This window comes from Furipterus horrens, unplaced genomic scaffold, assembly GCF_987537825.1.
Source record: "Furipterus horrens unplaced genomic scaffold, mFurHor1.1.pri manual_scaffold_12, whole genome shotgun sequence".
NCBI classification, from domain to species: Eukaryota; Metazoa; Chordata; class Mammalia; order Chiroptera; family Furipteridae; genus Furipterus; species Furipterus horrens.
In genome coordinates, this window is record NW_028327182.1 from 98,982,923 (window position 1) to 99,122,906 (window position 139,984).

Sequence of the window (139,984 nt, forward strand, 5' to 3'; positions counted from 1 at the left end):
TTTTGGTTTTTTTTAAGTTATTGATATTAGATACAGAGAGGAAGGGAGAGAGAGAGAGAAAGAAACATCGCTTTGTCGTTCATTGGTTGCTTCTTGTATGTGCCCTGACTGGAGATCGAACCTACAACCTTGGTGTATCCGGACGACGTTCTAACCAACTGAGCTACCTGGCCAGGGCCTGTATGTGATTTTTTAAAGTGCAATTTAGGTAATTTAGACTTTTCAAGAAAGCTGAACAAATCTGGGATGGGGAGTGACAGGAAATACCCTTCCTTCTGAGGTTTTTTAGAGAAGTGGTTTTTTTCTTCCAAGACGAGGGCTTTACACGCTCTCCCCCTGGTGATGCCAAGAACAGGTGCCCTCCCTCTGGGAGGACTCATCAGAGCTCAGCACTGGCTGCAGGGAAGAAAGTCACCTGCCCGGGGAGCGGGGAGCAGACACGGGGTGGTTTCCTGAGAGACACCAGAGTCCACCGGGTGAGGGGAGGGCCCTGCACCTCATGTCTAACTGGCTCTCTCACTTTATATTTGAGAGCTTACATCTCCAAAGAGAAATATGAGATAAAAGATGGGAAACATTAGAAAGACATCCAAAAACAAATAATTACCTCAAAGTAGAATTGTAGGTGGTGTTTAACGTTTTTGCGTATTGGCTTTAGAAAACTTTTTACAATGAACACACTTTACTTTTGCAATCAAACAGCAGGGTAAGAAGTACAAAAACGCACCATCACCTAACGTTTTCGGTGGAAACTGTCAAACGTACAGAAAAGACAGGTAAGAACGGTTCATTTTTAAATGGTGAGAAAATGAAGAATATATCATGCCACACGAAAAGTACATGCAATTCGTGTGACCAAATAGTCATAATTATGAACATACTTGAGCCAAATATCAGCTGCAGAAATGACGTGAGCACAGAGGAAGCGACGGCAGCTCCACGTCCAGTGCGGGGCTGCGGCCGCCGCCCGACGCCCACGCGCAGGACAGAAGGACTCACAGAAGGACAAAGAGAAGGACGATGAGAACGGGAGGAAGAGGAAGAAACACGTCCGTCCTGAGACTTCAGAGGGTCACTAGCTGAGACGGGACGCAGCTGTCGCGGCCCCCAGGCCCCAGGGGGCCGGGGCTGACCGGTGTCCTTGCGGGCCCTGTAGCCCCCGACCTCGGGCCAGGCGGCGGCGGTGGCACAGAGGGCACCTGCTGGTTGCCGACTCCGTGTCCCCAGCCCTTGCCAATCAGCGAGGCAGACGGCAGCCGAAGCCGCGAGGGGGGGCCGCAGGACGGAACCTGCACTCACGTGTGCGCTCACGGAGCGCCCTTCCCCGGCGAGCGCGGCGTCCGCCCGTCTGCTCCGCGGCTCCGGAGCCTGCACCGCCCACCTGCAGCACCTGCCGCCCGCCTGCGGTGAGGGGCTCCTGCCGCCTCCCGGAGCGGAACTGGCCGACTCTGCCCCTGACGCCACCATCTTGTTCTATAGGGACAAGAACTGTGACTTCATGAGATTAATATCATTTCAAGGAAAAATCAGTATGAGCCCGGGCTGAGTGGCTCAGTTGGTTGGAGTGTCAACCCAATGGGCCAGGGTCTTGAGTTAGGAAACAGACAAGAATCAACCAATGATGATGCATAAGGAAGTGGAGCAACAAGTTGATGTGTCTTTTTCTCTAAAAATCCATGCATGAAAATTAAAAAAAGAAAAATACAAAACCCCTCAAAACCCCAACAGTAAAACAGGCAAGTAGCACAGATGAGGTGATTTAGCAAATAGAGACGTTAAATGTCACAATCCATCCCCCACTTACCCAAGCAGCACCTACAGCAACGGGAATGGTCACGTGGCGCGCTTCATCTTTTGGAAAGATCGTAACGGTTTCTAGTCTCACTAGCAATCTGGAAATGCCCTTAAAAACGGACTCATTCTCTTGTCTCTCCTCCATCACCTCAAGGGGATGAGCAGATGCACAAACGTTTATTACATGATGCTGATCACAGGGTTACTTCGTGACCAGCAAAACTCCGAAACAGCCTGCCCGACGGAAGGACTGTACCGTCTCTGACACTGTGTGGCCAACAGACACGTTTCCACAAATGCTTTTGAAGAAAAGGCTGGTCCTGAAAGGAAGGTGGCATCTCAGATACGGCCGTTCATGAGCGTCCTCAGCCCCGGCACACAAGGAGGCTCTGAGCCCCACCCGCACGCGGGACCAGTGAGAAGCATGTTCTTTGACAGCTGGGCTTGTTCAGCAGAAAATAGAGCACTGAAAATCCAGACTCATTATTTACAAATTTTAATATGCTCAGAAGAAAGAAGGGAAGCAGAAATGACTTTGCGTGGGTCCCCTGAACCTATGACTTCAGTAATGAAGACATGCGGCAATAGTATGGGTGATTTTATGTTATACAGAGTTTCTAAAATGGACATGCATTATTTTAAAAATAGAGCAATCTTTTAAACGTTTCAAAGGTTTAAATAAATGATATCAAAATCACTACCTCTACTTTTTCAGTAAGTTACAAAACTGACAAAGTTAGTGAACATGGTTTATTGTCTATAAAAGCTGTTCCAGTCTGGAAAAGGCCACTGCAGCCACTGCCCAATGCACCAGGCTCAGCAGGCGTCTGTTCCCCTGCAGGGCTGCTGAGGACACCAGGTGGTGGGCTGGTGTCTCTCTGAGGGCACAGCCCCGCCACGACACCTGTGCTGGTCACGGACACTTCGCACAGTTCACAACCCAATCGCTAAACACCAGAGTGGACATACAAGTATCTCCCTAGGTTCATTCTGCATTCAACAAGGAGCCATTTGGATACAACCAATGAGGTTAAAATGCACCTTAAGAAAAATAAATATTCTGCATAATGTACTTACAAGGATCAGTTGTGTCCCCGCCCCCAAAAACTGCAAGATCAGAAGACCATCATGTGACAATTAGGCATATTATTGGCTGTTAGGGTCTGTTCAGCACAGAACAGGGACCTGAAAATCCAGAATCTTTTCTGAACCATATTTATAAATAGGCAAAGTTACACGTTGTCACATACTTAGATGAAAAGTTTTTTAAAGAAGGACATTGAAATGCTTTTGCTTGGGTTCCCTGCCCCCTTTCAGAGACGAAAACACAGAGCGAGGCGTCCCTGCCCGGGAGCAGCTTGTCCCGTCCCGTCTCCGCAGGTGGCACTCAGTCACAGAGAGCACCTCCCGTGGCTCCGCCAGCTCCGAAGGCCACCATGCAGGGCTGAGGAGCCTTTAAAACTTGAAGAGGTCGAGGAAGTGCTGTGGGGACACCGGCGTGAAGCAGCTGTCGGGGTCTGCGGCCGTGCAGGGGTGTCCCGAGTCCTGCGGGCGCAGAGAGAGAGAGTTACACAGGTCAGCCACCAGCCGTTAGCTGGAACGCGCTGGTCAGAGGCGACGGCGATTATGAGCACATGGCGGCACGCAGCTTTCAGTACAGAAGCTTCCTGAGTTCTGCTCGAGTCGGCGCACCGGTGGCCCCGAGCTGGTCCCTGGCCGCTGGCCCTGCTCAGAGGAAGGGGATGCCCAGGGCCCCTGCCACCTTCACCCCGGCATGCTGCCCCCAGACCACTGCCCACACTCCCACAGCAACTGATGGCCCAAGGTCATATTTCCCAAGAAACTAGGTTTTATGTGAAAAGACAGACAGACTTAAGAGAACGAGCTGCCTCTGGCCTGCAGGCCAGCAGGAGTCGGAGGCCACGTCAGCGCATTCCCCAGGAGACCATGGCTGGGATGGGACCACCCAGGTGCTGCGTGGTCCTTCTACCCAAAGGGACGTCCACTGGACATGTCCAGAGCTTCCTCCTCAGGCTGAACCTTCGCTCAAGTGCAGGACTCTGAGGTATTTCATGAAAACCCTTTGGTGGTGACTGAAATAAGCGAGCCCCTCATAGTCTGGCCACGGGCCCCCACCGCGAGCCGTGCACCCGGGCAGCTGCGGCTGCCTTCCAAGTGTGCGGTGTTCTGGGCGAGCCCCGGGGCCGGCGGCTGCAGGGTTGGCCCGAGCAGAGGGCTGGGGCGGGGAAGGACGAGGTACCTGGAGCATCAGTGCAAGGCGGCAGTCCTCGGGGGCGAAGCCGGATCAGAAGGCGCGCAGCAGGGAGGGAAGGGAGAGAGATTAGAAGGCGCCCAGCTGATGCGCATGACACATCAACCGAGACCATCAGGGGACACGGGGTAACGACACTTGCTCTCACAGCACACGAGACCCCAGCAAATGCCCCAAAGACCCACAGTTCGAGGACGGTCTCCAGCCCAGGACACACAGCCACATCCTTCCAAGCATCTCCATGAGGAGCAGTGAGGCTGCGGGGGCTCCTAGCCCTCAGGGGTTCCCCGGAAACAACAAAGCAGAGCTGGTATTTCCACGTGTGGTTTACGTGGAAAACAGCTGTGGCGTGTTGTTGGGAAACTCATTCACAGGCTGTCGCGGTGCCAGCGGCGACCACGAAGCTGGAGCCTAGGCTCACGTGTAAGCCTGCCGGCCGCCTGCAGGACACAGTGAGGACACGGAGGTGAGGCCACAGGCCATGCTTTCCTTCTCTCTCCGCCACTCTCGCTCCTGACAAAACGTCAGCAGCCCCGCCACCGTGTGTTGCGTGCACGGCCGCAGCCGCCTGTTGGCTGCATCTCGGCGCTAGACGAGCCTGCGTGCCGTCTGCACAGGGACGCGCTGCCAGGCTGCTGGCTGTGCCGTCGGGTTCACGTAAATGCCGTTGTGACGGTCACAGCAACTAAGTCACCTAGTGACGGTTCTCTCAAAACGTGTCCTCATTGTTCAGTGACAGGTCACCAGGCAAACAAGCGGGGTGTTTGCAGGCAGAGGCCGTAGCCCGGGGCGGGTGGGCCAGCAGGACACCCGCAGCCCCGCGGCGCCCGGTGCATCACCCAGGACCACAGATGGATGGCATGCCCCGAGGCACAGAGTCCAGTGTCAAGAAAACGGGGCCTCACTGAGGAGGAGGCTCGTGCCAGCTGACTCCTGGGCCAGGGAAACCTGTGTCCATCAGAGTCCAGGCCGTGGGAAGCACAAGAAGAATAAGAAAGTCTCGGGAAGGAGGGTTCCTCACATTCTCTGGGTCGGAAATCGCTGCAGACGAAGCTTCCGAGTTTAGTGTTTCACTGAAGGGTCAGACTTGCAGATGAGCACTGAGTCTGGTTAACTTTGACCAAAAAGAGGAAATGCACGGTCCACTCTAAAGCCCATGACTGGTGTGCGCGGGCACCATCGGGGCGGGCGGCCGATGTCAGGGTGGCCAGGGGCAAAGGGCAAGCTTGGGGACACCAGCAAGCAGAGGTTCCCCCTTGTCCTCGGGGCAGGACTCCTAAGAAGCTGCCCTGATGAGGCCCAAGGGCACCAGCCAGACCTGCCCTGGGGGAGGTGCCCTCGCAAACCACGGCTTGGTTCTGCACTTGTGAGCCCACCCCCCGCCCCGGTGCCTGGTCCCCTCCGTCTCATTTCCTTCCCCATCACACGGAAGTGCCCATCTGTAGCCACTGCACTTAAACACAGACGAAGCATTTTACACTCGACCCTCCCACTGCGAGAGCCCGTCCGGACTTACCTTCCAGAAGAGGATGCCGCAGCGGCGGCAGAAGTGCAGCGTGTCTCCGTACTGCTCTCGGGTCGGGTAGCACTTCTGCAGCGCAAAGTACATCCGCTTCCACTCGACGTGGCCTTTTTCTGAAAGGATCAAGTGTCTGCAAAACTGGACAAACGCAGAGCTGCTCAGCATCGGCACAAGACTTCCACTGCACAGTATTAGGAGCGAAGCTACTTAACAAGGCAGGTCGTGCAGGAAACACGGAATTATTGGAATTAAACTTACATGGATTAAACTGATAAGGGACTAATCAAATAAATAACGTGTCCGTACAATGGGATGCCACTCAGACATTAAACAGATTTAAATATTCAGATCTGGAATGATGTCCATGATATATTATTAAGTTAAAATATACTATTAAGTTAATAATCACAATGCTGCACACCTGAAACTAATATTGTATGTCAATTATAACTGAAAATAAATTTTAAAAAGTTAATTTACATAAATCATATATCTGATGAGGGTCTTGTACTTAGAATTCGCAGAGAACACAGCTCAGAAATGAAAAGAACCTGATTAAAAAGTGGGCAAAGGGAGTGAGAAGACACTTCTGCAAAAAGCACCGACGGCCAAAGATGCTGAGTACCCCTGCCACCAGGGATCTGGAACAAGACTGCACTCATGCCCTTCAGGACGGCGTGACCGTCACCAGACGGTCACACATGACGAGGAGGCAGCCGGCCCTCGCACATGGCTGGTGGGACGGGAGGTGGGATGGCTGCTGCAGACAGCAGTCTGGCAGATCCCCAGAGGTGCGAACACAGTCCCCGTCTGACCCAGAATGTCCACCCGAGCAAGTGTGGTCAGAAAGGACCACGTACTGGCACGGGCCACCGTGTGCCTGGCCCCGAGGATGTCACACAGCGGGAAGGCAGCCCACCACAAGGGACCAGCTGTGGCCTCACAGGCCGGCAGCTGCCCCACACCCCATCCATGGCTCCTTCTCCTGCCGCTCTGCTGCAGGCAGCACCTTTATGCACGGATGTGACCCACAGCTGTGCATTGCCCCTGTGACCCCATCTTTTCAAGGACCCCTCTCCTGTCTAGGCCTCCGAGGGGACGGTGTTCACACACACATGCCGTTCTCCCCCACTTCATGGTGCCTATCAGTAGCTCTACGGGACTGTCTCTGAGGACACGGGCCGTCCGCCTCCCCTCCCTACACAGGGGTCAGAGAGCGCCGTAGACTCTGACCCTGGATGACGCGGAGCAGGGGCTGGTGGCTGCACCAGCACCCGCCTCAGGAACGCTGGGCTGCGGGATGGGAGGGGTAGCACGTGGGGCCGGCAGGTCTCAGAGACCAAGGCTGCACAGTTGAGGAGCCTTCTAGGACATGCCCTGGGGGGGATGTGAGTCACCCTGTTATGGGGGAAAAGAGCAACTCTGCCTGTGGCTCCTGTCCTGCCGACAGAGGGACGAAGCTCGGCCCTGGCCTGTTCTTCAGTTCGGGGTATTTCAGAATTGTGGTTCTTTTCGAGAATGAGCAATAAACCATACAAGCTACTGAAGGGAAACCACAGCGATTAAGATAAGTTCTGATTGTTTCCGATGTTTGGAAGCTGTGCCTGTGGCCCCTGGGCGAGGCCACCACGCTCACCTGCTTCTCGGCAAAGTGGTACTGGCACAGCTTCTTCCACAGCTGCCGGTCCTCGCTGAGCACGGCCAGTGCAGGCGTCACCTGGCCCAGGGTGACGATGTCCCAGCCGTCCGAAAGCCGGTACAGGATGTCGTTCAGCATGTGCAAGGGGAGGTCGCTGAGCGTGAGGCCGTGGTTCACCTGCAAACAGGGAGCAGAACACACGGCTGCCTTCAGTCACTGGACACTGACGCCAGGTCACGTCATCACTGTGAGTGTCTTAGGCCCACAGTCAGGGCGTCACTGCTCCTGTAAACCCCACGGGCCAAGTGTCCAGTGCTCCCAGGTCACCAGAAACAGCAGCTTTCCCGTGGGCCCAGGAGACAGAGGTGACACAAGGGGGACGCTGGCCAGCCAGCAGTGCGGTTTGGAGCCCGTGTACTCCTGACGCATCGAGATGCACGTGCCGGTTGTCACGTCTCTTCCAGAGGACGAGGGCAAACAAAGCACGGCCGGGAGCACTGACTTAGGTGACCATGGTCACGATTGTTCCTGTCGAAACTGGTTAGCTGAATAAACAGCAACATCAGACTGGCCCCATTTGAACCTTTTTCTCATGTTTGCTGCAACCAAGGAGCACACACGACCCACGGCAACGGGGACAGCAGGTGAGGGGACCCTGCAGGTGCCGCCGCGAGGGGCGCAGGGGGCTGTGCAGGGCCATGGGCCTGCATGTGCTGAACGTCACTGGAGCCTAAAATACCTAATTTCCTGTAAAGGTAAATCAGTTACTTCCTCGTCACCCACAGAATTAGCTCTTTCCAGGAACAGTGATAACTCGCTAAAGGGCCTTGGGTCCTAATCCACCTGGAAACATTCCTCAACAGGGGGTAGGCAAGAGGCGCTCACAGGGCTGGGCGGCTGGAGAGGTCATGCCCTTCGCGACGAGCTCCTACCTGAGTCACCTGAAGGTTCTGCAGCTGCTGCTCCCAGGCGAGGATCGTGTCCAGCCGGCAGGCCCAGATGTTGATGTTCCCGACCAACACGGACTTGCCCACGCCCCTGAGCAGGACGCCCAGCGTGGAGCTCAGGTCCCGGAGCAGGTCCTTAATGAGGCGCGGGTTCTGGTGGTCCTCGAGGGCTGGAATGGGCACAGCACAGCGTGTGACACACACACGGAGTCTCACTCAGCCTCAGAAAGGCGGAAAACCCTGCCCTGCCCCGCAGCCTGGAGGAACCCTGGGGCACTGTGCTCTGTGACACCAGCAGACACAGGACAGGCTCCGTGTGGCTTGCTCTGCCAGGCCCCACAGGCTGCAGATCCACAGAGATGGCCACAGGCGGGGGGCCAGGGGTGGAGAAAGGCTGGGTTGAGTGTGTCACGGGGACAGGAAGTCCTGGGGAAGGACAGTGTTCATGGCTGCACAGCAGTGTAATGAGCCTGATGCCACCACACCGTGAGCATACAAACAAGCAAACGTGTTAATTTTATATTTTGTATATTTTGCCACAATAAAAACAATGACCTAAGCTCACTGCAACCCCAGATTGGCATATTTCACGTATCACAAATATAATGAGATTAAAAACTTTCAATTGTTTCCTGATGGTGTATCTTTGGCCAAGTCCACAATTTTTCCCTGAACCCGTCAGTCTATTTTCTTTACTGTAGAGAGAACTGACATTTAAAGCGGCTGTGCATAGTCATAAACTCACATATAAGCATAAACCCATGCCGTGAAACCTTAAGTTCCACTTATTAGGTGCTAATTAATCCATCCAAACTTTAAATTAAGGAGAAAATTGTAGGTGTATCTGATGCCAAAGCAACTGAGCCGCAACTTACTGATCATGGAAACATCCTGTGGCTCCAGGGAACCGACCGGCTACACGGAAAGGTAAAACAGCTTTTCACTGACCTTTCTTGTGGTCACGGCATTATATTTCCTATTATAACATAATATAGTCCTTTGCCTGCAACAGCACTTTAAGGGAGTAAGCAGGAGCCCCCGATCACCGAGGCCTGGGGGGACCATTTGCCCGCCTGGAGGACCTACCACACAGCCCCCTGCGGCGCTGTGATGTGCACACCAGGGGATGGGGGGGCAATAAGAGAAAGCCCCCTCCTCACACCGCATTCAGCGAGACTTAAGATGATTAAAAATATCAGTCATCCTCTTACCCTTTTGAACGATTTTATCCAAAATGTTGAAGTAATTCTTTTGTGCCACACCACTCAAGGAAGTTAACTGGGATTTTGCAATTAGCTGCAGGAGCTTAAAAGAAAGGGAGAAAGCTAAGCATGAACTCAACCACAGGGACCCGCAGCCAGCACAGTGATGGCTGTGGCAGGAGGGTGTGCCTCTCGTTTTCTCCTTCCTGGGAGATTGCCCACCCTTCCCCCTCATGCCTCAGCGATGACAGGCTGAGGGTGTGACCTGTGTGTCCCGGGTCATGTGGCCTGCACATTTTCAATGAAGATCAGGCTGTCTGACCTCAGGAAGGTCTGCCGCACCTGGCCCTTCAACACCTGCTCAGTCCCACTGCTCTGCTTTCTTTCAAGACTCCTTGGTAGGTGTGTCCTTTACCTAACCTGGCGTTTTCTTTCTAATCCTTTAAAACTGCTCCTCTCTTATCCCCTTCTCACTGCCTCAGGCCCATACAGTCTCCAAAGCGCCCGCTGTCCCCGGGTCCCTCCTGCCCCATCACGTCCTCATGGCCTGTTTCCTCTATCTGTCTCGTGCTCACACTGTCTGTCTGCTCCCAGACCCCCAACGGCTGCCTCCCCAGTCATGCAGGCTCCCACTCCGGACGAGTCTGCCCCCCTTGCTGGCACAGGTCCTGGTGTCCCCCCACCCTCGTGTCTCAGGGCCCCATCAGTGCCTCTTTGTCCTCACCTGTTTCTGAGCCCCCAGGAGGCCCTAGAGAGGATGCAGGGAGCTCCCCAGGCTCCTCAGCCCAGGGCTGTCCCCATCCTCTGCTCTGCAGGGAGGGCTGGCTCCCCCAACCCAGCTCCTCCCACTGCGCCCCTCTGCAGCCTGCCGCAGGCTGTGACTTCACCACCCCCGCTGGCCTCTCCCTGGGCCGTGCATGTGGCTGCCGCTGTTGTCTGACCTGCCCTGAGTCTGTGAGCTCCCCCTCACCTGTCTCCCAGCGGTTCCTGCCCCCTCGTGGCCTCACGCGCACGTTAGAATCTGCAGATTCTGCCTCCTCGTCTCTGAAAGCGGGGCCTCCAGCCCCTCCCTCACCTGTCCTGCTGCCCCTGCTGGTTCCCAGAGGAGGAAAGAAAAGGCAAACTCACACCCTCACAGAGCTGCACTGGCTGAAAAAGTCCAAACCAACACTGTAAATAACAGCCTGTGGGAAACTATCTTTCTTTGCCTTCTAACGTGTCTGTAAAGCGTGTCCCACGCCACAGTGAATGCACGCCACAGCACACTGGAGACAGATGAGACTCTTGCCACCCAACACACCAGAACCAAACACACGGCTCAAATGCCACTCCCACCCCTTAGTCCTTCTCATTAGCTTCGTGTTTTTCAATGTCCTCCTTGCCTGACTCTCGTCACAATGCTGAGGAATACCTCATCTCTTCCGCCTGCATCTAGAACCAATGACAGAGAATGAATTCAGTCACCTGGGACCCAGAACCTGCGTTCCTGCTGATGAAGGCTGGACTGAGATGTGACTGAGGTGAGTCTAAGCCATATTGGGCTTCGGAGGCCTGACCCACGAGAGACTCACCGCCCAGCCATTGTTTAATCACCAGAACCTTCCCAAGTCGGCTTCTGGCTCCAACAACACTCAGCCAGGAGGGAAACAGACCCGAAGAAGCAAAGACATTTTATTCTATTCCTCAAAGAAGAGAAAAAGGGAAGTCACAGCCCGATCCTCCTGTCCAAGAGCAGCGAGGGGCAGAGGTCGCAGCATTCTCAGAGTGCACCCGGGAACCCCGAGGGTCCCCCAGGTCAGAGCTGATTCTCCACGGTCACTGAGGCAGCAGAGACACAGGCACAGCCCCCACTCACACCCTAAGTGCGTGGTGACGTGTCCCAGTTGCTATGGAGCGACCTGAGAACTCAGGGGCCTTCTACTGCAGCAAACAGTAAGGAGATTTGCAAAGGTGTAAAACACCACATTTACTTTTAAATAAACAGAAATATTTTAAAGGGGGTTCATTTCTATGTCGTAAATATTTATAGCCAGGATCTCTTTGGGATCCTTGTGATTTCACAGTGAAAAGTCGCCGAGCTCACGGCTGCGAAGGGCGGCTTCCACAACTGGCCCTTCAGGAGAGGGGACAGGCGGCCTTCCGACGACCCCTCCCGTCGTCGACATAAACCAGTTTTCTGACATCATGATGTAAAAAATCCTCCCCAAAGGGACTGGAGTCACTAGCAGAAGGCAGGGCTGGCATCATGGAGTCTTAGCTGGTTCTCCAGGGAACACGGGGCGGTGTACCCCGCCAGAGGCCACACCGAGGCACGTGCAAACCCAGCAAACGAAGGGGCAATGCCGGCCCGGGACGAGGTAAATTTCAGGTTAAAACGGTAATTAAGATGAAGGGCGCCGGCTGAGGACCGGTCTTTTTGCAGGTGGATGAGACACACATTTCTTCTAAAAAGGTGGCAGGAACACAACAGGCTTTTGTGAGCTCTGTTCTGCGCGGATTTCATTTTTCCTACTAGCTCCCCGTTCCCGTGACGCGGGACAGGCAGGCGACCATCGGGGCGCCCCCCAGAGAGACGGCATGCCACGCACGCGTGGGGTGCGGCCGCCCTGCCGGCCCCCGAGCCCGTCCCCGAGGGTCACCGCGCGTCTTCTCCCGGCCCTGCCGCCCCCGCCCCCCCGGGGCCGCGGAGCCCGGTACTCACCCGGACCACGTAGGCGAACCTGCGCACGTCCCGCACGGCGCTGCAGAAGTCCAGGCGCGTGAAGGCCTCCCCCAGCGTGCAGTAGCCGTGCCGCTGGAAGACACGCGCGCCGCCCGTCAGTGCTCGCCACGGCCGCGGGCGGCGGGAGCTGACGGCCGGGCAGGGGGGGTCCGGGCGCCGCGGCTGTCAAGTCTGGCCAAGGACAGTGGTTTGCGCTGTGACTTACTTAGTCCTTATTTAGAGAGCAGCGTGAGGCCGTGTCACCGAGACAGGACGGCTGGCCTTCTCACCCCATTGTGGGCCGAGTGACATATTTATTAAGTATCTCAGTTTCTTTTCTTGGGACACATTTGGCGGGAGGGCAAATTAAGCCTAAAGTCATAACATAACAACTATTCTAGGACACACAACCCTAAACACACAAGTCAGGCCTCCTGCCCAGTGTGATTCCGCGGCAAGAGTCGCGCGTGCGCGCGCGCGTGCCCGCAGGGCCGGGAGCTTGTCGGTCACGTGGGATGTGACTGCGGGCGCTGCGGCCCACCCAGCTGCCCACGCCAGGAAGCGGTAATTAGACCGCATGGGTCCCAGAGTGAAAGAACGAGAACACTGTGCACCGGCTGGTGGCTCCGTGGGTGCAGCGCCATCTCACGCACCAGAAGGTTGTAGGTTCGATCCCCAGTCCGGGTGCGTAGGGGAGGCAACGCCTCTCTCACATCAATGCCCCCCCATCACTCTTTCTCTAACATCAATGAACGTGTCCTCAGGTGATGATTTTAAAAAGAAGAATGAGAACACTGCTCTTCCTTTAGATGTTTTTCTTTAATGATGTCCCCTATATTCTAATTGGTTTGTACAGGTTGGCTTGTACATTAGGTTTCAGGCATCACTTTAACCTTGATCTTCAGTATTTGAAATACAAAAAATATAGAAAAAGATTTCCAATTGAGAGTCATGGGGACAGACAACCTGGGGAATAACCTGGGGAATAATCGCAGAAAGCAGCGGGCGTGGCAGGAGCAGCTTTAGAGGAGACACGCTTGGGGCTCAGATAACAGGCGCATGAGAAGGGCCAATGGGGTGTGCTCCAAGTCCCAAGGCCAGTCCTAATGTGTGCACATGCCAACAACATGCATGTACTTTCCCAGGAGCTGTGGGGGGAGCAAAGGCTGATTAGATAGAATCTGAAATGGATTCCACGTAACATTTCTACTTTGACGTCTCCTTGATGAACAGAATTCCACATTCTGGTGGAGCAGACTGCTTCCCAGGCAGCCTCCCATCTCACAGCAGCCTCTTCCTTTTGGGGGAACTGAATCCGATATAGAGTCAACCACAAATAGCATGTTAGAACGACATGAGGCTTGGAACCACGTAGGTGAGAGCTGAGAGGCTGGGAGGGGCTGAAGCAGGTCATGTGGACAGGCAGCAGAGATACCAGGTCTCCCCAGGGGAGATGACAGCCAGCCTCCTGCTTCAGAGACAGCTGGTGAGAGAAGGACCAGCTCTCAGCTCTGAGTCCCGCTCCCTCCTGGGGCCTGGTCACACCTGTTCCTGGGTCCACCTAAGAACCATAGACTCGCAATGAATTTTGTTGTTGCTGGCGCTGGCCTAAGTTGGATCTCTTTTCTGTAATCAGTGTGGCAACACAGAGCAATTGAAATATGTAATAGTCTTAAATAAGCTCAAACTACATTATGTTATTAAACATTCTCATAAGGGTGCTTTTGACTGTGTGCTAAGGGTTAGAATCATTTCGTAGACACTTAATGTTAACCATCACTGCACAGGTCAAAAAAGTTTTGTCTCAGAATCTAATCCTTAAACTTCCAGGAAGCTGGGCTAGTTTCACCCACTATGAACACTTTTGGGACATTTCACTTATGCTAATGGAACAGATACTCAATAATTACTCCCTAAATCATTTCTCCCAGTTGCTACAAAATAAAGCAAATGCTTTGTTTCTCAGACTGCAAGAGCAAGTAAGCTCCCCAGATACTAAGAAGAGAAAAAGGAAATATATGGAGCTGAAATGAATGGACTGTGTTATGGATCCCAAAGAAGCTTTGCCAAGTTGGCAAAAGAAAGGAGGAGAAAGGCGCTCACAGTTAATGACAAATGTCACATTAGCTACTCGACACGTCCCCACAGGAGGCCTCCGTCATGCCCCTGCTGGCACCGTGGCACTAACAGGTGCAGAGGGCATATCACACTGTTTGGGGCCCACATTTGTGCTGTTGTCCCAGGCTTGTACCAGGACAGTGACCACACCCAGTGCACATGGACACACACTCACACACACACAAGAGTCAGTGGTTGAAAGAGCCTCCTGTCTTCATCTGTTAGAATGTGAACCACAGATGTGATATTGCAGAAGAAGTAATTTATTGAATGTGACATTGCATAGTCCACAGACACAATACAAAATATACACTTACTTATAACAGAATACTTACTTCTCTTGTGCTTTCTTTATGGACATAGATCCATTTTTCACGATAAAAACCTAGAATAAAAATTAACTGTTTTTAAAATCTGGGGAATCAGGTTAAGATTTTTAGGAACTTAAAAGAGCTGCATGTGTTAACAGAAGTATCTGATGTATAGACAGGAGATGCTTTTACTGGGAAATGTGAGCAGAATTGCTTTGTTTCCTAACATCAGTTTAAGAGGCTCTGAAGCATTTCTTCACATGGAAGATGATTTGAGACAGTACCAACTCTTAGTAACCTAGACAAAAATTACTGTTGCTAATGACTGTAGTAATATGAAAACATATATCATTATAAAAATACAATTATGATTATGCAACTAATAAAAAGTTATATTCTTCTGTCATTGCCTTTATATTGTATTCGATTTAAATAAAATTTTTGATGCAATCCAAATCCCACAGCTTCAAGAATCACGATGACTGTTCTCCACAAGACCCCACCTTCTTCACCAGATTGAATACAGGAAAGCAGTTCCCATGACTCAGTGCAGGGCCCCAGTGCAGGGCAGGGTCCCAGTGCAGGGTGAGGCCCCAGTGCAGGGTCAGCCCTTGCCCAGGAGACAGACTGCTTCCAGCCCCGCACTCCCACCCAGGGGCTGACCCACCTCTGACCACAACTGTGTCTTTCTAGAACACCAGCATCTCCTGCACCAGAGGCCAAAGTCGAAACACTTAACCTTTGGCCTCCTTGTGTGGGAGTGAACTGACCATGGCCCCTATTCAGTCATTCAGATGTGTGGGCTCTTCTGTGGGGCTTTTGCTGTCTTTCGTTTTTGCAAATCTTACTAAGAAAATGGTTGAGGTGCATGAAGTGTGATCACTAGGTCTGTGGGCAACACTGGACAAGGACTGTTGTTACATGACTGTGTCATCTTTCCTGAGAACACTGTTCAACCAAGTTAGAAGACCAACATGTTCCAGTAAGTATCATAAAATTATTAATGAAAATGACCTTACACTGAGTATTGCCGTCATTTCTAAAATGGTCCTTTTTCCTTTTTTTGGATGCATATCCATGCTCTTCATTAGAAAATATTTCTTTATCTTCACTATTTAAGATTCTGAAATAAAGATATATTTTACTTAAATATCTTTACAGGGAGAGTTTCATTTGGCTTTTCTTTTTAAAAAATGATAATAGATATTTGGTTTGCAATTTAGGAGACTGAAATAAAAATCATGTTAAAGTCTGAGAGCGAACCGTTAATTTTCAAAGCAACAGATCAGTATGACACTGCACAGCTAATGTCTAAGATAGTCTTTTTGTTTTGAGAAACCTTACCTCAGATTTATCCTGGTTCTTTTGAGAATGTCATACCAGGAAGTGCTGAACATGTTTTAGACTTCAAAATGCTTCATTAAAACAGGAGATTATATTATACTATAAGCACCCTGGAAAAAATTAATGTGACAATACTTGATACTGACTAATGATTCGCCATATCCCTGGTGCGATGCTGTGTAAACAATGGCCTTAAACAACAGAACAGACCAAATGGGCCTAATAGACATACACAGAATTTTCCATCCGAAAGCAAGAGTATACACATTCTTTTCAAGTGCACAGGGAACATTTTCCAGGATAGATCATATGTTAGGCCACAAAACAAGTCTTTAAGAAATTAATATGGAACTCTGGACAGTGTGGCTCGGTTGATTGGGCGTCATTCCACAAACCAAAGGGTTGCAGGTTCAATTCCCAGTCAGGGCACAGGCCTGGATGTGGGTTTGGTCCCCAGTCGGGGTGCATACCAAGGACAACTGATTGTTGTTTCTCTCTCACATTGATGTTTCTCTCCATCTCTTTCTCCCTCCCTTCCCCTCTCTCTAAAACAAACAAACAAAAAGCTTGCCCTGGACCCTGGACCAGGGAGACAAATATGAGCCTCATGACTCCCTGCTGGTGGACTTCACAATAAAAGCCTTTTCTGTTCTCCAAAACTGGTGCCACAGCATTGGCTTCTGGGAGTGCTGGGCAGCGAGACCTTACTCGGTAACAGAAGCAGCATCGGTGGGGAAAGCAGGCCATGCTCCAGGCTCGGACTTCAGCGACACCACGTCTTCCCTCACACCAGCCTGCCTGTGTGTGGGCAGATCTCAGCCACATCACAGTTTACAGAGCTCTTCAGTGACTTGAAAAATGGATGAAACCATAAATGCTGAGCAGCCTCTGCTCAGGTATGACTCACAGGCTGTGGTTACTGTTCCGCTGGTTCTTCTCTCTTTCAAGCTCCTCACTCCAGAAGTCACATCTTTTCCAGCCGTCTTCCGTTTTAATCCAGCTCCATCCAGGAGACCTCCAGTCCTGGCCCAAAAATGGCATCGTTCTCCTATGAAAAAGTTGATTTATGTAAAAAAAAAAGTGTAATTAGTAAGTTTCTTTTCACTTAGAACATTTACTCATTCATTTTTAAAAAGTAAGTTCTTAGTATTGAGAAGTCTGCACAGGCCTTAAATGCTGGTAAACACTGGTGATAAAAGAGTGAAGGTGATACTGTGCCTCAGTAGTACTAAAATGGCAGGTCACGAAGGCTGAGCAGAGGATCAAGCAGTGGGGGGTGGGGGTGGGGAGAAGGGGGAGTGCCATCCCAAACAGAGCCCTCTCTTCCTGTGATCGGAAGCAACTGAAAGGAAGCACATTCCCATCCATCGTTCATCCACCGACCGCACAGTTTGATCTGGTTGACACCTGGAGGGGAGGGGGCGGGGCCGAAGCGAGTGTGGCAGAGACAGGGGACAGTCAAGGCAAATGAGTCGGAGGGCCCAGAAAGGAACTTTCAGGTGAATGACGCATTAGGTCACACCTTAGCTTTACGAAGAAATCAGGGTGACTCTGCGGGGAACAGGCGGGGGGTGCGCCCGGAGGAAGTGGAATGAGGACCGGAGAGGAAGGCGCTGGCCTCGAAAAGGTGGGAGCGGCTGCCGCGGGCACAGTGAGAGGGGACGCGCCGAGGAGGGGCGGCAGTCGGCTGTCACGGGGCTGGCGCCCGGGCGTTCTCGCGTCTCGGGCATCGGCTCCAAGGCCGGCGACAGAGTTCTGAGCTGTCCGGGGAGGAGGGCCAGGAGCAGCGCGCAAAGCAGAAACGGGTGCTGACTTCAGTTCTGCACACGCCTGTCAGGTTTGCTTTGCCGGCGGCCGCAGGCACTGGACTAGCTCCGGGTGTACGAATTAAGACTTAAAAATGACTAAACAGACGCCTGCATAAAGCGGATGAGCTGGCGACAGCAAGACCTTGAATATTAGCTCTTCCACGGCCTGGAGGTGCCTCCTTCTGACCAGTGGTTCTCAGCCTGTGCTGTGCGCTGTCTTGGAAGCCCCACCCCAGACCTGCTACATGTGATGGCCAGGTCTTTTTTTTTTTAAGGTCCTCCAGTGACCGTCCTCCACGGTGGGGCAACGAACGGCCTCAGGTGTTCACATTACTGGTTTGGACTGTTCCGGCCCCAGAAAGGCCCCCTGACCACCCCATTCTGTGTCTCCCCACTATGACACTGTGACGTCACAGCAATAAATGCCGTCGGGAACGACCTGTGTTTACTGTCCGTGTCCCTCCAAGAAAAGCCAATGTCTTGTTCAACTCCATAACCCAGCAACCTTGAGCAACGGCAGGCACACACACCACAGAAGCTCAGTGACACTGAAGGGACGCTTGCACTGCACACCCACGGCCAAGAGGAGAGCGAGGCTGCCCCGGGAATAGTGTCACTGAGAGGAACAACCAGGAGGAAGAGAAAGCCCAGGAAAAAACGACACTTAGTGGACAAGTGGATGAAGACAAGCCAAGAAAGGATCTGCAAAGGGAGAGTCACAGAGGGATGGGGAGTGGGACGTCGAGAAGAATGTTTTAAGAAAGAAACAATGTACAGAGAGGAAAATGTTATAAAGAAGCCAGTATTGTAAGAACTGAAAAGTATGCATTGAATTTAGCTACAAAATAGTAGCTGTTAACTCAACCAAAAATAGTTTCAATAGAGTAATGCTACATTAACTTCACACCCAAAGTAGACTTGGCCTCTTTTACTAGTGGGGGAGGTTTATAGAGGACATGAGAGGTGAAAGTGTTCAAACATCGTCTCCCCACTATGTTTGGTATCACCAACGAAGGTTATTAAATGGGCACTTATAATGGCCTAGAGGAGACAAAAATGTTCAGAAGGAAATGTAACTCTGCAGCAATATTCCTGGGTCAGCTACAAGTGCTCGGTTCCTGAGCCGGTGCATGAAGCGTATGACGAAGAACAAAAGGCGACCATGACGGTAACAGTCAGGCACTTTCAGAGAAAACAGCGGCAAAGGAGTCTTCCCCCTTATTGTTTTGTTTTTCATCATAAATTTTGAGAAAACAGTTTTCATTGTGCCGAGAAAGAATGACTGGTTCTCCATTGGGTCAGCAATTGACCTTTCTTATGGCTTCGTTTTCCTTTCAGGATTCCCCAGTCACTTGGGGTCGCAGGTGACTGTGGGTGATGAGAGCGCATTTGGTCCCGAGAGGACAGCAGGGCCCGGCGAGCGGAGGGCTGAGGGTCCGGGGTGGGCCTCAGGGCCGGGAGACCCGCGCGCTCAGCCCAGGTGTGTCACGGGCACGGGGAGGACTAGGAGAAGGCGGCGCTTTCTGGCTGGGGCGGGATGGAAGGGCCTGGAAAAGAGCGGGCTTCACACGGAGGACATCGAGCTGCACAAGCCCGGGGCGGCCCACGGCGCCGGGGACGCGCCAACCCCGAGCTCACTGTGCGGGACACGCACAACTCGGAAGCGTCAGGTGAGGGGTGACACGGAGAGGACCGAGGGAGACCAGGCGGGAGATGGCACCGAGCGGACCCAGGGACACGGGTCCCCGGAGCGGGCAGGGCCCACCCCATGGGGACCCTCGGCCCCGCGGACGCCGGGCGAAGCAAGGGCGGGTCGCGGGAGGCGGGTCGAGCACGCGCAGGGTCCCCATCGGCGCACCCAGGGTCCTGTCCCCCAAAGAACTGCGCACCTGGGCCGCCACACCCTGTCCCTACCTGCGCGCCAGACGTCCCAGAGCCCCCTGGAGCGCGGACCGCCACGGCGTCCGCACGCGACCCTGGCAGCGCGTCCGGCTTTATTGCCGGAAGTCGTTGCGGGAAGCCCCGCCCCGCCCGCGCTGATTGGCCGGCGCGGCCCACATGACCGCGTCGTGCCCAAGTCCGGAGCCCCGGGGCCGCGCACGCCAGTCACTTTGTCTCCTGGCGTCTCCATTTTCTCGTGTGTAAAACCAGGATCTTGCGTCCATACATTCGCTTTCCTGGAACGGTGCTTGCGCCAGACCGTACGCGCCAAGGAGAGAGAAGGGGGGCGGGGGGTCCCGGAGGCGGCCAGGAGACGCTGCGGAGCTGCTCCGTAGACAGAGGGAGGGGCCCCGAGCTGGGAGTGCCCGCCCCTGAGGCTGGAGAAAAAAGAAGTGGGTTCTTCTCTGGGGGTGCCAGACGCCCCTCCTCTGCTCCTCCAATGCCTTAATTTCAAGACCCTGACTTCCAGAGCTGAGTTCGCGGCCACTTGCCAGAGCAGCCACGAGCCTCACACGGGGCGTGGGGACGGGCGCGTGGCCTCCAGGCAGCGGGGAGGTCCAGTAGGAAGGAGAAGGCTGGTCCCGGGACCCGGCCGGGCTGGGGCAAGGTCTGGGCCCCGCTCGCACCCGGGTTTCTCAGCGCACTGCCCCTCGCGGCTCCAGCCCTCTGCATCGGCAGCAACTGTCACAGCCAGAGCGCATCCCCAGCCCCCGCGCTGGCCAGGCCAGAACAGGGGACAAGCACCCCGTGCATAGGGTGCCTCTGCGTTCATCTTCTTAAGTATTTGTCCTGCCCCTTCCGCGGGGTCCCCTAGGGAAGAAAAACATATCCAATGGGAACCCAGCAAAAGCAGCTGTTTTTAAAAAGAAAAAGGTTCCCCCTAAAGGGCAGCATCAGCGGCTCCTCAGCTGCATCTTCCTCACTCCAGAGGCGACACAGAAAGGCAGACTTCCCTGCTCATCTTCCTGTTAATGTAGAGCAGGAAGAGGGGAAATCAAAGCGAAATGCAATGTGGGTGTTCCACCTTGAAAATAGGCCGATGAATTAAAATCCAGACTTACACAAAACACGGACTTGGGCGTAATCATCCACCTTGTGAAGGATTGTTCATTTTACCTGCACGATGTCTTCTAAACCCATTACTTCCTTCGGAGTCCCGAGCTCATGTACTATTTTCTCTTGAGTTACCACCACATTCTGGATGCCGGTTTATCGGAGCAAAGCAAGACATCAACATGATTGATCCCACCACCAAGAGTTCACCCTAAGTAGTGGGGGGGGGGGGTTATAGCAAACCCGAGGCTTGCTGGAGAGGGGCCTGCTCAGCAGGGGACAACAGGGACATTCAGCAGAACCGTAGCTGCATGAGTGCACTTAGGTCTGCAGGCATCAGAGCAGAATGTTAAGTTGTTAGGGGCGGGGGAGGAGAGGGGGGGAGTTAGTCATCCTGGGCACGAAGTTCAGTATCAAAACGAATAATTGCTGGAGTTGTCTACACAATGCTGTGCCTGCATCCCGGGCTGAATAGTGCACTGAACACTCAACTCCAGCCCTGGCTGGTGTGGCTCAGTGGATTGAACACTGGCCTACAAACAGAAAGGTTGCTGGTTTGATTCCCAGTTAAGGCACAGGCCTGGGTTGCAGACCAGTTCCCCAGCTGGGGGTGCATGAGAGGTGACCGATTGATGTATCTCTCACACATCAAGGTTTCTCTTCCTCTCTTTCTTCCTCACTTCCCCTTTCTCTAAAAAGAAATAAATAAAATCTTTAAAAAAATAAACTCAACTCCAGCATTGACAGTTACTGGTTGAGCCTGGTCTTTCACGTTTGAGACAAACTGCACTCTAGCTGGCAAAGCCGGCTGCTCGGAACATACTAAGTGGCCCAGTGGGTTTCCCTATTAGCTGTAAAAGTCCATTTTTACCTTCGCTGCTCTCATCTGCACAATTCTTCAGGCACGGACCGGCATTCTCCTCCCTACAGTGCGCTGCTCTCCTTTGTTCATAAGCAGCCCTGTCCCTCCTGGGTGCAGCCCTGAGGTGCTATGTCAGCCTGTCCAGCTAACTGGGGTGTCTGGTCCGCTGGGAGAGCTGCTCCCTTTAGGAGGATCATGCAGGTTGAAGTCTCTTGGTATGTTGCTCAAACACGCCTTGTATCCACTCTAAATCCCCCAAGATCCTCCCTGATTTCAAACAGACAGGTGTCAGACACTTTCTGCTCTTAAATACCAGCCTCGCGGAGTCTGTACAAGGTGCTCTCAACCCATGAAGCACAATTCCGAGTGTGCAGAGGTGATGGCCCTCCTCACCACCACTGTGCACCGCCACTTCATGTCCCGCCAATGGCACCCTCCTGCAGTCTGCAGGAACAGACACAGTGAAGTGGAAAACTAATACATGCTTGAAAGAGAAAAAGTTAGCTTGTTTCATGTTTTGTAGAAGAGAAATGCCATGAATGAAAAAATGAAAGCCCAGACTGTCACTGATGGAGATCCTGTAACTCTGGGATGGAGGGTATGCATGTGGCAGCAAGGAAGCACCAGACCTGCTGGGATGCTAGGGTCCAGTTCATACACATGATGCATGCACATGACATGTTACTGTCCTGACGTAATGATCTTGTTCTTAGATATCATATGTAATTTTGTATTAGTAACAGTTCTCATCGGCATCACCAGGCAGAGCTTTCAGACACGCTGATCAAGTGCAGGGGCTGCAGCTGCCCTGAGACTCCAGCCTGATGACGCGCTGAGAAGGTTGAAGCGGGTCAGGTACTTAATGTCCCTAATGATGGAACTTGGTGGCACATTGACAGCGGCATTCTGGAAAGGTTCCTAAAGTTTATCACACAGGCCACGATGTCTGCTGGATGAATTTTACCAGCATAAAAACATAGCTTCATTTATTGGCACAGGTCTAAGTTTAAACATATTAAGTCAGCACCATAATTAGGCCGTATGAAGTCACCACAAAAGCGTTGCTGAATCCAGTGGCAAATGTGACAACAGTCATGGGGGGATATTTAACCTCGTGATGCTCTCAGCAAATCGGCAAGTAAAATGACAGAGAAACTGTCACTAAGGTTGCACTTCAGCAACTGAAACGTTCTATGTCCTTGGCAGAAGGCCCAGGATCTCCTGTGTCCCCTGCCAATGGGGATATGCACTGTCCCCACGGGCTGCAGGCACAGGCTGGCCCCAGAGCCAGCTTCCACATCTAGATGCAGACATCACACACTAAACATGTACTTCCAGCGGCCATACAGGTGGAGAACCTCTAAGTCAGGAAACATCAAGGAACCAAAACTGTGTGCAGATCACGTGATGCTCACAAAGCCTCTGACCATATAACTGCTGACACACCCGGCTGTGCCCATGTGGGCTATGATAGATACAGGAGCATCTCACGCCTCAGACATACATGGTGAAGGAGCCACGCAGATGCTGGCTTCCAAATGGGCTGGCAGGTCCAACATTGCCATGTGGATCTGTATGTGGGTGTTTGCTACAATCGCATCAGCAAAAGATCTCATTAGGAAAGTGCAGATAATTAAACAGGGTCCCCACGAAAAAGCATTAAGGTTTTAATGTGACTCCCTATGGTTGGTTGTGGATACTTATTCCTAGATAGTCATTTTGCTAAAATTCTGATTTAAACATTTTATATATTAAAGAGATGTCATTTTTTATTTAAAATATTTCACTCAATATAACACTAATATTAGATTTAGAACATGGTTATGTATCCTGTATGTTTTAGTTAAAATTTAATATTTTATAACTCACACAAATACATGTTGGAACCAGTGTAAAAAAAATAAAATTTAACCAGCTTGTGTAATTTTATCCATGAAAGATGCTTGCATTTTCTCAGTAATAAGTATCTTAGTTAGACCTTATTAATAATTTGTCCTAGAATTATACACCCAACACTGCCAAGTACTTCAGAATTGTGCATTTTATCCTAAGTTTCCCATAACAACACTTTGGTAAAATTCCGAATGTTTTGCTGAATCATATGCTCAATAGTTCCAGAATTTCCTTCCGATCCACGATTTCTAACACAAAATTCACCTGGAGGTTCATCCACTCTCTCAGTGTGAGGTAAGCAGTGCTGACTGGGTAATGAGAAGTCACAGAAAACATTTCTTCCTTACGACCCCAGTTCAGTACAGAATGAATCCTCACCTGTTTTACAAGTGTTGCTCTATTGATACAAACAACATTTTACCTTTTTCCAAAGAATAACTTTTAGCACAGATTATCTGCTCATCTTCAAGAGGCTTTGCCCCCCGGCAGTGGACTTTTCCCACTGATTTCTGGTTTCAGCAGTTCACTGGCAGTACAGTTTCTAGCGCACACCATGAGTAAGTGCACGATTACAGACCGAGAACGTCTCTCCTGTGCAGCTGACTAATTTGTTCAAAGGATAAGTGATAAACCAAGTTATTTCTACACTGACCGCATACATAGGGTTTCCGTGGCATGTCTTTTCTCCATTTCCGCCTCAATCACTCATCGGTTAGATTAACAACTCGGTCTGTCATCTAGCTGAGAGATCCCAGATTCTGGTTCCTGCTCCGTCACTTCCCAGGGGAGACACAGCAAGGAGCTTGTAAAAACACTTGCCCAGAGACCATCTCCAGCCACCGAGGGTCAACCCATGCCAGCTGCCTTGCCCTTCGCCAGGCTGGCGTCAGCAACGTGCTCTCACCCCATGCACCCTACTGCTGAAGGGTCTTCACTCAGGAGTTTTGATTCAGGTCTCACTGCCGGTTAGAAAAGGGCCCTGGTTCCTGACCGGGATCAGCTCCCCGCTGAGACCTTGCTTGTATGGAACACAGGTCACACGGTGCGGTGGGGGCAGGAGGCAGGAAAACTCATGTTTGGCTCTGGCTCTCAGCTGGAATGCCACCCTCGGACAGGACCCGGGGGTCAGGTCAGCCTGAGGTCAAATAAGGGGCCGTTCTGAGTCTCACCTTGAGGCGCTCAATGGGGTACATCACACAGCAGCCGAGAATCCCTGCCACAGCGGCCACCACCGTGTACATGGTGACAATGGTTACAGCCAGTCCTTAGGGCTGGAGCCCAGATCCTACCACAGCAGGGGCCTGCAGGCCCCCACCAGCCCACTGCCGGCCCTCCCACCCACGCCCCACTGCAGCCACCCATTCAGCAGCACCGACTCCCCAGGGTACTGCCCCAGCCCAGCCGCCCGCACCGCAACCCCTGCCACACAGCCAGCGCCCTGCCCCTCTAACGCCATCCACGCAGCCCAGCCTCCGATCTCTCCATTTTAACAGAACTGTGTATAAAGATTCTCATACATTCTTTGCATTATAGTTTGATATCTACCAGGCCAGTGCATTGCCTAAAGTCTGTCAAGTAGATGCTATACTACAGATTCTCTCCATGTTGAGTTAACTTTGACTGAATGAAGTAAGGATGAATAACAGCTTTTCCTGTTTGCAAACACAGCTTCTTTTCCTTTCTGTGAGTCCTCAGGAGGGTTTAACGTTTGAAACTATGGGTGGTGAGTCTTCCACATTTATGACCCTTATAGTGTGTGTTCTCCCATGTTGTCTGAGATTGAAATATTTACTGAAGGCTTTTCCACACAGATAACATTTGTATGGTTTCTCTCCAGTGTGAATTCTCTTATGCAGTCCAAAGTTACAGCTTCTATTGAAGGCTTTCCCACATACATTGCATTCATAGGGCTTCTCACCAGTGTGAGTCCTCTCATGTCGTTTAAGGACAGAAGAGTGATTGAAGGCTTTACCACATAGGTAACATTCATACGGCTTCTCGCCAGTGTGAGTTCGCTCGTGTCGTTTAAGAACAGAAGAATCAGCAAAGGCTTTCCAACATGAATGACATTCATAGGGTTTCTCTCCAGTATGAGTTCTCTCATGTCGTCTAAGGACAGAAGAATCAGAGAAGGCTTTTCCACACTGATGACATTTGTAGGGTTTCTCTCCGGTGTGAGTTCTCTCATGTTTTCTAAGGTGGGAACAGTGAGTGAAGGCCTTCCCACATGAAGGACATTCATGTGGTTTCTCTCGATTGTGAGTTCTCTCATGTTGTCTAAGGTAAGAAGTTTTACTGAAGGCTTTCCCACACAGATGACACCCATAAGGTTTCTCGCCAAAGTGAGTTCTTTCATGTTTCCTACAGTCAGAATATTGAGTGAAGGCCTTCCCACACAGGTGACATCCATGTGGTTTCTTCCGAGTGTGAATTACTTCATGTCTTCTAAGGTTATAACTTTTATTGAAGGCTTTCCCACACAGATGACACCCATATGGCTTCTCTCCAAAGTGAGTTTTCTCATGTTTTCTAAGGTCAGAACAATGAGTGAAGGCCTTTCCACACAGATGACATCCATGTCGCTTCTCACCAGTGTGAATGATTTCATGTCGTCTACGGTTAGAGCTGTTACTGAAGGCTTTCCCACATATGTGGCATTCACATGTTTTCTCTCCATTGTGAGTATTACTATGTTGTCTAATGACAGAGTGTGAAATCAAAGCACTCCCACGGTGACATTCATACAATTTATTTCTAGTCACAATTTTTTTGTGCTGATTAAAGTAAGTGATGACTTTTCTAAATTCTTGCAGGATATAGGATTTCTTTCCCATGTGAGGTATCATACACTGAGTCAATATCAAGCTTTCTTTAAAATTGTCTCCCAAATTATTAAATTCAAAAGGATCATCTTGAGTGTGAAATCTCTGCCTCTTGAAAGGAAATAAGACAATGTTAAAGGTTTAGCCACATTTAACGACTGCTTCATTAATTTTTCTACATATAAATTGTATAGTAACCATACAGTGGTAGATTCCAGTTGAAATTGTCCCTATTATTTACAGAAACGTGGGGTATCACTCTCCCACATACATAAAAATTTTCTCTTTTCTCACATCCCAACAGCAGACATGTGATTAATTTGTAGACATTATGTTTCAAACATTGAGTACAGAAGCCATTTTATGCAATTGTTGATAAGATCTCAGGTTATAGTTTTGATTTTAAGTAAACTTTCTTTGCTAAAACTGAACTAACCAAAACTTTCTACTGTAAGAGACTTGATCAAAACTCTAAATATTCATATAATTGTGCCAAATTTACAACTTATTCAATTCCAAGACTGTTACATGGGAGAACAGGATCACACACATAAAGCTTACCATGGAACAGATTAGAGATGTGTCCTTGTAGAAATGTTGAGTGGATATTTCTTGTTTTATAAAATGATCTCTCCTTTCTGAAATGACTGGAAAGAAACAGACCTGCATTATTATGGGAATTAAAATGGTGAAGAGACCTAATGCCCATTTGAGTATGTTTCAAAGATTAACATATGAATGGTAAAGAATGTTAAATTAAGGAATACTTTCAGAAAAAATACGTTACACCAGCAGCAATTAACACTTTCTGAACAAGAATATGAGGAAAACATAATGAGGTTAGCCACTTGGTGAGGAAAAGACAGAAAGTCTATACTGAATAGGTACATGAAAAAAGACATTTGGTGAATTATTAAAAAAAAAAAAAAACTTTGTTTTTATGGAAAACCCACGGAGACGATAGACAGTTTCACAAAGAACGAAATAAAGACAGACCCAAACAACAGACTGTAAAACGACAGTAAGGAGGTTATACTCTTCACCACCATCCTCATCATCAGCACCATGTGCTCCAACCTCCTCACAGCCCTTCTGAAAGACAGCCATGTCTGCACAGCTGCAGAAAGCTCTCCTTCCTACACACCCGCTCCCATACGCCCGTGGACAAAGGCTCGCTGGGCAAACAGCAGTCAAACTTGCGTCTGGAAAGCCCAGGCCCCAGCAACAGCAGTGGCATTGCTCCGCAGGCACAGCTCGCTGTGCTTTGGCCACCAGCCCCCACAGTGGGAGGCCGGTCATCATCGCCAACTGTGCGGCCAGTGGGGCCCCAGTCTACAAAGTGGATGTGCACTTGGACTTGACGGTGCCAAGGGCAGCACTGAAGTCTTTGGAAACTACGTCACCAATGGAGAACAGGCGGCAAGCCAGGCATTTAGTGTGGCTCGGCAAGGGACACATTCCACCACCTGGTGGGTGGCTCAAAGCCCACATCGGTGATCTCTGCTACCAAAAGCTGTACATGGTAGGCTTGCTCAGCAGAGAGGACAGGGGAATAGGTGGCCATAGGGAAGAAATTCTGGGATACGGCACCAGAGCGGTCTGGACTTCTGTAAGATCAACATTCAGGGCTCCATCAAACCCGAGGGAAGCAGTGATGAAGGACACAATCTGAATATCATGTTTAAGGTTATTGTTGGCTATCTGCCCAATATCGAGGTTTCTACAACAGATATCACAGATGGCCTTGCTGTCAACCATGAAAGCACAGAGTGCTCCAGGGTGGTGTGGGCGGTGAGGGTGCAGTTACACGGCTCAATGACAACTGTGGAAATCTGGGGGAAGGGCGGTGAGGGTAAACAGAGAACTCCAATGAGTACCTGAATATAACCCTCCCTAAAACCAAGATAACAAGACTCTTGAATAGAAGTGAATACCTGCAAGGTTCAACCAGATCTGAAGAATCTGTCTCCTATAATTTAGAAAACATGAGCAAACTGAAAAATCTTCATGGAATCATTCCTAGAGCCCCCTGCCTCCCTGAGCAGTCCCCTTCCCTTCTCCGCCTGAAGCACAGCTGTGGGCACTCACCTGCACCCTGGCCTTGCAGAGCGCCACTCCCCTCTCCTGAAAGTTGCTCTCCCTCCGTCAGATGGGAAATCACATCCGACTGGTAGAGCCAATTGCCTGTTTGTAGGGAAACGACATGTGGACTTTAGTTGCATGGTAATAAGTCCTTGATCATCAATACTGGGTCAACTGATGAGAAATGGTAAGTTCGCCTTTGAAGGTCAGCCCAGGGAAGACTGTGCTGAAAACAGCATGGACAGCTCTTTCACCAGCAAAATGACGGCTCTTGGACTTGTTCCCAGAAATACTAAGGACCTATCATTGCTGATGCCCATGCCCAAGTTCAGAGAGACTGCAGAGCCATCAATATTTTCATTAAGTGAAGAAGCACAAGTTTTCACACTGTTTTACTACTATAGCCAAAAATATCCCATAAATACAACCCCTACCAGGAAAAAAAAGCTACGTTCTATGTGGAAAACAAAAGTCTTATTATTTTTTTTACTGTGTACTAATCTAGTCACAGTCCCTGCAGCAAAATAATTTTTTTTTAATTATTAAATGTATTTATCCATTCCAAAATAGTGAGTTTCCACGATCGTTTGAGTGTTGGAAATTGAGTAGCGAGGAAGACACAACATGGTTTTGGGACAATTACACTGTAGTGGGATTACAAACTGAATATAACTAAAAAGTATAGGAAATTGCTGTAAGGCATGAAATAATCAGGACAAAGTTTGGAATTAGAAATGGGAATGCCTGCTGCCATACTGGTGACTGAATTAGTGAACAGATCTATCCAACCACACATAGTAAGAGACTCACCAATCGCGACCAGATGACTGATGCTCTCCAGCATCACATCTGTGAACAGTTTTCTCTGGGATGTGTCCAGCAGGGCCCACTCCTCCTGGGTGAAGTCCACGGCTACATCCTCGAAGGACACAGCTTCCTGAAAGAGCGGGGATGTGGCTTCAGAAAGGGCACTGCCTGCCCGCCTCTGGTGAGGACGGCACAGGTAGGGAACAGTCCTGAGGTGGTGGAGCAGGGCACCGAAAGGTCAGAGAGTTCTCGGTGCAGTCACGTCACTCTCATTGCTGACCCGGACACCTGACTTTCAGATGCGCCCACAGAGACAATGCACTAAAGATATAAAACTTCATTATAAAGAAATGTCACAGGAGGTTGGGTGTCATATAACCCGGATCCCATTAAGCTTGTAATTATGAGTCCAGATCAGGATTACAAAATTAGCACCAGATACTTATAATTAAAACACTCTTCTCCACCAATTTTAAGAAAACCTACAAAGTCATCACAAGGAACGCAGTGTCCAGCACCTGCCAGTTTTGAACCACGACTAAGGCTTGATCCGTCTCCTTCGTCAGGCTCGTGTCCTCAACAAAAAACCTGTTTAAGGGCTGTTATGAACTTGTAAAGACCCAGTGAGCACATGTAAAGTGATAACACTCCAGCAAAAAACACTGAATACAATGTAGTCAGAAAGGATGGAACATATTGAAGCAACGTCCGGAATTCTGCAGAACTGAACACAATTCAGAGAGGAGTCGGGACCAGCATGCGAAGCCTGTCACCTCCATACAAGTGAGATGTTCGTTATAAACTATAAACGTAAGTGGTTCCGCAGCACAAGCCAGAGACTGGAGACCGTGTGCTGAAGGACAGCAGTACCCTGACCCTTCCCGTGGTCTGAGCCCTCCCTTGGCAACTGTTCCAGACCCCCAAGCATCGTTTTCATGGCCCCTTTGTTTCTTCTCCCCGCCTATCCGTTCAAGCGTACCTGGAGCCGCTGGGTTACTCTGGCCTCTTCTGTTCAGGAAAAGTTTCCACCGGGCCTGAAGTTTTCCCCTACCTCCTACACTCTTCCCGAGTCTCAACCAAAGGAAGGTGACAATGCTCCCTGTGCACTGCTTCCACGTAATCAGATTTGGAGAAAGGGGAAATCACACAGAGAAAATTCACGCTTTGGGACATGGGTAATGAGAATTTTAGTTTTCCTTTCTAGATTTCGAAAAGCACCAAAACAGGCTATCAAAACTTTAAGAGGCTCGACATTCGCAAAAATAAACGATGACTGCTCATTGTTCTCTGGAATAATCGTTATGGGTTTCAGCTCAACACCAATCTGCACTCCCCCCGGCACCTGTGACGCTGGCGTGACAGAGCTCAGTTGTGGCAACACCTGCCTCCCTTTCCGGCTATGATATTTAGCTTCTTCCTTAACCCTAAGGCCATTATAGTTAATACGGTTAATGTGTAACTTTTTTTTTGATAACAAGGCTATGGATTAGATGAGAAAAAGGAAACCTTTCTCATCTCTTCTGCAAGGACACAGCATTAAGGAGACTGGAGTATGTTGGTGTAACATCAGGAAAGAGATTGCCATTTAATGAGTCCTAGACCCGACATGACCCCTCCAGAGCTCTGGAGAAACTCAGCTGAAGCACAGAAAGCTCAACTGAAGCTTGAAAAACATCCTGTGCGCACACAGAACATCAGTGCCTGTAGGAGAAACACACCGACAGACGGGCAGCAGGAAATCTCACCCGTGACTCCATCGTCACCAGCTCAGCCGCCAACGGTCTTCCGCGTTTTCGCTACACAGGAGGCCAAGCTGGGGAAGGAGAAGGAAGCCATGAGACCCCGGTTATCCACCATCTCTGACCCCACGGTCACGAAGCCCCAGTGGCGCACCTGGAAGTAGCCCCCAGCCCAACCAGCAGAAACAGGCAGTGCTTGCTGAGACACGGTGGGAGAGTTCCAGTCTCCCAGGGTTAGGAGGTGGGTGACGAGGGGTGTGCCAACGACAATACGTACACCTACCTCCACCTTAGAGAAGATGTGCAAACCTGCAGCACTACCACCTAGTTCTCCCACAGCGCCCGGAACTGCTCAATTCCCTCTTGATCCCTGACTGGAGCCACACGTGTCGTGTCTCTTCCTCCAGAGACCACGGGGACATCGCTCAGGTTAATTATTCTTAGTTTGCACACAAGCCACATCTCTCCAACTCCATCCAGCTGCCAGGGGCCTCAATCCAGTCCTAACATCTCCTGCCGCTGGCCCCCACCTGACATGACCAGACGTCAGAAAACTGTGTTAATGTGACAAAAGCACATTCGTACAAGCACATACACTGCATGTTAGCACACATGAGTGAGTGACATAGGTAAAATGTGAATGTGCCTCCAGCTGCCATCTAAGCTCAAATTGTTTAAGGGTCACACAGCACACATGGACGTTTTGTGGAATAGGACTTCAAACATTAAGATTCAGAGGCTCCACTCTGCTTTTGCAACGTATTCTCCTTCTCGCTCTTTCACCACAAATCATTCTCCATACACACATTCTATACCACAGGGGAACCGTGGCATCGCCCCAATTCCCAAACATCCACCCCCAACCTCCTCATCCCGACTGCTCAGCTATGCATTTCATTAACCGGGCACACACCTCAATAGGTGTTTTCCAAGAGAAACATTACTTCCTATATCCTACTGAGTATTAACGGTGTCTGCTGAAGAAGATCCCCTACAGAAGGTGTCCCCGAATGTCTGCCTGTTTTGTGACTGTACCTGACAGCCCAGGAATCAGACCTCACAGTGGCTTTGAAGTATCATATCTTGGTAATTAACCTGCTTTCCTTCCACGGTCCCCAAATATGTGTATGCACATGCCTTCAAATTTACACACTGTCACACGCTCCTCACTTTTCAAAGATGACTTAGTTCCTACCAAGTAGATATATTATGTAAGTAGACAGATTTCCTAGGTTTAACATCATAGAATGTACAACTGTCCCTGCAGATACACCTACAAATATATGTTTGTGTATGCTTATATATATAGACTCATATACATACATGAACATATATGAAGTTCTAGGTGAAGGAGAGGGAACCCCTCGAGTTGGTGGATGAGAACTTCTTTGCGGTTCTGTATGTGGGGAGGGGGCGGTCATCTTTCAAGAATGTAATACAATAGGACGAGCACCGTCTCTTGATCCAGCGATCATACCCCAACTCACGCAAAGGGCAGGAACCCTAGATCTGCACAGACGTCAAGTCTTTACAACTCCATTCCCTGCTCCGTGTCCAGAACGTGCCACCCGGGTGCTTGCATCGCCATAGCGCCCAATCCCCTACTGGTCACTTCTCAGTGTCACTGTGCTCACCTCCCACCCTCAATGTCACCCTTTATAAACCCTCGATCACCCTCGCACCCCACCATGTTTTTCCCGCTTGCTCCCCTTTTTCTCCCCATCCTCCCCACCGCAGGTCGACACGCACAGGGACGGAATCAAGCTGCCCTCTGCCTTCCCCGGTGGACACCGCATCTGTGAACAGAACCTGGCACGCACAGCCAGGGGGACGGGTTGGGGACAGAAGGACAGCGGTGTCCCAAGAGGGCGACGCCACTCCCCTGGCCCGGGACGGACAGCGGGACAGCGTGGAGTCCTGGGTCTGCCCTGCGGGGCAAGGGGTCACGTCCGCAGTGGGGTCTGGACACCGCGCGGTGTGGGGGTGGCCGCTGAGGGACCGGGACGGGACCCGAAAAGGACTCGATGCGGCGCCCGAGCGCTCGGCCTCCGTGCCTCTCGGGGCAGCGGGGCCTCTCCGCGGGCGGGACGGGCGCGTGCGGGGCCTGGGACACCCGTAAGGAGCCCCGGACTCGGCTGTGGAGGACGCTTGGGGGCGGAGGCCGCAGACGCCGCATTTAAAGGACAGAGGACGGAGTTCACTCACCGAACGCGACCATCACTCGGCGACATCCCCTTCCGAGCCCACAGGAAGTGACGCAGTGGGCGGGGCCTCGGCCTGAGAAGGCGGGGCGGAGACGGTGCGGCGGGCGGGGGGCGGGGCTTCCGGGGGCGGGTCCGGGCGCGGCAGCTGTGAGTTGCTGAGGAGGCGCCGTGGGGCGTGTCCGAGGGCGGGGCCTGAGCCTCCTGCCCCGCCCCCGGTCCGTTCGCCGGGCGGGGGGGGGGGCCCTCCTTGCACCCAGCGCACCTGCAGTCCGCACGGCTGCGTCGGTTGGAGCTGCTTTGCCCCGTAGCAACCGAGCTCCTTCCTCCCGACTTCAGTTTAAATGTTTACGACATTTCGAGGCAAGAGCTCGGAGTTGTGAAAGCATTTAGTCCACCGACAAGTTGAAACGGTTTAAGTCAAAAACCTGTTTTCCGCGCAGGAGACAGGCGTCCTGCGAGTGCGGGGGCGCGACGCAGCTTCGTGGCGGGACGCGCTGTGTCCCGGCGGCGGCGAGTCGGAGCGCCTGCGGCTCCTGCACCTGGAAGGACCTAGAAGGGGCCGACGACCTCAGCAAGGCCCGAGTGGTCTGTGCTGAAGCCTGAAGCGCCCGTGAAAGTGTCGCGAGCGTTCCCCTCGCGACGTAATCCTTGCAGGAAGTCAGCCTTGAGTCCCCGGGCGGGTCCTGTGGTCCCGGCCATAAGAACCGAAAGCACGGAGATCCTGTCCTACAGGTGACACCGGCGGGGAGAAATAACAGGGAGCCGATCTAGGTGACTGTGCCACTCACTCGGACTTTAGTAATGCAGGTTCATCCGGCTTTTATTAACGCAAATGTATTCCATCGCCATTCGAACGTAATAACAATACTAATCACGTAGAAACAATCAGTAGTGACATCACACGGGAGAATCGGGGGACGACGAACCCGAGCCCCGGAGTCTCAGTCTGAAGGTCTGGAAGGCAGCCTGGTGGGCGAGGGAATGCAGTATGGCAGAGCCTCGGGTGGGTGATGCCACGAGAGGCCAGCGTCACGTAGAGCAGCGTGTGGGTGCGGAGCTCGCTGTCTCAGCAGTGGTCTGCAGCCTGCCTCCGTCAAACCTTGCATCCTCCTTGCTCTCGAGTGTCTCGGCACCCCTGCCGGCAAAGGGGGGATTTCCCCAGAGACTGTCTATGGGTGGTCCCGCTCTGCAGACATGTCTGTTGTGACCCCCTGTGCAGATACCTGAATTATTGCCCCCTTGCCAGACATGTCATGGGTGATTTAGGTCGTTTCCCTCCCGAACCACAGTGTCTCAGCTGACTGGCCGCCGTTGCGGTTAACGTAAGTGACTCCGCTTTGTGTTATATACCTAATACTATCTCGAGTGGGCCGATGCCGCTTTATTGTTCCCACTCCGCACAGAAGGCACGACGACGCCACGGAACGTGACTCGCGTCTGTATCCTGTTCCCCAGGGAGCCAGGCGCAGCCGGTTTACATTGACCGTTTTCTGCTTCGCAGCTGCGGAGACGGCTTGTGAACCGAAGACCTGGGATGATTCCACAAGCAGGGATGGGGCCCGCAAGTGGATGAGGTCATTCATTCCTAAATATACTGTCACGGCATCTTTTTCTTTATTCACAGGGCTCCTGGAAGAGGCAGAATAAAAATTTTCGATGACACATTCAATAAAGCACAGTAAGACTTTATTCGTGGGTGGGGCTGTCTCCGTCACTGGCGCAGGGCCCACTGCACGGGGGAGAGAGACGGGCTGCACTTCAAATGCAGCGCGGGGATGCGGCCGTGTCCGCCCCAGAGCTGCGCGGGTGGGGGTCATTGGGCAGAGAAGAGGACACATCAGGGGTCAAAGGGGTTTGGCTAAAGCTGACCCTTGTACTGAGGCATAACCACAAGGAGAAGTGAACATGGGGACCCTTCCGAAAGCCCATGGTGGTGACTAGCTGGTTGGAAGGCTGGGGAAGGCAGGCTAGGCCCCCAGTGGGCGTGGGCCATCAGCCGAGCCCTGCAGGCGCAAGCGGCACGGCTGCTCTGGGCCCCGTGAGCCCCAGCGAGCCCCGTGGAGATGATGGGGGAGCGGGGATCCCCTCCGCCCCCGGGTGGGCGCGTCACCCTGGAGACCACTGAAGCCATCGGGGGGGAGGTGAGGCCAGCATGTGGTTGTGCCCGGAGACACTGAAGCTGGAGGCTGCCAGAGGACGACGGCCCCGCAGCTCCCCGGCTGCCAACCACGGCGGGAGGCCCGAGCACCGGCAGAGGTTGGTCGCCGCTCCCGTGACCCACAGGCCGCTTTCGTTCAACCAATATTTGGGGGCAGCAAGTCTGGGGACCGCTGTCCGGCGCCGGCGCCGCGCCTCCACCCGCCACCCCGCGGCTGCGTCCTCCCCGGCGGAGCCGCGCAGCAGGGACGCCGCGGGCCCTCCCGAGCCTGCAGCCGCTGGGCCGCGGGACTCACGCGGCGCCGCACGCCCCCTCCCCCTCGGGCGCGTCGCCGGAGCTGCTGCGCAAGCGCGCAAGGACCGCGGCGCGGGCTGCCCGGCCGGAGGCCTGAAGGACCCCGCGGGGCGCGGCTGGCTAGCGCGGTGCCGGCGGGAGGGCCGGGGGCTCCCAGAGGCTGGATTCGGGGTGGGCGGGGGCCGCACCGAGCCAGGGACGTCCCACCCCGCGGCGCCACGCACCCTTGGGGGCCAGCGGGCCTCAGACTTGGGGGCTGCACCCCGAGTGAGGGCGTGGGACACCAGCTGAGGGAACAGGAGAGGCTGTTACCGAACGGCAGTTGCGGCCCCGCCGCCAGCCTTGAGGCAAAATGCCTGAGGCAAAGGTTTGTTGATAAAGGAGCCTCTATTCAAAAGCTTCAAAGTGTTGGAATAACAGCTTTCCGCCTGAATCAGTCCCTCAGGTCCGTCCGTCGGGGCCAAAGCGCAGCCCCGGAGTTCCGGCTGTAACCCCGGAGCCTCGAAACCAAGGCCGGTGTCCTTAACACCCGAGTGCCCCTCGTGTTTCCCCGTCCGTGTTAACTCTCCCGCTTCCACGGCGTCGGCGCACAAACGGAGACGGCGTAAGAGAGAAGGGCTGCGCGACGTGGGACGAGCGGCAGGCTTCTGCCTCGGAGCCTGCTCCCTTCAGCGCGCGGAGAACCCTGCCGACGCCGGGCGCTGCCGCGGGGCACGTCACCTAAAACACCGCCCCCCGGGAAACGCTGGCGCCTGCAGCAGCACCGTGCGGGCACCCACGGGGCAGGAAGCCACGGAGCCAGCGGGCCCCCAGAGCCCCACGGCGGTCCCTTAGTTTAAAATCTTCTCGCCCGAAATTCCATGCGCTCCCGAGCGGCCCAGGCTGTTTACCCTTACCATGGCAACCCCCCAGGCCCTCCCTGCTCCCAGAGAGCTAATCAGATCTCCCTGTATCACGGCAATTTCTAAAGTTTGCAGTTCTCAGATGGGGTGAGTTTGAGCTAATCTCTACCTGTCGACGTTTGTTATTAACCAAGAATCAAGACAGCCATGACCCAGCCAGAATTAGCAGGGGGCCTAGCGCTCCCTCCGCACGGTCCCCAGCGCACGTCCGGCCCAGATGCGTTCCTGTGCAGCAGAGCAGGTGAGCGCCAAGCCCGCCAGTCCTCCCAGCGCTCAGGGCTGCCGCCGAGAGCAAAGCAGAGCCGCCCTCCCGGAGTTCACCGGCCAGCGTGGCAGACAGGTGCAAAGCAAGTCTTGCACTAATAACGTTCCAGAGGGCGGAAAATAGAATTTAAAGAGCTAATAACGAGATTCCTACCCAGAAAACATGCAAACTCTATGACCCCAAGCAGAAAAGGGACAGCGCATTTACACAAATCAAAATAAATTTGTTGAACTCCAAAAGAAATGAGACGATAAAAACAGCAAAAGAAGAAAATAATTATTAAATGAGCCAAACTATATGCACAGCTGTCTCACTGGTATAAATAGTGAAAGACAGGACACCAGGAAATGCTCTCTTTGAAGAACTGAGACGCTGTGAGCATGGACCTGTGGGGAGCAAAGCACGCAACAAGAATATGGAGAGTCTGCTGTCACCGAGCGCCGGGAGCTCGATGCCAGAACACAGCCGGCACGTCATGGTTGTGACGAGGTAGACAAAGGCAAGTGAGAGTTGGGATCAGGTTGAGCCGGAAGAGGTAGGTTGGGGTTACTGCCAGGGTTGGGCCAGGACTGGGGCTAATGAGTTAGGAGTCACATGAAGACACATTTAGGACTAGGCCTAGGTTTAACTTTAGAGGTTAGATTTACAGGTTACAGATTACAATTCTGAGGCTGGGGTCTGGTATTTGTGGTTAGAGTAGTGGGATAGGTGAATGTGAAGGCTTAGGGGTTAGGGTTGGGGCTGTGTGAGGAAAGGTGAGCAGTGAGAATGAGGACAGGTGCATAAAGACAGGGAGAAGGCTACCTTGGCGCCCGTCAGTGGGGCAGCCTTGGTGCTCATCGAGGGGCTGGATGTGGATGGTGGGATCTTAATGGCATACCTGAACCCGGTGACCACACGCTGAGATATGAGAGTCTCTGCTAGGCCCCTGATGCCACCAGACCACGGTTAGGCGAGGGCCTCATGCTGGGGCTACATGTGGCATCTGTGGGCGTGGTTGCTCCCAGAAGAACTAATGTACACATAATGCACAGCCCCACACAAAGTGCCCTTTCTCTGTCACCTGGTCCCAGCTCTCCCAAGTTGTCACCTGTGCCCTCACACAAGTGCTCAGGACTGTGCACCCTGGATGGCCACTTCCACGGCAGGCCACGCAGGCCCCAGTGAGGACAGAGGGTAGCCTCTGAATCACAACCCAGCCCTCAGGCCCACCTCACCTTCCAGTCGTGGCCCAGTGGTTTGAAATACGTATTTTTTTTTTTTTTTGACCCAGCTTTCAACCCAAACCTGCAAAAACCATGGGAGTCCTCTATTTGTCCAGGATACTGTGGGTGCATGCTCTTCTAGCTCATCTATTTATTTGTCTGGACTTCGAACTATGCTAGGATCAGCTTCAGTGTCAATACATGTAAAATACAGTTCATAAATGTCCCTATCATGTGGCAAAGGGGAACAATAGGCAAGATGAGGCATGTGAGGGGCTTAAAACAGGAATTGTATCAAGTGAGCTTATTACCAAGTCCGGATTCTCTCTCTCCCTCTTTCTTTCAGGATTCTAATAATGCATAGTAGGCACAGCCCTTAAGCCAGGAAAAGCTGGCCGTTGCTGCCACTTTGTGGGCACTTTGTGAACAATACCTCATGAAATCTCTGATGCCATAAAGTGAGCAACCATGAATAACACTTTAGTGTATGTCACAAGCTAAACTTACTGCTGCCATTTAGTGTGCATCTTGGAATTAACACTTGAGCTTTTTTCTTGTATTTCACAAGAAAAAGTTTGCTACTGTCGCACATGCAACTAGTAAATAACAAATTATTCCATGTCCTAATAAAAATTGATTCTCTATTAACGTCTAGGATGCATCTTGAAAATAACCTCAGTGAAGTTCAATAGGAAATGCTGTGCTCAGCTTCCCAAATCCCATCTTCTTGCACAAAATGGGAATAATATCCGGTTGGAAGTAACTGCAAAATGTCATTTTTGTGCGGCCATCTATTGTGCAACGAGTGACAAACACCTGAGTGTATGTCATCATAAAAAGTTATTCTCTCCTGCAATCTAGGGTGCATCCTGTAAATACCACCTGAGTGGCGCTCAGGAGGAAAACCTTAGTGCTGCCTTCTACTGTTGAACTTGGGAATAGCACTTATGTAGCCATGTGGTGGGCAGATTGGGAATACTCCCGGGGGTGGGTGATGGAGGCTGCGGTCCTCCTGAAGCATGCTGGGGGGCGAATCCTTGGGTGATCTGCAGTCAAGCCCTCCCATGGATCTTCCCTTATCTCTCATTTTCCCAAAGAAGCCGGAGAGTGCAGACTGTGGAGAAGACCAGAGAGCGCCTTCCCCATGGAACATCCGAGTGTTGACATGACCATGCTGTGCCCTGCCCCTGGGTGACTGGTGGTGAGTCCTCAGTAAACTAGACGTAATCCAGCTTCACAGTAGTCCCACAGTACAAACCTATCAACGTTTAAGTTTTTTTTTTTGTTTTGTTTTGTTTTTTACCAAAGCAGTAACGATATATAAACTTTATTAGTGTCTACTTTTTATTTCCACATTAAGTTCATCCCTCACACCACCAAGTACCATGAGGATGTGTGCCCGTGCTACATGCTGATGCAGACCTAAGGGGTCAATGTGCATGATGGGTGCTCCTGATTTAGTATAACTCACTTAGTATAACTCACGCAAATACGTTTGCACCAGTTTTAAAAAATGGAATTTAATCAGCTTGTGTAATTTTAACCATGAAAGATGCTTGCATTTTTTTTCAGTCAGAGGTATCTTTCTTAGACCTTATTAATAATTTTTCCAGAATTCTACATCCTACACTCCCAAAATGCTTCAGAATTGAGAGCATTTTATCCTAAGTTTCCCATAACAACACTTTGGTAAAATTCCGAATGTTTTGCTGAATCATATGCTCAATAGTTCCAGAATTTCCTTCCGATCCACAATTTCTAACACAAAATTCACCTGGAGGTTCATCCACTCTCTCAGTGTGAGGTAAGCAGTGCTGACTGGGTAATGAGAAGTCACAGAAAACATTTCTTCCTTACGACCCCAGTTCAGTACAGAATGAATCCTCACCTGTTTTACAAGTGTTGCTCTATTGATACAAACAACATTTTACCTTTTTCCAAAGAATAACTTTTAGCACAGATTATCTGCTCATCTTCAAGAGGCTTTGCCCCCCGGCAGTGGACTTTTCCCACTGATTTCTGGTTTCAGCAGTTCACTGGCAGTACAGTTTCTAGCGCACACCATGAGTAAGTGCACGATTACAGACCGAGAACGTCTCTCCTGTGCAGCTGACTAATTTGTTCAAAGGATAAGTGATAAACCAAGTTATTTCTACACTGACCGCATACATAGGGTTTCCGTGGCATGTCTTTTCTCCATTTCCGCCTCAATCACTCATCGGTTAGATTAACAACTCGGTCTGTCATCTAGCTGAGAGATCCCAGATTCTGGTTCCTGCCCCGTCACTTCCCAGGGGAGACACAGCAAGGAGCTTGTAAAAGCACTTGCCCAGAGACCGAGGGTCAACCCATGCCAGCTGCCTTGCCTTTCGCCAGGCTGGCGTCAGCAACGTGCTCTCACCCCATGCACCCTACTGCTGAAGGGTCTTCACTCAGGAGTTTTGATTCAGGTCTCACTGCCGGTTAGAAAAGGGCCCTGGTTCCTGACCAGGATCAGCTCCCCGCTGAGACCTTGCTTGTATGGAACACAGGTCACACGGTGTGGTGGGGGCAGGAGGCAGGAAAACTCATGTTTGGCTCTGGCTCTCAGCTGGAATGCCACCCTCGGACAGGACCCAGGGGTCAGGTCAGCCTGAGGTCAAATAAGGGGTCGTTCTGAGCCTCACCTTGAGGCGCTCAATGGGGTACATCACACAGCAGCCGAGAATCCCTGCCACAGCGGCCACCACCGTGTACATGGTGACAGTGGTTACAGCCAGTCCTTAGTCAGGGCTGGAGCCCAGATCCTACCACAGCAGGGGCCTGCAGGTGCCCACCTGCCCACTGCCGGCCCTCCCACCCACGCCCCACTGCAGCCACCTATTCAGCAGCACTGACTCCCCAGGGTACTGCCCCAGCCCAACTGCCCGCACCGCAACCCCTGCCACACAGCCAGCGCCCTGCCCCTCTAACGCCATCCACGCAGCCCAGCCTCCGATCTTTCCATTTTAACAGAACTGTGTATGAAGATTCTCATAAATTCTCTGCATTATAGTTTGAGTTCTACCAGGTCAGTGCATTGCCTAAAGTCTGTCAAGTAGATGCTATATTACAGATTCTCTCCCTGTTGAGTTAACTTTGACTGAATGAAGTAAGGATGAATAACAGCTTTTCCTGACTGTTTGCAAACACAGCTTCTTTTCCTTTCTGTGAGTCCTCAGGAGGGTTTAGCGTTTGAAACTATGGGTGATGAGTCTTCCACATTTATGACCCTTATAGTGTGTGTTCTCCCATGTTGTCTGAGATTGAAATATTTACTGAAGGCTTTTCCACACAGATAACATTTGTATGGTTTCTCTCCAGTGTGAATTCTCTTATGCAGTCCAAAGTTACAGCTTCTATTGAAGGCTTTCCCACATACATTGCATTCATAAGGTTTCTGGCCAGTGTGAGTTTGCTCATCTTGTTTAAGGACAGAAGATTCAGAGAAGGCTTTTTCACACTGACGACATTTGTAGTGTTTCTCTCCGGTGTGAGTTCTCTCATGTTTTCTAAGGTGGGAACAGTGAGTGAAAGCCTTCCCACATGAATGACATTCATGTGGTTTCTCTCGAGAGTGAATCACCTCATGTCGTCTAAGGTTAAAACTTTTACTGAAGGCTTTCCCACAGAGATGACACCTGTAAGGTTTCTCGCCAAAATGAGTTCTTTCATGTTTTCTAAGATCAGAAAAATGAGTGAATGCCTTCCCACACAGATGACATCTATGTGGTTTCTCTCCAGTGTGAATCACCTCATGTCGTCTAAGGTTAAAACTTTTACTGAAAGCTTTTCCACACAGATGACACCCATAAGGTTTCTCGCCAAAGTGCGTTCTTTCATGTTTCCTACAGTGAGAAGATTGAGTGAAGGCCTTCCCACACAGGTGACATCCATGTGGTTTCTCCCGAGTGTGAATTAGTTCATGTCGTCTAAGGTTATAACTTTTACTGAAGGCTTTCCCACACAGATGGCACCCATATGGCTTCTCTCCAAAGTGAGTTTTCTCATGTTTTCTAAGGTCAGAACAATGAGTGAAGGCCTTCCCACACACATGACACCCAAGTGGTTTCTCTCGAGTGTGAATGATTTCATGTCGTCTACGGTTAGAGCTGTTACTGAAGGCTTTCCCACATATGTGACATTCAAATGTTTTCTTTCCATGTTGAATGTTATTCTGTTGTCTAACGACAGAGTGTGGAATCAAAGCACTCCCACGATGACATCCATACAATTTACTTGTAGCCTCCATTTGTTTCTGTTGATTAAAGTAAGTGATTGCTTTTCTAAATTCTTGGAGGATATGGGGTTCCTTTGCCATGTGAGGTAGCATACATTGAGTCGATGTTAAGATTTCAGTAAAATTTTCTTCAAAACCATTACATTCAAAAGGATCTTCCCGAATGTGAAATCTCTGCTTTTTGAAAGAAAATGAGACAATGTTAAAGGTTTTGCCACATTTATTCATTACTTCATTCATTTCTCTACATATAAATATAAATTCTAGGGTAATCATTCAGCGTTAGACTCCAGTTAAAATTGTCACGAACGTGGGGTACCAATCTCCCACATACATAAAAATTTTCTCTTTTGTGGCATTCCAACAGCAGACATGTGATTAACTTGTAGACATTATATTTCAAACATTGAGTACATGAGTCAGGATTATGAATTGTTTGTGAGATCTTGGGTATATTTTTGCCTTTAAGTTAAATATCTTTCTTCCCTAAAACAAAACGAACCAGAACTTTCTGCTGTGAGAGTTCCAGACTCTAAATAGGTAATTGATCCAAAATTACACTTTATTCAATTCCCAGGTCTTTATTTAGAAGAAAAGGATCACCCAATAAGCTTACCTTGGCACTGATTAGGGATGTGTCCTTCTTGTAGAAATGTTGAGAGGATATTTCTTGTTTTATAAAATGACCTCTCTTATCTGAAATGACTGGAAAGAAACAGACCTGCATTATTGGGATTAAAATAGTGAAGAAATACAATGCCCATTTGAGTAACTTTCAAATATTAACACATGAATGGTAAAGAATGTCAAAATAAGGAATACTTTAAGAAGATAGAAATCATACCTATCAACAATTGATATTTTGTGAACAAGAGTATGAGAAAAATAAAAAGAAGATAGCAACTTCTGGAGGAAAAGACAGAAAATCTTTACTGAATAGGTCCATGAAAAGAGCTATTCAGTGAATTATAAAAATAAAAAACATCGCTTTTATGGATAAGCCAGAGACACAATGCACAGTTTCACAAACAACGAAATAAAGACAGACCCAAACAACAGACTGTAAAACGACAGTAAGGAGGTTATACTCTTCACCACCATCCTCATCGTCAGCACCATGTGCTCCAACCTCCTCACAGTCCTTCTGAAAGACAGCCATGTCTGCACAGCTGCAGAAAGCTCTCCTTCCTGCACACCCGCTCCCACACGCCCGTGGACAAAGGCTCGCTGGGCAAACAGCAGTCAAACTTGCATCTGGAAAGCCCAGGCCCCAGCAACAGCAGTGGCGTTGCTCCGCAGGCACAGCTCGCTGTGCTTTGGCCACCAGCCCCCACAGTGGGAGGCCGGTCATCATCGCCAACTGTGCGGCCAGTGGGGCCCCAGTCTACAAAGTGGATGTGCACTTGGACTTGACGGTGCCAAGGGCAGCACTGAAGTCTTTGGAAACTACGTCACCAATGGAGAACAGGCGGCAAGCCAGGCATTTAGTGTGGCTCGGCAAGGGACACATTCCACCACCTGGTGGGTGGCTCAAAGCCCACATCGGTGATCTCTGCTACCAAAAGCTGTACATGGTAGGCTTGCTCAGCAGAGAGGACAGGGGAATAGGTGGCCATAGGGAAGAAATTCTGGGATATGGCACCAGAGCGGTCTGGACTTCTGTAAGATCAACATTCAGGGCTCCATCAAACCCGAGGGAAGCAGTGATGAAGGACACAATCTGAATATCATGTTTAAGGTTATTGTCGGCTGTTTGCCTAATATCAAGGTTTCTACAACAGATATCACAGATGGCCTTGCTGTCAACCATGAAAGCACAGAGTGCTCCAGGGTGGTGTGGGCGGTGAGGGTGCAGTTACACGGCTCAATGACAACTGTGGAAATCTGGGGAAGGGCGGTGAGGGTAAACAAAGAACTCCAATGAGTACCTGAATATAACCCTCCCTAAAACCAAGATAACAAGACTCTTGAATAGAAGTGAATACCTGCAAGGTTCAACCAGATCTGAAGAATCTGTCTCCTATAATTTAGAAAACATGAGCAAACTGAAAAATCTTCATGGAATCATTCCTAGAGCCCCCTGCCTCCCAGAGCAGTCCCCTTCCCTTCTCCGCCTGAAGCACAGCTGTGGGCACTCACCTGCACCCTGGCCTTGCAGAGCGCCACTCCCTTCTCCTGAAAGTTGCTCTCCCTCCTTCGAATGGGAAATCACATCCGACTGGTAGAGCCAATTGCCTGTTTGTAGGAAAACGACATGTGGACTTTAGTTGCATGGTGATAGCAGTCCTTGATCATCAATACTGGGTCAACTGATGAGAAATGGTAAGTTTGCCTTTGAAGGTCAGCCCAGGGAAGACTGTGCTGAAAACAGCATGGACAGCTCTTTCACCAGCAAAATGACGGCTCTTGAACTTGTTCCCAGAGATACTAAGGACCTATCATTGCTGATGCCCGTGCCCAAGTTCAGAGAGACTGCAGAGCCATCAATATTTTCATTGAGTGAAGAAGCACAAGTTTTCACACTGTTTTATTACTATAGCCAAAAATATCCCATAAATACAACCCCTACCAGGAAAAAAAAGCTACATTCTATGTGGAAAACAAAAGTCTTGTTAATTTTAATACTGTGTTCTGATCTAACCACAGTCTTTGCAGCAAAATATTATTTAAAAAAAAAAATCACTACATGTTCTTACGCATTCCAAAATAGTAAGTTTCCACCACTGTTTGATTATTGGAATTTGAGTAGCAAGGAAGACATGAAAGGGTTCCACACGTAGTAAGAGACTCACCAATCGCGACCAGATGACTGATGCTCTCCAGCATCACATCTGTGAACAGTTTCCTCTGGGATGTGTCCAGCAGGGCCCACTCCTCCTGGGTGAAGTTCACGGCTACATCCTCGAAGGACACAGCATCCTGAAAGAGCGGGGATGTGGCTTCAGAAAGGGCACTGCCTGCCCGCCTCTGGTGAGGACGGCACAGGTAGGGAACAGTCCTGAGGTGGTGGAGCAGGGCACCGAAAGGTCAGAGAGTTCTCGGTGCAGTCACGTCACTCTCATTGCTGACCCGGATACCTGACTTTCAGATGCGCCCACAGAGACAATGCACTAAAGATATAAAACTTCATTATAAAGAAATGTCACAGGAGGTTGGGTGTCATATAACCCGGATCCCATTAAGCTTGTAATTATGAGTCCAGATCAGGATTACAAAATTAGCACCAGATACTTATAATTAAAACACTCTTCTCCACCAATTTTAAGAAAACCTACAAAGTTATCACAAGGAACGCAGTGTCCAGCACCTGCCAGTTTTGAACCACGACTAAGGGTTGATCCGTCTCCTTCGTCAGGCTCGTGTCCTCAACAAAAAACCTGTTTAAGGGCTGTTATGAACTTGTAAAGACCCAGTGAGCACATGTAAAGTGATAACACTCCAGCAAAAAACACTGAATACAATGTAGTCAGAAAGGATGGAACATATTGAAGCAACGTCCGGAATTCTGCAGAACTGAACACAATTCAGAGAGGAGTCGGGACCAGCATGCGCGGCCTGTCATCTCCACACAAGTGAGATGTTCGTTATAAACTATAAATGTAAGTGGTTCCGCAGCACAAACCAGAGACTGGAGACCATGTGCTGAAGGACAGCAGTACCCTGACCCTTCCCGTGGTCTGAGCCCTCCCTTGGCAACTGTTCCGGACTCCCAAGCATCGTTTTCGTGGCCCCTTTGTTTCTTCTCCCCGCCTATCCGTTCAAGCGTACCTGGAGTCGCTGGGTTACTCTGGCCTCTTCCGTTCAGGAAAAGTTTCCACCGGGCCTGAAGTTTTCCCCTACCTCCTACACTCTTCCCGAGTCTCAACCAAAGGAAGGTGACAATGCTCCCTGTGCACTGCTTCCACGTAATCAGATTTGGAGAAAGGGGAAATCACACAGAGAAAATTCACGCTTTGGGACATGGGTAATAATGAGAATTTTAGTTTTCCTTTTTAGATTTCGAAAAGCACCAATACAGGCTATCAAAACTTTAAGAGGCTCGACATTTGCAAAAATAAATGATGACTGCTCATTGATCTCTGTCATGATCGTTATGGGTTTCAGCTCAACACCAATCTGCACTCCCCCCGGCACCTGTGACGCTGGCGTGACAGAGCTCAGTTGTGGCAACACCTGCCTCCCTTTCCGGCTATGATATTTAGCTTCTTCCTTAACCCTAAGGCCATTATAGTTAATACGGTTAATGTGTACCTTTTTTTTTTAATTTTTTTTATAACACGGTTATGAATTAGATGAGAAAAAGGAAACCTTTCTCATCTCTTCTGCAAGGACACAGCATTAAGGAGACCGGAGTATGTTAGTGTCACATCAGGAAAGAGATTGCCATTTAATGAGTCCTAGACCCGACATGACCCCTCCAGAGCTCTGGAGAAACTCAGCTGAAGCACAGAAAGCTCAACTGAAGCTTGAAAAACATCCTGTGCGCACATAGAACATCAGTGCCTGTAGGAGAAACACACCGACAGACGGGCAGCAGGAAATCTCACCCGGGACTCCATCGTCACCAGCTCAGCCGCCAACGGTCTTCCGCGTTTTCGCTACACAGGAGGCCAAGCTGGGGAAGGAGAAGGAAGCCATGAGACCCCGGTTATCCACCATCTCTGACCCCACGGTCACGAAGCCCCAGTGGCGCACCTGGAAGTAGCCCCCAGCCCAACCAGCAGAAACAGGCAGTGCTTGCTGAGACACGGTGGGAGAGTTCCAGTCTCCCAGGGTTAGGAGGTGGGTGACGAGGGGTGTGCCAATGACAATACGTACACCTACCTCCACCTTAGAGAAGATGTGCAAACCTGCAGCACTACCACCTAGTTCTCCCACAGCGCCCGGAACTGCTCAATTCCCTCTTGATCCCTGACTGGAGCCACACGTGTCGTGTCTCTTCCTCCAGAGACCACGGGGACATCGCTCAGGTTAATTATTCTTAGTTTGCACACAAGCCACATCTCTCCAACTCCATCCAGCTGCCAGGGGCCTCAATCCAGTCCTAACATCTCCTGCCGCTGGCCCCCACCTGACATGACCAGACGTCAGAAAACTGTGTTAATGTGACAAAAGCACATTCGTACAAGCACATACACTGCATGTTAGCACACATGAGTGAGTGACATAGGTAAAATGTGAATGTGCCTCCAGCTGCCATCTAAGCTCAAATTGTTTAAGGGTCACACAGCACACATGGACGTTTTGTGGAATAGGACTTCAAACATTAAGATTCAGAGGCTCCACTCTGCTTTTGCAACGTATTCTCCTTCTCGCTCTTTCACCACAAATCATTCTCCATACCCACATTCTATACCACAGGGGAACCGTGGCATCACCCCAATTCCCAAACATCTACCCCCAACCTCCTCATCCCGACTGCTCAGCTATGCATTTCATTAACCGGGCACACACCTCAATAGGTGTTTACCAAGAGGAATATTCTTTCCTATATCCTACTGAGTATTAACGGTGTCTGCTGAAGAAGACCCCCTACAGAAGGTGTCCCCAAATGTCTCCCTGTACCTGACAGCCCAGGAATCAGACCTCACAGTGGCTTTGAAGTATCCTATATTGGTAATTAACCCGCCTTCCTTCCACGGTCCCCAAATATGTGTATGCACATGCCTTCAAATTTACATACTTCCACACTGTCCTCACTTTACATAGATGACTTAGTTCCTACTAAGTCATATATATAGCATATCTATATATATACACATATATATATTTGAACTGATTTTTTAATAATTTATTTATTTTATTTTTAGAGAGGGGAAAGGAGAAAGAGAGGGAGAGAAACATCGCTGTGTGGTTGCCTCCCACACATGCCCACAACTGGAGACCTGACGTGCAACCTAGTAATGTGCCCTGCCTGGGAATCAAACCAGGAACACTTGTCCCGCAGGCCGACGCTCAATCCACTGAGCCACAGTAGCCTGGTCAAGTAGATATATTATGTAAGTAGACAGATTTCCTAGGTTTAACATCATAGAATGTACAACTGTCCCTGCAGATACACCTACAAATATATGTTTGTGTATGCTTATATATATAGACTCATATACATACATGAACATATATGAAGTTCTAGGTGAAGGTACCCCTCGAGTTGGTGGATGAGAACTTCTTTGCGGTTCTGTATGTGGGGAGGGGGCGGTCATCTTTCAAGAATGTAATACAATAGGACGAGCACCGTCTCTTGATCCAGCGATCATACCCCAACTCACGCAAAGGGCAGGAACCCTAGATCTGCACAGACGTCAAGTCTTTACAACTCCATTCCCTGCTCCGTGTCCAGAACGTGCCACCCGGGTGCTTGCATCGCCACAGCGCCCAATCCCCTACTGGTCACTTCTCAGTGTCACTGTGCTCACCTCCCACCCTCAATGTCACCCTTTATAAACCCTCGATCACCCTCGCACCCCACCATGTTTTTCCCGCTTGCTCCCCTTTTTCTCCCCATCCTCCCCACCGCAGGTCGACACGCACAGGGACGGAATCAAGCTGCCCTCTGCCTTCCCCGGTGGACACCGCATCTGTGAACAGAACCTGGCACGCACAGCCAGGGGGACGGGTTGGGGACAGAAGGACAGCGGTGTCCCAAGAGGGCGACGCCACTCCCCTGGCCCGGGACGGACAGCGGGACAGCGTGGAGTCCTGGGTCTGCCCTGCGGGGCAAGGGGTCACGTCCGCAGTGGGGTCTGGACACCGCGCGGTGTGGGGGTGGCCGCTGAGGGACCGGGACGGGACCCGAAAAGGACTCGATGCGGCGCCCGAGCGCTCGGCCTCCGTGCCTCTCGGGGCAGCGGGGCCTCTCCGCGGGCGGGACGGGCGCGTGCGGGGCCTGGGACACCCGTAAGGAGCCCCGGACCCGGCTGTGGAGGACGCTTGGGGGCGGAGGCCGCAGACGCCGCATTTAAAGGACAGAGGACGGAGTTCACTCACCGAACGCGACCATCACTCGGCGACATCCCCTTCCGAGCCCACAGGAAGTGACGCAGTGGGCGGGGCCTAGGCCTGAGAAGGCGGGGCGGAGACGGTGCGGCGGGCGGGGGGCGGGGCCTCCGGGGGCGGGTCCGGGCGCGGCAGCTGTGAGTTGCTGAGGAGGCGCCGTGGGGCGTGTCCGAGGGCGGGGCCTGAGCCTCCTGCCCCGCCCCCGGTCCGTTTGCCGGGCGGGGGGGGCCCTCCTTGCACCCAGCGCACCTGCAGTCGGCACGGCTGCGTCGGTTGGAGCTGCTTTGCCCCGTAGCAACCGAGCTCCTTCCTCCCGACTTCAGTTTAAATGTTTACGACATTTCGAGGCAAGAGCTCGGAGTTGTGAAAGCATTTAGTCCACCGACAAGTTGAAACGGTTTAAGTCAAAAACCTGTTTTCCGCGCAGGAGACAGGCGTCCTGCGAGTGCGGGGGCGCGACGCAGCTTCGTGGCGGGACGCGCTGTGTCCCGGCGGCGGCGAGTCGGAGCGCCTGCGGCTCCTGCACCTGGAAGGACCTAGAAGGGGCCGACGACCTCAGCAAGGCCCGAGTGGTCTGTGCTGAAGCCTGAAGCGCCCGTGAAAGTGTCGCGAGCGTTCCCTTCGCGACGTAATCCTTGCAGGAAGTCAGCCTTGAGTCCCCGGGCGGGTCCTGTGGTCCCGGCCATAAGAACCGAAAGCACGGAGATCCTGTCCTACAGGTGACACCGGCGGGGAGAAATAACAGGGAGCCGATCTAGGTGACTGTGCCACTCACTCGGACTTTATTAATGCAGGTTCATCCGGCTTTTATTAACGCAAATGTATTCCATCGCCATTCGAACGTAATAACAATACTAATCACGTAGAAACAATCAGTAGTGACATCACACGGGAGAATCGGGGGACGACGAACCCGAGCCCCGGAGTCTCAGTCTGAAGGTCTGGAAGGCAGCCTGGTGGGTGAGGGAATGCAGTATGGCGGAGCCTCGGGTGGGTGATGCCACGGGAGGCCAGCGTCACGTAGAGCAGCGTGTGGGTGTGGAGCTCGCTGTCTCAGCAGTGGTCTGCAGCCTGCCTCCGTCAAACCTTGCATCCTACAGAGAAATGTGTCTGCAGCTCTCTGTATGTCTGGCTGGCATGTATATTGTTTTGTTGGCATCAGTGAATGCACACACCATCAGTATTCCAAGGCATGTGTTTTTTTATATTTCTGAGGTCTTTGAGTCAGGACGCATCTAACAAGTCACAAATTAATCAGTAGTGGTTTTCTCAGTTGTACATAAACCGGTGATGCACCTTTAAAGAGACAGTGCCTTACCCTGGCTGGTGTGGCTCAGTGGATGAAGCAACTGCCCACAAAGAAAAGGTAGCTGGCTCGAATGCTGGTCAGGGGACATGCCTGGGTGGCAGGCCAGGGCTCTGGTCAGGGGTGTATGTGTCACACAGATGTTACTACCTGTCTTTCTCCCTCACTATCTATGTACAGAATACATAAATAAGTAACTAAATGTTTTTTTTACAAAGGTAGTGTCCTAAATTTGATGTAATAGTGATATCTGTTGCTTTGAAATGTTTTCCCCCCTGGTATGCCACATTACATCTCACTGTCCCCTTTCTTCCTTCTCAGTGTTCCAAGCATCAAAAGCCCTGGACAGCTCCGAATGGATGATGCCTAATATTCTTCTCAGATGATTTATAAGCTACTTTTCTAAGAAGTTTCATTACTTGCAATTAACTTGTTAAGTGCAGGTCCACCTGCTTCTTTTTCATAATTCCTGAGGAAAGCGGTCTCCAAGTTCTAAGCTGCAGGATAGTCACGGCCAAAGATCCTCAGGCGCTGTAGCAGTGGCCCATCATACAGAAAGCCCTCCTGAAAGTTGGTTCTGAGCCTGGCTGAGCAGGTGGGGTCTCCACACTGGGTCCAGCACTCAGATAAAGGGCGACTTGTCCTTGGTTTTCAGGGATTCTCCAGCATCTACCAATTCAAAGAATAAGAATAAGCTTAAAATAATCCTTATGCTAAAGATGCCTATTTTGTATCCCAGGGCACAGTAGGTGACAGGTGTTGAAGGGTAAGGGGGTGGCCAGGAGTGGAGTGGGGACAGTCAGCAGCCTCTGTCAGCCTGTGTGGAGCAGAAAAGGGAGGGAAGACAGTTTCTGAGGTCGAAGTCTCAGATCCCTATGAAGTGAGCAATTTCTCAGGACCACTTTTTATGAGCAAGCACATCCTGTGGACCAGACACGAGGATCGGTAGCGCACTGCTTCTGGTTCCAGTAAACTCAAGCATTGCGAGGTCCGACCTCACCGGCTCTGAGGAGACAGAGCCAAGTCTTAGGTCCTTCATCAAGGAATTTTGTAAGTAAAAAAAACAAAAGAGAATTGCAATGACAAAAGAAAGACTGTGATAGGTTAGTTCCATGTCCATAAGAGCATAGCTGATAAGTAGCAGACCTATGTGTAGAACCAATTGAGAGATAAAAATGGTAGCAGTTCTGTCAGAACTGCTTCAATCTTACGTAAATAAATGTAAATCATAATGGGAGTCACTTTGGGCTAAGCAATCAGAAAGAATATTTTTTCTTCTCTAACTGACAAGAGACCAGGTTGGGTGAGCAAAGAGAAAGTGGAGGGGTCAGAGGAGGTGGAGGAGGGTACAGGGGGATAAATGTTGGTGTGGGGAGTCTCCACTTGGGGCAGTGAACACACAATATAGTGTACAGATGATGCGTTGTGCGTGACATTGTGTTCCTGAAATTTGTATAATTTCATTAACCAGTGGCTTGTGAAAACATTGAGTATAGAGGAAAAAAAGGCTTGTGTTGTCAGTACAGCAATTCATAGTATTATACCTTAAAGGATCCCATGGTCTCCAGTATTACCTTTTTTTGTAAAATAAAAATGGGTTTGGTTTTTCCATCTTACATAAGGAATTCTGAGAAATGAAAGTGATTTAAAATTCCACCCCAGGAGGTAAAAACCACGTCAGGTGTAAGTACATACCTTTTCAGGTATCTTTAAGCGGACATTTCCTCCACATCCTCTGGATTTGACTCCGGTAGGTCCTTAATATGATTGCAAAAGTTTTAACTTCTCTGCTTTTATGTTTCTCTAATCCATGCACTATTTAAGACCGTACTTTAAAATTTTCAGTTTGCCTCTCTTTCTCATACATGCACTATTTAAGACTGTACATTTTTCTGTCTGTCTTGCTATGTAGTATTTTTATAATCATTTAGTTGAAATTATTTTCTAACTCCAGTTGTAATTTATCTGTGGGGTAATTTAGAAGTGTATTTCACGAGTTCTGTATATAAAGACTTTCTGGGTAACTGTTAGTTTCTTGAATAACTGCAATGATAACACGTATCAAGCTGTAAAAGTAATTTGAAACATGATTTATGGAGGTGGGAGAGGAAGGGGAGAGCCATGGAAGGCAGAGAGGATAATTGTAGTAGAACAATAATAACAACAACAAAACAAAACAAAAGAAAACAAAAAGGAAAGGGAAAAAAGAGACGATTTACAGAAAAGTAGTGTCAGCTTCTAAAACGTTCACAGTGTGATGCGCTGCCCCAATGTTAGTATGTGTGGGGGTCCATGAGGCCAAATCGTCATTTCGCTCTGGACTGCATCTGTTTCTATTGGTGTAAAGGTCGTTAGTCAAAGGAGGCAGTGCACTGAAGTTGGGGCAGTGACCCGAAGTTCTTTATGGGCAGTTTAAAAAAATTATTTTTATGTTGTGTTTTTTGGGGGACCGTGGGTGCTCTCACACCTTTTAGGCTTCAGGAGGAGAGCCCCGTTTCCAAGGCTTCCCTTCCCAGGTATTGGAAAGGATACTTAGAATGTCAAGGACTGTCCTCCTGCCGTGTTAACAGAGTGTTTCTTGTGATTTCGGGACACCCATGCTGTAGTGTGAGATGAGGCTCAGGAGTGTCGAGTGAGCAGCTGAGACCCATCTCTTAGTGCTCCTTTCCTCCATGGAGCTCTTTGTTAGGTCGCCCCGGCGAGGGCCCTGCCTCTGTTTCCCCTGCGGTCCCAGTTGTGCTGTACCGAAATCGCTGAAGTCCGGTCTCTGGATAAGGGTACCTCTGAAGGACACGGGCAGTCCCCCTGCACCAGGGGTAGCAAATATATGAGGGGTCTTGCAGTCCCCTACACCAGGAAGAAGGGGAGGGGCCGGACACTTGCTAAAACTTGTTCGGAGCACCTAAGAGAAGAAGGATTTTTTGGTCTGCCGTCTTAGGTATGCGAATTCTAGAGCAAGAAACATACTGTCTACTGGTTGTGCAAAGTGAGTTTGTAGGGGATTGGCCAAAAGACAACAATTTCAGGGAAGATGGGATCACCCGGCCTCTCAGGGATGCCATCCTCATGCAGGTCAGTGGAAAAAATGGTGGAGGACAGTGGAATTACCACGACTGTAGGTCACAATGTTGTTTGGAGGTGCATTTTGCCACCTTTTGTGAATAAACTGTACTTGGAAGTAGGAATTTATATATTCTTAAAAATTTGTTTTGGGGGAGTATTGTGTTATTAATCTATTTTTAATTGTTTAAAATTATTTGATTTATTTACTGTCCTTCTATTTCAGTTGTCCCACTCTATCCCCCATCATTCCCCTCCACCCTGCCCACCCTTTCTCTCCCAGTCTATCCTCACCCCATTGTCCACATTCTGTGGGTCATTCATTCCAGTTATGTGTATCTGTTCCCATTTTTAAAAAATACTTTATTTATTTGTTTGTTTATTTATTTTTAGAGACGGGGGAAAGGAGAAAGAGAGGGAGAGAAACATCACTGTGTGGTTGCCTCTCACTTGTGCCCCCAACTGGGGACCTGACGTGCAACCTAGTCCTGTGCCCTGACTGGGAATTGAACCAGCGACACTTGGTTCGCAGGCTGATGCTCAATCCAGTGAGTGAGCCACAGCAGCCAGGGCTTTCATCATTTTTTAAAGATGTTCGTTCTCACCCTGAATAAGATAAGTGTGTTCAAGCTATGAAGAAGTATGTTAAATTGATACTGAGTATAAATTTGATTATGTTTCCTTTTATATCTGTCCTTTATCATCAGGGTTTATGTCGGTCATTGCATACAGACTTTGAACTTTGATACGAGGTCGTTTTGACGCCTAGGAACGCTCCCTCTGGAAAACTAGGCAGTGCCTTTGAACAGGTGCCCTTACCCTTCGGGCCAAGCGGCCTTGAGCGTCACCGGAGGGAACGCACCTGCATTCAGTGAGCAGGGAGCGGGCCAGCAGGCATCAGGATCAGGCAAGAGCGTAGGTGGGAGTGCTCCGTAGACCTCGCCCTTCAGGGTTGCCGTTTATCTCGGTGTTTCCCAAACTCTCCTAAGGCACAAGGGTTTTAATCCTGCGCCAGGCTGCCAGAGGCACCGGGAGAGGTCTCCGCCGCAAAGGACGGAAACGTTTCGAGAAGACGGAATGGGGAAGTCGCCGGGGAGGGGGCAGAGGACGTCGGAAGAGAACGGGGTTCACGCCTTTCTGTCCAGCTGTCGGTGACAATAAGAAGTGCCCGCCAGGCGTGGCAGGAGCTGTGGGTGGGAAGCGAAGGAACAGTCGGGCCGAGCCCGTCGCAATCGTGCGTCTGTGCTGCCATCTCGTGGGCGTTTCGGGGAACGACACGCCAGTGCGTCCTCGGCGGGAGAAGCGGCCGGTGTGAGTGGACGGCGGTGCTCGTCCCTCGGAGCGGCGTTCCCGGGCCAGGAGTCCGGTCTGTCAGCGTTGCCAGCGCTCCTGCCGGGCACGCGCCGTTGCTGTGGCCGCCGCAGCGTCCTGGACGGACGAGGAACGAGAAGCGCATTCCCCGTCCCCCCCGCAGAGGCCGGCAGGGAAATAAAGGAAATGGAAACCGGCATCATTTCACGCACGCGTCCTTCCAGACCGTGTGGTTTCCAGCAACAGTCATCTCCAGGGTGTTTTAGGGACTCGGGAGGGGCGTCAGCGGGAGAGTGTGGGGCCCGGGACCGTCTCGGGAAGGAGAGGAGAAGGGATGCGACGAGTGACGCCGGTCGGAGACGTTACCCCGCTCGGGGAGGGGCGGCGCGGGGGCCCGGGAGGGGGTTTGCGGGGAGGAGGTGACGGTGGGGTCGCGATCCCGGCAGGGCGGGGTGGCGGGGGAGGGAGAGGAAGGGGTGGTGGCGCGTTTGGAAGGAGCATCGCACCTCCGGGAGCGCTGCGGGGAGGGGCGGGGCGGACGGAGGGCGCGTGCGGGCGTCACCCCGGAAGGCTGATATGAGGGGGGCAGGGTGCGAGGCCGGGTTTTAAACCCTAGCGCTGGGCTTGTGGCTTCCAGTTGTACTTTCCCTGTTTTCAGGGAAGTCGTGGGCTCCGTGGCTCCGTTTCTGTGTCTGAATTTCCCCCAAATGCAGGGGATGGAAGCGGAGCCGCCAGAAGCGGACCCGGAGCCCCGCCCCCGAGCCGTGAGGCGCGGCCGCAGGTGTGTCCGGCAGGGGGCGCTCGAGCCCTTCGCCTTCCCGCCCGACGGCCGCGCGTGCGCAGCGGGGTGTCGGCGTCGGGCGGGCGCCCAGGACGTCTGTGTCCCGTCGGATCGCCGCCCGCGGCTGCGTGCGGGGGGAGGGGGAGGGGGAGGGGAGGGGGAGGGGAGGGGAGGGGGAGGTGCCGGCGCCCGCGGGCCCCGGCGAGGGGCCGGGGAACAGGGCCAGGGAGGAACGGGAAAGGGCGGCCGGACCGTTTTGGGGTCCACGTCTGTGATTCTACCTAGAACATGTTACACGTGTAGAGCTGTGATGAATAGGCGGCACCGTGTGTGTGTGTGTGTGTGTGTGTGTGTGTGTGTGTGTGTGTGTATGTGTGTAAAAGTCCAAGAACACTTTCCATTGGCGAAGGTTTCTTTCGTCGTGTATCATTTTCCAACGTTGTTCCCGTCGGTCTTGTCCATCACCCGTGAATTAACTTCCATGTTTTCTTGTTAGCATTTTTGGTTGTGTGGAGTCGTTTTAAAAATGTGTTTCACTGAGTCTGTCTACCTATGTGTCAGAGCATGGATGCAGCCAGAATGCACACCTGGACTGCTGATAGATGCTAAGCACCCTGGCCCTGGGCTTAGCTGTTCCCAAAGATATGCTGATGGACAGAAGCCGTTCCCAGGGGAAGTGGTAATGAACCTAGTCCGATATGTTAACTAACCTGGTGTGTGTGTGTGTGTGTGTGTGTGTGTGTGTGTGTGTGGAGGGGAGCACTGAGATGTGAATGACCTACTGAATGTGTTGGTAAGCAAACTCACCCTCACCGACATGTGTGGGTGACAAGTATAGAAAAGGTGCCTGCAGAAGTGCAGGTGGGACTCCTACGGGCCCACGAGGAGGACTGGGAGACCCCATTTCCTGTCTCCCCATTCCCCTGGCTCCTACGGGCCCTTGAGTTGGTCCCGGAGCTGCCTCTCCCCTTCCACCACTTGCCCCTTCCTTTGTTCCCTCAATAAACCAGGTATCTGTTCCCACAGCAGTCTCTGGGCGACTTCTCAGAGCAGGGCTGCCCTGACACTATGGAGCGTATTTATTTCCGCACAGCATTTCCCCATCCTTGTACTGAAATGTATGCATCCCACTTTTCAGTGTCTATGTACCAGCCATCAGGGTAAACGTGGTGTCACGCGGGAGCAGTCAGGACAGTATTGCAGCCGGGTGGGACGTGGGAAGGACTAAGGCTGGAAGCAAAGTAGCGAGAAGTGAGCTGAGGTGAGGAAGAGGAAAAGTCGTCCTTGGGAAGTGCTCAGTGCACTAAGGGGCCCATCACACAGTGACGTCATCCCTGGGCCTTCCGGCCGGTATGTGCAGCTCAGCGGCTGGGGCGTCTGGCTGCTCGGACGCCGAGAGGTCGCTGGTCAGATCCCCCATTGGGGCCCACGGCCGGGTTGCGGGCAGGGTTCCCGGTCAGGGGCGTTTGAGAGGTGACCCACGGACGTTTCTGCCCCTGTGTTCCTCCCTGTCTTATCCTTTGTCAGGCAGGGTACGTAGGAAAAGTCTCAAAAAGGAAGGCTATGAGTTAAGGGCCCGGACCCTTTGTCAGCCGAGGAACAGCCAATGGGGCCAAGGTCCACCTCTTCGAAGAGGGAACCTGGAGATGGCGAACGGTGGAAAGCGAAGGAGTCAGAGGAAGTGTTCTAAGTCCCATTAGGAGACGGTTCTCCAAGGGATTGGTGAGTCCTGAAAGGCAGGGACGATCCTCAGGCACCTCTTCTGTCTTACGCCAGTGCAATGGAGTGTCTGAAGTGGTTCTCTTACAGAAAGGGGGTGTCCAGAACTGCCCAGAGCTTGTGGGTGGGGAATTGGGGGAAGAAAGCAGCGTTCAGGATGCCTTCCCATGCCTGAGGCTAGGGTCTAGTGTTTTTGTTATGCAAATGACTTGAATGTTTCCAAGGCTCAAGGAGATGGGGGGGGGGGTTGTCTTGGACCGTGGGATGGTATGGAAAAAGCACACAGAGCCTGTGTGAGGCTGTGAATGGTCAGAACTGGGGACAATGCCACCTGCGTCACAAGTCGCAGTCAGGGATTTAAAAATAAGCGGCAGACATTTTAAACTAGACTGACCATGTGGATTAAATGGGGGTCACTGACCATGGTGCTTTAAAAAGCAGGATTCTCCACGCAGTTTGCTAGAAGGGCAAAGGTGCTGTCCATGCGGATTAGAAACGGGGAACACCATGCAGCTTTGAGAACAAGTTGCGGCTTGGAGAAGGGGGAATACCTTTGTGGTTTTTGGGGTGGAATGGGTGGGGATTCACACGGCTCTGGATTAAAAGGTGGTGGACACCTTAATACAGACAAGGCCTCCCTAATCAGAATTGGATGGTTGGCATCTACTGGTAAAGCTGAACTGTGTTTAGAAAGTAGGGAAACGGTACCTCTAGAGCTAGGTTTGTTTGTTAGGGGAGGCAAGGATCTGTGTGTGTGTGTTTTAAGGAGCATGAGGCTTAACGGCAGAAATCCGCAAATAATCTAAATTTATATGACTGTTAAATAAACGATTCTTCTTTTCACTAAACTCTGGTATTGAGAGTTCTAATTCTGGCGGTGGGCCATCGGGCCCCTAACTAAACAGCCCATGGGTTCAGCTTCGATTGGAGCAGCCCAGGGGCTCTGTAACAGTTAGATCTTTCTCTGCCTCTGAACTGTTTTCGGGTGGCTTCTCAGCCTAGGGCACTCCTCCTCGATAGCTGCAAGAAGGCAGGTCTTTCGTGTCACTTCAGGTTCGCTTTCCTGGCAGCAGATGGAAAGGCAGCCTTTCAGGTCCAGGGTGCAAAGGGACCCTTGTGGATCAAGAGCAGGGTGTCTGGATCTCAGCACCATTGACTTATCTGGCGGGTCATTCATCCACCTGGGGGTTTGCCTCCGGCGTTGTTTGGGTCGTCGGCCTCCGTCACCTGTATTTGCTGCAGCCTCCCTTCCTCCACCCTCATGGCCATCTCAAACAGCTGTTTTTCTTGCCTGGGGGTTAGAGGTTCTCGGCTTGAGAAGCACCGAATGGGTAGTTTTGATCCTCTTTGAAAGCGGTACCATGTGCCTTCAATATGCACTCATGTAACGGTGTTTTCCTAGCCACGTATTATTTTGTCATGGAGACTAAACGCGTGAGCAGTCCAAGGTTGGCTAACTGACCCCCTTGTCCAGCCAGCAGGTTGGCGGTCCAAGAGTCACCACCTCTGGACAACGCCGGGTTTCAGGGCAGCCAGAGGCAGGGGGGAGTCGAAGGGGCTTCCCGCAGAAGGTGGAGGTGGGGGAGGGGGAGTGTCATCTGAGATGAGAGAAGTCGGTCCGTTCCCATCTGCAGGTCGTGATCCCAGGAAGGACATAGGCCGTGTTCAGCACTATCGGCAGCCAAGCGGTCGGGGGTGAAGGTCCAGAGTGGGGGTCCCCCAGTTCTTCAGAGCCTGCGGTGTGGGGCATGGGGGAAGGGGAGAGCTTTGGAGAGGCCTTTGCATATGTATGGGGCACAGATAGGGTCTTAGTGATGCAAATGGCTTTGGTCGTTCTGTCTCCCAGGAGACGGGAGGGGAGCCAACCCTAGGAAGGTGAGGACAAAGAGTTCAGGGGCTCCGGCAGGTTCTGGGAAAGGTCGCAGCCTGTTACCACGCCCAGTGTCTGTGAGGCTGCAGTCGGGAGCTTGAAAAGACGGCGGCAGCCGTTGGAAGGGGGAACGAGAACCGTGCCGGGTCCCGTGCGGCACCACAGAGGTTTCAGCAGATGGTTTCGCGGAGGCCCGTGCCTGGATCTGGAGGCCCCAGATCCTCAAGGAGCGAGCAGACGGGGAAGGGACGGGGAAGTTCTGTGTGTGTGTGGCTTCTCTCCTTTTGGGGGTCAAGGGACGCGCCGGCGCTCGTGAGAGAATCGGGCCGCGAGCGCTCCCGCTGAGAGCCCTGCCCAGGTCGGAATATTTTCCATGCAGAGCCGTTTTCTTCCGCTCTCGTCGTTGGGTGCTCCAGCGAGGCGCCCCACGAAAGAACGCCCTCGTTCGGTAGCAGTCCGGCAGTGTCCGGCGGCAGCAGGCCCCGTGGGGGCCGTGTCAAGCGAGGCCTGTGTCCTCAGAACCGCGGAGTGAGGCGTCAGGACGACTCCCCGAACTTAGGTACGTGTCGGGGTCCATGAGGCCCAATCATGGTTTCGGTTGGGATTCGGTTTGCGGGCGGCAGCGCACCGACGTCGCGGCAGTGACTGCAAGTTATGTCCGGGCGCCTTTTCCAACAAATTTCAGTGAGTGTTGTTTTGGACGCTCTTCCGTCAGTTTCCAGGGGTTTTGTTCCCAGGTCGTGGAAGGGGTACTAGCATGTGAAGGCTTTCCCTCCTCCCTCGCCAGGATCGAGTGTCCGTGATTTCAGGACAGCGCGGCCGCACTCTGAGACCAGGCCCAGGAGCGTCGGGTCAGCGGCTGAGGCCGATCTGCCAGTGCTCCTCGCCTCCTCCACGAAGTTTGTGAGATCCCCGGGTGAGGGGCGGGCCCGCCTCCGTTTCCCCTCCGTTCCCCGTTGGACCAGACGGACATAGTTGAGGTCCAGTCTGCAGAGAAGGATCCCCGCAGTTTTGTCGGGGGTCAGGCAGTCCTCGATACCAGCAGTTGTGGGTGGGGGACAGGACAGCCGGGTACCTAGTTTTCCTTCTTCACTATAACATTTTGATCGCGTGTGGTCGGCAACCTGTTTGTTGCGTTGCTTCCGTAAAGGTTTTCTTCAAGGCTGCAATGGGAGGGGAGTTCGCAGTCACCCATGCGATCTGATTCTCGTCCCAAATGTTACGCCGCTGGGGGGTCTGACTTCTTTGGATCGCGGGCCGCCAACGCGGGAAGAGCATGCTTCGTGGAGGCTTGGCATAGCTATCACTTGGTATTTTGTGCCGCCTTGGGGTCTGCCGCCTTTGACATTCATTTCCATGCACTCCATCTCGCTCGGCATGCTGCGCTGCATTATGCTCACGCACGCCACTCTCCTTCTCACCGGTCCCTGTTTGCTCGCTGGCTATGCAGAGGGATGGGAGGGGAAGGGGTAGGGGCATGATCATCCTTCTTGGTAAATGCTCCCCGGTGTGCACGTGGCCGTGGCTCAGTGTCCGGCATCGTCAGGAACTGAGTCTGTGGTCCTACGGTCTGCAGGTGTGCGCTTGATCCTTGGAACCCTCTGTATTTGGGGATGGCCTGCTAGCTCTCTGTTCCTCCGGGAACAGCACAGGATGGCTTCTGAGTGTGCCTCTCCCCAGTCCTGTGTTGGCATTCTCCGTGGAATACTTCTGAGACTAGGTGGCCGGCAACACTGCTCACCTATGGTGTCTATCGTGAAGACACTGCTTCTGAGGATGCCCCTGACTTCTCTGGATGTCATGTGAGAGCGTTCTGCTTTTCATTCCTCTATGAGCACTTCTGCCTCACCACCTCTTCTGTTCTCTTGCTCCTCTGTGCTGGCTAAAGTGTGCTTCCCCGTAAAATGGCCGCATGCACCCTGACCTCTCCCAGCCTCACAGCATGTGTTGCTCCATGTTTTCTCGCTCCTGCGTTCTGCACATGTTCCTTTGTTGCCTCCTATGAGAGCCCTGTGAGCAGTCAACCTCTCCTTGGACTGTGTTTCCTTTGCTGATTTTCATGGTGGCAGGGCAGGAATGTCCCTCCCGGGGGATAGCTAATCACATGCAGTTTCTTCTCCTCTGAGGGTCAGAGTGGGCCACGGCACTGTTCTCTGCCTCTGCCATAGACAGGAGACCTTGCTGTCCTGTGGTCCTTTCCCCTTCCCGGTGACACACTGGTCAGTCCCTCCATAATGCAATAGTTACTCAAGCTTTTCCCAGTGTCTGTTCATGGCTGTGGAGGAGGGAGCCCTTTCCTTTTCCTGTCTCCTGGGGCTTAGGAACCTTGCTGCCAGCACATCGTGAAAGGCAGCATTTCTGCTTTCCCTGCTACGATGTGCATGGACCCTTTCTGAACAGTGGGTGTAGAGAATGCTCGTTTCGGTTGGGTACTTAGTGATGGATATTCTGATTCTCAAAGTTTCCTGTGGTTATCGACCGATTTCTGTTTCCTCCGTGCTATGACTGCCGGTTCAGTCTGCCTAGTTCTCTAGAGAGGGCATGGTTTCACTTCTGTAGACAGGAGATGCAACAGGTGCCTGATATGTTCCCACTCTGTGTGTACAGTTGCCTCTCCTGCAGCCCAGGAACAGGATTTATGCTGCAAAATCGGTGTGCTCTCCCTGCGAAGGGATGTGATCTGAAGTGTCTCAGACTACATACCGGAATGCTATCCACTGAGCTGTATTGCATTTGTTTTGTCAAGGCAGGTTCAGGGCTTGGTCTTGATAGATTTTCAGCTAAGTTTCCTCCCAAGCATGACCTCCCAGGGTACTTCCTTGCTGCCGCCCTGCATACATTTCTGGGTACTGCACGTCACTGGCTATGCGTGAGGCAGGAAACTGGTTGTCTGGGCTGCTTCTTCCCTCCTTCCCTTTCCAGTGCTGTGTCCTGCCACCACCTGCAGGTTCTTACCCCGACTTTCCTGTCTGTTTCCCAAGGGCCCACGAGGAACCTCGCAGGACAGTCTTTTCACCCTCCTTTTCTTCGATGTGTGCCATCAAGGTCCCCATCCTATCGTTCTTGCTCTTCACAGGACCTGTGTGTTCCGGCTCTGATGATACGGGTTGAATCACCATCGGCCGTTGCCGCCGTCACTCCTTTGACTCCGCTTCTGCCTCCTCCCTGTGTGTCTCGAAGGTTGCACTCCTTCTGTGCATTGCTGTGGGTGCCCCCTGTGACTGCTGCTCTCCTTTCTGCCTTGACAGCATCAGGTAGCCTCTACTTATGCAGAGATGTGTGTCTGGACACCTCCAGGGAGATGCACGTTTTCCCGTGGCTGCTTCTCAGGATCCCCTGCACGGCATCTCTTCCGTTGTCCTCATCTGTTCCCTCGCTGGGAATCCAGGCAGCTACCCTTTTGTTCCACTGCTGCCCGCTGGCTCTGCTGAGACATAACGTTCAGGGTGGTCCCTGCTTCTTTCTCTCGGTACCTCAGTCAATTCCTTTCTCAGGCACTTCCCTCTGCGGCTTCTCACTGTGAGTGTCCTCGTTGCTGCAGTGGTTTGCTTCATTCCTTGGTTTTCCAAGCGGCCAATGAGAAAACCTGCATTTCTGTCCCATGTTCCCTTGAGAACATTTTTCCACTGCTCTCCATGCCTTTCCTGGAGCTCCGGGACGAGCTGTGTCGCTCTGCTGCATTGGACAGGACTTCCAGGCCTCTCATGGACTGTTTCCCGTCAGGGACGGTGACAGCTCAACTGACAAAAGGAAGAGTGCCATGCTTGGCCGGGATCATGGATCTGCTAGGTCTTGCCGGATTGTGTGCCCTTGCTGCTGGGTCTGGTCCTCTGAAGGTCTGGCCTCAGTGACTATGTGTGCAGCATGTAGCCTACGGGTCACGGAGGATGGAGTCCCGGGGGCTAGCGACTAAGTGGGAGCAAGGAACAGCGTGACTACTACATTTCTGTAAAAGTTACTTGTAGAGTATGTGAGAGCGTGCCGCACAGAGCTTTCTCAGCATTTCCTCATCCCTTTTGTTTCTTATTAGTTTCGCTTCCTATTCTTATCTCATGACTGTTGAGGTTCGTCACTCATAGGATGCAGCCTTACAAATTCAGTTCCTGCACTCTGTCCTATGTCCCCGTCTGCTTTGGACCACCTAACTGTCACTTTTCTTGAAACTTGTTTCTCTGTTACCCTGCTAATCTCCATGTCACCTCACTCTCAGACCCCTTAGGTTTCCACATAGACTTGTATGGGTTGCAGAATTTTTTCCTTCCTAAGCTGTTATGATGTCTGTAAAGGATCTGCCTCTTCTGTGTCTGCCAGTCCTTGGAATGACAATCAGCGCCTCTTAGAGGAGATGCACGATTTGGATATGGGTCGCTGTGTGGTTCCGGTTCCCTGAGTTGTGCGGTTTCTTACTCCCTTTTTACTGGAAAGTCTAGGATGCTTGCTGTGCTTCCCCTCCCGAGTCTTTCTTTTTCCTATGCTCACAGGACTTTGCACATGAGGTGACAAAAACGATGAGGTTGACTGCTGAGAGTTCTTCTCTTAGGCAACCCAGAACACAACACCTGTGTCTAAAAACTCAGTGCGGCCCCGGGTGTGAACGGAGTTTCCTGCTTTCTGTATCCCAGGCCGGCGCTCAATCCACTTGCCCACGCTCACCTGCGCTGCTTCACGCACTCTCCCCAGTTCTCTATCGTGACGCGTGGAGTGTGCGTCCCCTGCACCGACCCAATGGGCCGTCTCCACGTTCCAGTCTCGCGGACACGTCAAGGAACTTCATGCCTGCGCAGGTAAGCAGGAAAACTGCTTTCCCGTTCCTGCTGTGCCGTCTTTTCCTTTCGGTGACTCCATCATTACAGGTGCTGTGTGTTGCCTCGGTTCCCGGCAACTGCTTTGTTGAGGTCCTATGGAACAGGAATGCCTGTTCAGCCCTTCCCCACACTTTCTCTGATACTTGTCATGAATGCGCTGGATGTGGTTTCTTGGTTCTCGTCTGCCCGGGCTGGGGTTGTTCACAGAGGGTCGGTGTCGCGGACACTTTCTTTTGGTCGGCTCCCGAGGACTTTGTGCTCCACGTTTCCGGGTCCCCGCTGACTGCGGAATGGTGATCCCGTCACTGAGCTGCAGTGTGCTGAGCTTCTCCTGGGGTTCCCTGTTGTGCAAGTGTTTCTCCTGTGCCTCGGTCAGTTGGAAAGGAGGGCTACCCAGTGTCTGTTTCGGCTGCTGATTCTCTCTTAGGTGCCTTTGGTACATGGCTGTCTACTGAAATGCCCCTTACAGCCGCTTGCCTGTGTGTTTTGGTCTTCTGAACACCGTGGTATCCGCACTTCTACTTCTTCACGTGAATGTGCTAGGTCTTGCCCTCACTTGCAGCCAAGAGGACTTTCCCACTGCAGACTCCCTGTTTCTGGACTGTCCTTTGCCATGAAACCTTCATACAGTTCTTCAACTTGTTGGAAGAAACTGTGCTGCCTGGGCCTTGCTGCTCCATGGGAAGGACCCCCTGTCCCTTGTGTTCCTTGTGTCATGGCGTTTTGGGAGTGTGTGACTCTCCCTTCCGTTACCATTCACTGGTTGGCTCTGGTTTCAGTAGGACTGATCTGCACGTCGCTTCACTCTTGGTCCTGATGTCTTCTCTTCCTGGACTTATGGAGAGGTGGGAAGGCTGGGAAAAGTGATAGGTGACAGCCACAAAATGGCTGTCTCTCCTGTGCTCCAAAAAGGCAAAAAACGGGGTACTGTGGGTGTTTGTGCTCTCACCAAGACCCGAACCCAGGTCTCCAGGGTTCCTGCAAATGCACTTCTTCCCCTCGGCCACCCCTGCCTCAGCTGAGGACGGAGCTGAGACACATACTCTTCAGTGCTTCCCGAGCAGCCCCATTAAGCACCAACACCTCTGACAGCGTCTCGGTGCTGCCGTCTTGTGGACATTCTTGGGAATTGCATCACAACGCAGGTTGCGAGTTACACTCCTTTGTTGCGGTCCTGTCTCTTCCATTCCCCGGGGAGAGGTCTGTGAGGATGGCTGATGCCTCTTTCTCATCCCCTTCACAAGTGATTCTCTTACCTTTCTGCGCACAGGACTTCAGCCCCGTTCTCGTCCTGTGCTTGTCATGTCCTTGGCCGTGACTATTCCGGACGCGAAGGATTCCACTTTGCGGGATGTTGTTCTCCCTGTCGGTCAGGTAAGCTTGAGATGCCCTTGTGTCATATCACTGTGTTTGGATACATACCGTTTTCCCGTCAAGTCTCCGATTTAGCCTTTGGACACTGACTGTTATGAGAGGCTTGTATCCTGTGGATCTTCTTCTCTTGCACCGCTGTCCAACTGTCCTTTCTGCACCCTGAGGGTCGGATCCTCTTCCTAGGTAGGCTATTACTCGGTTGTGGTTGCCATCTTGCCTGCAAAGAATGTGCTCGGGAGAGATCCCTTTTGCATGTGTGCTGCATGGGAATCCCATCGGGAACCCTTGATGGTGCAGCATGCTTACAAACCCATCCTCATGCTATGCCCCTTATCGCGCGCTCCTGATTTTCCATTTCTTGCCTCTTTGCAATGCTCCCGGGAGTGCGCACTCACACTCCGGGGAGTGGGCACTCACACTCACACTCCGGGGAGTGCGCACTCACACACACTCCGGGGAGTGCGCACTCACACTCACACTCCGGGGAGTGCATACTCACACTCTGCGGAGCGCACTCTCACCCTCCGGCAAGCTGGCACTCACCCTCCCGCGAGCGCGCAGCACTCACCCTCCTGGGCGCGCACTCACCCTCAGGGGAGCCGGCACTCAGCCTCCCAAGAGCGCACAGCACTCACCCTCCCCCAGCAGTCACCCTCCCACGAGCCAGCACTCACCCTCCCCCAGCCAGCACTCACCCTCCCCCAGCAGTCACCCTCCTGCGAGCCAGCACTCACCCTCCCCCAGCCAGCACTCAGCCTCCCCCAGCAGTCACCCTCCTGCGAGCCAGCACTCACCCTCCCCCAGCACTCACCCTCCGGAGAGCCAGCACTCACCCTCTCCCAGCACACACACACTGGCTCAGTGTGCTCTGTGACCACAGGGCTGGGCAACAGGCCTCCAGCATGAAGACCAGGAGGGGTGTCCTGGGAGTCCTGAGGGGGAGACCTCAGCTGAGGCCACCCACAGACTCCCTCAGAGTCAGGCCCCCGGTGGTGGCACAGAGGTCAGGTGCCGGCCAACCACCAGGCAGCTTCCCAGCCCTGGCGAGCTGGGCACCATCTGGCAGGAGCCCCAGGGTCCACTTCACAACAGCCCTGCAGTAGTTGAGACAGGCTCCCCACGGCCCAGGGGCCCCATCCTGTGCCCACACGCCACATGCCCAAACACCTGTGCACACACAACCCAGGCCACTCCAGCCTTCATGACTGCTCCTCACAGGGAATACCCTCTAGGGGCAAACCATGCCTCCTGGGAATCTTTAAGGACCCTGGGCCTCCCCAAGGGTCAGGCTTCCTGTGTCTGTGTCACAGACTTTCCCAAGCGTCCTAGCAGGCTCTAGTAGACACCCCAAGATCCAGAGGCCCTGCTCAGTGGCATGGCGGTGGGTGGCCTGGCTTCCAGGACAGGTGAAGCAGGAGACCCTAAGGAGCCGCCCACCCGCCAGCCTGGGAGGTGAACTCCCACTGACAACCCCACTGCCCTACAGTGCCTGGGGTCGGGGTCGGGTCAGGGTCAGGTCAGGGTCAGGGTCGGGTTAGGGGTTAGGGTTTAGGGTTAGGTTAGGGTTAGGGTTACGGCTTTCAGCTCTATCAGAGCAACCCAAGCGGAAATTACGGGGTATGGAAGGCCGCATGCATTGGAAATAACAGCGCCGTGAGTATTTGTGTTGCTGTAAAACCTAGCAATAGGTACCTAACGTGATTTTGCAACGGCGATGAATGTAAACGGTATTTTAAGATAGCTGCAACAACTTTAGCACCTGTGATTGCTATTGGTGATGCAGTCGCAGGTTCTGCTAATACCACTGGGGTTTATTGCCTACGTGTGTAACGAAAGGAAATAGTAATTTTCAAAGGCAAGTTGTTGAAATAAGATACAGTTTTTTTCATATCCTGGTTGATAATCCCCTTGAATTCTATCACAAAGTCTTGGAGGTCTGAGGCCCCGGGTTAAAGATTCCATTCACAGAGCGTCGACACTCCCCCTCCACCCTATCCCATGTCCCCCCGCCCCCCAGCATAATTGCTTACAGTGGTTACATGCTAATAATAATTCAGGCATCAGTCTTCTGCCCAGTCCACGTTCCTGAAAAATGCAGACATTTAAAGGACGTTCTTTTTGATGATTATTTCTGCTTCGTAGGCAGCTGTGTCTATGTTAAAACAAGACTACAAAGAAGGGGAAATGACCCTGAAGTCAGCACTTGCTTTAGCTATCAAAGTCCTCGACAAGACCATGGACGTGAGCAAGCTCTCTGCTGAAAAGGGTAGGTTATGTCCCCTCCTCCGATTCACTCAGTTTCCTGGACCGTGTCGGAGAGGTTCCTACGAGGAAATTGCAGTTCCTTCTGGTCAGCACAGCTTACAGCGGGTTGGCTCGGGCACTTGGCTCGTGGGACTTTTTCTAAGGAAGGGACAAAACAGCAGCTTAGAAGATTGGAATGGGTGAGGAGAAGAAAGATTGTTGACGCAAAAACATGAATAAAAGTATCCGTGAATCATATGAAGCACAAAACACGAAGGGGTGGTGAGCGAAGGCCAACAAGGGGGGGGGGGGTTGAACAGGTCGCCTGTGCGTGCCGAGTGCGCCCCGTAATGCAGCCGTGCGTGTGTGTGTTTTCCCCCAGTGGAAATTGCCACGCCAACCAGAGAGAATGGAAAGACGGTCATCGGAGTCCTCGGACAGAAGAAAGTGGAACAGCTGATCAAAAAACACGAGGAAGAAGAAGCTAAGGCTGAGCGTGAGAAGAAAGAAAAAGAACAAAAAGAAAAGGATAAATGGAAGACAGAATTGGGGGTTTTATAAATCTTTTGAGCCCCATTTCAGCCGCCCTCTTCCACAGTGAGCACGTGTTGGCTTTTGAACCCGGACGGTGGGAAAGAGGGATGGTAGCATCTGATCGGGCCCTCGTCTTTCTGTAAGTTGAGCGGTGACTGCTCTTCATGGACCTTTCTACCCCCCTCCCCCCTTTTCTGGGAATAAAACTTGGTAAGAATGGAAACGGCGAAGGAGAATTGTCTGTAGCAGTCACTGTTGTTCACCGGGATTAGTGGGTCTGTGATCCTTCATGCTTCAGTGTCCTGGGGCAGCCCTGGAGGTGCCGGGACACAAGAGGCTAAAGTTGGTGGGTGCGAGTGTCATCAGCAGGGAAAGATGGGACTTGTGCCCTGAAGGCCTCCCTTGCTGTGTCCCTACCGTCTTGGAGAACCCGTGGCCCTCGGCCTCTGTGGGAATCACATTCTTGTACCCGTTGCCAGCCGTTGATATCGATGGCTCTTCCTAGGACCGGAAGTGTGTGCGTGCACATGTATACACATACGTGTTCACACAAACCGCTCTGATAAAACGTGAAAGGCCCGTTTACAGTGCAAGCCCTGCACCCACTACAGTAATCAGTCATCAGTGCTTCTGAGCACCTCCGGATCCCTCAGATCCCATTTCTCTCTCCCCCTCTACTCCCGAGAGAGAACTCGAGTTCACCTTTCCCCTTACCTACGGTTCTTACAATGCGTTTGTCTGTTCCTCTGCCCCAGGTGGCACATCCCTGGGGGTAGCCAGGTGTGCCCTCTCTCCGTCTCCAGCGGTTGGTTTAAGAACGACCGTGGGCTGAGCCAACCCAGACCAGATGGGTGGAGGGAAGACGGCCGCAGATGCCGCGGCAGGCCCACGGCAGGCGCGTGGCAGGTCCCGTGCAGGAGAGATTATGGCCACAGAGGAAAAGGGACCGCAGACGAGAGCAGTCAGTCTTGGCTGGGGGGGGGGGCTCCGCTTAGGTTTGCTGCTGCTTCCTTCGAGGCCTCTGACCGTGGCGCTGCGGGGCGTTCTCACCTGCAGCGGCGCCGAATCCACAGCCGTGCAGATTCTGGTGTCCCGTCCCAGACCCACAGAATGAAGAAAAATCTTGGAGTAGAGCCCAGACGTCTGTTTTAACAAGCTCTGCACAAATGTTTGAGGCTCCATTTGCTGCATGTTAGAATCACCTTGAGTGCTTCCCTACCAGTGAAGCAGCCTGGGGGGGCGGGGGGGGGGCACCTGGTCTCAGCCCAGGAAGGCTCCAGGGCCACCGCCCCAGTGCCAGCCTCTCACACTTGTCCCCTCCAGCTCTCCTCAGAGCACATTTAACCCTTCCGTCGGTTCCCCTTCCGAGAATTTCACAGATCTGCTGCGAAGTGGGTGAAGCTTAAGCTTCAAGACCCCTCACTTCCGAGGCCTGGGAAGGGACCCTCACAATGTGTTCTGTGCTCGTGCTTTTTGTAAAGTCTGCAAAAGTAAGGTCTTTTACCTACAATTAATAAGCGCTACCGTCTGTTTCTGCAGCGGAACATACTCGTTTGCAGATACTTCCATGTGTAGTGAGGTTATTGTTACTCACCTCAGGGTCGAAATGGATCTCCGGACGTGTTCCTCACCCACCCGCTGAGCCTGCATACCCAGTATAGTGACAGGAAGGCATAGGAACAGAAGTTGTCACCATCGTTGGAAGTTCGCGGACAGTGGGAGAGGAACAGGGCCTGACATGGGCCAAGTCAGAAGCTCGTCTGTGGCAAACTTCATCCTTAAGGTGTGTGCAGTTACCATCTGGGGATTCAGGTCTCGTGATGCCGGAAACGCCGGGGGATGCCTTAGGGGTATGTCAGCTCATCGAACCACTGCGGTGATTTGGTGAGGTTTCTCATTCTGATTTTCAATTTGATACCCAATTTTGCATTTGTACTGAGAAGGAAAACTCTGACTCCAAAAAACCTCCGCTGCCTTGCGGCATACCTCTTCAGGGGAAAGGCTAAGGGAGTAAACCCCGACAGAAAATCCGGAGCCGGAGTCCCTAAGGCGGTTTGACATTGTAGTCAACACCGGCAACTCCTGCGGCGCACCTGAAGCCAAGCTGTATTGACTCCGTCTTTCCCTTGGACCCTTAAGCTGCGAAGAGAGGGGGGGTCTGCTGTATGGGCAACAGCAGACCCTCCATATCACCCTGCCCAGGCTCTGTAGCTTCAGCGTCATCGCAAGATGTTGATTCAACACGGGAGACAGATACTACCATGTCACTCCCGAGTCAGACTCCACAGCCATTCTCGGCGGTGCAGATAGACTCTAGAGAAGCTACACCATCGTCTCTCGAGACGGACGGCTGCCGATGACGACTGTCGTATTCTTTTGCTTTAAGAGGACACCCCTCCACCCCGCTACACACACACACACACACACACACACACACACACACATAATATCTTCTATATAAACCCGAATCAGCCCCTGCTTTCCCTCGTCCTGAGAATAAAGTCCACTTTCTTCATTCTGACCTGCAACTCGCCACTGCCTTGTTGCTGATGCTCTGTCCTGGACCCCCCCCCTCTGTACCGCCCTCTGTCTGTCCCTCACCCTCTCTGGAATGCTCTCCTCTCTGCACTCTGTCCCGCCCCCGAAGAACTACCCCGTCCTCTTCCCTGTCCCCGTGGGACTTTGGGATCCTCTATCCTGCTCCCGAAGGTCTTACACATCCTCCACCCCGCTTCCGATAGGCTGCCGGCACCTCGTCCCCGCCCCTGGAGGACTTAGAAGCCGCTTCTGGGAAATCTGACCTTATCCCACACTTCCGGGACACTTTCGCCATCTTGTTCGCACCCTTGAAGGTCTCACACAACCGAAGCACAACCCCTGAAGGTCTACGCACCCTGTCGCGCTTCCGGTAGGCCCGCCATCTTGGTCCCACCCCGAAGGTCTTCCGGGTGTTCGGCCTCGCCCCGCATCCGGGAGTCTTCCGCCACCCTGTTCCCGCCTCCGAAGAACTACCGCGTCCTCTTCCCTGTCCCCGTGGGACTTCAGGGTCCTCTGTCCTGCTCCTGAAGGTCTTATACATCCTCCAATAGGGTTTCGGTACCTCGTCCCTGCCCCTGGAGAACTTAGAAGCCGCTTCCGTGAAGTCTGACCACCCGCCACACTTCTGGGACACTTCCGTCCTCCTGGTCCCACCCCAAAGGGCTTCCGGGTGACATCCGCTTCCGGCATACCCCGCCGTCTTGTTCCAGCCCTAGAAGGTCTCACGCAGCCGATGCCTAACCCCCGAAGGTCTATGCACCCTGTCCTGCTTCCGGTATGCCTGCCATTTTGGTCCCTCTTCAAAGGTCTTCCGGGTGTTCAGCCTCGCCCCGCTTCCGGGAGTCTTCCGCCACCCTGTCCCCGCCCCCGAAGAACTAGAACTACCGCTTCCCCTTCCCTGCCCCGCACTGGCACTTCGGGGTCCTCTATCCTGCTCCCGAAGGCCTTACACATCCTCCGATAGAGTTCCGGCACCTCGCCCCCGCCCCTGGAGGACTTAGGAGCCGCTTCCGGGAAGTCTGACCTTCCGCCGCACTTCCGGGACACTTCCGCCCTCCCGGTCCCACCCCAGAGGACTTCCGCTTCCCGCGGACCCGCCATCTTGTTCCCGCCCTAGAAGGTCTCACGCAGCCGAGGCCCAACCCCAGAAGGTCCACGCAGCCTGCCCGCCATCTTGGTCCCACCCCGAAGGTCTTCCGGGTGTTCGGCCTCGCCTCGCTTCCGGGAGTCTTCCGCCACCCTGTCCCCGCCCCCGAAGAACTGCCGCGTCCCCTTCCCTGCCCCCCCCCCCCCCCCGGGACTTCGGGGTCCTCTGTCCTGCTCCCGAAGGTCTTACACGTCCTCCGCAATTCTATGGAGAGGTTTACGGTATCAAATTACAATAGTAAACTCAACATTTACTTAATCTGATGGTGCTCAGACTTTTTTAGAAAGTGAAAATCATCACCTCTCGATTCGGACGCCAGGCTCTGGGATTGCCAAGAAGCCACTTAAGTCCACTGAACTCAACGCGCTTCACCTGCTCCTGTGCGCTCCAGAGGAACTCTTCCATCAACCTGTCAGTGTGCTTGCCGGCTGTGGCTCCCCGTCTGTCTCAGTGCTGCCCTCCTGTGGGGAACTCTGGGAATTACAGCTAAGGGAAGCTCACCGAGTCCATTGTACGGATAGGGCTAGATGGCTAGGCTCAGGGTTGATAGGTTTAGCGTTAATGAGCCTAGGGTTAACAGGCTTCTATCTTTAATAGACTCAGCCTTCCTGGATGGAGCTTCAGAAGAGCTAACAGATTTCCAGAAACGCTTCGTATGTACCCCATCATCAGGCCCAGTGCTCTTTCGGGGTGGCTGTAGGAACCCCGAAAGCGAGGAGTAAGGCCAGCGGGAGACTGTGCAGAGCGCACGTCTGTCCCAGCACACTAAGTGTGAGTAGTCGTAGCAGGGGTAAAAAAAAAAAAAAGAATGGCAAACTACCTAGATACTACCTTAGTAAGATAATATAGCTTATTTAATGTTTTCTGCACAACAGTGAGGCAGCAAAGCAGAAGTTATCCTTTCTTATTAATTTTCTAGAATTAAAAAATTCAAACATACATAAAATATTCAAATATAATGACCTGAAGATTTCTTGCCATACACTTTTAACAATTATTGACATTGTGCCAATAGATATCCATATTGATGTAGGTTAGGATATTGTGGCATGTGCAGGTTCACAGCTAAACGAGTGGTGGTGCCAAGTATTCAAAATAAGGTTTTCAGCTTTGCAGTCCTTTGTCCTTCCTTAATCACCAAACTTTTTAGGTAAATCATTCTTCTAACTCCCCAAATTTGAGACAGTACTAGAGAAATGATATTCAAAGTTAAAATTGAATTTGTACAGCCAAAACTTAAGTCTCTCAGAGTGTTAATGTCATGTTTCTTATTTATACCTTTTATGTATCCAGTTTACTTTGTCTCCTGTTATTGGCAATTTTTTGGTCTTGTTTTAAATTGTTGTTCTTTTACGGTTGTCCCAGTTTTTCTCCCGTGTTGTTTGTATTTTTAACTATTGGTCCAATACCTTCTTATTTTTGTTCTTATACTGTTTTTAGTGTGCGTCACTGCTTGAACCCCTTCACTTTTTTTTTTTTTGAAATATGTCATCTGTGTGCTATTAGTAGGTTGCTCTTCTAATTATCATTATTAGCTTTAAAGGGTGTAGACTCTGGGAAAGCTTCTTATTGAACTGTCACTGTACTGTGCAGAGAATGCCCAGTTCCACAGACAAGCTCTTCCCTCGTATTTTGCAAGGTTCCGTTCCTCGGGTGATCTGTAGGGAAACGACCTTTAGTGGCCCTCCGGGAGGTTTCAGGCAGAATCAGTAGCTCTGCAGGCAGTGACTGCTTTTGTTGCAATATTTCTGTGTATTTGTGTCTTTGGAGGTCTATCGGTTACCATTACTCTAGTAGTCATTTGTGGAATAATCAGAATGACCCCGTGCTGGCACTTCCATGCACAGTTTTATTTCGTCCTCACCGTGGTCAGTTTTACAGAAGGCAAAACTGATATGCAGAGAAGGAGGTAACTTGCTTTCAGGTCAGACAGCAGGTGTTAGAGGCTGGAAGGAACCCAAGCCGTCCACCTGAAAATCCTGTGTTCTTAACCAGCGTGCTGTTATCCCCTCTCTTCATACTCAAATCTGAGTAAGACTAGGTCTCCAATTTTAAGAAGCGCAGGTTAATGCCTCATCGTCCTTAATAGCAAATTTCTGCAACTAGGTGAAAGTTGTTTCGCGACCGACGATGAAACTCCGAATATTGGAAAGAAAAGGGAATTGTCAGATGGTATGGACTCGTGTATTCATTCGTGTATGCATTCAACAAAGTGAGCACCTACTATGTACTTCGTATATCTTTGTATATTAAAATCATGTATGTCTGGCTGGTGTGGCTCCGTGGATTGAGTGAACTAAAGGGTTGCTGGTTCGATTCCCAGTCAGGGCACAGGCCTGGGTTGCAGGCCAGGTCCCCAGTCAGTGTGGGTGCATGAGAAGTGACCACACACTGATGTTTCTCCCCCTCTGCTTCTCCCCACTTCCCCTCTAAAAATACATCAATAAAATCTTTTCTAAAAACATGTAAATTAAAGCACGTTTATTTTACATCTACCGTTGATACGTTTATTTTACTCCCATACATGTTTTCTAGGTTTGAAATTTTGTGTCAAGCAACCCCCTAACTGGTCATTTACAGGCTTCTGTTACTCGGAAGTTAAATAAGTCTGTACTGAGTACCGAGTGCTTCTTAGGGAACTCTGCCTATTTCCATGAGAGTCCTCTGATTTAACTTAAAAACATATCTGAACCGGAGTGTTCCTTATTGATCACAAAGAATTGTATTAATATTTCACCTTAAAAGTACTATTAATAATAGCCTAACTAATAGTTTGGTTCACTAATGATGACGAACTTTTAAAAGTTATTTGTAGGAGAGAAGCCAGTACGCTAACTTTTAAAAATTTGTTAGACAGGATAAGCTGAACCGTTCTTTATTGCAAAACATGAAGATAGCTTGTTTAAGGATTTATTTCGAGGCGACGAAAGATGGGTTCGTCCTGTGGAACACCCACGAATGACAAGATAAAAATCCAGTTTGGCCTCGCCATATCTCAGTTAGTGGGTGTGGTAGGTGTGCATGTCATTCTGTATTCAATGCCATCCTCCTCTGTAGGTCAAATCGCTCGGGGGCCGTCCGCTAAGCTATTTATTCTTCTGTCCTCTCCGCGACTCTAGGGATGCCCGGCGGCGGCGGCACTCTAGGGACGCAGAGTGTACGTACAAGCTTTACGAAGCTGCCGTTCCAGCTGTGGCCTCGGTATTTTTTTCTACGTAGCAGCTTCACAGAGATTCAAGCCTGTGCCTCGGCTCCTTGGGTGTTGGTAAGCTTGGAGAAGAATACACTGGGAAGGAGGACAGGGCGTGTCGGGGTCTGAATACCATGGTCTGGAAAGGTGTCCCTGAGAAGCGGCGGTGGGACTACCCCGGGGAGGGCGTGTGAGGCCGGGGGACTCGCGAGTGCAAAGGCCCTGAGGCTGGCGTGTGCCTGTGTGTTTGCGGAGCAGCGAGGAGGCCCGTGTGGCTAGCGGTGAGTGGCCCCTGGGGAGGAGTGCAGGAGATGAGGTCAGAGAGGCAGTGGCAGGCTGGCCACTCGGAGATTTTGGCTTTGACAAAGAGGGGCATCAGAACATGGCGGCGGCTGGAACGCCCACCCGGACTTTTGACGTATGCAAATGAACTGCATGCAAATGAACCTAGTCCCAGCATCTCCCAGAGGAAATAAAAATGGACTTTGCTCCTTCTCAGAAGAAATGTTGATGGACTTATCATGATATATGACCGGCCTGGCGGGGAGAAAAGCAGAGCGATATAAATAGCCTGCTGAATGTGTCGCTGCGTAGACTCACTGTAAGTGCAATGTATGTTTGGAAAGATGTGGAGGAAGGTCTTACACATCCTCTGCCTCGCTTCCGATAGGCCGCCGGCACCTGGTCCCCGCCCCTGGAGGGCTTAGAAGCCGCTTCGGGGAGGCTGACCTTCCGCCGCACTTCTGACACACTTTTGCCATCTTGGTCCCACCCCAAAGGACTTCCCGGTGTTCGGCCTTGCCCTGCTTCCGCTTCCGGTAGTCTTCCGCCACCTTCTCTCCGCCCCCGAAGGGCTTCCGTATGTTGATCGTTCTGCGCACGCGCGTGGGCCACACGGGCAGCGGACACTCGGCGGGGTGATGGTGGATTTTTCCTGTGGCGTGAAGCCCTTCGTGTAGCCCTCAACTCAATTCCGGTTTTTCTGCTCCGGTTAGTACCTGCCTTCGGGCGCCGCGGGGATGCCGGCTGCGCCGGCGTGGAGCATGGGGATGAGAACTGTCCGGCCGCCTCGTCGCAGGTCACTGCCTCCCAAAGTGCCAGGCCGGTCCTGCGGCCTTAGTCTGGTGTTCCGCTATTTGGGAAATGTGCTCTGGGGGCCGAGATTGCCCGCCGCCCCCCCCCCCCCCCCCCCGCCTCCTTCCGCATGCAGGACCCCAGCCCTCCCGGGAGAAGCCTCTGCCCCTCTTAACGTGTCCGCCCTCCTGGACTCCGTGGTCGGGATACTGGCTTGGCTTTCGAGCGGCTGCGATTCTTTTTTTTTTGAGCTTCGGCCGTTTGTCTCTTGCCCGTGAGGCGCCTGACTCAGTGCTTTCTGCTGAAGCTTCCTGCTCCGCCTGGACGCCCCGTTCTTTCTCCTTCCCCAGTTCTTCCTCTTGGACCTGCAGGGTCTCATCCCTCTTTCTGCCTCTCCCATGTCCCATTTGGGGTCCTTTTCTGTGTTGTTTTCTTTTTTCAAAAAAGGGCTTTTTCGATTTTCCCCTCCAGCCCCGGTGCCTCGGTTTCCACCTGTGTCAAATCGCGTGTGCGTCCCTCACCTGACCACCAGGCGGCGCTGTCGCAGCGTCTACAGAGCCTGCTGCGCTCAGTAGCTGCACCGCGGAGTCAGCCAAAGAAGGGGGAGGACGGAACGGTTTTAAGTCGTGGAAATGCTTTCTCAATTGTAACTTTCATTTTGGTAAGGATCTCACTTTCTTTTGACAGGAGCTGTAAAGTTCAGAAAACACGGTAAGTCACGCACACGTCCGTAAGCTATCGCCTGACAGAGGGTCTGGTACTCAGCTCACGGACCTGCGTGAGAAAACCGGAGTGGGAAGAAATGATCGGTTCCCTGCCACGCACTGGACTCTGGGTGCCAGGATGTGTTTCATGCAGGAGTTACCTTCAGTGGACGGGAGTCATGGGTATATTTTTCCTTTGCGGTCTCAAAGATATGACTCCAGGACCACTCTATTTTCTCCAGGAGGTAAAACAGGAATTGTGTAATCTTGTCTCCAATGTATTTTTAAGTGCTTGACTTTTTTTGGGTGCTGGGGGTGGGGGGGCGGAAATCAAGACACTTTTTTTTATAGTCCGTGCTCTCTTGTGTTTTGATGTCATTATGGTCCCCAGGTCGATCGCGCGCAGCACGAGAGAACGAGAGAGGGACGCGAGGGTAGAGCCTGTCAGGGTTCCCGCTGACTCTCTTGGCCCAGTGGTGCAAGCACCCGGAAGGGAGTCTCGGTTTCTCACCGCTTGTGTTTTGCAGGTCGCTTGTACCAGGTTGAGTACGCCATGGAGGCCATCGGACGTGCGGGCACCTGTCCGGGAACGTTAGCGAGCGGCGGTGTCTGGCTTGCAGCAGAGCGACGCCACACCCACAAGCTGCCTGATGAAGTTGTTGTCCCTGAAAACATTTATAAGCTCAGTGAGTAAGTGAGCTCACAGGGGGGAGAGGGTTTCAATATCTCACGTGCTCACATACGTAGGACCTCACGTATTTCGGGAGGGCTGGCCCGTGTGCCGTAGTAAACTTGACGCGGACGCTTGTTATTGTGCCTTTACTGGTGGACATTTTTGATTTTTACTTGAAACTTCCTCGAGGCTTAGGACGATGCGTTATTCTTTTGACGTGCAGGGCCAAGCCCTAGGTGGAGAAACTACTCTATACCGTTCGGAGTACAGGCGTGGTAGGTGTGCAGGCCTGGGTTAAGTCTGTGTGGCCTCGCGCCCGTTGCTTTCCTTCTCTGGGCTTCGGTGCCGCCTCGAGTGGTGGTGGCCGTTTAATGAACTAGAGTGAAACGAGTGAAATACACTGGCGCAGGGTCTGACACGTGGCAGGCTCCCCGAGTGTTCAGAACGGCTACTCGGGAATTCTGTGGAAGTGTCCCGAATCCTACCCCTGGAGGTCTGGGAACAGTTTAGATGAGCCCCGTCGGTTTCGCGTCGTTGGGCGTGCGGGACTCCTAGCCGGCGGGGCACTGGGTTTGCCTGTCAGAGACTTCCCCCCTGAGTGGGGGGACGAGGCGGATGCCGGTTCTAGGGCCTTTGGATGCGTGTCCAAGGAAGCGTCATCCCTCCAGAGTCACCGCCGGGCCACGGGCCGCTCGGCAGCCGGCAGGCTTGCGGAGGTGTAGTGACAGCAGGTGACAGAGGGTGTCAGCTCTAGGGGAGCCAGCGCAGCCCTCGGGGAATGGCAGCAAAGAAAGGAAAGGCGCCTTTCCTGGGAGCCTAGCCCCTGAGCCCCCTCCCTCCGCCCCGGCCAGCCAGGCCTTTGGAGGTGAGAATACCGATGACCCAGGAGTGGGGGTAGTTTTTCTTCCTCTCTGGCAAAACCTCTGTCTTGCTTCTGGACCTTCTCGGGACTTGCTTTAGCTTCCTAGTGCTCCTTCTCTCGCCCTGTTCGGCGTCGTGGTGCTAAATAACACCTATCGAAGAACTGGAGGGGGCGCCATGTATCTTTCGTGTTAAATGATGTCAGGTTTGTCCTGCAAAGATAAACCTTCTGTAGTTTCTGTCTGTTCAGAAGAAAACCAGAGCATTGACGCGAGCATGGTAAACTTATCATGGAACTTGGGACTTTGCAAACACTTCTTAAAGGCCCTCTCAGACACCTGCTCTGCTTACAGACACATGAATACATTTTTTTTTCCTCCAGGGACATGGCTTGCAGTGTGGCCGGCATAACTTCTGACGCTAACGTTCTGACCAATGAACTGAGGCTCATGGCCCAAAGGTATGGTCAGAGAGGGTGTGACTGATGATCTCTAAGTTAGTTTGTTTGATATCTCTAAGGAGAACTCGTTTTTGCAAAGATGAGAGTCATTACAGATCTATTAATTGAAAATTGTTTTTTTTTTAACCCGAACTTCTAAAATGTTGTGGTAGTAAGATTGTTAGGATGTTGACATTCCCCTGCTCCCCTCTCAAATGACAGGTGACTGTTAATGTCCCCATGGAGCAGGTTTATGTCCAGAATATGTTTTGCTTAGATTTTTGTGTTTTAGGAAAAAATGATGACTATGCCAATGTTTTCATCCTAGGTATTTGTTTACTAGTGTCGGGAGCCAATTCCTTGTGAGCAGTTGGTGACAGCGCTCTGTGATATCAAACAAGCGTACGCACAGTTTGGAGGTAGGAAATCTGGGGCATATTTATTCCAGAAAGGGGAGACATTTTCTAAGTAATAATTTTTTTATGAGATGATAAAAAGAAATTGAAAAGTAAGTAAAAACTTTGTACATTTCCGCTTTGTGGTTTCCGCGATATGTATGATCATATGTTTTATTAATAGACTATCGAGAGGCAAAAATAGCATTTTTAAATCTGGAAACCGATTGTTTTTTACCTAATAATTAAACTCAGCACTGAGAAGCAGTCCTCCATGTCTTAATTCCATCTCCCGGAAGCAAGTGGACGTTTTGGTGGGCCTTAGTCTGTGGTGGCCAGAACAAAGCCACTTACGAATGCTCAGCTTCACAGAAAGGTGCTTCGGCTACGTTCAGGGAGCTCAAGTGACTATAGCGATACTGCATTTGGGCGGTTGATGTACTTGACAGTCCTCTTTCTTGGTTAAAGGGAAAAACGTCCCTTTGGCGTCTCGCTGCTGTCCATTGGCTGGGATAAGCGTTACGGCTTTCAGCTCTATCAGAGCGACCCAAGCGGAAATTACGGGGTATGGAAGGCCACATGCATTGGAAATAACAGCGCCGTGAGTATTTCTGTGTTGCTGTAAAACCTAGCAATAGGTACCTAACATGATTTTGAAACGGCGATGAATGTAAATGGTATTTTAAGGTAGCTGCAACAACTTTAGCATCTGTGATTGCTATTGGTGATGCAGTCGCAGGTTCTGCTAATACCACTGGGGTTTATTGCCTACGTTTGTAACAAAAGGAAATAGTGATTTTCAAAGGCAAGTTGTTGAAATAAGATACAGTTTTTTTCATATCCTGGTGGATAATCCCCTTGAATTCTATCACAAAGTCTTGGAGGTCTGAGGCCCCGGGTTAAAGATTCCATTCACAGAGCATCGACACTCCCCCTCCACCCCATCCCATGTGTCCCCGCCCATCATAATTGCTTACAGTGGTTACATGCTAATAATAATTCAGGCATCAGTCTTCTGCCCAGTCCACGTTCCTGAAAAATGCAGACATTTAAAGGACGTTCTTTTTGATGATTATTTCTGCTTCGTAGGCAGCTGTGTCTATGTTAAAACAAGACTACAAAGAAGGGGAAATGACCCCGAAGTCAGCACTTGCTTTAGCTATCAAAGTCCTCGACAAGACCATGGACGTGAGCAAGCTCTCTGCTGAAAAGGGTAGGTTATGTCCCCTCCTCCGGTTCGGTCAGTTTCCTGGACCGCGTCGGAGAGGTTCCTACGAGGAAATTGCGGTTCCTTCTGCTCAGCACAGCTTACAGCGGGTTGGCTCGTGGGACTTTTTCAAAGGAAGGGACAAAACAGCAGCTTAGAAGGTTGGAATGGGTCAGGAGAAGAAAGATCGTTGACGCAGAAACGTGAATAAAAGTATCCGTGAATCATATGAAGCACAAAACACGAAGGGGTGGTGAGCGAAGGCCGACAAAGGGGGGGGGGGGGGGGGTTTTGAACCGGGTCGCCTGTGCGGGCTGAGTGCGCCCCGTAACGCAGCCGTGTGTGTGTGTGTGTGTGTGTGTGTGTGTGTGTGTGTGTGTGTTTGCCCCCAGTGGAAATTGCCACGCCGACCAGAGAGAATGGAAAGACGGTCATCGGAGTCCTCGGACAGAAGGAAGTGGAACAGCTGATCAGAAGACACGAGGAAGAAGAAGCTAAGGCTGAGCGTGAGAAGAAAGAAAAAGAACAAAAAGAAAAGGATACGTGGGAGACAGAATTGGGGGTCTTATAAATCTTTTGAGCCCCATTTCAGCCGCCCTCTTCCACAGTGAGCACGTGATGGCTTTTGAACCCGGACGGTGGGAAAGAGGGATGGTAGCATCTGATCGGGCCCTCGTCTTTCTGTAAGTTGGGCGGTGACTGCTCTTCATGGACCTTTCTACCCCCCTCCCCCCCTTTTCTGGGAATAAAACTCGGTAAGAATGGAAACGGTGAAGGAGAATTGTCTGTAGCAGTCACTGTTGTTCACCGGGATCAGTGGGTCTGTGATCCTTCATGCTTCAGTGTCCTGGGGCAGCCCTGGAGGTGCCGGGACACAAGAGGCTAAAGTTGGTGGGTGTGAGTGTCATCAGCAGGGAAAGATGGGACCTGTGCCCTGAAGGTCTCCCTTGCTGTGTCCCTACCGTCTTGGAGTACCCGTGGCCCTCGGCCTCTGTGGGAATCACGTTCTTGTACCTGTTGCCAGCCATCGACATCGATGGCTCTTCCTAGGACCGGAAGTGTGTGCGTGCACATGTATACACACACGCGTTCACGCAAACCTCTCCGAAAACACGTGAAAGGCCCGTTTACAGTGCAAGCCCTGCACCCGCTACAGTAATCAGTCATCAGTGCTTCTGAGCACCTCCGGATCCCTCAGATCCCATTTCTCTCTCCCCCTCTACTCCCGAGAGAGAACTCGAGTTTACCTTTCCCCTTACCTACGGCTCTTACAATGCGTTTGTCTGTTCCTCTGCCCCAGGTGGCACATCCCTCGGGGTAGCCGGGTGTGCCCTCTCTCCGTCTCCAGCGGTTGGTTTAAGAACGACCGTGGGCTGAGCCGACCCAGACCAGACGGGCGGGGGGGATGACAGCTGCTGCGGACGCCGCGGCAGGCCCACGGCGGGCGCGTGGCAGGTCCTGTGCAGGAGAGATTATGGCCACAGAGGAAAAGGGGCCACAGACGAGAGCAGTCGGTCTTGGCTGAGGCGGGGGGCGGGGGGTGGCGGGTGGGGTGGGGGGGGGGGCCCTGGTCTCAGCCCAGGAAGGCTCCAGGGCCACCGCCGCAGTGCCGGCCTCCCACACTTGTCCCCTCCAGCTCTCCTCAGAGCACATTGAACCCTTCCGTCGGTTCCCCATGCGAGACTTTCAAAGATCTGCTGCGAAGTGAGTGAAGCTTAAGCTTCAGGACCCCTCGCTTCCGAGGCCTGGGAAGGGACCCTCACAATGTGTTCCGTGCTCGTGCTTTTTGTAAAGTCTGCAAAAGTAAGGTCTTCTACCTGCCGTTAATAAGCGCTACCGTCTGTTTCTGCAGCGGAACATACTTGTTCGCAGATACTTCCATGCGTAGTGAGGTTATTGTTACTCACCTCAGGGTCGAAATGGCTCCCGGGACGTGTTCCTCACCCACCCGCTGAGCCTGCATACCCAGTATAGTGACAGGAAGGCACAGGAACAGAAGTTGTCACCATCGTTGGAAGTTCCCGGGACAGTGGGAGAGGAACAGGGCCTGACATGGGCCAAGTCAGAAGCTCGTCTGTGGCAAACTTCATCCCTAAGGTGTGTGCAGTTACCACCTGGGGATTCAGGTCTCGTGATGCCGGAAACGCCGGGGGATGCCTTACGGGTATGTCAGCTCGTCGAACCACTGCGGTGATTTGGTGAGGTTTCTCATTCTGATTTTCAGTTTGATACCCAATTTTGTATTTGTACTGTCGTATTCTTTTGGTTTAAGAGGACACCCCCACCCCCACCCCCGCTACACACACACACACACACGCACACACGCACACACGCACGCACACACAGATAGTATCTTCTATATAAACCCGAATCAGCCCCTGCTTTCCCTCGTCCTGAGAATGAAGTCCACTTTCTTCATTCTGACCTGCAACTCGCCACTGCCTTGTTGCTGATGCTCTGTCCTGGACCCCCCCACCCCCACCCCCACCCCCTGGACCGCCCTCTGTCTGTCCCTCACCCTCTCTGGAATGCTCTCCTCTCTGCACTCTGTGTCCCGCCCCCGAAGAACTACCCCGTCCTCTTCCCTGTCCCCGTGGGACTTCGGGGGTCCTCTATCCTGCTCGCGAAGGTCTTACACATCCTCCGCCCCGCTTCCGATAGGCTGCCGGCACCTCGGCCCCGCCCCCGGAGGACTTAGAAGCCGCTTCCGTGAAGTCTGACCTTCCGCCACACTTCCGGGACACGTCCGCCCTCCCGGTCCCACCCCGAAGGACTTCCGGCTGACTTCCGCTTCCGGCAAGCCCGCCCCCCCCTTGTTCCCGCCCCTGAAGGTCCACACACCCTGTTCCGCTTCCGGCGGTCTTCCGCCACCCTGTCCCCGCCCCCGAAGAACTGCCGCTTCGTCCTCCCTGCCCCCGTGGGACTTCGGGGTCCTCTGTCCGGCTCCCGAAGGTCTTACACATCCTCCGATAGGGTTCCGGCACCTCGTCCCCGCCCCCGGAGGACTTAGAAGCCGCTTCCGTGAAGTCTGACCTTCCGCCACACTTCCGGAACACGTCCGCCCTCCCGGTCCCACCCCGAAGGACTTCCGGGTGACTTCCGCTTCCGGCACGCCCTCCACCTTGCTCCCGCCCTAGAAGGTCTCGCGCCGCCGGGGCCCCGCCCCTGAAGGTCCACGCTCCCTGTCCCGCTTCCGGTGGGCCCGCCATCTTGGTCCCACCCCCGAAGGTCTTCCGGGTGTTGGACCTCGCCCTGCTTCCGGTAGTCTTCCGCCACCTTCTCTCCGCCCCCGAAGGGCTTCCGTATGTTGATCGTTCTGCGCACGCGCGTGGGCCACACGGGCAGCGGACACTCGGCGGGGTGATGGTGGATTTTTCCTGTGGCGTGAAGCCCTTCGTGTAGCCCTCAACTCAATTCCGGTTTTTCTGCTCCGGTTAGTACCTGCCTTCGGGCGCCGCGGGGATGCCGGCTGCGCCGGCGTGGAGCATGGGGATGAGAACTGTCCGGCCGCCTCGTCGCAGGTCACTGCCTCCCAAAGTGCCAGGCCGGTCCTGCGGCCTTAGTCTGGTGTTCCGCTATTTGGGAAATGTGCTCTGGGGGCCGAGATTGCCCGCCGCCCCCCCGCCCGCCGCCCCCCCCCCCCCGCCTCCTTCCGCATGCAGGACCCCAGCCCTCCCGGGAGAAGCCTCTGCCCCTCTTAACGTGTCCGCCCTCCTGGACTCCGTGGTCGGGATACTGGCTTGGCTTTCGAGCGGCTGCGATTCTTTTTTTTTTGAGCTTCGGCCGTTTGTCTCTTGCCCGTGAGGCGCCTGACTCAGTGCTTTCTGCTGAAGCTTCCTGCTCCGCCTGGACGCCCCGTTCTTTCTCCTTCCCCAGTTCTTCCTCTTGGACCTGCAGGGTCTCATCCCTCTTTCTGCCTCTCCCATGTCCCATTTGGGGTCCTTTTCTGTGTTGTTTTCTTTTTTCAAAAAAGGGCTTTTTCGATTTTCCCCTCCAGCCCCGGTGCCTCGGTTTCCACCTGTGTCAAATCGCGTGTGCGTCCCTCACCTGACCACCAGGCGGCGCTGTCGCAGCATCTACAGAGCCTGCTGCGCTCAGTAGCTGCACTGCGGAGTCAGCCAAAGAAGGGGGTGGACGGAACGGGTTTAAGTCGTGGAAATGCTTTCTCAATTGTAACTTTCGTTTTAGTAAGGATCTTACTTTCTTTTGACAGGAGCTGTAACGTTCAGAAAACACGGTAAGTCACGCACACGTCCGTAAGCTATCGCCTGACAGAGGGTCTGGTACTCAGCTCACGGACCTGCGTGAGCAAACCGGAGTGGGAAGAAATGATCGGTTCCCTGCTACACACTGGACTCTGGGTGCCAGGATGTGTTTTATGCAGGAGTTACCTTCAGCGGACGGGAGTCATGGGTATATTTTTTCTTTGAGGTCTCGAAGATATGACTCCAGGACCACTCTATTTTCTCCAGGAGGTAAAATAGGAATTGCGTAATCTTGTCTCCAAAGTATTTTTAAGTGCTTGACGTTTTGGGGGGGTGGGGGGTGGGGGGGCGGAAATCAAGACACTTTTTTTATAGTTCATGCTCTCTTGTGTTCTGATGTAATTATGGTCACCAGGTTGATCGCGCGCAGCACGAGAGAACGAGAGAGGGACGCGAGGGTAGAGCCTGTCAGGGTTCCTGCTGACTCTCTTGGCCCAGTGGTGCAAGCACCCGGAAGGGAGTCTCGGTTTCTCACCGCTTGTGTTTTGCAGGTCGCTTGTACCAGGTTGAATACGCCATGGAGGCCATCGGACGTGCGGGCACCTGTCCGGGAACGTTAGCGAACGGCGGTGTCTGGCTTGCAGCAGAGCGACGCAACAACCACAAGCTGCTTGATGACGTTTTTTTTTCTCTGAAAAAATGTATAAGGTCAGTGAGTGAGTGAGCTCACAGGGGAGAGGGTTTCAATACCTCACGTGCTCACATACGTAGGATCTCACGTATTTCGGGAGGGCTGGCCCGTGTGCCGTAGTAAACTTGAAGTGAACGCTTGTTATTGTGCCTTTACTGGTGGACATTTTTGATTCTTATTTGAAACTTCCTTGAGGCTTAGGACGATGCGTTATTCTTTTGACGTGCAGGGCCAAGCCCTAGGTGGAGAAACTATTTTATACCGTTCGGAGTACAGGCATGGTAGGTGTGCAGGCCTGGGTTAAGTCTGTGTGACCTCGCGCCCGTTGCTTTCCTTCTCTGGGCTTCGGTGCCGCCTCGAGTGCTGGTGGCCGTTTAATGAACTAGAGTAAAACGAGTGAAATACACTAGCGCAGGGTCTGACACGTGGCAGGCTCCCCAAGTGTTCAGAATGGCTACTCGGGAATTCTGTGGAAGTGTCCCGAATCTTACCCCTGGAGGTCTGGGAACAGTTTAGATGAGCCCCGTCAGTTTCGCGTCGTTGGGCGTGCAGGACTCCTAGCTGGCGGGGCACTGGGTTTGCCTGTCAGAGACTTCCCCCCTGAGTGGGGGGACGAGGCGGGTGCCGGTTCTAGGGCCTTTGGATGCGTGTCCAAGGAAGCGTCATCCCTCCAGAGTCACCGCCGGGCCACGGGCCGCTTGGCAGCTGGCAGGCTTGCAGAGGTGTAGTGACAGCAGGTGACAGAGGGTGTCAGCTCTAGGGGAGCCAGCGCAGCCCTCGGGGAATGGCAGCAAAGAAAGGAAAGGCGCCTTTCCTGGGAGCCTAGCCCCTGAGCCCCCTCCCTCGGCCCCGGCCAGCCAGGCCTTTGGAGGTGAGAATACCGATGACCCAGGAGTGGGGGTAGTTTTTCTTCCTCTCTGGCAAAACCTCTGTCTTGCTTCTGGACCCTCTCGGGACTTGCTTTAGCTTCCTAGTGCTCCTTCTCTCGCCCTGTTCGGCGTCGTGGTGCTAAATACACCTATCGAAGAACTGGAGGGGGCGCCATGTATCTTTCGTGTTAAATGATGTCAGGTTTGTCCTGCAAAGATAAACCTTCTGTAGTTTCTGTCTGTTCAGAAGTAAACCAGAGCATTGAAGCGAGCATGGTAAACTTATCATGGAACTCGGGACTTTGCAAACACTTCTTAAAGGCCCTCTCAGACACCTGCTCTGCTTACAGACACATGAATACATTTTTTTCCTCCAGGGACATGGCTTGCAGTGTGGCCGGCATAACTTCTGACGCTAACGTTCTGACCAGTGAACTGAGGCTCATGGCCCAAAGGTATGGTCAGAGAGGGTGTGACTGATGATCTCTAAGTTAGTTTGTTTGATATCTCTAAGGAGAACTCGTTTTTGCAAAGATGAGAGTCATTACAGATCTATTAATTGAAAATTGTTTTTTTTTTAACCCGAACTTCTAAAATGTTGTGGTAGTAAGATTGTTAGGATGTTGACATTCCCCTGCTCCCCTCTCAAATGACAGGTGACTGTTAATGTCCCCATGGAGCAGGTTTATGTCCAGAATATGTTTTGCTTAGATTTTTGTGTTTTAGAAAAAAATGATGACTATGCCAATGTTTTCATCCTAGGTATTTATTTACTAGTGTCGGGAGCCAATTCCTTCTGAGCAGTTGGTGACAGCGCTCTGTGATATCAAACAAGCGTACGCACAGTTTGGAGGTAGGAAATCTGGGGCATATTTATTCCAGAAATGGAAAACATTTTCTAAGTAATAATTTTTTTATGAGATGATAAAAAGAAATTGAAAAGTAAGTAAAAACATTGCACATTTCCGCTTTGTGGTTTCCGCGATATGTATTATCATATGTTTTATTAATAGACTATCGAGAGGCAAAAATAGCATTTTTAAATCTGGAAACCGATTGTTTTTTACCTAATAATTAAACTCAGCACTGAGAAGCAGTCCTCCATGTCTTAATTCCATCTCCCGGAAGCAAGTGGACGTTTTGGTGGGCCTTAGTCTGTGGTGGCCAGAACAAAGCCACTTACGAATGCTCAGCTTCACAGAAAGGTGCTTCGGCTACGTTCAGGGAGCTCAAGTGACTATAGCGATACTGCATTTGGGCGGTTGATGTACTTGACAGTCCTCTTTCTTGGTTAAAGGGAAAAAACGTCCCTTTGGCGTCTCGCTGCTGTCCATTGGCTGGGATAAGCGTTACGGCTTTCAGCTCTATCAGAGCGACCCAAGCGGAAATTACGGGGTATGGAAGGCCACATGCATTGGAAATAACAGCGCCGTGAGTATTTCTGTGTTGCTGTAAAACCTAGCAATAGGTACCTAACATGATTTTGAAACGGCGATGAATGTAAATGGTATTTTAAGGTAGCTGCAACAACTTTAGCATCTGTGATTGCTATTGGTGATGCAGTCGCAGGTTCTGCTAATACCACTGGGGTTTATTGCCTACGTTTGTAACAAAAGGAAATAGTGATTTTCAAAGGCAAGTTGTTGAAATAAGATACAGTTTTTTTCATATCCTGGTGGATAATCCCCTTGAATTCTATCACAAAGTCTTGGAGGTCTGAGGCCCCGGGTTAAAGATTCCATTCACAGAGCATCGACACTCCCCCTCCGCCCCATCCCATGTGTCCCCGCCCATCATAATTGCTTACAGTGGTTACATGCTAATAATAATTCAGGCATCAGTCTTCTGCCCAGTCCACGTTCCTGAAAAATGCAGACATTTAAAGGACGTTCTTTTTGATGATTATTTCTGCTTCGTAGGCAGCTGTGTCTATGTTAAAACAAGACTACAAAGAAGGGGAAATGACCCCGAAGTCAGCACTTGCTTTAGCTATCAAAGTCCTCGACAAGACCATGGACGTGAGCAAGCTCTCTGCTGAAAAGGGTAGGTTATGTCCCCTCCTCCGATTCGGTCAGTTTCCTGGACCGCGTCGGAGAGGTTCCTACGAGGAAATTGCGGTTCCTTCTGCTCAGCACAGCTTACAGCGGGTTGGCTCGTGGGACTTTTTCAAAGGAAGGGACAAAACAGCAGCTTAGAAGGTTGGAATGGGTCAGGAGAAGAAAGATCGTTGACGCAGAAACGTGAATAAAAGTATCCGTGAATCATATGAAGCACAAAACACGAAGGGGTGGTGAGCGAAGGCCGACAAAGGGGGGGGGGGGTTGAACCGGGTCGCCTGTGCGGGCTGAGTGCGCCCCGTAACGCAGCCGTGTGTGTGTGTGTGTGTGTGTGTGTGTGTGTGTGTGTGTGTTTGCCCCCAGTGGAAATTGCCACGCCGACCAGAGAGAATGGAAAGACGGTCATCGGAGTCCTCGGACAGAAGGAAGTGGAACAGCTGATCAGAAGACACGAGGAAGAAGAAGCTAAGGCTGAGCGTGAGAAGAAAGAAAAAGAACAAAAAGAAAAGGATACGTGGGAGACAGAATTGGGGGTCTTATAAATCTTTTGAGCCCCATTTCAGCCGCCCTCTTCCACAGTGAGCACGTGATGGCTTTTGAACCCGGACGGTGGGAAAGAGGGATGGTAGCATCTGATCGGGCCCTCGTCTTTCTGTAAGTTGGGCGGTGACTGCTCTTCATGGACCTTTCTACCCCCCTCCCCCCCTTTTCTGGGAATAAAACTCGGTAAGAATGGAAACGGTGAAGGAGAATTGTCTGTAGCAGTCACTGTTGTTCACCGGGATCAGTGGGTCTGTGATCCTTCATGCTTCAGTGTCCTGGGGCAGCCCTGGAGGTGCCGGGACACAAGAGGCTAAAGTTGGTGGGTGTGAGTGTCATCAGCAGGGAAAGATGGGACCTGTGCCCTGAAGGCCTCCCTTGCTGTGTCCCTACCGTCTTGGAGAACCCGTGGCCCTCGGCCTCTGTGGGAATCACGTTCTTGTACCTGTTGCCAGCCATCGACATCGATGGCTCTTCCTAGGACCAGAAGTGTGTGCGTGCACATGTATACACACAGGCGTTCACACAAACCGCTCCGAAAACACGTGAAAGGCCCGTTTACAGTGCAAGCCCTGCACCCGCTACGGTAATCGGTCATCAGTGCTTCTGAGCACCTCTGGATCCCTCAGATCCCATTTCCCTCTCCCCCTCTACTCCCGAGAGAGAACTCGAGTTTACCTTTCCCCTTACCTACGGTTCTTACAATGCGTTTGTCTGTTCCTCTGCCCCAGGTGGCACATCCCTCAGGGTGGCCGGGTGTGCCCTCTCTCCGTCTCCAGTGCTTGGTTTAAGAACGACCGTGGGCTGAGCCGACCCAGACCAGACGGGCGGGGGGATGACAGCTGCGGACGCTGCGGCAGGCCCACGGCGGGCATGTGGCAGGTCCTGTGCAGGAGAGATTATGGCCACAGAGGAAAAGGGGCCGCAGACGAGAGCAGTCGGTCTTGGCTGAGGCGGTGGGGTGGGGGGCCCTGGTCTCAGCCCAGGAAGGCTCCAGGGCCACCGCCGCAGTGCCGGCCTCCCACACTTGTCCCCTCCAGCTCTCCTCAGAGCACATTGAACCCTTCCGTCGGTTCCCCATGCGAGAATTTCACAGATCTGCTGCGAAGTGAGTGAAGCTTAAGCTTCAGGACCCCTCGCTTCGGAGGCCTGGGAAGGGACCCTCACGATGTGTTCCATGCTCGTGCTTTTTGTAAAGTCTGCAAAAGTAAGGTCTTCTACCTGCAGTTAATAAGCGCTACCGTCTGTTTCTGCAGCGGAACATACTTGTTCGCAGATACTTCCATGCGTAGTGAGGTTATTGTTACTCACCTCAGGGTCCAAATGGCTCTTGGGACGTGTTCCTCACCCACCCGCTGAGCCTGCATACCCAGTATAGTGACAGGAAGGCATAGGAACAGAAGTTGTCACCATCGTTGGAAGTTCCCGGGACAGTGGGAGAGGAACAGGGCTTGACATGTGCCAAGTCAGAAGCTCTACTGTGGCAAACTTCATCCTTAAGGTGTGTGCAGTTACCATCTGGTGATTCAGGTCCCGTGATGCCGGAAACGCCGGGGGTGGGGGGGTGCGTTACGGGTATGTCGGCTCATCGAACTGCGGTAATTTGGTGAGGTTTCTCATTCTGATTTTCAATTTGATGCCCAATTTTGTATTTGCACTGTCGTATTCTTTGGCTTTAAGAGAACACCGCCCCCCCCCAGCCCGCTACACACACACACAAATAGTATGTTCTATATAAACCCGAATCAGCTCCTGCTTTCCCTCGTCCTGAGAATAAAGTCCACTTTCTTCATTCTGACCTGCAACTCGCCACTGCCTTGTTGCTGATGCTCTGTCCTGGACCCCCCCTCTGGACCGCCCTCTGTCTGTCCCTCACCCTCTCTGGAATGCTCTCCTCTCTGCACTCTGTGTCTCCCGCCCCCGAAGAACTACCCCGTCCTCTTCCCTGTCCCCGTGGGACTTCGGGGCCCTCTATCCTGCTCCCGAAGGTCTTACACACCCTCCGTCCCGCTTCCGACAGGCTGCCGGCACCTCGGCCCCGCCCCTGAAGGACTTAGGAGACGCTTCCGGGAAGTCTGACCTTCTGCCACACTTCCGGGACACTTCCGCCCTCCCGGTCCCACCCCAGAGGACTTCCGGGCGACTTCCGCTTGCGGCGGACCCGCCATCTTGTTCCCGCCCTAGGAGGCCTCACGCAGCCGAGGCCCAACCCCCGAAGGTCTACGCAGCCTGCGCTGCCATCTTGGTCTCACCACGAAGGTCTTCCGGGTGTTTGGCCTCGCCCCGCTTCCGGGAGTCTTCCGCCACCCTGTCCCCGCCCCCGAAGAACTAGAACTACCGCGTCCCCTTCCCTGCCCCGCACTGGGACTTCGGGGTCCTCTATCCTGCGCCCGAAGGCCTTACACATCCTCCGATAGGGTTCCGGCACCTGGCCCCCGCCCCTGGAGGGCTTAGAAGCCGCTTCCCGGAAGTCTGACCTTCCGCCGCACTTCAGAGACACTTCCGCCCTCCCGGTCTGACCCCAAAGGACTTCCGGGCGACTTCCGCTTGTGGCGGACCCGCCATCTTGTTCCCGCCCTAGAAGGTCTCACGCAGCCGAGGCCCAACCCCCGAAGGTCTACGTAGCCTGCCCCGCCATCTTGGTCCCACCCCGAAGGTCTTCCGGGTGTTCGGCCTCGCCCCGCTTCCGGTAGTCTTCCGCCACCCTGTCCCCGCCTCTGGAGAACTGCCGCGTCCCCTTCCCTGCCCCACCCCCGCCCAGGGACTTCGGGGTCCTCTATCCTGCTCCCGAAGGTCTTACACATCCTCCGATAGCGTTCCGGCACCTCGCCCCCGCCCCTGGAGGACTCAGGAGCCGCTTCCGAGAACTCTGACCTTCCGCCGCACTTCCGGGACACTTCCGCCCTCCCGGTGCCACCCCAGAGGACTTCCGGGCGACTTCCGCTTGCGGCGGACCCGCCATCTTGTTCCCGCCCTAGAAGGTCTGACGCAGCCGAGGCCCAACCCCCGAAGGTCCACGTAGCCTGCTCCGCCATCTTGGTCCCACCCCGAAGGTCTTCCGGGTGTTCGGCCTCGCCTCGCTTCCGGGAGTCTTCCGCCACCCTGTCCCCGACCCCTAAGAACCGCCGTGTCCCCTTCCCGGCCCCCGCCCCCGAGACTTCGGAGTCCTCTGTCCTGCTCCCGAAGGTCTTACACGTCCTCCGCAATTCTATGGAGAGGTTTACGGTATCAAATTACAATAGTAAACTCAACATTTACTTAATCTGATGGTGCTCAGACTTTTTTAGAAAGTGCAAATCATCACCTCTCGATTCGGACGCCAGGCTCTGGGATTGCCAAGAAGCCACTTAAGTCCACTGAACTCAACGCGCTTCACCTGCTCCTGTGCGCTCCAGAGGAACTCTTCCATCAACCTGTCAGTGTGCTTGCCGGCTGTGGCTCCCCGCCTGTCTCAGTGCTGCCCTCCTGTGGGGAACTCTGGGAATTACAGCTAAGGGAAGCTCACCGAGTCCATTGTACGGATAGGGCTAGATGGCTAGGCTCAGGGTTGATAGGTTTAGCGTTAATGAGCCTAGGGTTAACAGGCTTCTATCTTTAATAGACTCAGCCTTCCTGGATGGAGCTTCAGAAGAGCTAACAGATTTCCAGAAACGCTTCGTATGTACCCCATCATCAGGCCCAGTGCTCTTTCGGGGTGGCTGTAGGAACCCCGAAAGCGAGGAGTAAGGCCAGCGGGAGACTGTGCAGAGCGCACGTCTGCCCCAGCACACTAAGTGTGAGTAGTCGTAGCGGGGGTAAAAAAAAAAAAGAGTGGCAAACTACCTAGATACTACCTGACTTAGTAAGATAATATAGCTTATTTAATTTTTTCTGCACAACAGTGAGGCAGCAAAGCAGAAGTTATCCTTTCTTATTAATTTTCTAGAATTAAAAAATTCAAACATACATAAAATATTCAAATATAATGACTTGAAGAGTTCTTGCCATACACTTTTAACAATTATTGACATTGTGCCAATAGATATCCATATTGATGTAGGTTAGGATATTGTGGCATGTGCAGGTTCACAGCTAAACGAGTGGTGGTGCCAAGTATTCAAAATAAGGTTTTCAGCTTTGCAGTCTTTCGTCCTTCCTTAATCACCAAATTTTTTAGGTAAATCATTCTTCTAACTCCCCAAATTTGAGACAGTACTAGAGAAATGATATTCAAAGTTAAAATTGAATTTGTACAGCCAAAACTTAAGTCTCTCAGAGTGTTAATGTCATGTTTCTTATTTATACCTTTTATGTATCCAGTTTACTTTGTCTCCTGTTATTGGCAATTTTTTGGTCTTGTTTAAAATTGTTGTTCTTTTACGGTTGTCCCAGTTTTTCTCCCGTGTTGTTTGTATTTTTAACTATCGGCCCAATACCTTCTTATTTTTGTTCTTATACTGTTTTTAGTGTGCGTCACTGCTTGAACCCCTTCACTATTTTTTTTTTGAAATATGTCATCTGTGTGCTATTAGTAGGTTGCTCTTCTAATTATCATTATTAGCTTTAAAGGGTGTAGACTCTGGGAAAGCTTCTTATTGAACTGTCATTGTACTGTGCAGACAGTGCCCAGTTCCACAGACAAGCTCTTCCCTCGTATTTTGCAAGGTTCCGTTCCTCGGATGATCTGTAGGGAAATGACCTTTAGTGGCCCTCCGGGAGGTTTCAGGCAGAATCAGTAGCTCTGCAGGCAGTGACTGCTTTTGTTGCAATATTTCTGTGTATTTTTGTCTTTGGAGGTCTATCGGTTACCATTACTCTAGTAGTCATTTGTGGAATAATCAGAATGACCCCGTGCTGGCACTTCCATGCACAGTTTTATTTCATCCTCACCGTGGTCAGTTTTACAGAAGGCAAAACTGATATGCAGAGAAGGAGGTAACTTGCTTTCAGGTCAGACAGCAGGTGTTAGAGGCTGGAAGGAACCCAAGCCGTCCACCTGAAAATCCTGTGTTCTTAACCAGCGTGCTGTTATCCCCTCTCTTCATACTCAAATCTGAGTAAGACTAGGTCTCCAATTTTAAGAAGCGCAGGCTAATGCCTCATCATCCTTAATAGCAAATTTCTGCAACTAGGTGAAAGTTGTTTCGCGACCGGCGATGAAACTCCGAATATTGGAAAGAAAAGGGAATTGTCAGATGGTATGGACTCGTGTATTCATTCGTGTATGCATTCAACAAAGTGAGCACCTACTATGTACCTCATATATCTTTGTATATTAAAATCATGTATGTCTGGCTGGTGTGGCTCCGTGGATTGAGTGAACTAAAGGGTTGCTGGTTCGATTCCCAGTCAGGGCACAGACCTGGGTTGCAGGCCAGGTCCCCAGTCAGTGTGGGTGCATGAGAAGTGACCACACACTGATGTTTCTCCCCCTCTATTTCTCCCCACTTCCCGTCTAAAAATACATCAATAAAATCTTTTCTAAAAACATGTAAATTAAAGCACGTTTATTTTACATCTACCGTTGATACGTTTATTTTACTCCCATACATGTTTTCTAGGTTTGAAATTTTGTGTCAAGCAACCCCCTAACTGGTCATTTAAAGGCTTCTGTTACTCGGAAGTTAAATAAGTCTGTACTAAGTACCGAGTGCTTCTTAGGGAACTCTGCCTATTTCCATGAGAGTCCTCTGATTTAACTTAAAAACATATCTGAACCGGAGTGTTCCTTATTGATCACAAAGAATTGTATTAATATTTCACCTTAAAAGTACTATTAATAATAGCCTAACTAATAGTTTGGTTCACTAATGATGACGGACTTTTAAAAGTTATTTGTAGGAGAGAAGCCAGTACGCTAACTTTTAAAAATTTGTTAGACAGGATTAGCTGAACCGTTCTTTATTGCAAAACATGAAGATAGCTTGTTTAAGGATTTATTTCGAGGCGACGAAAGATGGGTTCGTCCTGTGGAACACCCACGAATGACAAGATAAAAATCCAGTTTGGCCTCGCAATATCTCAGTTAGTGGGTGTGGTAGGTGTGCATGTCATTCTGTATTCAATGCCATCCTCCTCTGTAGGTCAAATCGCTCGGGGGCCGTCCGCTAAGCTATTTATTCTTCTGTCCTCTCCGCGACTCTAGGGACTCCCGGCGTCGGCGGCACTCTAGGGACGCAGAGTGTACCTACAAGCTTTACGAAGCTGCCGTTCTAGCTGTGGCCTCGGTATTTTTTTCTACGTAGCAGCTTCACAGAGATTCAAGCCTGTGCCTCGGCTCCTTGGGTGTTGATAAGCTTGGAGAAGAATACACTGGGAAGGAGGACAGGGCGTGTCGGCGTCTGAATAGGATGGTCTGGAAAGGTGTCCCTGAGAAGCGACCGGGCGTGGGACTACCCCGGGGAGGGTGTGTCAGGCCGGGGAACTGTCGCGAGTGCAAAGGCCCTGAGGCTGGCGTGTGCCGGTGTGTTTGCGGAGCAGCGAGGAGGCCCGTGTGGCTAGAGGCGAGTGACCCCTGGGGAGGAGTGCAGGAGATGAGGTCAGAGAGGCAGTGGCAGGCTGGCTACTCGGAGATTTTGGCTTTGACAAAGATTTTGGCATCAGAACCTGGCGGCGACTGGAACGCCCACCCGGACTTTTGACGTATGCAAATGAACTGCATGCAAATAAACCTAGTCCCAGCATCTCCCAGAGGAAATAAAAATGGACTTGGCTCCTTCTCAGAAGAAATGTTGATGGACTTAGCATGATACATGACCGGCCTGGCGGGGAGAAAAGCAGGGCGATATAAATAGCCTGCTGAATGTGTCGCCGCGTAAACTCGCTGTAAGTGAAATGTACTGTTTGGAAAGATGTGTAGGGAGGTCTTGCACCGCCCCCGCTCCGCTTCCGATAGGCCGCCGGTACCTGGTCCCCGCCCCCGGAGGGCTTAGAAGCCGCCTCCGGGGAGGTCTGACCTTCCGCCGCACTTCCGCCACGCTTCCCCACCTTGGTCCCACCCCAAAGGACTTCCCGGTGTTAGGCCTCGCCCCGCTTCCGGGAGTCTTCCACCACCTTGTCTCCGCCCCCGAAGGGCTTCCTTGTCCTCGGCCCCGCCCCCCCAGAGGACTTCCGTATCTTCGGCCCGTTCTCCCCGCCCCATTCCCTCCCACCCCGCGAGATCGTTCTGCGCACGCGCGTGGGCCACATGGGCAGCGGACACTCGGCGGGGCGATAGTGGGTTCTTCCTGTGGCGTGAGGCCCTTCGTGTAGCCCTCGATTCCAGTTTTTCTGCTCCGGTTAGTACCTGCCTTCGGGCGCCGCGGGGGTGCCGGCTGCGCCGGCGTGGAGCATGGGGATGAGGACTCTCCGGGGCCTGGTCGCAGGTCACCGCCTCCCAAAGTGCCAGGCAGGCCCCGAGGCCCTGGCCCACCTTTAAGAAATCTCGTCTGGGCGCGCCGGTCCTGCAGCCTTAGTCTGGTGTTCCGCTATTTGGGAAATGTGCTCTGGGGGCCGAGGTCGCCCCACGCCCCCACCCCCAACCCCCCGCCTCCTTCCGCGTGCAGGACCCCAGCCCTCCCGGGAGAAGCCGCTGCCCCTCTTCACGTGTCCGTCCTCCTGGACTCCGTGGTCAGGATACTGGCTTAGCTTTCTAGCGGCTGCGATTCTTTTTTTTTTTTTTTTTTTTTTGAGCTTCGGCCGTTTGTCTCTTGCCCGTGAGGCGTCTGACTCAGTGTTTTCTGCTGAAGCTTCCTGCTCCGCCTGGACGCCCCGTTCTTTCTCCTTCCCCAGTTCTTCCTCTTGGACCTGCAGGGTCTCATCCCTCTTTCTGCCTCTACTGTGTCTCATTTGGGCTCCTTTTCTGCGTTGGTTTTTTTCCAAAAAAGGGCTTTTTCGATTTTCCCCTCCAGCCCCAGTGCCTCGGTCTCCACCTGTGTCAAATCGTGTTTGCGTCCCTCACCTCGGCCAAAGAAGGGGGTGGACGGAACGGTTTTAAGCCGTGGAAATGCTTTTTCAGTTGTAACTTTCGTTTTAGTAAGGATCTTACTTTCTTTTGACAGGAGCCGTAAAGTTCAGAACACACGGTAAGTTCCGCACACGTCCGTAAGCTATCGCCTGACAAAGGGTCTGGTACTCAGCTTACAGACCTGCGTGAGAAAATGGGAGTGGGAAGAAATGATCGGTTCCCTGCTACACACTGGACTCTGGGTGCCAGGATGTGTTTTATGCAGGAGTTACTTTCAGTGGACAGGAGTCATGGGTATATATTTTCCTTTGCGGTCTCGAAGCTATGACTCCAGGACCACTATATTTTCTCCAGGAGGCAAAATAGGAATTGTAGGATTTGTCTCAAAAGTATTTTTAAGTGCTTGACTTTTGGGGGGGTGGGGGTGGGGGGGCGGACGTCAAGACACTTTTTGTATAGTTCATGCTCTCTTGTGTTTTGATGTCATTATGGTCACCAGGTCGATCACATGCAGCACGAGAGAACGAGAGAGGGACTCGAGGGTAGAGCCTGTCAGGGTTCCCGCTGACTCTCTTGGCCCAGTGGTGCAAGCACCCAGAAGGGAGTCTCGGTTTCTCACCGCTTGTGTTTTGCAGGTCGCTTGTACCAGCTTGAATACGCCATGGAGGCCATCGGACGTGCGGGCACCTGTCCGGGAACTTTAGCGAACGACGGTGTTTGGCTTGCAGCAGAGCGACGCAACATCCACAAGCTGCTTGATGAAGTTGTTGTCCCTGAAAAAATTTATAAGCTCGATGATGAGTAAGTGAGCTCACAGGGGGGAGAGTGTTTCAATATCTCACGTGCTCACATACGTAGGATCTCACGTATTTCGGGAGGGCTGGCCCGTGTGCCGTAGTAAACTTGAAGCGAACGCTTGTTATTGTGCCTTTACTGGTGGACACTTTTGATTCTTATTTGAAACTTCCTTGAGGCTTAGGACGATGCGTTATTCTTTTGACGTGCAGGGCCAAGCCCTAGGTGGAGAAACTATTCTATACCATTCGGAGTACAGGCGTGGTAGGTGTGCAGATCTGGGTTAAGTCTGTGTGACCTTGCACCCGTTGCTTTCCTTCTCTGGGCTTCGGTGCCGCCTCGAGTGGTGGTGGCCGTTTAATGAACTAGAGTAAAACGAGTGAAATACACTAGCGCAGGGTCTGACACGTGGCAGGCTCCCCGAGTGTTCAGAACGGCTACTCGGGAATTGTGTGGAAGTGTCCTGAATCTTACCCCTGGAGGTCTGGGAACAGTTTAGATGAGCCCCGTCAGTTTCGCGTCGTTGGGCGTGCGGGACTCCTAGCCGGCGGGGCACTGGGTTTGCCCGTCAGAGACTTCCCCCCTGAGTGGGGGGACGAGGCGGGTGCCGGTTCTAGGGCCTTTGGATGCGTGTCCAAGGAAGCGTCATCCCTCCAGAGTCACCGCCGGGCCACGGGCCGCTCGGCAGCCGGCAGGCTTGCGGAGGTGTAGTGACAGCAGGTGACAGAGGGTGCCAGCTCTAGGGGAGCCAGCGCAGCCCTCGTGGAGCTGCAGCAAAGAAAGGAAAGGCGCCTTTCCTGGGAGCCTAGCCCCTGAGCCCCCTCCCTCCGCCCCGGCCAGCCAGGCTTTTGGAGGTGAGAATACCGATGACCCAGGAGTGGGGATAGTTTTTCTTCCTCTCTGGCAAAACCTCTGTCTTGCTTCTGGACCCTCTCGGGACTTGCTTTAGTTTCCTAGTGCTCCTTCTCTCGCCCTGTTCGGCGTCGTGGCGCTGAATACGCCTATCGAAGAACTGGAGGGGGCGCTGTGTATCTTTCATGTTATAAACGACATCATGTTTGTCCTGCAAAGATAAACCTTCTGTAGTTTCTGTCTGTTCAGAAGAAAACCAGAGCATTGACGCGAGCATGGTAAACTTATCATGGAACTTGGGGCTTTGCAAATACTTCTTAAAGGCCCTCTCAGACACCTGCTCTGCTTACAGACACATGAATACATTTTTTTTTTTTCTTCCTCCAGGGGCATGGCTTGCACCGTGGCCGGCGTAACTTCTGACGCTAACGTTCTGACCAATGAACTGAGGCTCATGGCCCAAAGGTATGGTCAGAGAGAGTGTGACTGACGATCTATAAGTCAGTTTGCTTCATATCTCTAAGGAGAACTCGTTTTTGCCAAGATGAGAGTCATCGCAGATTTATTAATTGAAAATTGCTTCTTTTTTCTAACCCGAACTTATAAAATGCTATGGTCATAAGATTGTTAGGATGTTGACATTCCCCTGCTCCCCTTTCAAATGACAGGTGACTGTCAATGTCCCCCCATGGCGCAGGTTTATGTCCAGAATATGTTTTGCTTAGATTTTTGTGTCTTAGGAAAAAATGATGACTATGCCAGTGTTTTCATCCTAGGTATTTATTTATTACAGTATCGGGAGCCAATTCCTCGTGAGCAGTTGGTGACAGCGCTCTGTGATATCAAACAAGCGTACGCGCAGTTTGGAGGTAGGAAATCTGGGGCATATTTATTCCAGAAAAGGGAAACATTTTCTAGGTAATAATTTTTTTATGAGATGGTAAAAAGAAATTGAAAAGTAAGTGAAAAACTTTTTGTACATTTGCGCTTCGTGGTTTCCGCGATATGTATTATCATATGTTTTATTAATAGACCATCGAGAGGCAGAAATAGCCTTTTTAAATCTGGAAACCGATTGCTTTTCTTACCTAATAATTAAACTCAGCACGGAGTAGCGGTCCTCCGGGTCTTGACTCCGTCTCCTGGCTGTGCCCATCTCCCGGAAGCAAGTGGACGTTTTGGTGGGCCTTAGTCTGTGGTGGCCAGAACAGAGCCACTTACGAATGCTCAGCTTCACAAGAAAGGTGCTTCAGCTACGTTCGGGGAGCTCGAGTGACTGTAGCGATTCTGCCTTTGGGCGGCTGATGTGCTTGACGGTCCTCTTTTTTTGGTTAAAGGGAAAAACGTGCCTTTGGTGTCTCGCTGCTGTCCATTGGCTGAGATAAGCGTTACGGCTTTCAGCTCTATCGGAGCGACCCAAGCGGAAATTACGGGGGATGGAAGGCCGCACGCATTGGTAATAACGGCGCCGTGAGTATTTCTGTGTTGCTGTAAAACCTAGCGATAGGTACCTAACGTGATTTTGCAACGGCGATGAATGTAAACGGTATTTTAAGGTAGCTGCAACAACTTTAGCACCTGTGATTGCTATAACGCAGCCGTGCGTGTGTGTGTTTGCCCCCAGTGGAAATTGCCACGCCGACCAGAGAGAATGGAAAGACGGTCATCGGAGTCCTCGGACAGAAGGAAGTGGAACAGCTGATCAGAAGACACGAGGAAGAAGAAGCTAAGGCTGAGCGTGATAAGAAAGAAAAAGAACAAAAAGAAAAGGATACGTGGAAGACAGAATTGGGGGTCTTATAAATCTTTTGAGCCCCATTTCAGCCGCCCTCTTCCACAATGAGCACGTGTTGGCTTTTGAACCCGGACGGTGGGAAAGAGGGATGGTAGCATCTGATCGGGGCCTCGCCTTTCTGTAAGTTGAGCGGTGACTGTTCTTCATGGGCCTTTCTACCCCCTCCCCCCTTTTCTGGGAATAAAACTCGGTAAGAATGGAAACGGTGAAGGAGAATTGTCTGTAGCAGTCACTGTTGTTCACCGGGGTTAGTGGGTCTGTGATCCTTCATGCTTCAGTGTCCTGGGGCAGCCCTGGAGGTGCCGGGACACAAGAGGCTAAAGTTGGTGGGTGCGAGTGTCATCAGCAGGGAAAGATGGGACTTGTGCCCTGAAGGTCTCCGTTGCTGTGTCCCTACCGTCTTGGAGAACCCGTGGCCCTCGGCCTCTGTGGGAATCACATTCTTGTACCTGTTGCCAGCCATCGACATCGATGGCTCTTCCTAGGACCGGAAGTGTGTGCGTGCACATGTATACAAACACGCGTTCACGCAAACCGCTCCGAAAACACGTGAAAGGCCCGTTTACAGTGCAAGCCCTGCACCCGCTACAGTAATCGGTCATCAGTGCTTCTGAGCACCTCTGGATCCCTCAGATCCCATTTCCCTCTCCCCCTCTACTCCCGAGAGAGAACTCGAGTTTACCTTTCCCCTTACCTACGGTTCTTACAATGCGTTTGTCTGTTCCTCTGCCCCAGGTGGCACATCCCTCAGGGTGGCCGGGTGTGCCCTCTCTCCGTCTCCAGCGCTTGGTTTAAGAACGACCGTGGGCTGAGCCGACCCAGACCAGACGGGCGGGGGGATGACAGCTGCGGACGCCGTGGCAGGCCCACGGCGGGCGCGTGGCAGGTCCTGTGCAGGAGAGATTATGGCCACAGAGGAAAAGGGGCCGCAGATGAGAGCAGTCGGTCTTGGCTGAGGCGGGGCGGTGGGTGGGGGGGTGGGGGGCCCTGGTCTCAGCCCAGGAAGGCTCCAGGGCCACCACCGCAGTGCCGGCCTCCCACACTTGTCCCCTCCAGCTCTCCTCAGAGCACATTGAACCCTTCCGTCGGTTCCCCATGCGAGACTTTCAAAGATCTGCTGTGAAGCGAGAGAAGCTTAAGCTTCAGGACCCCTCGCTTCCAAGGCCTGGGAAGGGACCCTCACAATGTGTTCCGTGCTCGTGCTTTTTGTAAAGTCTGCAAAAGTAAGGTCTTCTACCTGCGGTTAATAAGCGCTACCGTCTGTTTCTGCAGCGGAACATACTTGTCCACAGATACTTCCATGCGTAGTGAGGTTATTGTTACTCACCTCAGGGTCGAAATGGCTCTTGGGACGTGTTCCTCACCCACCCGATGAGCCTGCATACCCAGTATAGTGACAGGAAGGCACAGGAACAGAAGTTGTCACCATCGTTGGAAGTTCCTGGACAGTGGGAGAGGAACAGGGCTTGACATGGGCCAAGTCAGAAGCAAACTTCATCCTTAAGGTGTGTGCAGTTACCATCTGGGGATTCAGGTCCCGTGATGCCGGAAACGCCGGGGGGGCGGGGGGGGCGCCTTACGGGTATGTCGGCTCATCGAACCACTGCGGTAATTTGGTGAGGTTTCTCATTCTGATTTTCAGTTTGATACCCAATTTTGTATTTGTACTGCCGTATTCTTTTGCTTTAAGAGGACACCCCCCCACTCCGCTACACACACACACACACACAGATAGTATCTTCTATATAAACCCGAATCAGCCCCTGCTTTCCCTCGTCCTGAGAATAAAGTCCACTTTCTTCATTCTGACCTGCAACTCGCCACTGCCTTGTTGCTGATGCTCTGTCCTGGACCCCCGCCCCCCTCTGGACCGCCCTCTGTCTGTCCCTCACCCTCTCTGGAATGCTCTTCTCTCTGCACTCTGTGTCTCCCGCCCCCGAAGAACTACCCCATCCTCTTCCCTGTCCCCGTGGGACTTCGGGGCCCTCTATCCTGCTACCGAAGGTCTTACACACCCTCCGCCCCGCTTCTGGTAGGCTGCCGGCACCTCGGCCCCGCCCCTGGAGAACTTAGGAGCCACCTCCGGGAAGTCTGACCTTCCGCCGCGCTTCCGGGACACTTCCGTCCTCCCGGTCCCACCCCAGAGGACTTCCGGGCGACTTCCGCTTGCGGCGGACCCGCCATCTTGTTCCCGCCCTAGGAGGTCTCACGCAGCCGAGGCCCAACCCCCGAAGGTCTATGCAGCCTGCGCCGCCATCTTGGTCTCACCACGAAGGTCTTCCGGGTGTTCGGCCTCGCCCCGCTTCCGGGAGTCTTCCGCCACCCTGTCCCCGCCCCCGAAGAACTAGAACTACCGCGTCCCCTTCCCTGCCCCGCACTGGCACTTCGGGGTCCTCTATCCTGCTCCCGAAGGCCTTACACATCCTCCGATAGCGTTCCGGCACCTCGCCCCCGCCCCTGGAGGACTTTGGAGCCGCTTCCGGGAAGTCTGACCTTCCGCCGCACTTCCGGGACACTTCCGCCCTCCCGGTGCCACCCCAGAGGACTTCCGGGCGACTTCCGCTTGCGGCGGACCCGCCATCTTGTTCCCGCCCTAGAAGGTCTGACGCAGCTGAGGCCCAACCCCCGAAGGTCCACGTAGCCTGCTCCGCCATCTTGGTCCCACCCCGAAGGTCTTCCGGGTGTTCGGCCTCGCCTCGCTTCCGGGAGTCTTCCGCCACCCTGTCCCCGCCCCCTAAGAAAACTGCCGCGTCCCCTTCCCTGCCCCACCCCCGCCCCGAGACATCGGGGTCCTCTATCCTGCTCCCGAAGGTCTTACACATCCTCCGATAGAGTTCCGGCACCTCGCCCCCGCCCCTGGAGGACTTAGGAGCCGCTTCCGGGAAGTCTGACCTTCCGCCGCACTTCCGGGACACTTCCGCCCTCCCGGTGCCACCCCAGAGGACTTCCGGGCGACTTCCGCTTGCGGCGGACCCGCCATCTTGTTCCCGCCCTAGAAGGTCTGACGCAGCCGAGGCCCAACCCCCGAAGGTCCACGTAGCCTGCTCCGCCATCTTGGTCCCACCCCGAAGGTCTTCCGGGTGTTCGGCCTCGCCTCGCTTCCGGGAGTCTTCCGCCACCCTGTCCCCGACCCCTAAGAACCGCCGTGTCCCCTTCCCGGCCCCCGCCCCCGAGACTTCGGAGTCCTCTGTCCTGCTCCCGAAGGTCTTACACGTCCTCCGCAATTCTATGGAGAGGTTTACGGTATCAAATTACAATAGTAAACTCAACATTTACTTAATCTGATGGTGCTCAGACTTTTTTAGAAAGTGCAAATCATCACCTCTCGATTCGGACGCCAGGCTCTGGGATTGCCAAGAAGCCACTTAAGTCCACTGAACTCAACGCGCTTCACCTGCTCCTGTGCGCTCCAGAGGAACTCTTCCATCAACCTGTCAGTGTGCTTGCCGGCTGTGGCTCCCCGCCTGTCTCAGTGCTGCCCTCCTGTGGGGAACTCTGGGAATTACAGCTAAGGGAAGCTCACCGAGTCCATTGTACGGATAGGGCTAGATGGCTAGGCTCAGGGTTGATAGGTTTAGCGTTAATGAGCCTAGGGTTAACAGGCTTCTATCTTTAATAGACTCAGCCTTCCTGGATGGAGCTTCAGAAGAGCTAACAGATTTCGTATGTACCCCATCATCAGGCCCAGTGCTCTTTCGGGGTGGCTGTAGGAACCCCGAAAGCGAGGAGTAAGGCCAGCGGGAGACTGTGCAGAGCGCACGTCTGTCCCAGCACACTAAGTGTGAGTAGTCGTAGCGGGGGTAAAAAAAAAAAAAGAGTGGCAAACTACCTAGATACTACCTGACTTAGTGAGATAATATAGCTTATTTAATTTTTTCTGCACAACAGTGAGGCAGCAAAGCAGAAGTTATCCTTTTTTATTAATTTTCTAGAATTAAAAAATTCAAACATACATAAAATATTCAAATATAATGACTTGAATAGTTCTTGCCATACACTTTTAACAATTATTGACATTGTGCCAATAGATATCCATATTGATGTAGGTTAGGATATTGTGGCATGTGCAGGTTCACAGCTAAACGAGTGGTGGTGCCAAGTATTCAAAATAAGGTTTTCAGCTTTGCAGTCTTTCGTCCTTCCTTAATCACCAAATTTTTTAGGTAAATCATTCTTCTAACTCCCCAAATTTGAGACAGTACTAGAGAAATGATATTCAAAGTTAAAATTGAATTTGTACAGCCAAAACTTAAGTCTCTCAGAGTGTTAATGTCATGTTTCTTATTTATACCTTTTATGTATCCAGTTTACTTTGTCTCCTGTTATTGGCAATTTTTTGGTCTTGTTTAAAATTGTTGTTCTTTTACAGTTGTCCCAGTTTTTCTCCCATGTTGTTTGTATTTTTAACTATCGACCCAATACCTTCTTATTTTTGTTCTTATACTGTTTTTAGTGTGCGTCACTGCTTGAACCCCTTCACTATTTTTTTTTTGAAATATGTCATCTGTGTGCTATTAGTAGGTTGCTCTTCTAATTATCATTATTAGCTTTAAAGGGTGTAGACTCTGGGAAAGCTTCTTATTGAGCTGTCATTGTACTGTGCAGAGAGTGCCCAGTTCCACAGACAAGCTCTTCCCTCGTATTTTGCAAGGTTCCGTTCCTCGGATGATCTGTAGGGAAACGACCTTTAGTGGCCCTCCGGGAGGTTTCAGGCAGAATCAGTAGCTCTGCAGGCAGTGACTGCTTTTGTTGCAATATTTCTGTGTATTTGTGTCTTTGGAGGTCTATCGGTTACCATTACTCTAGTAGTCATTTGTGGAATAATCAGAATGACCCCGTGCTGGCACTTCCATGCACAGTTTTATTTCATCCTCACCGTGGTCAGTTTTACAGAAGGCAAAACTGATATGCAGAGAAGGAGGTAACTTGCTTTCAGGTCAGACAGCAGGTGTTAGAGGCTGGAAGGAACCCAAGCCGTCCACCTGAAAATCCTGTGTTCTTAACCAGCGTGCTGTTATCCCCTCTCTTCATACTCAAATCTGAGTAAGACTAGGTCTCCAATTTTAAGAAGCCCAGGCTAATGCCTCATCGTCCTTAATAGCAAATTTCTGCAACTAGGTGAAAGTTGTTTCGCGACCGACGATGAAACTCCGAATATTGGAAAGAAAAGGGAATTGTCAGATGGCATGGACTCATGTATTCATTTGTGTATGCATTCAACAAAGTGAGCACCTACTATGTACTTCGTATATCTTTGTATATTAAAATCATGTATGTCTGGCTGGTGTGGCTCCGTGGGTTGAGTGAACTAAAGGGTTGCTGGTTCGATTCCCAGTCAGGGCACAGACCTGGGTTGCAGGCCAGGTCCCCAGTCAGTGTGGGTGCATGAGAAGTGACCACACACTGATGTTTCTCCCCCTCTATTTCTCCCCACTTCCCGTCTAAAAATACATCAATAAAATCTTTTCTAAAAACATGGAAATTAAAGCACGTTTATTTTACATCTACCGTTGATACGTTTATTTTACTTCCATACATGTTTTCTAGGTTTGAAATGTTGTGTCAAGCAACCCCCTAACAGGTCATTTAAAGGCTTCTGTTACTCGGAAGTTAAATAAGTCTGTATTAAGTACCGAGTGCTTCTTAGGGAACTCTGCCTATTTCCATGAGAGTCCTCTGATTTAACTTAAAAACATACCTGAACTGGAGTGTTCCTTATTGATCACAAAGAATTGTATTAATATTTCATCTTTAAAGTACTATTAATAATAGCCTAACTAATAGTTTGGTTCACTAATGATGACGGACTTTTAAAAGTTATTTGTAGGAGAGAAGCCAGTACGCTAACTTTTAAAAATTTGTTAGACAGGATTAGCTGAACCGTTCTTTATTGCAAAACATGAAGATAGCTTGTTTAAGGATTTATTTCGAGGCGACGAAAGATGGGTTCGTCCTGTGGAACACCCACGAATGACAAGATAAAAATCCAGTTTGGCCTCGCCATATCTCAGTTAGTGGGTGTGGTAGGTGTGCATGTCATTCTGTATTCTGTACCCCGTCCTCTTCCCTGTCCCCGTGGGACTTCGGGGCCCTCTATCCTGCTCCCAAAGGTCTTACACACCCTCCGCCCCGCTTCCGACAGGCTGCCGGCACCTCGGCCCCGCCCCTGGAGAACTTAGGAGCCGCCTCTGGGAAGTCTGACCTTCCGCCGCACTTCCGGGACACTTCCGTCCTCCTGGTCCCACCCCAGAGGACTTCCGGGCGACTTCCGCTTGCGGCGGACCCGCCATCTTGTTTCCGCCCTAGGAGGTCTCACGCAGCTGAGGCCCAACCCCCGAAGGTCTACGCAGCCTGCGCTGCCATCTTGGTCTCACCCCGAAGGTCTTCCGGGTGTTCGGCCTCGCCCCGCTTCCGGGAATCTTCCGCCACCCTGTCCCCGCCCCTGAAGAACTGCCGCGTCCTCCTCCCTGCCCCCGTGGGACTTCGGGGTCCTCTGTCCGGCTCCCGAAGGTCTTACACATCCTCCGATAGGGTTCCGGCACCTCGTCCCCGCCCCCGGAGGACTTAGAAGCCGCTTCCGGGAAGTCTGACCTTCCGCTGCACTTCCGGGGCCCTTCTGCCATCTTGTTCCTGCACACTGACTGCTGCTTCCAGCAGGCCCGCCATCTTGTTCAACCCCTCTTTCCCCCCACACTTCTCTTCCCTCTGCTCTCCACCACGCTGCAAAGTAGGCAGGGAACCAGCAGTGTCCCCATCAGAAATGAGAAACCGGGACCCACTCAGCCCTGATGTCAAAATCTGCGTTTCCACGGAATCCCCAGTGATTTGCAAGCATGTCTGAGACCCGCTGTCAAGGAGCAAGAAGGGTGGGGGTGCTCAGATCCTGAGACTCATCTGAGCAGGATGAGCCTCTCAGTGACCGTGGAGGCAATGTGACAGAACCCCTGGGCTGCTCCAATTGAAAACAAACCCACGGGCTCTTTAGTCAGGGGCCCGATTGCCCGCCACCAAAATGATAACTCTGAATACCAGAATTTAGTGAAAAGAAAAAGAATTGTTTATTTAACAGTTATCTAGATTTAGATTATATGCGGATTTCTGCTGTTAAGTATTATGTTCTTTAAAACACCCATAAACACATATCCTTGCCTCCCCCCTACCAAACCAGGCTAGTTTTAGAAAAGTTAGAGAAACCGTTTCCCCACTTTCCAAACACAGTTCAGCTTTGGCAGCAGCGGCCAATCACTCAATTCTGATTGGGGAGGTCCTTTCTGTGCTGTGGTGCCCTCCAGGTCTTAATGCAGAACCGCCTGGTTTCTCAGCCTCCTTGGAAACTGCCTTCTTCCTGCAAAGCGCATGGATCTCCTCAAAACCACATGGCGAGAGCCTCTTAAAGCAGCCTGGAGACCCCTTCTCTAAGCCACATCGAGAACTTAGCTTCTTTATTCCGCATGGAGAAGGCCCCTTCACCAAGCCGCGTGCCTTTTATAGGCACCCGTCCCACTTGCACACTGGATTGGTGCTCCTCTAGCTGCTTTCCTGGCCGTTGTTCCCAGAGTGGGTGGGTGGGTCTGTGGACATTCAAGGACCTTGGGGTCCTTTTAAACAAGCAGACTGTGCTGAGACTATCAGTTTCTGCCTCTGCTTCAACCTCCACTGGTTTGTATAGTCAGAAGCAATGAGGCTTGATTTTCCCAGGTGCTGGGACTGGGTGCTGAGAGGGCTGGTTTGGTGCTGGGACTGGGTGCTGAGAGGCCTGGTGTGGTGCTGGGAGCACTGCCCAGGTGTCTCTGCTGAGTTTTCAAAAACGTGTGGGTGTGCTTTCTCCTGGCGTGCTGCTGTTGCCAGTGCCACCACACCGTGCCGTATCTGGCCATGCTGTGCTGCTCCTACTTGGTGAGTGTTTCTTCTCTCCACGTTAGTTTGCTGGACTTCCGTGCAGCTCGATGTTGTGGAGCTTTTGGTTGTGTCTACTTTTGAGGTCGTTGTATTCTTTCTCGGTTGTGGAGGGAGATGCAGCGTATCCGTCTAGGCCTCCATCTTTGCTGGAAGTCCCTGTGGTGTTTTTTCATGGGTCTATGGAGCGGTTCAGGAATTTGCTTGTCATTGGTTTGTAGGGGCCATGCTCACGTTCTCATCAGTGTCTGAAGTATGAAGTTGGTCTGCTTGTTTTAGGTCCCTGTGTTTTAGAAATGATTGCCTTTTCCTTTTTAAAGCAGCATGTGATCAAAAAAACAGGTGCCTGTAGGCCATATCCCAGGGAAGGGTGAAGATATGCAAGTCATGTAGGAAGCAGGGAGGGATCCTCAGGGAGGCTTGGCCAAGTCTTCCAGTGTCATAGCAGGTGAGCTACTGAGAAGGATGTGTGTCCCCGAGGGGGGCCTTTCATGCGTGCCATCTGTCTCATGGGTAGGAGGGTAGATAGGGATGGGAGGTAGTCCTGTCTCTTGTCAGTATTCCCTGATGGAGTGGGTTGTTGAGTTGGCCACTTTGGGTATGTGGTGGAGCAGGGTAGAGGATAAGTCATCATTGTCTACTGAGGGGTTGGGTGCTTGGTGTGCTGGGGTCCAGTAGATTTTCCTGTGAATATAGGGGAGGCAGCCTCCCTTGCCTACTTTTGGGAGATGGGTGCGGAAATTAGAATGGGTGTCCATTGGAATGTCACCGCCAGTTACCCAAGTGGATCTATTCTTTGGCAGAGAAGAGATGTGTCTTTTCAGAATCTCTGGCTATTGTTCTGGCCTCCAAGTAGAGTTGATGGCATCGGAGTAGGGTGCCATCATCCCTATTCTGACAGTCAGGGTATGTCCCGTTGTCCCCTACGTTGTGTGGAGGTCCATCTGTATTGTACTGCAGAAGAAAATGAGCCTCTTTGTTGTGAGACTTTTGAGTGTCCAAGTTGTCCTAGTTGAGAGTTGTGAATTCCAGCTGTGATAGAGCGGGGTTGGGGTGGGAATGGAGGGCATCTCTGTTTCTTGGCTGGTGTCCTACTTAGAAAAGAAAAGAAGAGAAAAGGCAAGGCAGGGGGAGGGGAGAAGGAGGGGGAGGGAAGAGAAGGTGAGAGAAGGAATGGTCCAGGAGAAAGAGAAACATAAAGATAAGAGAGTTCTGGGCTCTGAGAGGATCCCCGTGTCCTTATTCCAGGAGTCAGCTAGTGGGATGTAGGGTGTCCCTTGGGTTTTTCAGCATAAAGCTATTGGATATCTGTGGTGAGAGGAGATAGAATGAAGGCGAGTTGCTTGTTGTATTTGGAAGTGTCCCCCTGGATCTCCTGAGGGGGTGGACAGCGGTTCACGGGGTGTCCCGTCGCTCCCCTGTGAAAAGCAGTGTATGCGTCTGGTGACACGATGCCGTGGTCAGGCTGCAGAGATTCGCCGTATCCATGTTTTTTCCAGAGAGCAGGGATAGTTTTAGATGAAGGTGTACCGTTTCTATTCATGTCAGTGCTTTTCTCTGTGTGGCTACTTTCCTGGAAGGAGCAGGAGAAGGAGGGAGAGGAGGAATGGTAGAAGTTTGATTGGAGATGTTATGCAAGGAATGTCGGTTGGTAGGATGCTCTTGCACTGAACCGGAGAGGTTTGTAGTGTTTTAAAACATCTGCCCCCTAGATGTCTTTGGCTTACTCCACTTTAGCTTTGGTGGGTATATTTTAGGAAAATGGAGGATGCTCTTAAACAGGAGTCATCAAGGCATCTGTGTAAAAGCATTCTTGGTGAGAGGTGGGCTGGGATAGTAGGCTAACCTGTTTTAGAAGGATCTCCTCTATGATGGTCCTTGTTTGTCTGAGGGCAGGGCCTGGAGAGAAACAGTGAGAGGAGAGGAAGGTTCTGGCAGTAGTTGAGAAATGGGCCGAGTTTTACCGTGACCCTGCTTTCTATGCTGTGTCTTAGAGGCAGGTATTTGTCATTTTAAGTGTAGAATTGACAGCCTTTTGTAAGAAAAAAGGAAAAGCGGTGAGTCCCAAAGCAGTGAAAAATAATTAGGAGTCAAGGGCAAATGTCATTAGAGGGTCTGTAAGTCAGAATGGACTGTATTAGCCTGTTGACCAATGAGGAAAGGGCCTTTCCACAGCTTAACTCTGATATCTTCTGAGGACCCAGGATATCGGAGATGAAAGGAGGGGAGATCGTTGTCACCAAGGTCCTGGAGATGGGAAAATGTAATTGGACAGCCCAGCCAACCAGAAGGAGAAAAGCGAAAGAAGAATCGGTGGCAGACCTATCACCGGAGCACTGTGAGTTAATTTTCACTTTGAGGGAAGTTAGGTCATCCTGTGTGATTGCCACTGTGGAGTATCCAGCATGAAACACGGAGAAGGAGGGGGAGAGGGGAGGTGGGGCGGCTTTAGATGCTATTAGGGACAGAAGCAGCCAGCTGCATCTCTTCATTATGTACGTAGGTTTGGCTTTTTGGCTGTGGGAAGGGCTGCAAATCTGTGAATACACAACTGCCTCACTGACCGGTGAAGTCATTCCTGAAGGTGGAAGAGAACTTTCAGTAGGCTGTTATAGACTCTTGTAGAATTTCCTTCCTTGAGAAGTATGTGCAGGGGATTTAAAGTCATCATGAATCCTGAGCGGCTGAGAATGTATTTTCTGTGGTAAGAAAAAGGTGAATCGCAGAGATATCGGAAGGGCTCTTTGCAAAGTACGGGAGCCCATTGGAAGACGTTAGAGATTTAGAACCTTGTGAGCCTTGTCAGCCAAGGAACAGATGTTGTGAAATCATGTCAGACTATGGAAGGTGACGATGGAAGGTCTGTGACACCCGCACAGCCTACCCAAGCCTGGTTTTAGACTGTTGGGAAGGAGTAGAGTTTGAAGCTTAGCGCAGTAGTTCAGGAAGCAGAGGACATGTCATCGTTCTGCCAGGCATGACTGTAGCCATTTGGCAGTGGCAGTGTCACAGAATGGGGGGAGTTCAAAAAATTCCTAGAGCCTGTGGGTTGTGAGATGGGGAAAGGAGACTCTTAGGAAGGTGTCTTCCCACGTGTTTGGGTATGGGCTAGTGTCCTTGTTGTGCAAATCACTTTGGTTTTTTCACGGGCAAGGCAATGGGAGGGGGTCGGGAACCAGGAACGGTGTAGAAGAGCACTCACAGTGTGTTGAAGGTTCTGTGAGTGGTGAGAACAGGTTATCATGTCCACTGCGTCCAAGGTGCAGTCAGGGATTTAGTAAGTGGCAGACGTTTTAGGGACAGAACATCATGTGGCTTGGAGGTGAGAACACCATGCGGATTTAAAGGAAAAGGAGAATTCTGTGCAGTTGACAAGAAGGCTGGGAACTGCACGTGTTTCTGGACGAAAAGCTGGAGGGCAGCACAACATAGGGAATGAGTCCCCAATCAGGGTCGAAGGATTTGGAGATGCCGGTCAAGTTAAACTGTGTCTAGAAAGTAGAGTAAACTGTATGTGTGACTTTTTAAAGAGGAGTCTGATTTCGTAGGGGAGACCAGACTGTGTTTGAGGGTGTTTTAACGGAAAATAAGACATAAATGCAGAAATTTTGCAAATCATGGAACTGTCTATAACTATGAAAGAAGGAAATTTTTTAATTGTCACTAAAGTGTGGTATGGAGAGTTATGCTTCTGGTGGTGGGCCATCGGGCACGTAAGAACTGCACAGCTTATGGGATATCTTTCCATCGTAGCATCCCGTGGGTTTTGTTACAACAGAGAAAACCATGGCCTTCTTCATGTTTCTGTTAGTCTATGCATTTCCTCTTTGTTGCTGGTTATTCCACTCTTAAAAAAAAGTGTCTGGTGTATGAAGGGAGGCGTGGGATAGTTCTCTGTGCCCTTGTCTGGTGAGTGTGGGTATAGGGGGTCTGGGTTCCATTCGTAGCTGAGAAGAAAGCCTAGGGTCAGTGAGGTTGTGGATGGTGTTCCCTAGTGTCAGAGGATCCTTTGGGCCCTTTGGGGGAACATGAAGCTGTTAGGGTAGCCCTGCTGTGAGAAATCACCTAGAGACTGCTGTGGGAACAGATCACGGGTTTATTGAGGGAGCCAAGGAAGGGGTAAGGGTGTTCAGGGTAAAGGAAATTCTCCGTACTGAATGAACGTCTCTTAGGAGCCAGGGAGATGGGTGGCGGAGGCGGTGGGGGTAGCTTCCGGTACTCCCGGTGGGCCTGTAAGAATCGCCATGGTCGGTCCTGTCTTCAGGTAGCTATTTTTTAGCCCTTTCGGTAAGGGGGAGTTTGCTTATTGATATGTTTAGTGTTAGTCGGATATTGACATCTCATGGGTTTCCCCCTCCCACAGCAGCTTAGTTAACATTTTGGGCTAAGTCTATGAGCATTTCCTTTTGGAAAGTTTCAGTCTCTTCACTTATGTTTTGGGAAATGCTAGATGCAGGGTCTGTTTGATCACCAAAATTCAGGTGTCCATGACCTGACAGAACATCATTTCCAGTTGCCTCCTCTCAAGGACCCAGAAACAGAATGAAGTGATTTGTGTATATCGATCGAGTTGTCAGGTTCAACTGTCCTAGGAAGAGTAAATTTTGTTTAGGACCAGGGAAGAAACGTTCCCAGGGAAGCCTGCCACAGAGCACCCACCCTGGACCCGGTGGCCATCCAGTGACGGGGTCCTCTGGTGAATCTTGCAGGCCGGTATTGTGTACCTCGCCAGTTTTGTCACACCAGGTTTTTTGTTTCCGAAAAAATGAAGGGTGTTATGGGCTTTAGGCATGTTTCCCAATTTAGAGAATAAAGTTAGGTATGAAGTATCAGGAAGTCTGTTAGTATGCATGGAATGTTTGATTCGTGAATGGGAGCAGCAAGGGTAGGGTGGGCAAAGCTCAGGGTGGGAAGCTTGCAGTAGGTCGGCCGGGTTGCCCATGGCATTCCAGAGCCCCGGATTCACGAGTGCCAGTCCTTTGTTTTGAGGAGGGACGTATTTGTGTGTGGTGGGGGGTAGGGGTGAGGGAGTTGAATTTGTACGGAGAGGGAAATGTGTCTGCCTCGTAAGACCTTGGTCATGGATCCTTAGAAGTGTGAGTGGGTTTTCTCCAAGGCCCTATCTGAGGTTTTCCATGTATTTTGCCCTGGAATGTGAATATGTTCTGAAATGGTCTCCTCAGGTATTATGGAAGGATTCTTAAGAGTTTCAAGAATTTTTGTTTCTGCGGTCATTTTTGTTGTTGAAGTTGGAAGAGCAGGCAGTAGGACGGGAGAGGGCCCGGGAGGGTGGAACTAGGGTCGTAGGCACGAGTTTTCTATTCTATTCGTTCCCTATGAGGTGAGTGGTGGTCTCCAAAAGTCCTTGGAGTCTGCCGGTTGGGGGATGGGGAAAAGGGAACAGTTTTGAGGAACCGTTTTAAGGTACCTTTGAATGACAATGGCTATGCTAGTTTCTGAGTTCTGCCAATCGCTTAGGTCCTCCTAAGGCCTCCAGGTGATGAGCGGGGCTAAGAGCCTAGAGCCTGCGCAAAGTTCTGTGAGTGGCCAGAACTCGTTACCACGCCCATCGCGTTACAGGACTGCAGTCAGGGATTCAAGAAAAGGGGGCAACATTTTAGAGGGGGTGGATGAGATCCACGGAGTGTATCAGGAGTGCAGAGAACTTGATGGTGCTCTGATAGGGCCAAGCACACGTTTTCCTGGATTGTTATAAGGAGAGAGAGGACATCGTCCAGGAGATCCCAAAGGAGAGAGGTGACAGATCTGGGATGGGGAACTTCTGGGCCTGTTTTTGGCTTGGGGAGCAAGGGATGTGCTGGCTCCTGTGGGAGAAGAGGGCTAGTGAGCTGAAGTGCCTAATGCCTCCCCCAGGTTGGGATACTGAAAGTAAAGACCCATTTTCCTCAACACTAGTTGTGTTTTACACCAAGGGCCCACGTGAAAGAATCTGGTTTTACTCTGTCACCATTGTGACGATGACGTATGTGGCTCGTGGAGCCTGTAGTCAGGTTTGCTCTGTGTCAGTTTCAGTGCAGCGGATGTCCATGCGACGTGTGCCATTCCTACTTTCTTTAGGACAGCCGTATTTGTTAGTACTGTTGTTAGAAACAAGGTCATAGTGACTCTCAAACCAGTAGCAAAGTCATTGGTAACAAAAGGCAAATGTAATTAAAGGGTCTTAAGTGCAAATGTAATTAAAGGATCTCTGAGAAGGGAGTGGATAACATTAGCATATTCACAAATCACAATAGGGGCATTTAGGTGAACGCGGAGTATCCAGTCATGGAGAAATGGGGAAGGAGGAGAGGGGAGGGGAAACTAGTTGCGTTAGGGTGGGGAAGCTAAGACTATAAAACCAGGTTCCTTTGTCTACTTGGGGCGCACATTCTCCTGGCTATGAGGGTGCGCCTGGCTCTGCAGACTCGTGAATAAAGGCCTCGCTTTACTGCTCAAGTCCTGTGTCCCAGTTTTTATTGTGAGCGTTTCTCACAATTTGGGGGCTCGTCCGGGATCCTCCGCCTGTATGTGGGAAGGGCTCTAAGCCAAGGCGGGGAGACGCGTCCTACCCGCTTTTGGGTGGCCCGCTTGACCCAGGGCCCACCCGCCTCAGTGTCCGGAAACGACCCGAGACTTCTTGTTGGGACAGCAGTGGATCGACGCAGGGGGAAACAAAAGCAAACACCGCGACAACCAGGCAACCTCGTGCACGGGCCAAGGTAGGAAAATTGGACTTAAGTACTGCCTTGGTGGTTGGGCATCCTCGGGAAGCTGATTGTGCGTGTGGCTGGTACGAGTTGTGCGTGTGGCTGGTACGAGTTGTGTGTGTGGCTGGTACGAGTGTGGAGTGCCTCTCTTCCGGGTCCGCTGTCCCGTGAGGGAGACGGCCGGAGTGCACCTCCGCTGGGTCCGTTGTCCCGTGAGGGAAATGGCCGGAGTGCATCTCCGCTGGGTCCGTCCTCCCGTGAGGGAGACGGCCGGAGTGCACCTCCGCTGGGTCCGTTGTCCCGTGAGGGAAACGGCCGGAGTGCATCTCCGCTGGGTCCGTCCTCCCGTGAGGGAAACGGCCGGAATGCACCTCCGCTGGGTCCGTTGTCCCGTGAAGGAAACGGCCGGAGTGCACCTCCGCTGGGTCCGTTCTCCTGTGAGGGAACGGCCGGAGTGCACCTCCGCTGGGTCCATTGTCCTGTGAGGGAAGCGGCCGGAGACGAACGAAGCATCTCGGTCTGTGTGCACGTAAGCGAGTGTGGAGTGCCCCTCCGCTGGGTCTGTTAGATTGAGAACACAACCGGATTCAGCCACGGGAATCAGCTGAGGATGGGAAATGCAAATTTTAGGCCTAGGGGTGGGGACCAAAAGTAAGGAAGAACAGACAATGGTAAATTATTGTTGTTTCCTTTGGCCAAAGGAATCTATTTAGGGGAAATCTGTCTTCTAGCCCCGATTTGGGTCTGATGAATGTTGGGTTTGTTAAGCCCTGATCTTATATGTGTGTTCAGCTTTTTTGGATTGTTTGTTTGTTTGTTTGTTTGTTTGTTTTTGGAGAGAAAAGAGGGGGCATCGCTGTGTGGTTGCCTCTCGCTCGTGCCCCAGTTGGGGACCTGGCGTGTGGCCTGGTCGTGTGCCCTGACTGGGAGTAGAACCGGCGACACTTGGTTCGCGGGCTGGTGCTTGGTCCACTGGGTCATAACAGCCAGGGCCAGGCATCAGCCTTTAAGGAAGAGAGGGAATATGCTCTCTGCTGATCACCACCTACCAGCAGATCCGCAGGTCTCTTCCCTGTAAAAAAGAAAAAGATAAGGCCTGGGACCCTCTGTCCTGTCTCCCATTGCCTTATAGCCCTGGCCAGCCGGCAGCCAACTGGGCAGAGGGACCGTGGACGGACAGTACAGACGGAAGAGGCCAGGAACACCTAGCAGATACCCCACCAGTATCCGCCCCCATGACACCTACGGCGCTGGTGGCAACTTATCTAAATTAAGAAAGGAATTGAAACAATGTAAGCAAGACCTAAAGAACTTCCCCGTTCCCTCAGAGCAGCCGGTTTCCCCTTAGGGAAGTCTCCAGGGGTCCAGGACATATTAGATATGTCAAATGCTCCTTCAACAAGCACTGAAGTTAGAAACTTCAAGCGCAATATGAAGCGCTTGGTAAAGGACCCCCTTGGACTGGTAGAATAATTAGATCAGTTCCCCGGACCCAGCATATACATGTGGATGGAATTAATGCCTATACTAGACATCTTCAGTGGGGAAGAGAAGGGAGTGATCAGACGGACTGCTATGAGGATATGGGAAAGGGAACATCCCCCCGGTCAGGAAATTGTCCCGGCCTAACAGAAGTTTCCCAGTATAGACCCTGATTGGGATATAACAGGCCGGAGGCTAGGGCTCAAATGAAAGACCTTAGGAGCTTCGTCATCAGGGAAATCAAGGAGTCCGTTCCCCATGCACAGAATGTCTCCAAGGCATTCGAAATACAGCTCCATCAGATCCCTGCAGAAGCTCAGGGAAAAAATGAGGAAGTATTCTGGTCTAAATCCAGAGAATGCTGTGGGACAGGGACTCTTAAAAGTCACCATTGTAACAGAAACTGGCCAAATATTTGTAAGAAATTGCAAAAAGTAAGTGAACGGGCCAATTAAAGCAACTGAAAAACTCTTCAGGGAAGCTCAGAAAGTGTATGTTAGAAGAGAGGAGGATAATGAGGAAGTAGCCCTCTTTAACTCTCTAAATCCGGGAGACAAAGGAACTGTTTTGGCGCCAAACTGCGCCCAGGTAAAGGCGCCTCCCATGGCACCACCCCTTCCGCAGGTAGGGGCGGCTCCCGCGGCACAGCCCTCTCCCCAGGTGGGGGCGGTTCCCTTGGCAGCATCGGAGGCTCCTGGGGCGCAGCCCCCTCTGCAGGTGAGCGTGGCTTCTGCAGTGCCCACCCGTCTGCAGATTCAAGGGACTTCCCTCTCAGCACGGCCTCTGAAGTGACTGCAAAGCCAATGACTCCACCTCTGCAGGAGGAGAAATGGGTCTCTCCCTCCAGAGCCTGCATGAAGGCTGTGATTTGGACACTAAGCCTCATAGGTATACTGCCATTTAGGGTAAGCCACGTGAGTGCTCCACCATGGTGGATAAGTCAGGTGGGTTTGCCACCTTCTTGTGGGTGGCACTTATGGGTGCCACCGTCTTCAAAGATGCTGCATGTAATGCTGCCGCCATCTTTGAAGTGGGCAAAATGGTGGGTTAGATATGCTCTTAAGGTGATGTGCTTTGTTTGCAAAGTGGTATATGTCTAAACATTCAAGTCATTGCTGCATGACAGGTGTTTGCAAGGTCTAACCTTCAGAAAACTGCAGAATATCTACAAATCTAGGAACTTTTAGCTGCCAGATACTGAGTTTGAGTACTGTCCTTCACCGTGTGGAAAAGAACAAGGATCGGAAGCACGTTATGGTTAAATCTAAAGCAGTAAAGTGTATTTAGAAAGTTTGTGAATGTTGCAGAAGGTCTGAGGAAAGTTGTAATTATAAAAAAAATTAAAAAAAAAAAAGAGTTATGGAAGCTTTAAACCTGGGAAAAGAAAACCTCAGCTGCTTGTGTTCTGTTTATGCTCTGAAAGGAAGAATTGAGGTTTCCCAGGGAAATTTTAAAACTTCACATGAAAGAAGGGGAACCAGGAAAGGTGTAAGGCATGTAAATAAAAAGGTTGGTTAGAAATTTATAAAGGTTTTGAGAAGAAATTGTATGGTTTTAGTAATAGAAGGTATAATGCATGGAAATGCAGTTTTGAAGGACAAGGATTTTCCTTCACGCCTTTATATTTTTCTCCCTACGGGAACCCTCCAGTATTTGGCATTGTAAAGAAGTAAGAAGTGACATAAGGTTCCTTTGCATAAAACTAATAAGACCAGTTGCTAATGGTGGTAATGTCAGCCGAGGCTTTGACTGGAATGTCATGCCTGAAGGAGGCATGCCTAGGCTAATGCAAGCCCATGAGGGAAAGGCCTAACACCTTGGGTGGTTGTGCGGTCCATGGCAATCTTTCTAGGGAAGAAACAAAGGTTGCTTCCCTGATAAATGGCTAGGAGGAAACTTTAGGCACAATGGAAAGCTTGAAGAACTTGTAAAAAGCATGGGTTTTACAGGCAAGCCCAGATGGCAGGTGTGTGGCTCAGTTTCTGTGCCCTGATGGGCAGACTAAAAGTCAACATGAATGTTCCTTGTATAAGTTCCAGCAAAGCAGACTTAAAAAAATCTTATGTGGTCAATCACTGCACTTGTTGTGTTTATGCAAATGAACAGGCTAAATTAAAACTGGACTTAATGCAGTCCCTTTAATAACAAGGAGGGTAATCTTAAGGAGAAAAATCATGATTTGAGGAAAATCACAATGCTCGGTGGTAGACTATAAACTAGTGCAGCTAACTGTGTCTATAAAGTTCATTTTAATTCAAAGTTTGTTTTCATTCAAAAGTTAAAACAGGTCTGTGATATCAACAATGCTTAATTTACAGGCAAGAAGAATATCAAATGCCTTGCAACTGGATGTCTTCCCAATAAGACAGTCTTGCAAATTTAGAAATTGGTTTGTGAATTGTGTTGTGCGAATTAACATGTGTGTGTTCTTTCTGTTTTCATAGGGTATAAGCCTATAATCTCATTACCTGAGTGATTGTCTGTACATAGAAGCCTCACTTAAGAAGCCCATCTGCATTGCTGCCTCCTGAGACTCAACAGTTTGGCTGAACTAACTGGTTGGGTTGGCGAAGTATGGGTTGGTCAGTGGGCTTCACTTTAAACTGGTCTCTCTTTTGCTTAAAATAACTTTCACCAAGGAGCTCCTTCCCGAAACTGCCAGCCTCTCCAGTGCAACCCTCTTCTTCTGACACTGAACCAGCCACAGACCTTAAGTCAGGAACCCCATGTGGCTGCCAGAGTTTATGGCCTAAAAGCTAATATATCTGACATAAATCCAGCAGGGTGGCTAGGTCTTCACTTAGTGACAACTACTCCTTCCCTAGAAAATCTAACTTCTCTCAGCTACACCTCAGAAAAGACTCCAGAATAATCCAGCCAAGGTAAAAGTTTTTAAGGTATTAGATCTCAGACAAACCTTAGAGATAGAGACTGGGTACGGAGACGCAAATGCTTGGGTAGAATGGGTCAAATTTGCTGTTAATTCCCTGAATAAAAGCAACTGTTATGCTTGTACCACAGGGAGACCCCAGGCACAGGTAGTACCATTTCCACTAGGCTGGGACTCTGACCCCTTGGGAATGGCCTGTATGCTCGCTCTCTACCAGGATGAGAATGCATGGGGAAATGGGACTTGCAGAAGCTTGTCTCTCCTCTTCCCTCTATAAGGAGTAATGGGACTCAATCCCTCCCTTCATACTCAGTGGGGCCCATGAATTACTCTTCTTGCCTCTCTAGGTGGGAAGCGAATTCGGGTACCCCTGCAGAAGAACTCCGAACATGCATTCATACCAGAAATGCGAGCCACCTTCACAGTGGGGCCGGCGACTATATTCCCCTCCAAGTCCCCAGAGCAGATGTCTGGTGGTATTGTGGGCAAAGGAGTCTCTGGAAAATCCTACCTGACAGGTGGAGTGGAACCTGTGCCCTGGTTCAATTGGCTATCCCATTTACCCTAGCATTTCCAAAACCGGTCCAGACTAGACTGCCCCTGTTAGGGAAAAGAGGTCAGTGGGGCCTGGTGGATCCTTTGATTCTCATATCTATATTGACGCAATTGGGGTCCCCAGAGGAGTTCCAAATGAGTTTAAAGCTAGAAATCAAATAGCAGCAGGGTTTGAGTCAGTGCTCTTCTGTTGATTTATTTATTAAATGCCACCAGTTGAGTGGCTTTGGAGAACAGGATGGCACTGGATATGATGCTGGCAGAAAAGGGAGGTGTATGTGTAATGCTTGGGGGGCAGTGTTGCACCTTTATCCCTAATAATACAGCCCCTGATGAATCTATCACTAAGGCTCTGCAGGGACTAACTACCTTAGCAAATAAGCTAGCAGAAAACTCAGGTATTGACAATCCCATAACAGAATGCTTAGAAAATTGGTTTGGCAACTGGAAAGGAATAATCTCATCAGCTCTGGTATCCCTCATAGTGGTAGCAGGCATCCTCACAGCTTTAGGCTGCTGTATTCCATGCGTCAGAGGTTTAGTTCGAAGACTAATTGAGACTGCACTAACTAAACAGATGCAGCAACTTTTCATAATCTCCTCCTCCCAGAGACCAAAGGGAATCCTAACCATGAGGAAAAAAGTCAAGAAATCCTCCTTAAATTTGGAAGAATAAATAGAATGGTTTGAGTAGTCAATTTTCCAAAAGAGACAGGGGGAAATTGTTAGAAACAAGGTCATAGTGACTCCCAAACCAGTAGCAAAGTCATTGGTAACAAAAGGCAAATGTAATTAAAGGGTCTTAAGGGCAAATGTAATTAAAGGATCTCTGAGAAGGGAGTGGATAACATTAGCATATTCACAAGTCACAATAGGGGCATTTAGATGAACGCGTTAGATTGTACCTCCGGAGTATCCAGTCATGGAGAAACGGGGAAGGAGGAGAGGGGAGGGGAAACTAGTTGCATTAGGGTGGGGAAGCTAAGACTATAAAACCAGGTTCCTTAGTCTACTTGGGGCGCACATTCTGCTGGCTATGAGGGTGCGCCCGGCTCTGCAGACTCGTGAATAAAGGCCTCGCTTTACTGCTTAAGTCCTGTGTCCCGGTTTTTATTGTGAGCGTTTCTCACACAAAGGAGAGAGGTGACAGATCTGGGATGGGGAACTTCTGGGCCTGTTTTTGGCTTGGGGAGCAAGGGATGTGCTGGCTCCTGTGGGAGAAGAGGGCTAGTGAGCTGAAGTGCCTAATGCCTCCCCCAGGTTGGGATACTGAAAGTAAAGACCCATTTTCCTCAACACTAGTTGTGTTTTACACCAAGGGCCCACATGAAAGAATCTGGTTTTACTCTGTCACCATTGTGACGATGACGTATGTGGCTCGTGGAGCCTGTAGTCAGGTTTGCTCTGTGTCAGTTTCAGTGCAGTGGATGTCCATGCGACGTGTGCCATTCCTACTTTCTTTAGGACAGCCGTATTTGTTAGTACTGTGTCACCGTGGTAAAGCTGGTCTGCTTTTGAGTGGAGAAGTGAGAAGTGCCGTTTCCCCCTAGGATAGAGGGGAGGCGGTGGCTTTGTCTTTCCCAGACAGTGGACAGAGTCATGCTGTGTTGGTTGTTTGTAGTCATTCTTGTGCTGCCTTGTCTGTGTCGTGGTGCTGTTGAGGTGTTCGTTCACAACTGTGGGGTTTGTTACCCGTGTCTCTTTGTCTGTGTCCTTTCCTCCCTCCCTCTGTCCCTGTGTGCTTCTTTCTCTCTGTATTTGCAGTGTATGTGGAGTTCCTGTGTTTAATGGTTGTTGCCTCTTCCTGAAACGTATGTCCCTGGTGTGCGCTGCAGTGTGTGGTGGCTGATGCCGGGCACTTGTGTACTTTTAGGAAGCAGTTTGTTGGCTGTGGAGTGGCCGTAGGTATGTGCCCATTGGGAAACTAAGTGCTGTATTTTCTGGGGCTGGCTGTGTGCCGGGGAGCACCCCCCCCATTGTGACTGGGTGGGGTCTTGGGGGGCCAGCTGTGTAATTAGATCTCTGTCTTTTACTAGGGCGTGGCTCCAGCTCTAAGATCTGAGGACTGGAAAAGCACCCTCTGAAGGGTTGTGGGAACCGGTCCAGCGGCACAGCTGTTCATCGTCTGGGGAGTGGACATCTGGATACCTTCTGAGTGCCTTAGGACTCCCGGTCCCTGCATGGATCTTCTGGCTGCTGCTTGTGAGTTGCAGTCAGTCGTGTGGAGTAGGGCAGCTGCAACAGAGGCCCTGTGTGTCCTTTCAAGCTCATCCTGAAAGGAGGACTATGGTTGGGGCAGCGGTGTGAGGGTGGCACTTGTAGACAGATGGATGGTCACCCTCCCCCATTTGTTGCCATCCTTGGGTTCCTTGGAAGTGCATCTGCTCTGCAGTGCTGCTGGCTTCAGGCAGGCAGGTGTCCCAGTCTCAGTTCTGTGCGATGGGACCCCCGGTGCCTTGGGGAAAGAGAGCCCTTAGCTGAAGGGCTTTTGGGGAGTTGGAATGAGCGGCCTGGGCCGCTTGCCTTCCTATCGGAGCCCTTTGAGTCTAGTGTTTGGTTACATTGATTCTCTGCCCTCCTGTGATGGGTCTGTGGGGTCCAACCTCTGTCACCCCTGCACCATGAGCTTCTCATCTGCCAAGTGTGCCCCTTAGTTGTTTGGGGCTGAGTCCAGCAGTCTTGGGTTATTCCCTGGAGGCAGCTTGAGTTTTGGCCTTGATCAGAGAAGCCTGGTTGGCAGAGGAAGAGGAGAGTGAGCTCAAAGAGACACTGCGGAGACATTGATACGAACAGGGGCCTGAAGGGAGGTCACGTGATTCTTGACCGGGTGTCCAGCATCTCAGAGCTGAGGAGGCTGGAATGGCTGGCTGTATGTGGAACTGCCATTGTGGTTTGTCTCTGAGGGTTCTGGAGGATGGCCTATTTTGGGAGCTGAGGGCCACTTGCGGTTGGATCACCCTTTGCACACTCTTCAAGATGCCTTTCTCTACCTTGCATGTGGTCCCTTTATTGCCCTGTGGTCCTGAGAGGGTGAGGGGGTCGTGGGTGTGTGGATGGTGCCAGGAACGTGCCTTTGACTCATCCTGGCATGGCAGGGGTTTGACCGCATCTGTGTTGTATGTGTGGAGGGTGCTCGGGAGAGGCAAGGACACCCCGGAGGGGGCCCGGCCCTGGTTCCTTGGGCCGCTGATGTGGGTGGTGGCCGCAGAGTGGGGGTTGAGGGGATCGCCTGTGCCTTTTTCTGTACCTTCCCCAACTAAGAAAGTTTGTTGCCACTGAAGAGGAATGTCGTGGGGGGCCTATGGAGAGTGACGTGCTGAGTGGAGAAGTTGGCATCTCTGAGCCAGAGGTGGTGGAAGGAGGGACAAGTGCTGGCCCGTGGTCCTGTCCATGACTGCGTGGGGAGAAAGTGGGTGCCCTGATGGAGGGACATGAGCTGGGGGGGCTCCTGGGGATCGTGCCTTGGGGACCTCGGAGCCTTCCGCCATTCCCCATAAGGTGCCTCCACCCACCCTCAGGAGTTGCTCCCGTCTGATGGCCTTGGCTACCCTGCAACCCAGGGCCCACTCCGTCTGCCCTGGCTCCTCCTGGCACTGCACCGTCATCTACAGCGGGGCTCTTCCCTTGTCTGGTGGGGTGTGTGTAGGAGAACCGGGGTGAGCCATCCCCATTTACCTTAGATCTGAGGGCGGACTGTCTTGTGTGAGGTAGCTTCCTATTTCAGTCCCTATCTAAGGTGTTCCTGTCCTTGATGCTACAACGGTGGCGGTGCCGCCTGTGGGATTGGCAGCTGTTAAGAGGGGGATGTGGATGCCGCCAAGGAGGCCGGGCTCCACCGTTGCCTGATTCCCCGAGGGGTTTGGAGGGCGAGTTTCCTTGGTCTCCCAGTGCCACCCTACAGCCCTGGCCGCGTGATAGTGGCACGGGTGTGCGGCCTATATAATGTACGGCCTCCCTGAGCGTGGTTGCGAGATGTCTGCCAACACCTGCACCTTTACCCAAGTGCGGTCCTTGGCTTCTGTGATGCTTCTCCAAAGATGAGTTTTTTCCCTTTCACTCATCTTCCTGATTGAATGAGGTGCTTTCTTCTCATGGCTTTTCCTGTGGTGCAAAGGAAGTTTTCCCTTTCCATGGGAACAGTGAGCTTCATAGGGTCCTGTGTGCTTTTTGGGTAATGTGTATCCTGTCCTGTGAACGGTGGGTGTATGTGTGTCTCTGCGTGTCTGTGTGTCCCCACCCCTGCCTGGCTGTAGGTGTGTCCTATCCTATGGGTGAGGGAGTGCCCCCCCCCTTGCTGTGGGCACAGGAGCACCCTTCTGGAAGCCATCATGGCCCTCAGCACCTTTCCACCATCCCTGGGGCAGAGCCCCCCCATGGCAGCAGCGGTACTGCCACTACCCCCGGGGTCTCCTGTCCCTCGCGGTGCTCGTCAAGGCGGAGTCCCTGCAATCCCGATGGCAGAAACCACCCCACTCCGTGTTCCCTAGGTCTTATGACATTCCAGTCACCTTTCCCACCCATAGCCGCCCCTTTTGTGTTATTTCCACGGCCCAGCGGGAGCAGGGCTGTGACTCGCCCCCCGCCCCCGGCCCCAACTCCTCTGTGTGTGTGTGGGCGGTGGGGGTGTGGCCGGTGTAGGGCTCCTCGGGTGTCAGCCAGACAGTTGGTGGCGCAAAGGTGTGAAGAGACGGGGGGTGGAGGGGTTCCGGTGGTCGTCACAGAACTTTCAGAACTTGGCGGCGGGCGGATGTTATCTGTCCAGTGGGGGTCAGGAGGTACCGAGAGGGGGCGAAGGAGCGCGGCAGCGGTGAGCGACGTTGCCCTTGTCGGAAAGCACTTGTGACTTCCCGAGGTGAGTGTGTAGAGAGGGCGCATCCTTTCCTCCCGTGACTAAGGTCAGAGCGCGGGGAAGCGGGCCTGCCATTGGGTGCCTAGGCAGCAGCGGGGAGAGGGACACGAGCTGAGGTGGGTGGTGATTGTGCCTGGGCACCCGGGAGGCCCCCCGCCGTCCCGAGAAAGTGTCCGCCACAAGCCTCCCGGGCTGCTCCCTTCTGAGTCTCGTCGGTCCTTTCCCGTTCGGATACTGGGCTCCCGCTCGGCCCGCACCCCCTCAGCGGCGCCCTACTGAGCACCTGCGGGGCCCCGGTGTGGGGCTGAGAGCTGTTTCCTCTGCCGCTGGGTTTCTGCTGATGGGTTTCCTCTTTCGCAACCCAGAAAATGATGTCTGTGTAAAAATGTTGCGATCAGCGACGCTGTGATTCGAACCCCTGCCCTTCTGTATGCAAGGCAGGCGCTCAATCCATTTGCCCATTCTCACCTGAGCTGCTTCGCTTGCTTCCACAGATACTTGACCGTGCTGCATGGAGCGTGCTTTCACCTGGACTGAATCGCTGGGCTGTCTCGGTGCTGCCGTCTTGTGGACACGTCCATGAACTGCAGGCCTTTGCAGGTGAATAGGCAGAACTGCTTGCTGTGCCCTGTTTTCCTTTCGGTGACTCTGTGATGAGACGCGGTGTCTGTTGCTTTCGTTCCCGGCAACTGCGTTGGAGAGGTCCTGGGGAAGAGGACCGCCTGCTCTGCCCTTCCCCGCACCGTCTCCGGTGCTTGTGGTGAACGTGCTGGGTCTGATTTCCTTGTTCTCTTTCATTGCTGGCATTGTTCACGGAGGGTTGGTGGTGTGTGCAGCTTTCTTATCTGGGCAATCGAGGGCTCGGTACTCCCGGTTTCAGGGTCCCTGTGTTCTGCTTTCTGTCTGCTGTCGCTGAGCATGACTGCCCCGTGTGTGTTCCATCTGCTCTTGGCACTGCTGTACTTCCTGACCGTTTGTGTCTGTCCTTGTTGCGGGAACAAACACCGTGGCACCCTTCCACGTGTGTTCCTCTGTCCTATGATGATGAAAGGAGGCCTATTCGGTGATGCGTGCACATGTGCTCTCCAGGCTAACGCGTTCCTGCTGTGGACTTTGTCTTCCCTTCCTTGACAGCGCTCTGTTAGTGCAAGAACAGACTGTGCCTTGTGTTGTTTTCCTGTGCATGTCATGAATCTTCTGGGGGAAGATTCTAGAGCCGCCACTGTTGTTAGATCCACCGTGTGACTGCAAGGATGTCGGCCCATGAAGTTGGAATACGACGGTGGTCCAGAATGTTGGCCCACCACAGGGACTTTACCGCTGACCCTCTGGCCTGTGTCATGGCAGTTACTCCACTGAGCTGCAGTGGGCTGTGTTTCTCCTGGAGCTTCCTGTTGGGGATTGCTTGCCTTCTTCTGCTGGCGCTGGGAATGAGGGCCAGCCCCTGTCTGTTTCTGCAGCTTAAGCTTCAGTGTGGTTGGTGTGTGGTTCTCCAAAGAGATACCCCTTACAGCAGCTTGAATGTCCGGATCTGCCTTCAGAGCACTGTGGTCTCTGCTACTTCAGTTCATGGAGGTGATGTGGTAGGTGTCCCCTGTGGTTGCAGCCAGGAGCACTTTCGGCTCTCCCACTGTCCTTGGCTATGGGTGCTCGATATAGTTCTGGTTCAAGGGCACTCTATTGCCTGCGCCTTGCCTCTCTATGGGAAGGAGACACTGTTCCTTCTTGTCATTGTGTCCCGGCATTCTGGCAACCTGTGGCTCTCTCTCGCATTATTACCACCGGATTGGCTCCACTTTGAATGGGATTGCTGTGTGTATCTGTCAGCTCTGGGTCCCGATGGCTTCTCTTCCTTGACTCATGGAGATGTGGGGAGCCTGGGAAAAGTGATAGGTGACGGCCATCCAATGGCCGTCTCTCCTGTGCTCCAAAAAAGGCCACCCCGGCCAAGTGCAGATGTCCCTGCTCTCGCCAAGACCCAAACTCAGGTCATCAGCGTTCCTAGGGAAGCACTTACTCCACTCATCCACCGCAGCATCAACTGAGCGCACAGCTGAAATACATGCTCTTGAGTATCTGTAGCACGACCCTGTTCAGGGCGAGCACCTCTGACAGCGCCTCTGTGCTGCCGTCTTGTGGACATTTTTGGGTTGCAAGGAACGCCGCTCTGCTGCCGTCCTGTGCCTTTCCTTCCCTGGGGAGAGCCCCGTGATGCCGGCTGACGCCCGTGTCCCCTCCCCTTCGCTACCGTTTGTCTTCCGTTTCTGCGCACAGGACTTCCGCTCCGTTCTTGTCCTGTGCCTGTCCTTTCCTCACCTGTGACTACTCTGGACAGAAAGGATTCTATGTTGCTGGATGTTGTTTTCCACTTGGTTCAGCTGAGCTAGAGTTGTCCCCGTTCCACGTCGACGTGCTTGGCAACGTTGCACTTCTATGTCAGGCGATTGAATTTACCTTTGTTCAATGCCTGTGAGGGCAGGGTCCTGCCCCATCGGTTTCCTGCTCTAAGACCGTTGCCCACCTTTCCTTTCTGAACCCCTGAGGATGGGATCCTCTTCGTAGGTTGGCTGTTATCTCACGTGGTTGCCGTCTGTTCTGCCATACACTGTGCTTGGGAGCGGTCCGCTTTGAATGTCCACTTCCTGGGAATTCCACCGGGAACCCTTGACGTTTCCGAATGCTGACAAAACCATACACCTGTAGGTGCGTGGCCCCATGCCATCTGCTCTTCTCTGAATGTCGCCTCATTACAATGCAAGTTGCCTTGGTAAAGGAGCTCGGGCCAGCAGGGTCCACGGCACTGTTGCTAGTGTGAAGAAATGCTGAGGGACTGTAAGAACGTTTTGGAGAGTAGTGCAGGAGGCTGGTCAGTTTCCAGAGGGGACAGTGCTCTGTGATCTAGCCTGAACACGGTTTTCACGGTTCCGTACATGTACTGCCGCCAAGACAGTTATGATTCACTGTGCCGAACCTTGCATTCTATGATTTCTACTTGCATGTCATGGGACAGACTGTCACATGTGCACGACTGAAGAAGGAAACTCCCGTTGCCACCTTCCGTTCCCCGTGAGCGCATCAGAATGGACCGCAAGACAGTGTTTTACGGTTGTGCGATCCATGCCTGCTGTTCTCACTCCAGGGTGAGGCGGTCCTTAGAAAGAACGCGAGCTGTTGTGCAACTGTGGAAACACAGGCCCGGTTTTGCGCGGGAAACCGGTCTGTTCCCGGTGGTTCCTGTAGGCTGGGATGAGCTGCAAGTACCTCTGTTACATGCCCAAGCTCAGCCTATGATAAGGTTCGGGCTGCATTTCTGACGGACCGCTTTCCTGCTGTGGGCATCTTGTAGAATGACAGCTTCGCTAAGGCTGTCTGGAGACTGGCATCATTTAGGCTCCTCGTATAACTGGAGTGTTACGGGTTGGGGTTCCGTCGCTCCCGGTTGCTGCCTCCGGGTGCTTCTGCACTTCAAGTGCGATGCCGATCGCTTCCTCTCACGGTCCCGCTTGCCTGCTTATCAGTACACGGTCATCCTGTCGCGGGTACTGTTGTTCTGAGGTGGTCATTCCCAGTTTCCATGACTTTGGTCACTCTACAGGTACCCAGTGCGCTGTCTCCTTGCCAGGTTGTCTCAGATCACAGTTTACCAGAACATGGAACCTAGGTATGTGTAACACATCAGCAGGTTGCCATTTCTTTGTCATTACGTCTGCAGGTACTGGGTCAAAGACTGCTTGTTTTCAGTTATAAACTCATGTGTTACTTGTTACCTGCTGATCTGCTGCTGTTCCTGACATACCGCTCATGGATACCAGCTTATCCCTTGTTACATACCAGGTCCTAGGGTTTCGGCTCACAGGTTACCATGAGGCGGTCAGCGTGCCGGTATATTAGGAGGCCCTGCACCCCTTGCAGCGGTTGCAACTGACGCTGTAATTACTTACTGGGTATTCTGTTCCCAGTGATGATGTCTGCAGGTTAGGGTTGTCAGCTTAGTGAATGTGCATCGTGAGGCCGCTGCGTCACATCAACCTGACTGTCCGCTAATGGGTGCCGGTGTCCGTTTCGGGTTCGTGCCGCCGTTCACCCCGTTCCCTCCGGACCGCTTCAGGGATACCTCCTGCTGGTTTCTCGTTCACCTGACAGTGCCAGGGTCTCCCGTTGTCCCGTTTCTGCTTCCTAGGTTACGGTTCTCAACTTGTCACGTGTCTGTTACCATTTACTGTGGCACCGTAAGACTGCCGATGGTGATCAATTTTCCCCGTCACATCGATGTGGTGTCGCACTCGTTGGGATTGGGGGTCTGAAGTGTCTATTCCCTGGCTCGTGCCACGATGTTACAGAGTCCTTTTGTCCGCTTCTCTGCCTACAAGTTGCCTTGCCTGCAGTTTTCCCCTCGGTGCTGTGTATGTTGCCTGCCACTGTCAGTATGCAGTGAACCGCTGTGCCTGGTTTTGGATGACTTCTGTGGGGATAAAATGTGGGGACACATGCCAGCCGCAGCAATCCTTTCATTCTTTTCCTTCTGTTTGACCTGAGGCAAAAGGGGCATTTAAGGCAGGCCTGGTACTCGAACCCCGGGCTCCCGTGTTAGCAGGTGGCTACTTATTCCAATGAGCCACTCCTGCACGGCTGCCTGCTGTACGGTTCAGGGGAGCTCTTCAGTGTTCATGAGGGCTGCTGCCAAGTACTGCGCACTGCGTTACTCTGTGTTGCCATCATGTGGACAACTTTGTTCATTGCTGGTAAGTCCATGTCTACGTGGATCCTGGCAGTGGTCGCCTGCAAACTTGGTATTGATGCTCAGGTAACCGCTCCGGAACCCTCTTTCTGGTTACTGGTACGCAGGTCCTCTTTCCCTGGTCAGCAGCTATTGGTGAGGAGGTCTGCAAGTTACTAGTTACTGGCTCATTTACTGCTGGATTCCCCTGCTACCGGTTCAGCACTGTGGTGTTAGGTCGTTGTTTTCCGATTTGGGTTTACCGAGGTAAGTTTACCAGGTCACTGGACACCAGTTTAATGGAGACCAATAACCGATCACCGTTAACCTGGTCAATGGTCACCGATCACGGATCACGGGTAACCGATCACCGACTACCGGTAAGCGGTCAACGACGACCGGCCATCGATTAGCGGCAATCGGCAACCGATAACCGTTCACGAGTCCCTGATGAACGGTGACCGGTTATCGGCGATCGGTTACTAGTTAAACTGGTTACCAGACAACAGATTACCGATTACCAGTTGATGCGCTGGTCCGCTGGTTGCCACTTACTAGTTAGCCCCCGTGGCCGGTTACCAGTTAACCTGTTGCCGAATGCTAGTTAGCTGGTTAATGATTAACTGGTTGCCGTTGCCTAGTTGCCAGGTGTGGGTTTCCTGTTTACCTCGTTAGGGTTGCCTCTTACAGTTGCTGTGACGGGTTGTAGCTTCATGTTGTGTGGTTACCTGGCTTGTATCGCTTGATTAGTATTGCCTGCGTGTGTCTCTTCTTTGCTGCCGTCTTGCGGACATTTCTTTGTACTGTATCTGTCCTGCACTTGACAGGACAGCTGGGTACCTACTGTTCCTTCTTCACTATAACATTGTGATCGCTTGTGGACCGGCAACCTGTTTGTCGCCTTGCTTCCGTAAAGGTTTTCTTCAAGGCCGCAATGGGACGGGAGTTCGCAGTCACCCCTGTGATCGGATTCTCGTCCCAAATGTCACGGTGCCGGCTGGTGTGACTCCTTTGGATCGCGGGCCGCCAACGAGGGAAGAGCATGCTTCGTGCAGGCTTGGCATAGCTATCACTTCCTTTTCTGTGCTGCTTCGGTGTCTGGCATCTTTGACATTCATTTCAGTGCGTTCCATTTCGCTCCGCATGCTGCGCTGGATCATGCTCGTGTATGCCACTCTCCTTCTCTCTGGTCCCTGTTTGCTCGCTGGCTATGGTGAGGGCTGGGAGGGGAAGGGGTAGGGACACGATCATCCTTTTGTGCCCGCTTCTTAGGAATTGCTCCCCGGTGTGCACGTGGCCGTGGCTCACTGTCTGGCATCCTCAGGAACTGAGTCTGCAGTCCTACGGTCTGCAGGTGTGCGCTTGATCCTCGGAACTCACTGTATTTGTGGATGGCCTGGTAGCTCTCTGTGGGGGTACTGTTCGCCCTCTTCCTCCGGGAACAGCACAGGATGGCTTCTGACTGTGACTGTCTCCAGTCCTGTGTTTGCATTCTCCGTTGACTACTTCTGAGGGTAGGTAGCCGGGAACACTGCTCACCTATGGTGTCTATTGTTAGGAGACTGCTTCTGAAAATGCCCTTGACTTCTCTGGATGTGATGTGAGAGCGTTCTGCTTTCCTTTCCTATATTCGTGCTTCTGTCTCACCCCCTCTTCTGTTCTCTTATTCCTCTGCGCCGGCTAAAGCGTGCTTCCCAGTGAAATGGCTGCACGGACCCCGACGTCTCCCAGCTTCACAGCATGTGTTGCTGCATGTTTTCGTGCTCCTGTGTTATGCACACGTTCCTTTGGTGCCTCCCATGAGAGCCCTGTGAGCAGCGAACCTCTCCTCGGGCTGTGTTTCCTTGGCTGATTTTCATGGTGGCAGAGCAGGAATGTCCCTCCCAGGGGGATAGCTAATGACATGCAGTTTCTTCTCCTCTGAGGGTCAGAGTGGGGCACGGCACTGTTCTCCGCCTCTGCCATAGACAGGAGACCTTGGTGTCCCGTGGTCCTTTCCCCTTCCCGGGTGACACACTGGTCAGTCCCTCCATAATGCAATACTTACTCAAGCTTTTCCCAGTGTCTGTTCACGGCTGCGGAGGAGGGAGCCCTTTCCTTTATCTGTCTCCTGGGCCTTAGGAACCTTGCTGCCAACACATCGTGAAAGGCAGCATTTCCGCTTTCCCTGCTACGATGTGCGTGGACCCTTTCTGAACAGTGGGTGTAGAGAATGCTCGTTTTGGTTGGGTACTTAGCGATGGATGTTGTGATTCTAAAAGTTTCTTGTTGTTATCGACCGATTTCTGTTTCCTAAGTGCTTTGACCGCCGGTTCAGTCCGCCTAGCTCTCCAGAGAGGGCATGGTTTCACTTTTGTAGACAGGAGATGCAACAGGTGCCCGGTATGTTCCCACTCTGTGTGTACAGTTGCCTGTCCTGCAACCCAGGAACCGCATTTATGCTGCACAAGCCGTGTGCTCTCCCTCCGAAGGGATGTGAGCTGAAGTGTCTCAGACTACATACCGTAATGCTATCCCATGAGCTGCATTGTATTTATTTTGTCAAGGGAGGTTCAGGGCTTGGTCTTGATAGACTTTCAGCTACGTTTCCTGCTAAGCATGATCTCCCAGGGTGCGTCCTTGCTGCCGCCCCGCGGACATTTCTGGGTACTGCACGTCACTGGCTATGCGTGAGGCAGGAAGCTGGTTGTCTGGGCTGCTTCTTCCCTCCTTCCATTTCCAGTGGTGTGTCCTGCCACCTCCTGCAGGTTCTTACCCGGACTTTCCTGTCTGTTTCCCAAGGGCCCACGAGGAACCTCGCAGGACCGTCTTTTCAACCTCCTTTTCCTCGATGTGTGCCGTGAAGGTCCCCATCCTATCGTTGTTGCTCTTCACAGGACCTGTGTGTTCTGGCTCTGATGATACGGGTTGAATCACCATCGCCCATTGTCGCCGTCACTCCTTTGACTCTGCTTCTGCCTCCTCCCTGTGTGTCTGGAAGGTTTCACTCCTTCTGTACATTGCTGTGGGTGCCCCCCGTGACTGCTGCTCTCGTTTCTGACTTGACAGCATCAGGTAGCCTCTAGTTATGCAGAGATGTGTGTCCGGACACCTCCAGGGAGATGCGCGTTTTCCCGTGGCTGCTTCTCAGGATCCCCTGCACGGCATCTCTTCCGTTGTCCTCGTCTGTTCCCTCGATGGGAATCCAGGCAGCTACCCTTTTGTTCCACTGCTGCCCGCTGGCTCTGTTGAGACATAACGTCCAGGGTGGTCCGGGCATCTTTCTCTCGGCACCTCAGTCAATTCCTTTCTCAGGCACTTCCCTCTGCGGCTTCTCAGTGTGAGTTTCCTTGTTGCTGCAGTGGTTTGCTTCATTCCTTGGTTTTCCAAGCGGCCAATGAGAAAACCTGCATTTCTGTCCCATGTTCCCTTGATAACATTTTGCCACTGCTCTCCATGCCTTTCCCGGAGCTCTGGGACGAGCTGTGTTGCTCTGCCGCATTACACAGGACTTCCATGCCTCTCATGGACCGTTTCCCGTCAGGGACGGTGACAGCTGAACTGACAAAGGGAAGAGTGCCATGCTTGGCCGGGATCATGGATCTGCTAGGTCTTGCCGGATTGTGTGCCGTTGCTGCTGGATCTGGTCCTCTGAAGGTCTGGCCTCAGTGACTATGTGTGCAGCATGTAGCTTATGGGTCAGAGAGGATGGAGTCCCGGGGGCTAGCGACTAAGTGGGAGCAAGGAACACCCTGACTGCTACATTTCTGTAAAAGTTACTCGTAGAGTATATGAGCGCGCTCCGCACAGAGCTTTCTCAGCATTTCCTCATCCCTTTTGTTTCTTATTAGTTTCGCTTCCTATTTTTATCTCATGACTGTTGAGGTTCGTCACTCCTATGATGGAGCCTTACAAATTCAGTTCCTGTACTCTGTCCTATGTCCCCGTCTCGTCTACTGACTGCTTTGGACTACCTAACTGTCACTTTTCTTGAAAGTTGTTTCTCCGTTGACCCGTCCCGCAGGTCGAGCAACGAGGACCCTAGAGGGGGAGTGAGGATAAAGAAGTGACAAGAGACACAAGGAGAGGAGACAAGACAGTGCTCTGATCAAGTCTCCTTTATTCTTAGTCAAAACAGTATTCTTATAGTTCAGGAGAAGAGGAATTTCTCATTCGGTGGGAACGCAGCTGCAGCTTGGGCGTTATCTGGTAGATATGAGTTAAACTACAGGACAACAATCCCAGGAACAGAGAGAGGGTTGTTGCCCTAGTAAGGAGTAAACAACTATTATGGGATGGTGAGGCCATGCCAAGCAGAACTTTAGGATGCCAGTTAGTAAGACTTCAGCTGAGGAACTTTTTAGTTCCCCACAGGTCCCCCTTTTTTATTTTATGTAAGGTGAGAGCCTCGCGGGGACTGCGCCTTTCTTAGGTCGGGAGATCGCCACACGGAGCCAGCCTTACCTTACCCGTCATTGGTTACCTAAGGCAGCTTCTTTTAGGCCAGATACCTGTCTTAGGCGGCGGCTGGCAAGGCGTGTGGTCTCCAGTTCCCCGTCAATGACTGTCCAGTCCAGCTCACCGAGGCATTAGTTACGTGTATGAGCATCATGGTAAGTTGCAGTCTCAGCTTGTTCTAATTTATGATAATGGACCTGTATTGGCTGCATTTTTATGGCATCTATTTGTTGCTTGATAAAGGCCATCACCTTATTGAAAATGAAAGGTCCTAAGGATAGCAGCAGGAGTAGCCCTGAGAGGTCCTAAAAGTGGGAGGAGATAGGGAAGGGCCCCATTAAGTCCGCTCCACAGGGGATTTTCGAAGAGTTCTCTTCTTCTTTTCACTAGGTCTTCCTGCAGCTTCTTTATTTTGTCTCGGACGATGCCCGATTTGTTGGCATAGAAGCAGCAACGTTCCTGCAAAGCCAAGCATATTCCTCCCTGTTCTGCTGTAAGTAGGTCTAGTCCTCGCCTATTTTGGAGAACTACTTCAGCTAGGGAGTCTAATTGATCTTGGATGTCATTAATGGTGCTGGACAAAGCTTGAACATCGTCAATTAGCTGATTAGAGAGCTTTGTGTAGGAGTGAACTGCAATTTCTAACCCCGTTGTCCCTGTGGCCAATGCCCCTGAAACGCCTAACCCTACTAGTAGGGGGATGAAAGATATGGCTCTTTTGTGGCGACCTGCAATGTAGTCAAAACTGGGAATGGGAACAAGGTCATCTTCAGAAATTATATCTATGTCTGACAATAAGGTAGCTAGGACGCATATTCCTGTCCTGACCCGTCCCGCAGGTCGAGCAACAAGGACCCTGGAGGGGGAGTGAGGATGAGAAAGGGGCAAGAGGCACAAAGAATGGAGACAAGACAGTGCTCTGATCAAGTCTCGTTTATTCTTAGTCACAACAGCATTTTTGTAGCTCAGGAGAAGAGGAAGTTTTCATTAGGGAGGACCACAGCCGCAGCTGGGGCGTTATGTAACAGATAAGAGTTAAAATGAAGGACAGCTACTCCCAGGAAGAGAAAGAGGGAAGTTGCCCTTAATTAGGAGCAGACAACTATTATGGGATAATGAGGCCATGCCAAGCAGAACTTTAGGATGCCGGTCAGCAAGACTTTAGCCGAGGAACTTTCTAGTTCCCCACAGGTCCCCCTTTTTTATTTTATTTAAGCTGAGAGCCTTGCGGGGACTGCGCCTGTCTTAGGTCGGGAGATCGCCACACGGAGCTAACCTTGCCCTACCCGTCATTGGTTATCTAGGGCAGCTTCCTTTTTTGGCCAGATATCTGTCTTAGGCGGCGGCTGGCAAGGCGTGTGGTCTCCAGTTGCCCGTCAATGACTGTCCAGTCCAGCTCACCGAGGCATTAGTTACGTGTATGAGCATCATAGTAAGTTGCAGTCTCAGCCTGTTCCAATTTATGATAATGGACCTGTATTGGCTGCATTTTTATGGCATCTATTTGTTGCTTGATAAAGGCCATCACCTTATTGAAAAGGAAAGGTCCTAAGGATAGAAGCAGGAGTAGCGCTATGAGAGGTCCTAACAATGGAAGGAGATAAGGAAGGACTCCATTAAGTCCGCTCCAGAGGGGATTTTCGAAGAGTTCTTTTCTTCTTCTCAATAGGTCTTCCTGTAGCTTCTTTATTTTGTCTCGGACTATGCCTGATTTGTTGGCGTAGAAGCAGCAACGTTCCTGCAAAGCCAAGCATATTCCTCCCTGTTCTGATGTAAGTAGGTCTAGTCCTCGCCTATTTTGGAGAACTACTTCAGCTAGGGAGTCTAATTGACCTTGGATGTCATTAATGGTGCTGGACAAAGCTTGAACATCGTCAATTAGCTGATTAGAGAGCTTTGTGTAGGAGTGAACTGCAATTCCTAACCCCGTTGTCCCTGTGGCCAATGCCCCTGAAACGCCTAACCCTACTAATAGGGGGATGAAAGATACGGCTCTTTTGTGGCGTCCTGCAATGTAGTCAAAACTGGGAATGGGAACAGGGTCATCTCCGGAAACTATATCTATGTCTGGCAATAAGGTAGCTAGGACGCATATTCCTGTCCAATTTTTGGGCAAGGATGAAAATGCCAAGTTTCCCCCACAAACAAACACCTGCCCTTTGCCTGGGCAGAGGGAGCTGCTATGGTTCACTATGCTACTACAGTTAGCAAATTCAACCAATCCAACATGAATGTCAAAGCTATTATTCTGAGACTTACCTTGGAGGCAGAGGGAAGCAGGAAAATACATGGGTTGTACTCTAAGGGCAAGCTGGGGCTACAATTTTGATGAGACTCATTAAAGGAGGCGATATTAGCAGGAATGGCTAAGGGCATAGGCGTGCCTAAAGTCACGCATAGCCAGCAGTCTGCAGCTAGTTGGGGGTTGGAGATGATAAGGGCTCGGTGGGTGGCCGTCAAGATATCAGTGGTCTGGGTATCTAGATCTATTCCCCGTGGTTTAGGTAACGCCAGAGGGTGGTAATTGATTTTTGGATACAGGCTTGTTATGAGATGCTCTATTTGTTTTTGCACTTTAATTTCTCTTATTCTATCTTGAGGACCACCACCACCAGAAACATGTACAGGGGCCTTGTTATGCCAGCATACTGGCTTTCCAACAGTGCCTTGGCAAGAGGCCTGCAGATACTTAGAAGACCCAATTGGTGAAGGGTTGGACCCCCAATCTCCTCGGTCAATAGCATTTTGCACTTTCTGTAGTATGGCAGTAAAATAAATGACATTAGAGGAGGTACATTCCTGTACTGACTCATAACAGGTAGAATGCATCCGATTATAGATGGTGGTACATTCCTTGGGACATGCTCCTGGTTTGCCATTGGTAGCGGGTATGACAGGAGGCTTATTTACACAATACCACCTCTGTTCAGAGACCCCTGCAAAGGTCATGTTATATATGAGAAAGGCCTTTTTTGTGCCACAATCTACAATTTTGGTATAGTGACTGGGTGTGGCGTAATTGGTGGCAATACCTCCCCAACAGCTGCAGGGGGGCCCGAATAATGCAAGGTAGGGTTCTCCATGTTGCAGCCCCCCAAGGCCACCTTCTATGTCCGGGCAAAAATGCAGTAGCACCCCGAGCAGCAGGATTACGTTCTTCTTGAACATGTCCTGAAATAGAAAATAGGGAAATTTTCCTCAGGGCAAATCCTTGTCCCTGGGTTTAGTTATGCAGTTATTTATTGTGTCAGGCTTGTTATTTATTTGTTTAACCAGACGTTCTGGTAACCATCTGGCAGACTTCATGTCTTTAGAGTAGATGCACACTGATTCTTGGCCCCAGATAAGTACTGTGTCCGGGCCATGCCAGGAATTAGTTAGTGGATCTTTCCACAAGACCGAAGCGAATTGCTTTTCAGTTTCGGTTTGCCAAAAGCGAGTGGCTGCAGACCGGCCACTAGCATCTAAATTTAAAAAATTGAGTATAAAGAGGGCACGGGAGAGGATGTTTCTTGGTGACCCCCTTGTGGGATACCATTCCCCCTTTTTTATTTTATTTAAAGTAATTTTAAGAGTTTGATTTGTCCTTTCTACTATTCCTTGCCCTTGTGGATTATAAGGGATACCTGTAATGTGTTGGATGTTGAGACGTTTGCAAAACTGAGAGAAATTAGAGCTAATGTATCCTGGCCCATTATCTGTTTTTAGTTGTTGGGGACATCCTAATACTGCAAAGGTGGCCAGCATATGGTTAATGACATGTTTGGTGGCTTCGCCCGTTTGAAGGGAAGCAAAAATGAATCCACTATAGGTATCTATAGTGACATGTATGTATTTAAGGTTGCCAAAGTCAGAAAAATGGGTAACATCCATTTGCCATAGAGCGTTAGGAATTAGCCCTCTAGGATTTGTTCCTAGGTGAGGGGTTGGTAAATGGATAGCACATGATGGGCAATTCTTTACTATTTGCCTAGCTTGTTCTTTTGTGATGTGATGCATAAGACGTAATGTTTTTGCATTAAGGTGATGTAGTTGATGGCTATTTTGTGCAGCAGCGAGTTTGTCCTGAATGTTGTTATTGGCCACAAATAATTGAGAGACCTGGGGAGTTTGGGTGGCAAGATCAGCTTTTTGGTTTCCTTCAGCTAGGGGACCCGTTAATCCGGAATGAGCACGTAAGTGTCCAATGTAAAATGAATGTAACCTTTGAATGATTAATCTTTGTAATTGTCTAAACAGTTCTCTAGTATTGGAGGTGCTTCTTATTTGGCCAGCCGTCTCTAGTAAGGGTACAGAGTGTGCAATGTAAGCACTATCAGTATATATGTTAAGCGGTTGGTCGGGGAAAGCAGAAAAAACCGCCAGTACTGCTTGCAGCTCTGTTATTTGAGCAGAGGTGCTTTTGGTCATAAATGATACCTCTTTATTTAGATATGTATAAGCTGCTTTGCCAGTGGACAACCCATCAGTGAATACTAACAAGGCACTTGCTATTGGCTGTGATGCCGTGCATAGGGGAAAAAGAAACTCATGCCTGTTAGCGAAATTAAGGAGCTTGTTTGGAGGATAGTGATTATCTAATGTCCCCTTAAAGGAAGTCAGGGAAATGGGCCAAGAATCAGTAGATTGCATGAGCCAATTAATTTGATCAAGGTTATAGGGTTGGATTATTATGTCTGGCTCCTTGCCAAAATAGCATTTACCCTGATCACGGCCTTTTATAATGAGCTCAGCTACAGATCGATAATATGGTTCAATGACCTTTTTTGGCGTGGCCGGTAGATGGATCCACATAAGAGGTGTTGTTTGCCAAAATACAGCTGTAGGGGAGAGTGTTGTTTTACATATGATAAATTTTAGAGGTTTGTCATAATTTATAAAAGTAGTGTCCTGGGAATGAATAGCATGTTCAACCTTGTGTATAGCCTGTCTGCCTTCAGGGGAGAGTTCACGGGGGGATGTGGGATTAGCGTCCCCGTGAAGGATGTCACATAGTGGCTTAAGTTCCCCTTTACTGATTTTCAAATAGGGCATTTACATTTGATGTCACCTAGAAGTTTTTGGAAGTCATTCAATGTCTTAAGTTTGTCTAATCTTAATTCTAATTTTTGAGAAGAAACTTGGGACCCCCTTAATTGGAAACGTAGATAATTGTACGGGTCAGTGAGTTGTACCTTGTCAGGAGCTATTTCTAAACCATTGTTTTGCAGAGCAATGCGCATTTCATCATAGCATTTTAAAACTTCAGTTCCTGCCTTGCCTGCAATTAATATATCATCCATATAATGTATTATATACATGTCAGGCCAGCAGTCTCTTATAGATTGTAGAGCTGTGGCTACAAAAGATTGACACAAAGTAGGACTATTTGCCATCCGTTGGGGCAGGACACGCCACTGAAATCTTTTCACGGGCGCCCTAAAATTTGTTTCTGGCAGGCTGAACGCAAAGCGTTTTTGATCTTCCGGATGCAAGGGAATGGTGAAAAACAGTCCTTTAAATCTATGATTATTTTGAAATAGCCTAATGGTATGGCGACGGGTGAAGGTAGCCCTGGCTGTAGGGCTCCCATGAGCACCATAGTCCTATTCACTACTCTTAGATTTTGTAGTAATCGCCGCTTGCCTGATTTCTTTTTGATAACAAAAATAAGGGTGTTTCATGGAGAGTTACTGGGGACAATACGGCCAGCCTCGAGTTGCTCCTGTACCAACTGTTGTGCGGCTAGCAATTTTTTAGTAGTAAGAGGCCATTGATCGACCCATACCGGCTCATCGGAGAGCCAAGTAATTTTTTCAGCATGGGCCACAGAAGTGTCAATGGCCCCTAAGAAAAATGGCCTAAACCTGCTCTGTCATTTTTTGGAGGAGTGTTTATAGGTGCCGTTATACCTGTGCTATCCTTTCCTAGTCCCTGACCTGGTATGTATCCTGCTCTTAACATTTGGGCGGTGACCGTGGTGTTGGGACTTCCTATTATTAGCCCCATTTGAGATAGGAGGTCCCTTTCCCAAAGATTTATAGGTAGACCGGCTATAACATATGGTTGGATGGTACCTTGATTTCCCTCCTGATCTTTCCAAGTTAATAATTTAGAGCTTCTCTCAGGGTTCTGACTTTGTCCTATTCCCTTTAAAAGAGTCATGGTTGTGTCTAAGGGCCAGGCTTCAGGCCAATCTTCTCTTTTTATAATTGTAACATCTGCTCCAGTGTCTATTAGGCCAGAGAACTCCTTGCCGTCTAGCCATAGTAGCATAGTGGGCTTTTGTGGTGAAATAATTTTAGTCCAAAAAACGTCATAGGACCCAAATCCACGATCACCTCTGTACTGCGAGACGGCAGTATTGGCAGTA

General features: G+C 51.5%; 3 protein-coding genes and 5 long non-coding RNA genes across 16 annotated transcripts; 5 read left to right on the forward strand and 3 right to left on the reverse strand.

The window, feature by feature from the left end:
- Positions 1 to 2,274: 2,274 nt before the first annotated feature.
- Positions 2,275 to 16,894, reverse strand: FBXO25 (F-box protein 25). Of its 4 annotated transcripts, XM_090258050.1 has the most exons (10): positions 16,758 to 16,894; positions 15,526 to 15,629; positions 14,531 to 14,580; positions 12,078 to 12,170; positions 9,386 to 9,479; positions 8,160 to 8,344; positions 7,225 to 7,404; positions 5,583 to 5,726; positions 4,055 to 4,081; positions 2,275 to 3,339 (listed from the first exon to the last, which is right to left on the reverse strand). In XM_090258050.1, the coding sequence occupies exons 1-10, from the start codon at positions 16,889 to 16,891 to the stop codon at positions 3,250 to 3,252; spliced, it is 1,101 nt and encodes a 366-aa protein (XP_090114176.1). In that variant the 5' UTR covers positions 16,892 to 16,894; the 3' UTR covers positions 2,275 to 3,249. The 4 variants fall into 4 exon arrangements, with proteins under 4 accessions (XP_090114176.1, XP_090114174.1, XP_090114178.1 ...); XM_090258048.1 differs by lacking the exon at positions 4,055 to 4,081; XM_090258049.1 differs by lacking the exons at positions 2,275 to 3,339; positions 4,055 to 4,081 and adding an exon at positions 4,211 to 5,180.
- A 6,643-nt stretch (positions 16,895 to 23,537) lies between these two features.
- LOC149996658 (zinc finger protein 705A-like) lies at positions 23,538 to 33,145 on the reverse strand. 4 transcript variants are annotated; one of them, XM_090258743.1, is made up of 7 exons: positions 33,063 to 33,145; positions 30,864 to 30,931; positions 29,122 to 29,248; positions 28,318 to 28,413; positions 28,164 to 28,198; positions 26,791 to 26,876; positions 26,288 to 26,338 (listed from the first exon to the last, which is right to left on the reverse strand). In XM_090258743.1, the coding sequence occupies exons 2-5, from the start codon at positions 30,873 to 30,875 to the stop codon at positions 28,173 to 28,175; spliced, it is 261 nt and encodes an 86-aa protein (XP_090114869.1). In that variant the 5' UTR covers positions 30,876 to 30,931; positions 33,063 to 33,145; the 3' UTR covers positions 26,288 to 26,338; positions 26,791 to 26,876; positions 28,164 to 28,172. The 4 variants fall into 4 exon arrangements, with proteins under 4 accessions (XP_090114865.1, XP_090114867.1, XP_090114868.1 ...); XM_090258739.1 differs by lacking the exon at positions 30,864 to 30,931 and having other exon boundaries at positions 23,538 to 26,340; XM_090258741.1 differs by lacking the exon at positions 28,164 to 28,198 and having other exon boundaries at positions 23,538 to 26,340.
- A 5,090-nt stretch (positions 33,146 to 38,235) lies between these two features.
- LOC149996659 (uncharacterized) lies at positions 38,236 to 49,188 on the forward strand. 2 transcript variants are annotated; one of them, XR_016507499.1, is made up of 4 exons: positions 38,236 to 38,343; positions 38,983 to 39,083; positions 47,954 to 48,142; positions 48,663 to 49,188. It is a non-coding gene; the product is annotated as an uncharacterized LOC149996659 (long non-coding RNA). The 2 variants fall into 2 exon arrangements; XR_016507498.1 differs by having other exon boundaries at positions 47,954 to 49,188.
- Positions 40,781 to 45,205, reverse strand: LOC149996660 (uncharacterized). The gene is given in 6 exon segments (XM_090258816.1): positions 40,781 to 41,154; positions 41,157 to 42,320; positions 42,760 to 42,848; positions 44,283 to 44,378; positions 44,936 to 45,062; positions 45,200 to 45,205. Coding segments are annotated over 6 exon segments (1,545 nt in total). The 3' UTR covers positions 40,781 to 41,091.
- A 16,184-nt stretch (positions 49,189 to 65,372) lies between the features above and the next one.
- Positions 65,373 to 68,373, forward strand: LOC149996661 (uncharacterized). 2 transcript variants are annotated; one of them, XR_016507437.1, is made up of 3 exons: positions 65,373 to 65,548; positions 67,508 to 67,631; positions 67,992 to 68,373. It is a non-coding gene; the product is annotated as an uncharacterized LOC149996661 (long non-coding RNA). The 2 variants fall into 2 exon arrangements; XR_016507436.1 differs by lacking the exon at positions 65,373 to 65,548 and adding an exon at positions 66,958 to 67,018.
- An 8,960-nt stretch (positions 68,374 to 77,333) lies between these two features.
- On the forward strand, positions 77,334 to 99,216 carry LOC149996662 (uncharacterized). The gene is made up of 3 exons (XR_016507443.1): positions 77,334 to 77,486; positions 98,692 to 98,769; positions 99,098 to 99,216. It is a non-coding gene; the product is annotated as an uncharacterized LOC149996662 (long non-coding RNA).
- On the forward strand, positions 78,538 to 81,139 carry LOC149996663 (uncharacterized). Its single transcript, XR_016507449.1, has 5 exons — positions 78,538 to 78,790; positions 79,113 to 79,188; positions 79,633 to 79,765; positions 80,254 to 80,377; positions 80,764 to 81,139. It is a non-coding gene; the product is annotated as an uncharacterized LOC149996663 (long non-coding RNA).
- On the forward strand, positions 87,449 to 88,932 carry LOC149996664 (uncharacterized). Its single transcript, XR_016507484.1, has 3 exons — positions 87,449 to 87,567; positions 88,056 to 88,179; positions 88,557 to 88,932. It is a non-coding gene; the product is annotated as an uncharacterized LOC149996664 (long non-coding RNA).
- Positions 99,217 to 139,984: the final 40,768 nt, after the last annotated feature.

Excerpts from the sequence above, each read along its gene's own strand:
- FBXO25 (XM_090258050.1), bottom strand. The coding sequence starts at position 16,891 with ATGCCATTTTTGGGCCAGGACTGGAGGTCTCCTGGATGGAGCTGGATT. Across the intron at positions 14,581-15,525 it reads AAATGACGGCAATACTCAGT|GTTTTTATCGTGAAAAATGG; the intron begins GTAAGGTCATTT and ends TTTTTATTCTAG. Across the intron at positions 5,727-7,224 it reads ACCACTTTGCCGAGAAGCAG|TTTTGCAGACACTTGATCCT; the intron begins GTGAGCGTGGTG and ends GCGTTTGTCCAG.
- LOC149996658 (XM_090258739.1), bottom strand. Across the intron at positions 28,414-29,121 it reads CAGTCATCTGGTCGCGATTG|GCAATTGGCTCTACCAGTCG; the intron begins GTGAGTCTCTTA and ends CCCTACAAACAG. Across the intron at positions 26,877-28,163 it reads GATCTGGTTGAACCTTGCAG|TCATTTCAGAAAGGAGAGAT; the intron begins GTATTCACTTCT and ends GTTTCTTTCCAG.